Source organism: Ranitomeya imitator, chromosome 10 (assembly GCF_032444005.1).
Source record: "Ranitomeya imitator isolate aRanImi1 chromosome 10, aRanImi1.pri, whole genome shotgun sequence".
Lineage (NCBI taxonomy): Eukaryota > Metazoa > Chordata > Amphibia > Anura > Dendrobatidae > Ranitomeya > Ranitomeya imitator.
Window position 1 is genome coordinate 51,882,253 of NC_091291.1, and position 144,179 is coordinate 52,026,431.

The 144,179-nt window shown below is 45.5% G+C and overlaps 3 protein-coding genes across 5 annotated transcripts in view; 1 reads left to right on the top strand and 2 right to left on the bottom strand.

Moving 5' to 3' along the window:
* Positions 1–53,678: 53,678 nt before the first annotated feature.
* LOC138651510 (RAC-gamma serine/threonine-protein kinase-like) lies at positions 53,679–54,830 on the bottom strand. The gene is made up of 3 exons (XM_069741772.1): positions 54,613–54,830; positions 54,397–54,456; positions 53,679–54,228 (listed from the first exon to the last, which is right to left on the bottom strand). Exons 1-3 carry the CDS (start codon positions 54,732–54,734, stop codon positions 54,051–54,053), a joined length of 360 nt encoding a protein of 119 aa, XP_069597873.1. The 5' UTR covers positions 54,735–54,830; the 3' UTR covers positions 53,679–54,050.
* A 13,981-nt stretch (positions 54,831–68,811) lies between these two features.
* On the bottom strand, positions 68,812–98,115 carry LOC138651272 (protein kinase C delta type-like). Of its 2 annotated transcripts, XM_069741346.1 has the most exons (7): positions 97,897–97,943; positions 94,263–94,567; positions 73,761–74,014; positions 73,542–73,604; positions 72,820–73,374; positions 72,655–72,698; positions 68,812–69,556 (listed from the first exon to the last, which is right to left on the bottom strand). In XM_069741346.1, exons 3-5 carry the CDS (start codon positions 73,976–73,978, stop codon positions 72,990–72,992), a joined length of 666 nt encoding a protein of 221 aa, XP_069597447.1. In that variant the 5' UTR covers positions 73,979–74,014; positions 94,263–94,567; positions 97,897–97,943; the 3' UTR covers positions 68,812–69,556; positions 72,655–72,698; positions 72,820–72,989. The 2 variants fall into 2 exon arrangements, with proteins under 2 accessions (XP_069597447.1, XP_069597446.1); XM_069741345.1 differs by lacking the exon at positions 94,263–94,567 and having other exon boundaries at positions 68,827–69,556; positions 97,897–98,115.
* A 34,361-nt stretch (positions 98,116–132,476) lies between these two features.
* The window catches only part of LOC138651265 (sulfotransferase 2B1-like), a 275,352-nt gene continuing 263,649 nt past the window's right edge, over positions 132,477–144,179 (top strand). Inside the window, exon 1 of one of the 2 annotated variants that reach the window (XM_069741329.1) lies at positions 132,477–132,568. The gene's annotated coding sequence lies outside the window, so the exon portion shown is untranslated. The remainder of the gene's footprint in view (positions 132,569–144,179) is intronic. The other variant, XM_069741330.1, reaches the window with a different exon arrangement.

The window sequence follows — 144,179 nt, forward strand, 5'->3', positions numbered from 1 at the left end:
GTGGGGTCTGTTTGGGCTCCCTGGGGAGAGGAATGAATGCACGCTTGTGGGGTCTGGATGTGCTCCCTGGAGGAGGAATTACTGCACGCTTGTGGGGTCTGGATGTGCTCCCTGGGGAGAGGAATTGATGCAGGCTTGTGGGGTCTCGATGTGCTACCTGGGGGGAGGAATTGATGCAGGCTTGTGGGGTCTGGATGTGCTCCCTGGAGGAGGAATTACTACACGCTTGTGGGGTCTGGATGTGCTCCCTGGAGGAGGAATTACTACACGCTTGTGGGGTCTGGATGTGCTCCCTGGAGGAGGAATTAATGCAGGCTTGTGGGGTCTGGATGTGCTCCCTGGAGGAGGAATTAATGCACGCTTGTGGGGTCTGGATGTGCTCCCTGGAGGAGGAATTACTGCACGCTTGTGGGGTCTGGATGTGCTCCCTGGGGGAGGAATTAATGCAGGCTTGTGGGGTCTGGATGTGCTCCCTGGAGGAGGAATTACTACACGCTTGTGGGGTCTGGATGTGCTCCCTGGAGGAGGAATTAATGCAGGCTTGTGGGGTCTGGATGTGCTCCCTGGAGGAGGAATTAATGCACGCTTGTGGGGTCTGGATGTGCTCCCTGGAGGAGGAATTACTGCACGCTTGTGGGGTCTGGATGTGCTCCCTGGGGGAGGAATTAATGCATGCTTGTGGGGTCTGGATGTGCTCCCTGGGGGAGGAATTGATGCAGGCTTGTGGGGTCTGGTTGTGCTCCCTGGGGAGAGGAATTACTGCACGCTTGTGGGGTCTGGATGTGCTCCCTGGAGGAGGAATTACTGCACGCTTGTGGGGTCTAGATGTGCTCCCTAGAGGAGGAATTACTGCACGCTTGTGGGGTCTGGATGTGCTCCCTGGGGAGAGGAATTACTGCACGCTTGTGGGGTCTGGATGTGCTCCCTGGAGGAGAAATTACTGCATGCTTGTGGGGTCTGGATGTGCTCCCTGGAGGAGAAATTACTGCATGCTTGTGGGGTCTGGATGTGCTCCCTGGAGGAGGAATTACTGCATGCTTGTGGGGTCTGGATGTGCTCCCTGGAGGAGGAATTAATGCACGCTTGTGGGGTCTGGATGTGCTCCCTGGGGAGAGGAATTGATGCAGGCTTGTGGGGTCTGGTTGGGCTCCCTGGGGGAGGAATTAATGCACGCTTGTGGGGTCTGGTTGGGCTCCCTGGGGAGAGGAATTGATGCATGCTTGTGGGGTCTGGATGTGCTCCCTGGGGAGAGGAATTAATGCATGCTTGTGGGGTCTGGTTGGGCTCCCTGGGGAGAGGAATTACTGCAGGCTTGTGGGGTCTGGATGTGCTCCCTGGAGGAGGAATTACTGCACGCTTGTGGGGTCTGGATGTGCTCCCTGGGGAGAGGAATTGATGCAGGCTTGTGGGGTCTCGATGTGCTCCCTGGGGGGAGGAATTGATGCAGGCTTGTGGGGTCTGGATGTGCTCCCTGGAGGAGGAATTAATGCAGGCTTGTGGGGTCTGGATGTGCTCCCTGGAGGAGGAATTACTACACGCTTGTGGGGTCTGGATGTGCTCCCTGGAGGAGGAATTACTGCACGCTTGTGGGGTCTGGATGTGCTCCCTGGAGGAGGAATTACTACACGCTTGTGGGGTCTGGATGTGCTCCCTGGGGGAGGAATTGATGCAGGCTTGTGGGGTCTGGATGTGCTCCCTGGAGGAGGAATTACTGCATGCTTGTGGGGTCTAGATGTGCTCCCTAGAGGAGGAATTACTGCACGCTTGTGGGGTCTGGATGTGCTCCCTGGGGAGAGGAATTACTGCACGCTTGTGGGGTCTGGATGTGCTCCCTGGAAGAGAAATTACTGCATGCTTGTGGGGTCTGGATGTGCTCCCTGGAGGAGGAATTAATGCATGCTTGTGGGGTCTGGATGTGCTCCCTGGAGGAGGAATTACTGCATGCTTGTGGGGTCTGGATGTGCTCCCTGGAGGAGGAATTAATGCACGCTTGTGGGGTCTGGATGTGCTCCCTGGAGGAGGAATTACTGCATGCTTGTGGGGTCTGGATGTGCTCCCTGGAGGAGGAATTAATGCAGGCTTGTGGGGTCTGGATGTGCTCCCTGGAGGAGGAATTAATGCACACTTGTGGGGTCTGGATGTGCTCCCTGGGGGAGGAATTGATGCAGGCTTGTGGGGTCTGGATGTGCTCCCTGGAGGAGGAATTACTGCATGCTTGTGGGGTCTAGATGTGCTCCCTAGAGGAGGAATTACTACACGCTTGTGGGGTCTGGATGTGCTCCCTGGGGGAGGAATTGATGCAGGCTTGTGGGGTCTGGATGTGCTCCCTGGAGGAGGAATTACTGCATGCTTGTGGGGTCTGGATGTGCTCCCTGGAGGAGGAATTACTGCACGCTTGTGGGGTCTGGATGTGCTCCCTGGGGAGAGGAATTACTGCATGCTTGTGGGGTCTGGATGTGCTCCCTGGAGGAGGAATTAATGCACGCTTGTGGGGTCTGGATGTGCTCCCTGGAGGAGGAATTACTGCATGCTTGTGGGGTCTGGATGTGCTCCCTGGGGAGAGGAATTACTGCACGCTTGTGGGTCTGGATGTGCTCCCTGGAGGAGGAATTAATGCACGCTTGTGGGGTCTGGATGTGCTCCCTGGAGGAGGAATTAATGCAGGCTTGTGGGGTCTGGATGTGCTCCCTGGGGAGAGGAATTAATGCATGCTTGTGGGGTCTGTTTGGGCTCCCTGGGGAGAGGAATTAATGCACGCTTGTGGGGTCTGGATGTGCTCCCTGGAGGAGGAATTACTGCACGCTTGTGGGGTCTGGATGTGCTCCCTGGGGAGAGGAATTGATGCAGGCTTGTGGGGTCTCGATGTGCTACCTGGGGGGAGGAATTGATGCAGGCTTGTGGGGTCTGGATGTGCTCCCTGGAGGAGGAATTAATGCAGGCTTGTGGGGTCTGGATGTGCTCCCTGGAGGAGGAATTAATGCAGGCTTGTGGGGTCTGGATGTGCTCCCTGGAGGAGGAATTACTACACGCTTGTGGGGTCTGGATGTGCTCCCTGGGGGAGGAATTAATGCAGGCTTGTGGGGTCTGGATGTGCTCCCTGGAGGAGGAATTACTACACGCTTGTGGGGTCTGGATGTGCTCCCTGGGGGAGGAATTGATGCAGGCTTGTGGGGTCTGGATGTGCTCTCTGGAGGAGGAATTGATGCAGGCTTGTGGGGTCTGGTTGTGCTCCCTGGGGAGAGGAATTACTGCACGCTTGTGGGGTCTGGATGTGCTCCCTGGAGGAGGAATTACTGCATGCTTGTGGGGTCTAGATGTGCTCCCTAGAGGAGGAATTACTGCACGCTTGTGGGGTCTGGATGTGCTCCCTGGGGAGAGGAATTACTGCACGCTTGTGGGGTCTGGATGTGCTCCCTGGAGGAGAAATTACTGCATGCTTGTGGGGTCTGGATGTGCTCCCTGGAGGAGGAATTACTGCATGCTTGTGGGGTCTGGATGTGCTCCCTGGGGAGAGGAATTACTGCATGCTTGTGGGGTCTGGATGTGCTCCCTGGAGGAGGAATTAATGCACGCTTGTGGGGTCTGGATGTGCTCCCTGGAGGAGGAATTACTGCATGCTTGTGGGGTCTGGATGTGCTCCCTGGGGAGAGGAATTGATGCAGGCTTGTGGGGTCTGGTTGGGCTCCCTGGGGGAGGAATTAATGCACGCTTGTGGGGTCTGGTTGGGCTCCCTGGGGAGAGGAATTGATGCAGGCTTGTGGGGTCTGGATGTGCTCCCTGGGGAGAGGAATTAATGCATGCTTGTGGGGTCTGGTTGGGCTCCCTGGGGAGAGGAATTACTGCAGGCTTGTGGGGTCTGGATGTGCTCCCTGGAGGAGGAATTACTGCACGCTTGTGGGGTCTGGATGTGCTCCCTGGGGAGAGGAATTGATGCAGGCTTGTGGGGTCTCGATGTGCTCCCTGGGGGGAGGAATTGATGCAGGCTTGTGGGGTCTGGATGTGCTCCCTGGAGGAGGAATTAATGCAGGCTTGTGGGGTCTGGATGTGCTCCCTGGAGGAGGAATTACTACACGCTTGTGGGGTCTGGATGTGCTCCCTGGAGGAGGAATTACTGCACGCTTGTGGGGTCTGGATGTGCTCCCTGGGGGAGGAATTAATGCAGGCTTGTGGGGTCTGGATGTGCTCCCTGGAGGAGGAATTACTACACGCTTGTGGGGTCTGGATGTGCTCCCTGGGGGAGGAATTGATGCAGGCTTGTGGGGTCTGGATGTGCTCCCTGGAGGAGGAATTACTGCATGCTTGTGGGGTCTAGATGTGCTCCCTAGAGGAGGAATTACTGCACGCTTGTGGGGTCTGGATGTGCTCCCTGGGGAGAGGAATTACTGCACGCTTGTGGGGTCTGGATGTGCTCCCTGGAGGAGAAATTACTGCATGCTTGTGGGGTCTGGATGTGCTCCCTGGAGGAGGAATTAATGCATGCTTGTGGGGTCTGGATGTGTTCCCTGGAGGAGGAATTACTGCATGCTTGTGGGGTCTGGATGTGCTCCCTGGAGGAGGAATTAATGCACGCTTGTGGGGTCTGGATGTGCTCCCTGGAGGAGGAATTACTGCATGCTTGTGGGGTCTGGATGTGCTCCCTGGAGGAGGAATTAATGCAGGCTTGTGGGGTCTGGATGTGCTCCCTGGAGGAGGAATTAATGCACGCTTGTGGGGTCTGGATGTGCTCCCTGGAGGAGGAATTAATGCATGCTTGTGGGGTCTGGATGTGCTCCCTGGAGGAGGAATTACTGCATGCTTGTGGGGTCTGGATGTGCTCCCTGGGGAGAGGAATTACTGCACGCTTGTGGGGTCTAGATGTGCTCCCTGGAGGAGGAATTAATGCATGCTTGTGGGGTCTGGATGTGCTCCCTGGAGGAGGAATTAATGCACGCTTGTGGGGTCTGGATGTGCTCCCTGGAGGAGGAATTAATGCATGCTTGTGGGGTCTGGATGTGCTCCCTGGAGGAGGAATTAATGCACGCTTGTGGGGTCTGGATGTGCTCCCTGGAGGAGGAATTACTGCACGCTTGTGGGGTCTGGATGTGCTCCCTGGGGAGAGGAATTACTGCACGCTTGTGGGGTCTGGATGTGCTCCCTGGGGAGAGGAATTACTGCATGCTTGTGGGGTCTGGATGTGCTCCCTGGAGGAGGAATTAATGCACGCTTGTGGGGTCTGGATGTGCTCCCTGGAGGAGGAATTAATGCACGCTTGTGGGGTCTGGATGTGCTCCCTGGAGGAGGAATTACTGCATGCTTGTGGGGTCTGGATGTGCTCCCTGGAGGAGGAATTACTGCACGCTTGTGGGGTCTGGATGTGCTCCCTGGAGGAGGAATTAATGCACGCTTGTGGGGTCTGGATGTGCTCCCTGGAGGAGGAATTAATGCACGCTTGTGGGGTCTGGATGTGCTCCCTAGAGGAGGAATTAATGCACGCTTGTGGGGTCTGGATGTGCTCCCTGGAGGAGGAATTAATGCAGGCTTGTGGGGTCTGGATGTGCTCCCTGGAGGAGGAATTAATGCACGCTTGTGGGGTCTGGATGTGCTCCCTGGAGGAGGAATTAATGCACGCTTGTGGGGTCTGGATGTGCTCCCTGGAGGAGGAATTAATGCAGGCTTGTGGGGTCTGGATGTGCTCCCTGGAGGAGGAATTAATGCAGGCTTGTGGGGTCTGGATGTGCTCCCTGGAGGAGGAATTAATGCAGGCTTGTGGGGTCTGGATGTGCTCCCTGGAGGAGGAATTACTGCAGGCTTGTGGGGTCTGGATGTGCTCCCTGGAGGAGGAATTACTGCATGCTTGTGGGGTCTGGATGTGCTCCCTGGGGAGAGGAATTACTGCACGCTTGTGGGGTCTGGATGTGCTCCCTGGAGGAGGAATTAATGCAGGCTTGTGGGGTCTGGATGTGCTCCCTGGGGGAGGAATTAATGCATGCTTGTGGGGTCTGGATGTGCTCCCTGGGGAGATGAATTACTGCACGCTTGTGGGGTCTGGATGTGCTCCCTGGAGGAGGAATTAATGCAGGCTTGTGGGGTCTGGATGTGCTCCCTGGAGGAGGAATTACTGCATGCTTGTGGGGTCTGGATGTGCTCCCTGGGGAGAGGAATTACTGCACGCTTGTGGGGTCTGGATGTGCTCCCTGGAGGAGGAATTAATGCACGCTTGTGGGGTCTGGATGTGCTCCCTGGAGGAGGAATTACTGCATGCTTGTGGGGTCTGGATGTGCTCCCTGGGGAGAGGAATTACTGCATGCTTGTGGGGTCTGGATGTGCTCCCTGGAGGAGGAATTAATGCACGCTTGTGGGGTCTGGATGTGCTCCCTGGAGGAGGAATTAATGCATGCTTGTGGGGTCTGGATGTGCTCCCTGGAGGAGGAATTACTGCACGCTTGTGGGGTCTGGATGTGCTCCCTGGGGGAGGAATTAATGCAGGCTTGTGGGGTCTGGATGTGCTCCCTGGAGGAGGAATTACTACACGCTTGTGGGGTCTGGATGTGCTCCCTGGGGAGAGGAATTACTGCACGCTTGTGGGGTCTGGATGTGCTCCCTGGGGAGAGGAATTACTGCACGCTTGTGGGGTCTGGATGTGCTCCCTGGGGAGAGGAATTACTGCATGCTTGTGGGGTCTGGATGTGCTCCCTAGAGGAGGAATTTCTGCACGCTTGTGGGGTCTGGATGTGCTCCCTGGGGAGAGGAATTACTGCACGCTTGTGGGGTCTGGATGTGCTCCCTGGAGGAGAAATTACTGCATGCTTGTGGGGTCTGGATGTGGTCCCTGGAGGAGGAATTAATGCACGCTTGTGGGGTCTGGATGTGCTCCCTGGAGGAGGAATTACTGCATGCTTGTGGGGTCTGGATGTGCTCCCTGGGGAGAGGAATTACTGCACGCTTGTGGGGTCTGGATGTGCTCCCTGGAGGAGGAATTAATGCACGCTTGTGGGGTCTGGATGTGCTCCCTGGAGGAGGAATTACTGCATGCTTGTGGGGTCTGGATGTGCTCCCTGGAGGAGGAATTACTGCATGCTTGTGGGGTCTGGATGTGCTCCCTGGAGGAGGAATTACTGCACGCTTGTGGGGTCTGGATGTGCTCCCTGGGGAGAGGAATTACTGCATGCTTGTGGGGTCTGGATGTGCTCCCTGGAGGAGGAATTAATGCACGCTTGTGGGGTCTGGATGTGCTCCCTGGAGGAGGAATTAATGCACCCTTGTGGGGTCTGGATGTGCTCCCTGGAGGAGGAATTACTGCATGCTTGTGGGGTCTGGATGTGCTCCCTGGAGGAGGAATTACTGCATGCTTGTGGGGTCTGGATGTGCTCCCTGGAGGAGGAATTACTGCAGGCTTGTGGGGTCTGGATGTGCTCCCTGGGGAGAGGAATTACTGCATGCTTGTGGGGTCTGGATGTGCTCCCTGGGGAGAGGAATTACTGCAGGCTTGTGGGGTCTGGATGTGCTCCCTGGAGGAGGAATTAATGCATGCTTGTGGGGTCTGGATGTGCTCCCTGGAGGAGGAATTAATGCAGGCTTGTGGGGTCTGGATGTGCTCCCTGGGGAGAGGAATTACTGCACGCTTGTGGGGTCTGGATGTGCTCCCTGGAGGAGGAATTAATGCAGGCTTGTGGGGTCTGGATGTGCTCCCTGGAGGAGGAATTACTGCATGCTTGTGGGGTCTGGATGTGCTCCCTGGAGGAGGAATTAATGCAGGCTTGTGGGGTCTGGATGTGCTCCCTGGAGGAGGAATTAATGCACGCTTGTGGGGTCTGGATGTGCTCCCTGGAGGAGGAATTAATGCATGCTTGTGGGGTCTGGATGTGCTCCCTGGAGGAGGAATTACTGCATGCTTGTGGGGTCTGGATGTGCTCCCTGGGGAGGGGAATTACTGCACGCTTGTGGGGTCTGGATGTGCTCCCTGGAGGAGGAATTAATGCATGCTTGTGGGGTCTGGATGTGCTCACTGGAGGAGGAATTACTGCACGCTTGTGGGGTCTGGATGTGCTCCCTGGAGGAGGAATTAATGCATGCTTGTGGGGTCTGGATGTGCTCCCTGGAGGAGGAATTAATGCACGCTTGTGGGGTCTGGATGTGCTCCCTGGAGGAGGAATTAATGCACGCTTGTGGGGTCTGGATGTGCTCCCTGGAGGAGGAATTAATGCATGCTTGTGGGGTCTGGATGTGCTCACTGGAGGAGGAATTACTGCACGCTTGTGGGGTCTGGATGTGCTCCCTGGAGGAGGAATTAATGCACGCTTGTGGGGTCTGGATGTGCTCCCTGGAGGAGGAATTAATGCACGCTTGTGGGGTCTGGATGTGCTCCCTGGAGGAGGAATTAATGCATGCTTGTGGGGTCTGGATGTGCTCACTGGAGGAGGAATTACTGCACGCTTGTGGGGTCTGGATGTGCTCCCTGGAGGAGGAATTACTGCATGCTTGTGGGGTCTGGATGTGCTCCCTGGGGAGAGGAATTACTGCACGCTTGTGGGGTCTGGATGTGCTCCCTGGAGGAGGAATTAATGCACGCTTGTGGGGTCTGGATGTGCTCCCTGGAGGAGGAATTAATGCAGGCTTGTGGGGTCTGGATGTGCTCCCTGGGGGAGAAATTAATGCATGCTTGTGGGGTCTGGATGTGCTCCCTGGGGAGAGGAATTACTGCACGCTTGTGGGGTCTGGATGTGCTCCCTGGAGGAGGAATTAATGCAGGCTTGTGGGGTCTGGATGTGCTCCCTGGAGGAGGAATTACTGCATGCTTGTGGGGTCTGGATGTGCTCCCTGGGGAGAGGAATTACTGCATGCTTGTGGGGTCTGGATATGCTCCCTGGAGGAGGAATTAATGCACGCTTGTGGGGTCTGGATGTGCTCCCTGGAGGAGGAATTAATGCACGCTTGTGGGGTCTGGATGTGCTCCCTGGAGGAGGAATTACTGCATGCTTGTGGGGTCTGGATGTGCTCCCTGGGGAGAGGAATTACTGCATGCTTGTGGGGTCTGGATGTGCTCCCTGGAGGAGGAATTAATGCACGCTTGTGGGGTCTGGATGTGCTCCCTGGAGGAGGAATTAATGCAGGCTTGTGGGGTCTGGATGTGCTCCCTGGGGAGAGGAATTACTGCACGCTTGTGGGTCTGGATGTGCTCCCTGGAGGAGGAATTAATGCACGCTTGTGGGGTCTGGATGTGCTCCCTGGAGGAGGAATTACTGCATGCTTGTGGGGTCTGGATGTGCTCCCTGGAGGAGGAATTAATGCACGCTTGTGGGGTCTGGATGTGCTCCCTGGAGGAGGAATTAATGCAGGCTTGTGGGGTCTGGATGTGCTCCCTGGAGGAGGAATTACTGCATGCTTGTGGGGTCTGGATGTGCTCCCTGGGGAGAGGAATTACTGCACGCTTGTGGGGTCTGGATGTGCTCCCTGGAGGAGGAATTAATGCACGCTTGTGGGGTCTGGATGTGCTCCCTGGAGGAGGAATTAATGCAGGCTTGTGGGGTCTGGATGTGCTCCCTGGGGGAGGAATTAATGCATGCTTGTGGGGTCTGGATGTGCTCCCTGGGGAGAGGAATTACTGCACGCTTGTGGGGTCTGGATGTGCTCCCTGGGGAGAGGAATTACTGCACGCTTGTGGGGTCTGGATGTGCTCCCTGGAGGAGGAATTAATGCATGCTTGTGGGGTCTGGATGTGCACCCTGGTGGAGGAATTAATGCATGCTTGTGGGGTCTGGATGTGCTCCCTGGGGAGAGGAATTGATGCACGCTTGTGGGGGCTGGTTGAGCTCCCTGGGGGGGGGGAGGAATTACTGCACGCTTGTGGGGGCTGGTTGTGTTCCCTGGGGGAGGAATTAATGCACGCTTGTGGGGTCTGGTTGTGCTCCCTGGAGGAGGAATTACTGCACGCTTGTGGGGGCTGGTTGGGCTCCCTGGGGGGGGGGGGAGGAATTACTGCACGCTTGTGGGGGCTGGTTGGGCTCCCTGGGGGGGGGGGGAGGAATTACTGCACTCTTGTGGGGGCTGGTTGGGCTCCCTGGGGGGGGGGGAGGAATTACTGCACGCTTGTGGGGGCTGGTTGGGCTCCCTGGGGAAGGGGGGGAGGAATTACTGCACGCTTGTGGGGGCTGGTTGGGCTCCCTGGAGGAGGAATTACTGCACGCTTGTGGGGGCTGGTTGGGCTCCTGGGGAGGAGGAATTAATGCACGCTTGTGGGGTCTGGATGTGCTCCCTGGGGAGAGGAATTGATGCAGGCTTGTGGGGTCTGGATGTGCTCCCTGGGGGAGGAATTAATGCATGCTTGTGGGGGCTGGTTGTGCTCCCTGGGGGGAGGAAATAATGCATGCTTGTGGGGGCTGGTTGTGCTCCCTGGGGGGAGGAATTAATGCACACTTGTGGAGTCTAGATGTGCTCCCTGGGGGGAGGAATTCACACTTGTGGGGTCTGGATGTGCTCCCTGGGGAGAGGAATTGATGCAGGCTTGTGGGGGCTGGTTGTGTTCCCTGGGGGGAGGAATTAATGCATGCTTGTGGGGTCTGGTTGCGCTCTTTGGGGGGAGAAATTAATGCACGCTTGTGGGGTCTGGTTGGGCTCCTGGGGGGGAGGAATTAATGCACGCTTGTGGGGTCTGGTTGCACTCCCTTGGGGTGGAGGAATTATACCCTTCATGACCCAGCCTATTTTGACCTTAAAGACCTTGCCGTTTTTTACAATTCTGCCCAGTGTCCCTTTATGAGTAATAACTCAGGAACGCTTCAACGGATCCTAGCGGTTCTGAGATTGTTTTTTCGTGACATTAGGCTTCATGTTAGTGGTAAATTTAGGTCGATAATTTTTGCGTTTATTTGTGGAAAAAATGGAAATTTGGCAAAAAATTTTGAAAATTTCGCAATTTTCAAATTTTGAATTTTTATTCTGTTGAGCGAGCTATGTGACACAAAATAGTTATTAAATACAAAATTGTGCTGATGTAAAGTAGACATGTGGGTAAAAAACATTTTTTTTTTACTAGGAAGTTATAAGGGTTAAAATTTGACCAGCAATTTCTCATTTTTACAACAAAATTTACAAAACCATTTTTTTAGGCACCACCTCACATTTGAAGTCAGTTTGAGGGGTCTATATGGCTGAAATACCCAAAAGTGACACCATTCTAAAAACTGCACCCCTCAAGGTGCACAAAACCACATTCAAAAAGTTTTATTAACCCTTCAGGTGCTTCACAGCAGCAGAAGCAACATGGAAGAAAAAAATGAACATTTAACTTTTTAGTCAAAAAAATGATCTTTTAGCAACAATTTTTTTATTTTCCCAAGGGTAAAAAGAGAAACTGGACCCCAAAAGTTATTGTACAATTTGTCCTGAGTACGCCGATACCCCTTATGTGGGGGGAACCACTGTTTGGGCGCACAACAGGGCTCGGAAGGGAAGGAGCGCCATTTGACTTTTTCAATTAAAAATTGGCTCCAATCTTTAGCGGACGCCATGTCGCGTTTGGAGAGCCCCTGTGTGCCTAAACATTGGAGCTCCCCCACAAGTGACCCCATTTTGGAAACTAGACCCCCAAGGAACTTATCTAGATGCATAGTGAGCACTTTGAACCCCCATGTGCTTCACAAATTGATCCGTAAAAATGAAAAAGTACTTTTTTTTCACTAAAAATTTCTTTAGCCTCAATTTTTTTCATTTTCACATGGGCAATAGTATAAAATGGATCCTAAAATGTGTTAGGCAATTTCTCCTGAGTACACTGATACCTCACATGTGGGGGTAAACCACTGTTTGGACACACGGAAGGGAAGGAACGCCATTTGACTTTTTGAATGAAAAATTAGCTCCAATCGTTAGCGGACACCATGTCGTGTTTGGAGAGCCCATGTGTGCCTAAACATTGGAGCTCCCCCACATGTGACCCCATTTTGGAAACTAGACCTCTCATGGAACTAATCTAGAGGTGCAGTGACCACTTTAAACCCTCAAGTGCTTCACAGAAGTTTATAACGCAGAGCCGTGAAAATAAAAAATCATTTTTCTTTCCTCAAAAATTATTTTTTAGCCTGCAATTTTTTATTTTCACAAGAGTAACAGGAGAAATTGGACCCCAGAAGTTGTTGTCCAGTTTGTCCTGAGTACGCTGATACCCCATATGTGGGGGGTGTAAGATTGCTCTTACTAAATGTATTGGGGAACACTCGCTTAGCACGGGATTCAAGCACACGGGCACGGTTTTTCCAACAAAAACAGTCCATTTGGGTTTATTAAGGTATCATAAACCACATCATGAGCAGTCCTTTTACACACTGAACCAGGACATCACATCAAGTTTCAGATCCTTAGTCTGCAGCAACTAAACACGCTGGTCCTCTCCTGACCAGTTGCCGTGGGTTACCACACAGTTCATAGAACCTCACAAGCACCAACAGTCTGTATAGGTACCTGACGGTGCTCCTGCTCCACCTGCTGACTCCCTGTCAGTCCTCTCTTACGGGAAAGCTGCCTCACGGGAATCACCAACTTGCCTGGGCGGCACACCTTAGTCAGTCCAGACCCACCGGAGGTCGGTAGCTTCCCAAATACAGATCTTCCAGGTCCACAGTTTCACTGTGCGCTGCTCAGGGATCCGGTCCTACTCCCAGGAACTCCCAACACAAGCGTGTGGCCTGTCCAGATGCTATTCAGGACTTTAGTCCAACACCCCAGGCCACCAAGTCCAAAGCCTTACCAAGTGCTGTTCAGGAATCCTACTTCCAGGACTTCCAACACGGGCTTCCAGGACCTTGTACATCGATCCTTCAAATACAAACACTGGAACCACACAGGAACATGTCACCCACACCCTGGTCACATTATATACCCTTAACCACTCCCGTGGGTGGGTGTGGCTAGTTTGTCCCGCCCATCTCAGATAACTAGCCCTGCTAGCCTCCTATGACTATTATACAGCATGCAACATACTTGTGGGACTATAGGTCCCAGAACACCACATCGTTTCAGGTTGGCAGCGCAGAGTCTTCACCTCTGCGACACATATATCGGCCATTCACAATACTGCCAGACTTTATCATATTACCACAGTCATGCCTGCGATTGCCATGCACTCTCATGGCCTCAATACACCTCTGCGCATACTGGTGAGACCATGCAGCGCCCCCTACCTGTCACATGGGTCACTGCACCACATACCTTCCCCCCCCCCCCCTCTGTTCAAACTTGTGGGGCTGAACATTTGTCTTAACCCAGGGGCCTCGAGACCGGGTACCCAAGTCACTTTGCCCTACTAGTCGAGAGGGCCCTCTGTCTGGTTTGGGCATCACTGTCAATCTGGCGTCGCAATCCCCTTGTACCCATACGACCTGTCTGGCCTGACTCTTTGTTGACATGTCTGCTACCGAGTATCCCCCCTAAGTCACTCAGCGCTGAGCTATCTGAGGAGACACTGCCTCTAACTCTTCCTTCAGGCTGGGTACTTCCACCCATTTGTCCACATTTCGGGTCGAAAGTGGCCGCCATCTTCTTCGCCTTTCTGGCAGCTGTTTCTTAACTTGCAGTCTCTCAAGTCTCAGCTGCTCTACCTCCCTTAGGTATGCCATGCGATATTCCAGGAGCATGCAGATATTCTCAAGACTCTGGATCCGACAACATGGAATGGCACCATACCATCTTCACCCATGACCCGGACCTCGTCATCAGCCGGTATCCTCAGTCTTCACACCGGATTTATCCACCATCTCCTGCATCACTCTCCCAAGTCTCCCAATGACTTTCGCCACCAGAACTTAGAGTACTTGGACTTTGTCTTCCACTAAGCCCAGCCGACTTTGAGCTTGCCTTTCACGCTCCAAATGTCGAAAGGCATCACTATTCTTCAGAATGATCCTCTGTTTTGTACGGAGGCAGTGTAGGTGCATATCCCTCAGGACAGCCACCCGCTTCACTGTGACTTCCTTAGTCGACAGTATGACCAAGTTCAGAGAAGGATTCAGAGAACATCTTAATGATATAGTACATCCCACACTTCGACATGTTTCCAATGTATCTAACCACTTTATTACTAATCATAACAGGCAAACTAAAATTTGCCATTGAGTAAATACACAAAGGTATACGCGGTGGTGATCGGGAAAAAAGAAACTGCGTGATAGTGAGGCTTTCTGGATTTTCAGACTCAATACCAGAGCCCCTTCAGGGTTAAATCTTAGAAAGGAGATTATGCTCCATTACTAACGAATCTTGTGTTTTTTTTTTTTCTTTTCCTTATTATTTTCATTTTTTCTGTGTAATCGCACGTTCTTTATATTTCTGTCAACCTTTTCGTTAAGCAGTTTTAATTTGTTCACTATGTCGAGTTTATCACGTTTGTATGCATATCACATGTCCATTTTAATTGTACTCACCTGCTGTGAACATACTTATTGCAACCTGTGTTTCTATCAGCATACTGAGGACTAAGGGCACATTTGTTGCTCGAAACGCGTCCAGTCGGGTGCTGGTTGCTCTCCTTTACCCACTATGCCGGTCATGTCTCAGCAGCATTTTAATGTGAACTAATAAAGTTTTTACATTTTATATTTTATTCCTGGAGCTGGATCCATATTTCCTTTCTCTACACAATAATCTTGAACAATACAAGTCACAACTGGTACAGGAGGAGAGAGGACCCTGCCCGCGAGGGCTCACAATCTACAAGGGATGGTTAAGGATACAGTAGGTGAGGATAGAGCTGGTCGTGCAGTGGTTTGGTCGATCGGTGGTTACTGCAGGTTGTAGGCTTGCCGGCAGAAGTAGGTCTTCAGGTTCTTTTTGAAGGTTTCAATGGTAGGTGAGAGTCTGGTATGTTGTGGTAGAGAGTTCCAGAGTAGGGGTGATGCGCGAGAGAAATGTTGTATGCAATTGTGGGAAGAGGAGATAAGAGGGGAGTAGAGAAGTAGATTTTTGTGAGGATTGGAGGTTGCGTGCAGGAAAGTACCGGAAGACGAGGTCACAGATGTATGGAGGAGACAGGTTGTGGATGGCTTTGTATGTCATGGTTAGTCTTTTGTACTGGAGTCTGTGGGTAATGGGGAGCCAGTGAAGGGATTGACAAGAGGGGAGAGGCCGTGGAATAGCGGGGGACAGGCGGATTAGTTGGGCAGCAGAGTTTAGAATAGATTGGAGGGGTGCGAGAGTGTTAGAGGGGAGGCCACAGAGCAGGAGGTTACAGTAGTCGAAGCGGGAGATGATGAGGGCATGGACTAGGGTTTTCGCAGATTCTTGGTTTAGGAATGTATGGATCCGTGAAATATTTTTGAGTTGAAGGCAGCAGGAAGTGGAAAAGGCTTGGATATGCAGTGTGAAGGAGAGATCAGTGTCAAGGATTACACCGAGACAGCGAGCTTGTGGGACTGGGGAAAGTGGGCAGCCGTTTACTGTAATGGATAGGTTCGTTGGGGGGGTCGCGTGAGATGGGGGAAAGACAATGAATTCTGTTTTGTCCATGTTAAGTTTTAGAAATCTAGCAGAGAAGGATGAAATAGCGGATAGACATTGAGAGATTCTGGTTAGTAGGGTGGTGATATCTGGTCCAGAGATGTAGATCTGTGTATCATCAGCATAGAGATGATACTGAAAACCGTGAGATTCTATGAGCTGTCCCAGGCCAAAGGTGTAAATGGAGAAGAGCAGGGGCCCTAGACCTGAACCTTGCGGGACTCTGACAGATAGGGGCGAGGTAAGGAGGAGGTGTATGAATGGGAGACGCTGAATGTTCGGTCAGTTAGGTATGACGAGATCCAGGATAGGGCCAAGTCTGTGATGCCAAGGGATGAGAGGGTCAGTAGTAATAGGGAATGGTCCACTGTGTCAAAGACAGAGGACAGGTCCAGGATGAGGAGGATAGAGAAGTGTTGCTTGCTCTTGGCGGTAATAGGTCATTGGTGACCTTAGTTAGAGCAGTTTCATTGGAGTGCTGTGACTGGAAGCCTGATTGTAAGCGGTCGAAAAGGGAGCTGGAAGATAGATGAGAGGACAGTTCAAGATGGACGTGTTGTTCCAGAAGTTTTGAGGCATAGGGGAGAAGTGATATAGTGCGATAGCTAGATACAGAGAATGGGTCAAAAGAGGGCTTTTTGAGTATAGGTGTGATTGAGGCATGTTTAAAGCTTGAGGGGAAAACACCAGTTAGTGATAGGTTGAAGAGATAGGTTAGACTTGAGATGAAGACTGTGGTGAGGTTTGGGATGAAGTGGGAAGGGATCGGGTCAGGTGCACAGGTGGTGAGATGCGATCTTGAGAGTAGAGTGGAGAGTCGATCTTCTGTAATGGTGGAGAAGTTGGTTTTCGAAGTGGAGGGCTGGGTAGTTTGGAGGAAGGGCTCTAGGGGTTGTCGACTAAAACAGTCTCTGATGTTCTCAATCTTCTGCTTGAAAAATGAGGCAGAGTCTTCAGCTGAGAAGAGTGGGGAGGGAGGAGGTGCTCGGGGATAGAGGAGAGAGTTGAAGGTGTTGAATAACTGTTTAGGGTCGTGAGACAGGGAGGATATGAGAGACAAGAAGTAGGTTTGTTTAGCTGTGGCGAGTGTGGTCTTGAAAGTAGTGAGGGACTGTTTGAATGTGATAAAGTACTCGTTGGAGTGGGATCTTTTCCATCTCCACTCTGCAGCCCTGGAAGCTCACCTCAGTTCTTTGGTCAGGCTGGTGTGCCAGGGCTGTCTGTTGATTTTGCGAGCTTTGGTATCTGTGAGAGGGGCAAGAGATTCCAAAGCCGCAGCTACACTATGTTCCAAATTATTATGCAGATTACATTTTTCTTGGATTTTCCTAAATGGTCGGTGCAAAATGACAGTCAGTCTAATAAAAGTCATCACTAGGGTTGAGCGAAACGGGTCGAACATTTTCAAAAGTCGCCGACTTTTGGCTAAGTCGGGGTTTCATGAAACCCGATCCGACCCCTGTGCGGGGTCGGCCATGCGGTACGCGACTTTCGCGCCAAAGTCGCGTTTCAATGACGCGAAAAGCGCCATTTCTCAGCCAATGAAGGTAAACGCAGAGTGTGGGCAGCGTGATGACATAGGTCCTGGTCCCCACCATCTTAGAGAAGGGCATTGCAGTGATTGGCTTGCTGTCTGCAACGTCACAGGGGCTATAAAGAGGCGTTCCCGCCGACCGCCATCTTACTGCTGCTGATCTGAGCTTAGGGAGAGGTTGCTGCCGCTTTGTCAGAAGCAGGGATAGCGTTAGGCAGGGTCCATTAACCACAAAACCGCTTGTGCTGCAGCGATTTGCACTGTCCAACACCACCCTCGGTGTGCAGGGACAGTGGAAGTTTTTTTTTTTTTTTTTTCCCCTCAGCGCTGTAGCTCATTGGGCTGCCCTAGAAGGCTCCCTGATAGCTGCATTGCTGTGTGTACGCCGCTGTGCAAACCAACTGCTTTTTTCAAAGCACAAATCCTCTTGTTCCTTCCTTTCTGCACAGCTATCTTTTTTGTTTGTCCACACTTTTTATTTCATTTGTGCATCAGTCCACTCCTTATTGCTGCCTGCCATACCTGGCTGAGATTACTGCAGGCAGGGAGATAGTAGCTGCCTGCCATACCTGGCTGAGATTACTGCAGGCAGGGAGATAGTAATTGTAGGACATTCCCTGTTTTTTTTTTTTTTTTTTTTTTTGGTGGGAGATTAAGATTGGCAATTTGGCATTTCTGCTAGAGTGCCATCCCTGTGTGTGCCATCTCTCTCACATAGTGGGCCATAGAAAGCCTTTTCATTTTTCTGTATTTTTTTTTGTGGGGTGTATAAATTCTCCCTGATAAAAATACAGTGGGAGATTAATATTGGCCTTTGGGCTTGTGTGCCAGTCCTGAGTGTGCCATCTCTCTCACAAATAGTGGGCCATAGAAAGCCTATTTTATTTTTTTTTGGGTTTTATAAATTCTCCCTGAAAAAAAGGGAGATTAATATTGGCCTCTGGGCTTCTGTGCCAGTCCTGAGCGTGCCATCTGTGCCAGTCCTGAGCGTCCCATCTCTCTCACAAATAGTGGGCCATAGAAAGCCTATTTAATTTTTTTTTTGGTTTTATAAATTTTCCCTGAAAAAAGGGAGATTAATATTGGCCTCTGGGCTTGTGTGCCAGTTGTGAGCGTGCCATCTGTGCCAGTCCTGAGCGTGCCATCTCTCTCACAAATAGTGGGCCATAGAAAGCCTATTTAATTTTTTTTTTGGTTTTATAAATTTTCCCTGAAAAAAGGGAGATTAATATTGGCCTCTGGGCTTGTGTGCCAGTTGTGAGCGTGCCATCTGTGCCAGTCCTGAGCGTGCCATCTCTCTCACAAAAAGTGGGCCATAGAAAGCCTATTTAAATATTTTTTTGGTTTTATAAATTCTCCCAGAAAAAAAGGGAGATTAATATTGGCCTCTGGGCTTCTGTGCCAGTCCTGAGCGTGCCATCTGTGCCAGTCCTGAGCGTCCCATCTCTCTCACAAATAGTGGGCCATAGAAAGCCTATTTAATTTTTTTTTTGGTTTTATAAATTTTCCCTGAAAAAAGGGAGATTAATATTGGCCTCTGGGCTTGTGTGCCAGTTGTGAGCGTGCCATCTGTGCCAGTCCTGAGCGTGCCATCTCTCTCACAAATAGTGGGCCATAGAAAGCCTATTTAAATTTTTTTTTGGTTTTATAAATTTTCCCTGAAAAAAGGGAGATTAATATTGGCCTCTGGGCTTGTGTGCCAGTTGTGAGCGTGCCATCTGTGCCAGTCCTGAGCGTGCCATCTCTCTCACAAATAGTGGGCCATAGAAAGCCTATTTAAATATTTTTTTGGTTTTATAAATTCTCCCAGAAAAAAAGGGAGATTAATATTGGCCTCTGGGCTTCTGTGCCAGTCCTGAGCGTGCCATCTGTGCCAGTCCTGAGCGTCCCATCTCTCTCACAAATAGTGGGCCATAGAAAGCCTATTTAATTTTTTTTTTGGTTTTATAAATTTTCCCTGAAAAAAGGGAGATTAATATTGGCCTCTGGGCTTGTGTGCCAGTTGTGAGCGTGCCATCTGTGCCAGTCCTGAGCGTGCCATCTCTCTCACAAATAGTGGGCCATAGAAAGCCTATTTAATTTTTTTTTTGGTTTTATAAATTTTCCCTGAAAAAAGGGAGATTAATATTGGCCTCTGGGCTTGTGTGCCAGTTGTGAGCGTGCCATCTGTGCCAGTCCTGAGCGTGCCATCTCTCTCACAAATAGTGGGCCATAGAAAGCCTATTTAAATATTTTTTTGGTTTTATAAATTCTCCCAGAAAAAAAGGGAGATTAATATTGGCCTCTGGGCTTCTGTGCCAGTCCTGAGTGTGCCATCTGTGCCAGTCCTGAGCGTCCCATCTCTCTCACAAATAGTGGGCCATAGAAAGCCTATTTTTTTTTGGGGGGGGGTTTTAGAAATTCTCCCTGGAAAAAAAAAGGGAGATTAATATTGCCCTTTGGGCTTGTGTGCCAGTACTAAGCGTTCCATCTCTCTCTCTCTCTCTTAGTCAGTGGGCCATAGAACGCCTATTTTTGGTTTTATTTGTTTTCTAAATTCTCCCTGAAAAAATCATTTTATTTTATTTGGTTTCTAAATTCTTCCTGATAAAATCATATTTTTTTTATTATTTTTTTTTCTAAAGTCTCCCTGAAAAAAAAAAAAAAAAAAAAAAAAACAGTGGGAGATTAATATTGGCCTTTCTGCTTGTGTGCCAGTCTTGACTCCTGGGTGTGCCATCTCTCTCTCTCTCTCTCTCTCTCTCTCCAATTGTGGTCCATAGAAAGCCTATATTTTTTTTCCTTGATTTGGGTTCCAAAATCTACCAGAGAAAATAACTCCATCAATCATTGGTAGAAAAATATTGGCCTCTGGGCTTGTGTGCCACTCCTGATTCCTGTGTGCGTCATCTCTCACTCAGTGGCCCATAGAAAGCATATAGTTTGTTACATTTGTTTTCTAAATTCTCCCTGCAAAAATCAATTTTTTTTTTTTGGGGGGGTTTCTAAAGTGTTCCTGAAAAAAATAAAAATAAAAAACAAATAATAGTGTGACATTAATATTAACATTTGTGCTTCAGTGACAGTCCTGCGTGTGGGGCATCTCTCTAATTTGCAGCCACCAAAAAAAGAGTGTGTAACATTGTGCCTGATTTTCGCGGTGGTCTCACCAACCTGTAAAGGGGTAGCTAAATCATACTGAAGTTATAGCTCACCGTGTAAGTTGTGTGACTGCAACAAATAACGTTAGTTTGGTTACGTTTTTAAAACAATGAGGAAGTCTAGTGGAAGAGGTCGTGGCCGGGGGCGTTCATTGTCAGCTGGTAATGAGGGTAGTGGTAGTGGTGGAGCATCAGGTGGTCGTGGGGAAAAAAATATTGCACCTAAGTCTGGAGCTGTGGAGCCAGGTTCGTCGTCCGGCTACACAAGGCCTCGAACGCTCCCTTTTCTGGGATTAGGAAAACCGCTTTTAAAGCCGGAGCAGCAAGAGCAAGTTTTGGCTTATCTTGCTGACTCAGCCTCTAGCTCTTTTGCCTCCTCTCGTGAAACTGGTAAAAGTAAAAGCAGCGCGTCGTTAGTGGATGTTCACGGTCAGGGACAAGTCACTTCCTTGTCCTCTTCAGCAAAAACAACAACAGAGAAGAATGCAGCAGGCGACACAACGGGTTACTCCATGGAGCTCTTTACACATACCGTCCCTGGCTTAGAAAGTGAAGCAGTTAACAGTCCATGCCCATTACAAATTGAATCTGACATGGAGTGCACTGACGCACAGCCACAGCCAGACTACTATGCTGGTCCTTTGACTCAGACCACAACATTGCCCTCGCAGGGTGCTGATCAAGAATCAGACCCTGATGAGACTATGTTGCCCCATCACGAACGCTATACCACCGAACGACACGGTGACACAGACGAAGTTGCGCAGGAGGTACAAGAAGAGTTATTAGATGACCCAGTTCTTGACCCCGATTGGCAGCCATTGGGGGAACAGGGTGCAGGCGGCAGCAGTTCTGAAGCAGAGGAGGAGGAGGGGCCGCAGCAGGCATCAACATCGCCACAGGTTCCATCTGCCGGGCCCGTATCTTGCCCAAAACGCGTGGCAAAGCCAAAACCTGGTGGAGGACAGCGTGGCCATCCGGTTAAAGCTCAGTCTGCAATGCCTGAAAAGGTATCCGATGCTAGAAAGAGTGCAGTCTGGCATTTTTTTAAACAACATCCAATTGATCAGCGCAAAGTCATCTGTCAAAAATGTTCTACTTCCTTAAGCAGAGGTCAGAATCTGAAAAGTCTCAATACTAGTTGCATGCATAGACATTTAACCACCATGCATTTGAAAGCTTGGACTAACTACCAAACGTCCCTTAAGGTTGTTGCACCCTCGGCCAATGAAGCTAGTCATCAACGCAACATCCCTTCCGGCAGTGTAGGACCACCATTTAGCGCACCACCTGCTGTATCTGTGCAGGTATCTTTGCCAGGCCAAAGCAGTCAGGGTCAGGGAATCACCAGTTTCGTAGTAGGAAACACTGCATCTAGGGCACCGGCGGCAACAATACCATCTCCCACCGTCTCTCAGTCTGCCATGTCCACCGGCACCCCCGCTAGTTCCACGATCTCCATCTCTCCAGTCCAGCTCACCCTACATGAGACTATGGTTAGAAAAAGGAAGTACTTAGCCTCGCATCCGCGTACACAGGGTTTGAACGCCCACATAGCTAGACTAATCTCGTTAGAGATGATGCCCTACCGGTTAGTTGAAAGCGAAGCTTTCAAAGACCTGATGGACTACGCTGTACCACGCTACGAGCTACCCAGTCGACACTTTTTTTCCAGAAAAGCCATCCCAGCCCTCCACCAGCATGTTAAAGAGCGCATCGTCCATGCACTCAGGCAATCTGTGAGCACAAAGGTGCACCTGACAACAGATGCATGGACCAGTAGGCATGGCCAGGGACGTTACGTGTCCATCACGGCACACTGGGTAAATGTGGTGGATTCAGGGTCCACAGGGGACAGCAAGTTTGGGACAGTTCTGCCTAGCCCACGGTCTAGTAAACAGTTGTCTGTAGCCGTTCGCACCCCCTCCTCCTCCTCCTCCTCCTCGTCCTCCTGCAGAAGCAAGAGCTCGTCCACAGACCGCAGTCGCACAAACACTCCATCCGCACCTGCCACTGTTGCACACCAGGTCTCCCATTATGGGGCAGCTACTGGCATACGTCAGCAGGCTGTATTGGCTATGAAGTGTTTGGGCGACAATAGACACACCGCGGAAGTTCTGTCCGAGTTCTTGCAGCAAGAAACGCAGTCGTGGCTGGGCACTGTAGATCTTGAGGCAGGCAAGGTAGTGAGTGATAACGGAAGGAATTTCATGGCTGCCATCTCCCTTTCCCAACTGAAACACATTCCTTGCCTGGCTCACACCTTAAACCTGGTGGTGCAGTGCTTCCTGAAAAGTTATCCGGGGTTATCCGACCTGCTCCTCAAAGTGCGTGGACTTTGCGCACATATCCGCCGTTCGCCTGTACACTCCAGCCGTATGCAGACCTATCAGCGTTCTTTGAACCTTCCCCAGCATCGCCTAATCATAGACGTTGCAACAAGGTGGAACTCAACACTGCACATGCTTCAGAGACTGTGCGAACAGAGGCGGGCTGTTATGTTTTTGTGGGAGGATACACATACACGGGCAGGCAGTAGGATGGCAGACATGGAGTTGTCAGGTGTGCAGTGGTCGAAGATTCAAGACATGTGTCAAGTCCTTCAGTGTTTTGAGGAATGCACACGGCTGGTTAGTGCAGACAACGCCATAATAAGCATGAGCATCCCCCTAATGCGTCTGCTGATGCAAAGTTTGACGCACATAAAGGATCAGGCGTCTGCACCAGAGGAAGAGGAAAGCCTTGATGACAGTCAGCGATTGTCTGGTCAGGGCAGTGTACATGACGAGGTACCGGGCGAAGAGGAGGTGGAGGATGAGGAGGATGATGGGGATGAGTATATTTTTAATGAGGAAGCTTTCCCGGGGGCACGGGAAATTGGTGGCGTGGCAAGGCCGGGTTCTGGTTTTTTGAGGGACACAAGTGACGTAGATTTGCCTGCAACTGCCCCTCAACCAAGCACAACCGCAGATTTGACAATGGGAACTTTGGCCCACATGGCGGATTATGCCTTGCGTATCCTCAAAAGGGACACACGCATTACAAAAATGATGAACGATGACGATTACTGGTTGGCCTGCCTCCTTGATCCTCGCTATAAAGGCAAATTGCAAAATATTATGCCACATGAGAACTTGGAACTAATATTAGCAACAAAACAATCAACTCTTGTTGACCGTTTGCTTCTGGCATTCCCTGCACACAGCGCCCGTGATCGTTCTCACACGAGCTCCAGGGGCCAGCAGACCAGAGGTGTTAGAGGGGCAGAAATCAGAAGTGGCGTTGGCCAGAGGGGTTTTCTGACCAGGTTGTGGAGTGATTTTGCTATGACCGCAGACAGGACAGGTACTGCAGCATCAATTCAAAGTGACAGGAGACAACATTTGTCCAGTATGGTTACAAACTATTTTTCATCCCTTATCGACGTTCTCCCTCAACCGTCATTCCCATTTGATTACTGGGCATCCAAATTAGACACCTGGCCAGAATTGGCAGAATATGCATTGCAGGAGCTTGCTTGCCCGGCAGCTAGTGTCCTATCAGAAAGAGTATTCAGTGCTGCAGGTTCAATACTAACAGAAAAAAGGACTCGTCTGGCTACCCAAAATGTAGATGATCTAACCTTCATTAAAATGAACCACAACTGGATTTCAAAATCTTTTGCCCCACCCTGCCCGGCTGACACCTAGCTTTCCTATGAAAAGGTCTTGCCTGTGGACTATTCTGAATGACTTTTCCAATCTCGTAATTTTCTTCACCTGATTGTCCAGCATACGACATGTTTCCACCTCACGAAATGGCCAAACTCCCCACACGGGGTCGTGCTATCGCCACTTTGCGCTTGGACCCTTGAGAGTGCTGTTTGTCTGAAGAGGTGGGTGTGGCCGCTTTTGGTCGACGGCACTGCCACTGGGTCCCTCATAGTACAATAAAGTGTCTCTGGCGGTGGTGGTGCGCACCCAACGTCAGACTCACCGTTGTAATATGAGGGGCCCTGTGCCTGTACCGCCGGCCACAAGCCAGTTCCCCCCCCCCCAGCTCAAACAGTGCTCTACCACTAGCAAAATTATCTCTCACAGCTTCACCAATGTGTAGTCTAGGCGCTGACATCCTTCAATGCCTGGCACTGACAATACCATTGTTTTGACATTTTTGTTATGTTAGGCCTTCGAAGCCTGTCTGCGGTCACTCCTTCCACTAGACTTCCACTGACCATACACTGCTGCCCATGTACCCCTGGAACCAATTTAAAGTGCCTACAGCCAGCCCAATTTTGTTATGTTAGGCCTTCGAAGACTGTCTGCCGTCACTCCTTCCACTAGACTTCCACTGACCATACACTGCTGCCCATGTACCCCTGGAACCAATTTAAAGTGCCTACAGCCAGCCCAATTTTGTTATGTTAGGCCTTGGAAGCCTGTCTGCGGTCACTCCTTCCACTAGACTTCCACTGACCAGACCACTGCTGCCCATGTACCCCTGGAACCAATTTAAAGTGCCTACAGCCAGCCCAATTTTGTTATGTTAGGCCTTGGAAGCCTGTCTGCGGTCACTCCTTCCACTAGACTTCCACTGACCAGACCACTGCTGCCCGTGTACCCCTGGAACCAATTTAAAATTGCCTACAGCCATGTGTTAATATTTTAGGCCTTCGATGCCTGTCTGTGGTCACTCCTTCCACTAGGCCTCCACTGACCACACCACTGCTGCCCGTGTACCCCTGGAACCAATTTAAAATTGCCTACAGCCATGTGTGATTATTTTAGGCCTTCGATGCCTGTCTGCGGTCACTCCTTCCACTAGGCCTCCACTGACCACACCACTGCTGCCCGTGTAACCCTGGAACCAATTTAAAATTGCCTACAGCCATGTGTTATTATTTTAGGCCTTCGATGCCTGTCTGCGGTCACTCCTTCCACTAGGCCTCCACTGACCACACCACTGCTGCCCGTGTACCCCTGGAACCAATTTAAAATTGCCTACAGCCAGCCCAATTTTTTTATTTTAGGCCTTCGATGCCTGTCTGCGGTCCATTCTTTCAACTACTACTACACTGACCAGGGCACTGCTGCCCAAGTACCCCTGGAACCAATTTAAAATTGCCTACAGCCATGTGTTAATATTTTAGGCCTTCGATGCCTGTCTGTGGTCACTCCTTCCACTAGGCCTCCACTGACCACACCACTGCTGCCCGTGTACCCCTGGAACCAATTTAAAATTGCCTACAGCCATGTGTGATTATTTTAGGCCTTCGATGCCTGTCTGCGGTCACTCCTTCCACTAGGCCTCCACTGACCACACCACTGCTGCCCGTGTAACCCTGGAACCAATTTAAAATTGCCTACAGCCAGCCCAATTTTTTTATTTTAGGCCTTCGATGCCTGTCTGCGGTCCATTCTTTCAACTACTACTACACTGACCAGGGCACTGCTGCCCAAGTACCCCTGGAACCAATTTAAAATTGCCTACAGCCATGTGTTAATATTTTAGGCCTTCGATGCCTGTCTGTGGTCACTCCTTCCACTAGGCCTCCACTGACCACACCACTGCTGCCCGTGTACCCCTGGAACCAATTTAAAATTGCCTACAGCCATGTGTTAATATTTTAGGCCTTCGATGCCTGTCTGTGGTCACTCCTTCCACTAGGCCTCCACTGACCACACCACTGCTGCCCGTGTACCCCTGGAACCAATTTAAAATTGCCTACAGCCAGCCCAATTTTTTTATTTTAGGCCTTCGATGCCTGTCTGCGGTCCATTCTTTCAACTACTACTACACTGACCAGGGCACTGCTGCCCAAGTACCCCTGGAACCAATTTAAAATTGCCTACAGCCATGTGTTAATATTTTAGGCCTTCGATGCCTGTCTGTGGTCACTCCTTCCACTAGGCCTCCACTGACCACACCACTGCTGCCCGTGTACCCCTGGAACCAATTTAAAATTGCCTACAGCCATGTGTGATTATTTTAGGCCTTCGATGCCTGTCTGCGGTCACTCCTTCCACTAGGCCTCCACTGACCACACCACTGCTGCCCGTGTAACCCTGGAACCAATTTAAAATTGCCTACAGCCAGCCCAATTTTTTTATTTTAGGCCTTCGATGCCTGTCTGCGGTCCATTCTTTCAACTACTACTACACTGACCAGGGCACTGCTGCCCAAGTACCCCTGGAACCAATTTAAAATTGCCTACAGCCATGTGTTAATATTTTAGGCCTTCGATGCCTGTCTGTGGTCACTCCTTCCACTAGGCCTCCACTGACCACACCACTGCTGCCCGTGTACCCCTGGAACCAATTTAAAATTGCCTACAGCCAGCCCAATTTTTTTATTTTAGGCCTTCGATGCCTGTCTGCGGTCCATTCTTTCAACTACTACTACACTGACCAGGGCACTGCTGCCCAAGTACCCCTGGAACCAATTTAAAATTGCCTACAGCCATGTGTTAATATTTTAGGCCTTCGATGCCTGTCTGTGGTCACTCCTTCCACTAGGCCTCCACTGACCACACCACTGCTGCCCGTGTACCCCTGGAACCAATTTAAAATTGCCTACAGCCATGTGTGATTATTTTAGGCCTTCGATGCCTGTCTGCGGTCACTCCTTCCACTAGGCCTCCACTGACCACACCACTGCTGCCCGTGTAACCCTGGAACCAATTTAAAATTGCCTACAGCCAGCCCAATTTTTTTATTTTAGGCCTTCGATGCCTGTCTGCGGTCCATTCTTTCAACTACTACTACACTGACCAGGGCACTGCTGCCCAAGTACCCCTGGAACCAATTTAAAATTGCCTACAGCCATGTGTTAATATTTTAGGCCTTCGATGCCTGTCTGTGGTCACTCCTTCCACTAGGCCTCCACTGACCACACCACTGCTGCCCGTGTACCCCTGGAACCAATTTAAAATTGCCTACAGCCATGTGTGATTATGTTAGGCCTTCGATGCCTGTCTGCGGTCCCTCCTTCCACTAGGCCTCCACTGACCTGTCTACTGCGGCCCGTGTACCCCTTGAACCAACCTAATAAAATATTTAAAAAATTAATTTGATTATAAAAAATAAGATCGTGTTGAGATCTCAAATGCAGACATTTTAACAATCAAAACAAACACACAACAAATATCTGGAACTGTACTACAAAGGTCCAACAGCTACAATTTCTTTCTCCTGCAAGAAGTTAACTGAAAGTTTTTTGGAGTTGTTAACACAGATATGGCATCCACCGAGTGTTGTCCTGTCGCGTCTCCTTTAAATTATTTCCAATAAGATGTTAAACTATTAATTTAATAAAATCAATAATTAAAAAAATTATTGAGTAAGTCAAAAGCACATTGCAAATAAACATTAATTACAAATCAAGAAGCATGGCGCGTCCGAGGGTGAGTAGATACCGAATAAGAATATAATCACCCTCGGACGCGCAATGCTTATTTACAACAGCCTTCCTTCCTAAGAATCAGCCCTTCCGTGGTGTAGAGAGAGGTTGTTGTTACACTCCAAGGTGTTCCCCAGGTTGCCTTTCCTGAGCTTCGATCTTCCGGCTCTCGTTTAGTAGCTGTTGGAAACTACGCTGCATTAGGCCTACTAATTGTGTATGGGTGAAACAGTGGCGCATCTGCGGTCCCTCCTTCCACTAGGCCTCCACTGACCTGTCTACTGCGGCCCGTGTACCCCTTGAACCAACCTAATAAAATATTTAAAAAATTAATTTGATTATAAAAAATAAGATCGTGTTGAGATCTCAAATGCAGACATTTTAACAATCAAAACAAACACACAACAAATATCTGGAACTGTACTACAAAGGTCCAACAGCTACAATTTCTTTCTCCTGCAAGAAGTTAACTGAAAGTTTTTTGGAGTTGTTAACACAGATATGGCATCCACCGAGTGTTGTCCTGTCGCGTCTCCTTTAAATTATTTCCAATAAGATGTTAAACTATTAATTTAATAAAATCAATAATTTAAAAAATAATTGAGTAAGTCAAAAGCACATTGCAAATAAACATTAATTACAAATCAAGAAGCATGGCGCGTCCGAGGGTGAGTAGATACCGAATAAGAATATAATCACCCTCGGGCGCGCAATGCTTATTTACAACAGCCTTCCTTCCTAAGAATCAGCCCTTCCGTGGTGTAGAGAGAGGTTGTTGTTACACTCCAAGGTGTTCCCCAGGTTGCCTTTCCTGAGCTTCGATCTTCCGGCTCTCGTTTAGTAGCTGTTGGAAACTACGCTGCATTAGGCCTACTAATTGTGTATGGGTGAAACAGTGGCGCATCTGCGGTCCCTCCTTCCACTAGGCCTCCACTGACCTGTCTACTGCGGCCCGTGTACCCCTTGAACCAACCTAATAAAATATTTAAAAAATTAATTTGATTATAAAAAATAAGATCGTGTTGAGATCTCAAATGCAGACATTTTAACAATCAAAACAAACACACAACAAATATCTGGAACTGTACTACAAAGGTCCAACAGCTACAATTTCTTTCTCCTGCAAGAAGTTAACTGAAAGTTTTTTGGAGTTGTTAACACAGATATGGCATCCACCGAGTGTTGTCCTGTCGCGTCTCCTTTAAATTATTTCCAATAAGATGTTAAACTATTAATTTAATAAAATCAATAATTAAAAAAATAATTGAGTAAGTCAAAAGCACATTGCAAATAAACATTAATTACAAATCAAGAAGCATGGCGCGTCCGAGGGTGAGTAGATACCGAATAAGAATATAATCACCCTCGGACGCGCAATGCTTATTTACAACAGCCTTCCTTCCTAAGAATCAGCCCTTCCGTGGTGTAGAGAGAGGTTGTTGTTACACTCCAAGGTGTTCCCCAGGTTGCCTTTCCTGAGCTTCGATCTTCATGCTCTCGTTTAGTAGGTGTCGGAAAGTAGGCTGCATTAGGCCTAAAAAATGGGGAATGGGGTGGAGAGAGATGGTGTGTTACACTCCAAGGTGTTCTCCAGGTTTCCTCGCCATTGCTTCGATCTTCCGACTCTCGTTTAGTAGTTGTAGAAAACTACACTGCATTAGGCCTACAAAATGGGTATCGGGTGGAGAGAGATGGTGTGTTACACTCCAAGGTGTTCCCCAGGTTGCCTTTCCTGAGCTTCTATCTTCAGGCTCTCATTAAATTGTGGTTAAATGGAACAACTGCATTTGGCGTACTAGTTGGTTTGGGGCCTACTATCGGTGTCTGCCACTCCTTGCTGTTCTCCTGGTTTCCTGTCCTGAAATTCCATTTTCAGCCTCTCGTTAAGTAGTTGTTAATGTTAGACTGCATTTGGCCTACTAGTTGGGTTGGGGCCTACTATCGGTGTCTGCCACTCCTTGCTGTTCTCCTCCACTGAACAAAGCTGTGCCGCCTGTTTACTACGGTTGCCAATTTTGAACTGCATTTCGACTACTTACTGATTTGGCCCTACTCTCTGTGTCAGCCTCTCATTCCAGTTGTCCTCCACTGCAATGCCCCCTGGTTATTCCTGTGTTACCAATTTTGAACTGCATTTAGCCCACTTTATTCTTTGGGCCTATATCTGTGTTTCCACTTCATCGTGCCCATTGCCCAGCCAGTGATAGATGAGTCTGCTGGTACATTGACCCATAACGCAACATTCCCCGTGCACGCTACACAACAACATTGTGACCCTGCTGAAAGTCAGGTTGCTCTTCCCGCATACCATACCACCTTACACGGGGACAAAGAGGAAGGTGCAGATGAAAGTGCAGGTTCCTTCATCAGGTGGGGGGAGGAATACTAGTTGGCGACGTCACTGGCACAGGGCCTCTCATAGTACGCAAAAGTGTTGCTGCCGGTGGGAGGCGCCCCCGCCGTGCAAACACACCGCTGTACTTTGAGGGGCCCTGTGCCAGTGCCAATGCCAACGAGTGGGCCCCCCCTGCTTGCTCAGGATCACAGCACTTGCAAAGTTGAAATACTTACCTCTCCCTGCTCCACTGCCGTGACGTGGTCCAGATTTACTGGGCCCACTAATTACTTGAACCAGCCCTACCCCCCACAACTTTAGCCAAATGACCCCCAATTTCAAATGCCTTCCAATTATTTTAAGGTAAATTACGCTTGACAAGCTTCATTAAGAAGAATGGATGGTTTTGACATTAAAATGGGCACTCTAGGTGTTTTCCTGGCCCCCACTCACTGCCGACTATGCTGCCCCATTGACTTGCATTGGGTTTCGTGTTTCGGTCGATCCCGACTTTACGTCATAATCGGCCGATTTCACTCGACCCGACTTTGGACATAGTCGGGTTTCGCAAAACCCGGCTCGACTCTAAAAAGGTCAAGGTCGCTCAACTCTAGTCATCACGCATTAGAGTATACATCAAATTTTATTGAAGAAACCTCCCAATGATAACCGTATAATCTCCAAAATGAATAAAAACTCAAAATGCACTGTTCCAAATTAGTAGGCACAGTTGAATTTCTAAATATTTGATATGTTTTAAAGAACTGAAAATGCTCATTTGTGGAATTTGCAGCATTAGGAGGTCACGTTCACTGAACAAAAAAGCTATTTAACTCCAAAACATCCTAACAGGCCAAGTTACATGATAACATAGGACCCCTTCTTTGATATCACCTTCACAATTCTTGCATTCTTGAGTTTTTGGAGAGTTTCTGCTTGTACGTCTTTGCGTGAAGTCAGAATAGCCTCCCAGAGCTGCTGTTTTGATGTGAACGGCCTCTCACCCTCATAGATCTTGTGCTGGATGATACTCCGAAGGTTTTCTATAGGGTTGAGGTCAGGGGAAGATGGTGGCCACACCATGAGTTTATCTCCTTTTATGCCCATAGCAGCCAATGACTCAGAGGTATTATTTGCAGCATGAGATGGTGCATTGTCATGCATGAAGATGATTTTGCTCCTGAAGGCACGTTTCTACTTTTAGACCATGGAAGAAAGTTGTCAGTCAGAAACGCTTTTTACTCTACAGAGGTCATTTTCACATCTTCAGGACCCTTAAAGGCTGTTTCCCCATGATTCCGGTCCAAAACATAATTTCTCCACCTCCTTGCTGACGTCGCAGCCTTGTTGCGACATGGTGGCCATCCACTAACCATCCACTACTCCATACATCTGGACCATCCAGGGTTGCTCGACACTCATCAGTAAACAAGACTGTTTGAAAATTAGTCTTCATGTATGTCTGGGCCCACTGCAACCGTTTCTGCTCATGAACACTGTTTAGGGGTGGCCGAATAATAGGTTTATGCACCACAGCAAGCCTATGAAAGATCCTACACCTTGAGGTTCGAGGGACTCCAGAGGCACCAGCAGCTTCAAATAACTGTTTGCTGCTTTGTAATGGTATTTTGGCAGCTGCTCTCTTAATCCAATGAATTTGTCTGGCAGAAACCTTCCTCATTATGCCTTTATCTACATGAACTCTGTCTGTGCACTCCCTAGGGGCTGGAAGGTACAGCGCGCCATTTGGCCGGGCACATTGGGAGAGACATTGAGCAGGTAATATGTGCAGGGCACGGGTTGCATTGTCAGCTATTTCATAATTATAGCAATGGTGCCACAATAAGCAGTATGAGGCTATGTGCACACGTTGCGGATTCTCTGCGGATCCGCAGCGTTTTTTGAGGTGCAGAAATGCAGGTTCCGCAATTGATTTACAGTACAATGTAAATCAATGAGAAAAAAAAAATGCTTTGCACACTTTGCGTAAAATCCTCTGCGGTTTAAAAGAAGTAGCATGTCACTTCTTTTTTGTGAATCTGCAGTGTTTTTGTACCCATTCCATTATAGAAAACCACAGGGGTAAAAAACGCAGCAAATCCGCAAGAAAACCGCAGCGGAACCGCGCAAAAAACGCGACAAATCTGCAGTTGTGTTTTCTGCCAGGAGAGGCAGAATCCGCACCAGAAATTCCTAAGCCTAATCCGCAACGTGTGCACATAGCCTTAGGGGATCTGATTGATCCATGGCATTGGTTAGAGGATTGCAACAAACAATAAGTCACAATAACAATAAAGTCACACAATAAACAATAAGTCACACAGAAAACAAAAAACACAGTATTTTCACCACATGTGAACATGGCCTTATAGACATAGGAAACCAATATGTCATATAGTGAAGTTTACTTAAAAATGAAAAAGTTCTGACTGCTACAGCTATGAATGAAAGAACAAAAAATAAATCCATACGTCCAAACCGTCCTGAAAACGGTGAGATTGACCCGAATTTGCTTCCATGTCCTGGGTGTCTGCTGAATGTCCCTCACTGCTTACCCCACTGAGATCTCCTGCCAGGATAAAAGAAATGGTAAATGGGTGTGAATTGGGGATTGAGCTAGTGGCTTTATCAAAATTTTCCATGATGTGCTACATGCACAACTGTCTGTCCCTATTTCTGTTCAGTACAAGTTGGGAAGTGTGTACAGTAATTGTTGAGGTGTGGTTTCACATCAGCAGCAGCAGACAAATTTATTGAACTGGGTACTTTTCAAGACAAGACAGAATGGTGCATGCAAAATACTATGTGATCACTAGAGGGTAGTGTTTCTTTACATATAAAAATATCACCGCTGATAGATCTTCGATAAAAGTTCAGTAAGATTTCACTGCAGATCCTGTGCAAGTGTCAGCGAAAAGGATGAAATTCACCTCTAAAGGTACTGTCACACTAGACGATATCGCTAGCGATCCGTGACGTTGCAGCGTCCTCGCAAGCGATATCGTCCAGTGTGACAGGCAGCAGCGATCAGGCCCCTGCTGGGAGATCGCTGGTCGGGGAAGAAAGGCCAGAACTTTATTTCGTCGCTGGACTCCCCGTAGACATCGCTGAATCGGCGTGTGTGACACCGATTCAGCGATGTCTTTGCTGGTAACCAGGGTAAACACCGGGTAACTAAGCGCAGGGCCGCGCTTAGTAACCCGATGTTTACCCTGGTTACCATCCTAAAAGTAAAAAAACAAACACTACATACTTACCTACAGCCGTCTGTCCTCCAGCGCTGTGCTCTGCACTCCTCCTGCTCTGGCTGTGAGCGTCGGTCAGCCGGAAAGCAGAGCGGTGACGTCATCGCTCTGCTTTCTGGCTGCCCGGCGCTCACAGCCAGACCAGAGAAGCAGAGCGCCGAGGACAGACAGCGGTAGGTAAGTATGTAGCGTTTGTTTTTTTACTTTTTACGCTGGTAACCAGGGTAAACATCGGGTTACTAAGCGCGGCCCTGCGCTTAGTTACCCGATGTTTACCCTGGTTACCGGGGACCTCGGGATCGTTGGTCGCTGGAGAGCTGTCTGTGTGACAGCTCTCCAGCGACCAAACAGCGACGCTGCAGCGATCCGGATCGTTGTCGGTATCGCTGCAGCGTCGCTATGTGTGACGGTACCTTAACCCTAAAAAAAAACATTCTATCGCTAGTAGGTAATTAGATATAAGATATGCACTAAGATACTCCATGAGGCGATGTAAGATGAGGGAAGCCAGAACTGTAGTTGAGTTGAGGAGTGTATCCAAAGCATCTTGGATGCAGATGTACTATTGTGACACCCACCAGGGGCGTGGGGTACTTGGAAGTGGGTCAGACAGTTGTTGGGGAAGTTACGGGGCTGTGACCCAACTCTGTGGCCCTAGGCGTGCAATAAAAATGATGCAAGGGGAAAAGTTTTTAGGGGATTAAGTCGTGATGCCACCCATGGTGTTCAGCAAGGGATTGCCGACGCTGCGGCTCAGGTCCACTGGGGCCGATGGTGATGCAGCAAAGATGGTACAGCTCCCCACAGGTAGAGCGGTTCTTCTGGGCAAATATAACAGTCGGTTCAGGTGGTGGTGAATGTTGGGGTGCAGAGAATAAGCAAGGGATGCAGAAAATTGCAGGCTTCTTTACCTTTACTTCTTGATAGTTGAACATGTAATACGGGGTACCAGTTACAGATGACAGAGGGAGTCCGGCTAGCCTGGAAGCATTCAAGGGGTCCACGTTGCCAGGTGGGGTTGGAGGCCTTCCTGCTGCGCTCTCTTTTTGGGTCCCTGCTACCTGTAGCTAAGCTGCGGCCCTCTCCTACGTGTTGCTTCTAACCTGTATGGAAGACAGCATGAGCCTATCACGGGCACAGCCTTTTCACTGGCAGCCCTGGGCTCTTGGTCTGCTGCGGTGCCTCCGGGTGTTCGGTGTGGCCAGAGAGCTTGCAGTCCACTGCCCTCCAGATTCGGCTGTCAGGGAGTACAGCACCCACACAGCTAAGGACTCTGGTGTCCTTTTTGTCAGCGCTTTACTCCGGGGTCAGCTCTTACGCAGGTGCAATTCCCCAGAGCCCTTGTCTCCGCTCCTCTCTCTCCCTTCTCCTCAGACTAACTCCCTAACAGACTAAACTGACTCCCGACCAGAGAGAGCAGCTCCCCTGAAGTCGGGTCTAGAGCTCACCCTTCTGGCCTGGAGCAGGAATTGTGATGCATGCTGTGTATTACCTGGCATGGGGACCTCTTCCTGCTTCCAGGCATGACATCACCCTTCAGAGGGAGGCAGTGTCACCGTGGCTACCGGACTCTTGGGTGCCACACTATCCCCAATGGATAATAAGAGATAAAACAAGTCTTTTTAGGCTTTACTTCAGGAGCCCCACTCCGAAGTATATTGTAGCATGACATTTGAAGGGATTTTGTCAGCACAGAACTGACTGTTCAAACCAAGTACAGGCGTTCAGTGCACAAAGTCGTGGCCAGTTAACCCCTTTCAGACATCGGGCGTAATAGTACGCCGATGTCAGACTCCCTCCCTTTGATGCCGGGTTCTGGCGCTGAGACCACATCTTTTCCGGCACATGTCAGCTGTTTTGGCGCGAATGACGCGGTCAAACTCTGACAGCTGCATTTAACTCGTTCTTCCGGCAAGCGTGCCAGGAATCTGCCAATTGGTGAACCCCGTCACGTGATCACGGGTCATGGATAGGTTGGCATGACAACCAGAGGTCTCCAGCAGACCTCTATGGTTGTCATTGCAGGATTGCTATGAGCGACGCCCGGTGGACAGCTCTCATAGCAAGTGAGTATTTCTACCACATACTGGCGATTTCCTCATCATCTGAATATAGCAGAGCTGATCGGGTTATCGCAGCTTCTAGTCTCCCATGAAGATTATTGAAGCATACCAAAAGTAAATTAAAAAAGTTTTCAAAAATATTTAAAAAATATAAAAAAGTTGCACATATTTGGTATCGCCACATTAAGATCAATACCAATACAAAAAGGACTAACCTGAGAAAAAAAGTCAAAACGCCAAAATTATGTTTTTTTTGTCACCGCGACATTAAATTAAAATACAATAGCGGGTGATCAAAAGATCGTATCTGCACCAAAATTGCATCATTAAAAACGTCAGCTCGGCACGCAAAGGCTGGGGACCCAACCTGAAATAATGAAAAACGGAGACGCTATGGGTATCGGAAAATGGCACAATGTATTTATTTTTTAACAAAGTTTGGAATTTTTTTCACCAATTAGATAAAAAGTACCTATACATGTTTGGTGCCGATGAACTTGTAATTAGAGATGAGCGAATATTTCAATGTTCAGTTCGACTCACGATCGCCGAATTTGCAATATTCGCTGATTTAATCGTTGATTTAATCACCGAATATAGCCGAACATACACAGCACAAAAGCGGGTTTTTCCCACGTTGTGTGACAGTGTGGGAAACACCGGCGAATCACTTCTGATAGGCGGTGAAATCATCCCCGCTGGTCAGAGAGCCACAGTTCCCATGCTGTCAGAAGACAGCGTGAGCGCTCAGCTTTGATTGGAGATATAAAGTTTACCTCCAGTCACTGATGTCAGCTGATGGGACTACAGCTCCCATCATCTGACTCCTGCTGCCACTAACAACAGTGAGAGCAGGAGCGGCGGATGGGAGTTGTCATTAGCCGGCTCCTGTGCTGTAAATAAACAATTAAAAAACCTTTGTGGGTTCTCCTGTATTTTTGATAACCAGCCAGGCAGAACTCACAGCTGGGGGCTGCAACCTTCAGCTGTCAGCTTCAGCAAGGTTTGCTATCAAGAATAAAGGGATCCCCACAGTGTATTTTTTAATAATTTACAAAAAATAAATAAAAAAACAGGGTGGGGTCCCACAGGGTGGGGTGTGGGGTCCCACCCATTTTTGTGGGGTCCCACCCATTTTTGAAAACCAGCTTAGCTAAAGCAGACAGCTGGGGGCTAGTATTAGGCTGGTAAGGGGCTATGGATATTGCCTCCAGCCTAAAAATAGCTCTCAGCCACCCAGAAAAGTCACATCTATTAGGTGCGCCAATTCTGGCGCTTTACCCGACTCTTCCCACTTGCTCTGTAGCGGTGGCAAGTGGGATTCATATTTGTGGGGTTGATGTCACCTTGGTATTGTCCGGTGACATCAAGCCCATATCTTAGTAATGATAAGTGCAGCATTAGTGACCAGCAGTGACGTCATCAAGAATACCACGATAATCCTTTTTTTATTGATAGATCAGGCGATTCTGAATGTGGTGATACCAAATATGTGTATGTTTGATTTTTTTTTTAATTGTTTTATTTTGAATGGGGCAAAAGGGGCCCGCATCAAAGCAGGGGTTCTGTCCTCGGGCGTACTTTTCCATCTGAGGGCAGAAAGGGGTTAAATAAAAATACGGCGTGGGGACCCCTCTATTCTTGATAATCAGTTTTGCTAAAGCTGACAGCTGAGGATTGCAGCCTCCAGCTGTAAGTTTTGCCTGGCTGGTTATCAAAAATACAGGGAATCCTACACCAGTTTTTCATTTATTTGTAGCGCAGGCATCGACTGATGAATACTCCCATCATCCGATCCTGCTGTCACTGTTATGTCTTCTTACAATGTGACTATGGGGTTAATAATGGGGGAGTCTTATTGATGCCTCCCCATTACTAACCTTGGGGCTTGATGTCACCTGACAATATAAAGGTGACATCAATCCCTCCCAACTATCACCCCACATGACACCGCTACAGGGCAAGTGGGAAGAGCAAGGCTAGGTGACAGAATTGGCGCATCTTAGACATGCGCCTTTTCTGGAGCGGCTGAGAGCTGATGTTTTTAGCCTGGGGGCTAGTATCCATGGCCCCTTCTTAGGCTATTAATATCAGCCCATATCTGTCTGCATAGCCTTTGCTGGTTATTAATTATAGGGGGACTCTGTCATTTTTTGGAGGTGTCCCCCATTGTACTAGCCAGTAAAGGAAAGGTATGTATTTCTGAGCTGATATAAATAGCCTGGGAAGCTCCATGGGTATTACCCCCTTCCCAGGCTATAAACATCTGCCCCCAGCCATCGACTTTCCCTCTGCTGGTTATGAAAATTACGAGGGAGCCCACTACATTTTTTTTTTCAAAAATGTATCTTTTATTAATTAAATACATGTATATAATAGAGACCAACAGGTCTTCCACTACGCCCTATCCAGCAGATGGCCACTCAACCAGGAGTGTTCACATTTAAACAAATGAATGCCCAACATCACAAAAGTGGCCTTAATTTCACCACAGTAAAAATTGTATAATAGGGACCGAACGGTCTTCCACGACGCCCAATATAGCAGATGGACACCCAACCAGGAGTGTTCACTTTTCCTAGAATTACTGGCAGATATCACAAAAGTGGCATGAAATTCACCATAATAGAAATAGTATAATAGATACCGACAAGTCAACCACTATGTTCCTAGAATTACTGGCAGATATCACAAAAGTGGCATCAATTTCACCACAGTAGAAATAGTATAATAAGGACCGACTGGCCTTCACTACGCCCAATTCAGCAGATGGACACCCTGCTAGGAGTGTTCACTTTTCTAAGAATTACTGACAGACACCACAAAAGTGGCATCAAATTCACCACAGTAGAAATAATATAATAGAGACCGACAGGTCTCACTGCGCCCAATCCAGCAGATGAAAACCCAACCAGGAGTGTTCACATTTAAACAAATGAGGGCCTTACACCACAGAAGTTGCAACAATTTCACCACAGTGGAGATTATATAACAGGTGTCTTCCACTTCCGCACCCTGCTCCTCCTCCTGACTTTCTGGCAATTGTGTCTCATCATCGTCCACCTCATGTGACACTTTCCCACTGTTGCCTTCGTTTGACTCGCTGCTGAAATATTTGGGTATCGCTACATGTGATCTCCTCTTGCCTCTCTTCAAGCTTCCCGGGTGAGAGGCCCGAATCTATAAATGGAACAATGAACAGCTCTGCAGTCTGTCAAAGTGTGGGATCAGTTGTTTTCGGGGATTCGGCATGGTGGGAGGAAGGAGGGTCAGGGTGAAGAATATGCAGTCCAGACACACAGCTACTTAGACTTGACGGTCTGGAAGACAAGGTGGAGGTGGTGGCAGAGTGACTGGAAGCATTATCCACTATCCAACCAACAATCTTTTGACACTGCTCTGGGTTCAGTAGTGGCGTGCTGCGATCCCCTAGTAATTGGGACATGAAGGTTGGGCGAGAAAATGTGGGTGTTTGTTGTGGCACAATTTCAGCTTGCCCATGGCCTCAGCCTCTGCATGCACCATCACCATCACGTCCAGTTCTCCATACCTTGCCCATTTTAAATGGAGGACAATATTTTCCACGTTCAGTACAAATGGCTGAATTTGAAGCAAACTTATATGTGTTCCGTGTGACGGAAAACCACAGTTTTAAATAGCTGGCCTGTAGGTAACTATTTAAATTTTGTTGCAGTATGTTAGGAAAGTTATTGACACCAGTTTTAAAAATAGAGGCCAGAAACGGCAGAATTTTGAGCAAACTTATATGTGATCCATATGATGGACAAACCACAGTTTTAAATAGATGGATTTTTAGGGCTGTAATGTGAAAAGATCTGGCTGTATTCTGCAGTGCCAAAAAGCAAATGGAGCAGAAAAATGGTTTTCTCTGGATTGCTTTTTAAGCAAATAATTAGGATTGATATCCCCCAAAAAATTCCGTGCCCCTGATACCTGGAGCTATGTCTAGAAATATCTGTTAAAGCAGCAGCAGACAGAACTGGAATGGACCCTCTTGCTATATGCACTGCAGTCAGCCACATACACTGCCTGCTTGCCAAGCACTGATATCTATGCAGCTGGATTAGTCCTCAGAAGGACTGTTAGTTGAGATTGATATTTGTATAATATATTGTGGTATACCTACACTAAGAAACAAGCAAATCTCTCCCTAGCTCAGCAGCACCTCTCCCTACACTGCCTGACTCCAGAGTAGACTGTGACGAGCATAGCTGTGCTAGGTCTGATATAGACCTGATGATGTTGTGTGGCCAGCCAATCACTGTAATGCCACATCCAACATGGCTGCGGCATTACGGTGCATGGCTGACAATCCCTGCATGCAGATTGGCTCTCTAAAGAGCGCCAAGCATGCAGGGAGGAGACCTGAGCTCCCGCCAAGCAACCAAGGAAATACTTGACGAGCTCCAAGTTGCTCCAAGATGCTCGGGCGAGTCCTGAGTAGAGGCGAGCATCACTAGCATTTAGATAATCTTTTTTAGTGGCTCCTCTGTTTAAAGGCCTCCTTCTGGTTCTTATTCATAAGTTCATGCAGGGTTCTAATCCCATTTCTCCTGCTCTCATCTTTTCAACTTTGTCCTTTTATTCATCTATTTATATTTTATTATTTATATGTTTAGTTCCATTTTCTGTATCACCTTTTCCTCATTTGTTTAGGTGACTCCTCCATTAAATTTTCCCTTGCTCCTATTCCCTGGCCCATCCTGGGTTCTTATCTTACTTCTTCTACATTCCAATCATTTCTCAACTCCTTGTCCTCTATTTACATTGTAACATCAATAAGTATGGTCTCTCTTTTTTTTCTCACTAACTTTAAGCAATTTGTAATTGCCAGTTGAACTTCCCTCCCCTTCCTAATTTCCCTATTGGTTTAAGTGTTCCTGTGGGTGTTTCCTATGTAATTGGCATCCATTTTGGGCCTTTAAGACGCCATCTGTTGTCATGTTTTGAACATTAGTTTTTCAACTTGATAAAGATGCCCGTATGGAATTAAAACGTGTTGTGATAAAAAAAACTTAGTCTCATCATCATTTGAGAAGAATTGATTCACTCCAGCAGTGCAGTCCACCCACTTGTTAATCCAACTGGATCCAATATCTCCTGGAGGATTCATCCACCAGCCATGGGGCAGCAGCAGCTATCTTTCTTCATACCTACATAGTAGTTGTGCCAGTCACCACACCATCAGATGAGTGTAACCAGCTCTCTCCTACTCTCCCTCCATAGGATGTCACCCTATTGTGTGCTCTGTTTCCCACTTATAGATTTATTCATGGAAAATACTGAAGCATATGATCACTTCTTTGAAAATAGCTTTCCTGTCGCCCAGCACCAATTCCTGGCCAACTTCTTACAGTTAGAAGCACTGGTCTAAAACAAAATTACACTGTGCATTTTTTAATAAAACAGAACCACATGTGTCTATGGGAAATGTCTTGTATGGTTGATCATCTATAAACAGATGGCCTCTAGTGATGTAGCGAGTGTGCTCACTACTTTGAGTTTTCCAAGCATGCTCAGGTGATCTCCGATTATGTTTGTGTCGCCGCAGCTGCATGATTTTCGGCTGATAGACAGCCTGAATGTGATTCTAGTCACTCCTCACTGCCAAGCCGTGAGTCAGAGTGGCCAAGGAGTCCAAGATCAGAAGCCAGGAGGGTACGTCATAAACAGAAGGAAGAGACAAAAGTGTAGTCACGTAAAGTTCCGAGATCAGAGTATCGGGAGGATAATAGATCAGAGCTGAAGGGGTTAAATAGGCTGATGTCAGAACGAAGTCCAAGGTCAGGCAACAGATCAAGCTAACAGAACTCAAGGCACAGGAGAGCACTAAGCACAAATCTCACAAGATGAATATACGTCTGGCAGTGGTCTGGGAGAAACTGCTGTTAAATAGGCATGGCAATGGCAATTACCTGGGATAGTGAACACCTGGAGACAGCCGACACCTCCCAGTCATAGATTGGATAGACAAGCTGTCAATCAACACACTGACAGCTCAGCACGTCCCTATTACCAGGTTGGATGGCCATGCTGTCCATCAAAGTACTGACAGCTTCAGCACACCCCTGTACCAGATTGGATGGCCATGCTGTCCATCAAAGTACTGACAGCTTCAGCACACCCCTGTACCAGATTGGACGGCCGAGCTGTCAGTAACTGCATCCCACACACCCTGAGGAGTGGAACTGTGACCGTGACACTGAATACATGTGGGGATTTCCTAACAGGCAATCTCTGCATGTATGTAAATCATACAGCTGTGGAGGCACAAACATAATCTACGAGCACGCCCAAAATATTCGGAGATCACCCGAGCATGCTTGCAAAACTAGAGTAACGAGCACACTCACTCATCACTAATGGCCTGCAATCAAGAACCTGGCTAACAAATAAGAGATATAGAAGGTCAACCATTACTAGCCACCAGCTGCAGGAACCAACCTGTTACCTGCGAAGTTGTGTTATATACAGATATGGAAACATGGATTCCACTCAAATGCAAATTGGCTCTTCAGAGAGGAAGAGGACTAGAACTCTAGTGCCACCTATTGGAGGTAGCAACCCTAACAGTCAATGTCGACCCTTTAACGAGCCTTGTTGCATGACTTAGGATAATAGCCAAACCAGAAGTCTCCTCACCTCGACATGCTTATCACGTCACTCTCAGCAAGGAGAAACGATACTTCTTGGATCCCGGTCAGACGCCTCTCAATCAGCCAAACCAGATCTCCACTTTGCACTGACAAGGGGCAGTACCCCGAAACACAGTGTCTGCAAATTGAGATTCTGGTTTGGCTCTGGTTTCACTCACTGTTATATCCAGAGATAAACTTTATACCTCCGATCACTGTTGCGGGCTCACGCTGTCATTTGTCAGTATGGAAACTGCGGCTATCTGACCAGTAGCGATGATTTTACCACTGATCGGTAGCTGTGTTTGCCTCACTGTATTCCATATGACAGGGTGGCAAACATTGGATGTTCGGGCCCCCCATTCAAGTGAATGGGGTCCAGATTCGGTTCTGGGTACTGTTCTGGTACCCGAACCTGAACTTTTTGTAACTGTTCGACCGCACTTGCCGGACCAGAACATCCAGATGTCCACCCATCTCTATCAGAGACTATTCAAGACACAGAACGTACAGTACTATTCATTTTTCTAAATGGTGGCAGATGGTCCTTCCAGAACAAAACCCCCGGGATTTGATGATAGACAGAATCCATAGGGTCCTTAAAACAAAGAATCTTCACCCAGCTTTGCCACGGGATATCTTGGCACATTTCCATTTTTTCAAAACTAAGGAAGCCATTTTACAAAACCTGAGGAAAACGACTAATTTGCCTGAACCTTTTCAGAACATTTCAGTTTTTTCCAGATATGTCTATATTGACACTTACTAAGAGAAGGGAATTTATGAATGTAGCGAACATTAAATATAGATGGGGCTTCTCTATTCAGGAACAACGCATGTATGCCAGTCACCGGGTGCAAGTGGAAAATCTGTTATATCAATGGAACCTAACTCTGGATAGGATATTCAAGATGCCGACAATTCCGCGCTCCTCCAAAATCAGGCAAGAGAATCAGAGTTCAGAAGAGTTGCATACTTTATTCAGGGCTATAAAACTACGTGTTTCGTGGACGTCCTGTCCACTTCCTCAGGGACATAGCCTTCTTGAAGGTCCTTCACGGGTCCAGTGCCATCTGCAGCCCTCCTATCATACTTACTATATGTGTTGTGCATACTCACAACGTGTAAAGGTGAGAATATTACCTTACAGTAAACCGATTGTTATTTTGGTAACTGCGCTATTGTGCCCTTCTCTTTAAGGTACTGTTACACTAAACGACTTACCAATGATCACAACCAGCGATACGACCTGGTCGTGATCGTTGGTAAGTCGTTGTGTGGTCGCTGGGGAGCTGTCACACAGACAGCGCTCTCCAACGACCAACGATCAGGGGAACGACTTCGGCATCGTTGAAACTGTCTTCAACGATGCCGAAGTCCCCGGGTAACCAGGGTAAACATCGGGTTACTAAGTGCAGGGCCGCGCTTAGTAACCCGATATTTACCCAGGTTACCATTGTAAAAGTAAAAAAAAAAAAAAAAAAAAACACTACATACTCACATTCCGATGTCTGTCACGTCCCCCGCCGTCAGCTTCCCGCACTGACTGTGTCAGCGCCGGCCGTAAAGCACAGTCAGTGCGGGAAGCTGACGGCGGGGGACGTGACAGACATCGGAATGTAAGTATGTAGTGGTTTTTTTTTTACTTTTACAATGGTAACCAGGGTAAATATCGGGTTACTAAGCGCGGCCGTGCACTTAGTAACCCGATGTTTACCCAGGTTACAAGTGAACACATCGCTGGATCGGAGTCACACACGCCGATCCAGAGATGACAGCGGGTGATCAGCGACCAAAAAAAGGTCCTAATCATTCCCCAGCGACCAACGATCTCCCAGCAGGGGCCTGATCGTTGGTCGCTGTCACACATAACGAGATTGTTAGCGGGATCGTTGCTACGTCACAAAAAGCGTGACGTTGCAACGATATCGTTAACGAAATCGTTATGTGTGAAGGTACCTTTACCGTTTCTAATAAATAAAACCTACTATATTCTATGGGTGAGAATAAAGCCCAAAACAAATGCTATCAGAAGAAATTGAGCTTAATGACTTAAATATGGAGGAGGTCCAGGAGTTTCAAGTTTTAGATGAGATAAATAAGAAACTTGTGCATGACACTTTAGGATTTTCAATCACTTTGCTTGCATAAGGAATCCCTTCAGGTTTTGTGACAAATGTATTGATTTTGTTTTAATCCTCTATTTATATACAGTAGATGTAGTAATCTTTCATTCATTAGACTTTACAATAGATGATTATAGGATCGGTGTGTTGTCTGTTTCACACATGGACAACACAAAGACTGAAAATACAGCCTTCTGAAGGGGGCAATATATATGTCAGCTGAATTAGTGTGTGACTAACGCCCCCAAATGCTTTTGATAGCTGTCAGATTGTTCAGCTAGCAGCTAGCTTATCTCATAAAATCTTTGTGGAGTGCTCCTTTTTTTTCTTATGTCTTTCTCTCTCTGTCCCCCTGATGGTAAGGATAGGACAAACCCGTATGACTGATGGCCTGAGGCATTTTACAGGGACACTACCATGCCCTGGCCCCCACAGTTGCCACCGTGCCTCCTGGGTATAAGGTCGGGCAACTAATATGGAACTAGCTGTCCTGCCAGTTTCTGGAGCCAGGCTTGGAGACGATGACTCCCTCGGTGTTCCGGCTATCGGCTTCTGCGCCTCAGAAGGAGGCAGCCTTTTACAGGGCAGAACTTCTTCAGGTTTCCTCTCCTTTTGCTATGACTTCGTTTCTCACTCTCAGCAATGCAATTCCTTTCAATGTCTCTTTCTTTGGATGCTGCCGCATTTGTAAGCAGGCGCAGCTCTGTGGCCTTCTGTCTAGGCCTCTGACAGGATCCCACCCCTGTCAGGGACCCACTACCTGAGAGGACCTCAGATAGCAGCTCACTGGGTGAAGCCCAGCTCACTTCTGTTCTAACTTCCTGTCCAAACCACCAGTTTTACCTAATTGTCTGTTACAAACCCCCAAATATAACAGAAAGCATGGAAAGTCTACTTCTAAAGCAGATAGATGAAGCTGCAACCCATAATGAGGTCCTGGTTATGGGGGACTTTAACTACCCGGATATTAACTGGGAAACAGAAACCTGTGAAACCCATAAAGGCAACAGGTTTCTGCTAATAACCAAGAAAAATTATCTTTCACAATTGGTGCAAAATCCAACCAGAGGAGCAGCACTTTTAGACCTAATACTATCTAATAGACCTGACAGAATAACAAATCTGCAGGTGGTTGGGCATTTAGGAAATAGCGACCACAATATTGTGCAGTTTCACCTGTCTTTCACTAGGGGGACTTGTCAGGGAGTCACAAAAACATTGAACTTTAGGAAGGCAAAGTTTGAACAGCTTAGAGATGCCCTTAATCTGGTAGACTGGGACAATATCCTCAGAAATGAGAATACAGATAATAAATGGGAAATGTTTAAGAACATCCTAAATAGGCAGTGTAAGCGGTTTATACCTTGTGGGAATAAAAGGACTAGAAATAGGAAAAACCCAATGTGGCTAAACAAAGAAGTAAGACAGGCAATTAACAGTAAAAAGAAAGCATTTGCACTACTAAAGCAGGATGGCACCATTGAAGCTCTAAAAAACTATAGGGAGAAAAATACTTTATCTAAAAACTAATTAAAGCTGCCAAAAAGGAAACAGAGAAGCACATTGCTAAGGAGAGTAAAACTAATCCCAAACTGTTCTTCAACTATATCAATAGTAAAAGAATAAAAACTGAAAATGTAGGCCCCTTAAAAAATAGTGAGGAAAGAATGGTTGTAGATGACGAGGAAAAAGCTAACATATTAAACACCTTCTTCTCCACGGTATTCACGGTGGAAAATGAAATGCTAGGTGAAATCCCAAGAAACAATGAAAACCCTATATTAAGGGTCACCAATCTAACCCAAGAAGAGGTGCGAAACCGGCTAAATAAGATTAAAATAGATAAATCTCCGGGTCCGGATGGCATACACCCACGAGTACTAAGAGAACTAAGTAATGTAATAGATAAACCATTATTTCTTATTTTTAGTGACTCTATAGCGACAGGGTCTGTTCCGCAGGACTGGCGCATAGCAAATGTGGTGCCAATATTCAAAAAGGGCTCTAAAAGTGAACCTGGAAATTATAGGCCAGTAAGTCTAACCTCTATTGTTGGTAAAATATTTGAAGGGTTTCTGAGGGATGTTATTCTGGATTATCTCAATGAGAATAACTGTTTAACTCCATATCAGCATGGGTTTATGAGAAATCGCTCCTGTCAAACCAATCTAATCAGTTTTTATGAAGAGGTAAGCTATAGACTGGACCACGGTGAGTCATTGGACGTGGTATATCTCGATCTTTCCAAAGCGTTTGATACCGTGCCGCACAAGAGGTTGGTACACAAAATGAGAATGCTTGGTCTGGGGGAAAATGTGTGTAAATGGGTTAGTAACTGGCTTAGTGATAGAAAGCAGAGGGTGGTTATAAATGGTATAGTCTCTAACTGGGTCGCTGTGACCAGTGGGGTACCGCAGGGGTCAGTATTGGGACCTGTTCTCTTCAACATATTCATTAATGATCTGGTAGAAGGTTTACACAGTAAAATATCGATATTTGCAGATGATACAAAACTATGTAAAGCAGTTAATACAAGAGAAGATAGTATTCTGCTACAGATGGATCTGGATAAGTTGGAAACTTGGGCTGAAAGGTGGCAGATGAGGTTTAACAATGATAAATGTAAGGTTATACACATGGGAAGAGGGAATCAATATCACCATTACACACTGAACGGGAAACCACTGGGTAAATCTGACAGGGAGAAGGACTTGGGGATCCTAGTTAATGATAAACTTACCTGGAGCAGCCAGTGCCAGGCAGCAGCTGCCAAGGCAAACAGGATCATGGGGTGCATTAAAAGAGGTCTGGATACACATGATGAGAGCATTATACTGCCTCTGTACAAATCCCTAGTTAGACCGCACATGGAGTACTGTGTCCAGTTTTGGGCACCGGTGCTCAGGAAGGATATAATGGAACTAGAGAGAGTACAAAGGAGGGCAACAAAATTAATAAAGGGGATGGGAGAACTACAATACCCAGATAGATTAGCGAAATTAGGATTATTTAGTCTAGAAAAAAGACGACTGAGGGGCGATCTAATAACCATGTATAAGTATATAAGGGGACAATACAAATATCTCGCTGAGGATCTGTTTATACCAAGGAAGGTGACGGGCACAAGGGGGCATTCTTTGCGTCTGGAGGAGAGAAGGTTTTTCCACCAACATAGAAGAGGATTCTTTACTGTTAGGGCAGTGAGAATCTGGAATTGCTTGCCTGAGGAGGTGGTGATGGCGAACTCAGTCGAGGGGTTCAAGAGAGGCCTGGATGTCTTCCTGGAGCAGAACAATATTGTATCATACAATTATTAGGTTCTGTAGAAGGACGTAGATCTGGGTATTTATTATGATGGAATATAGGCTGAACTGGATGGACAAATGTCTTTTTTCGGCCTTACTAACTATGTTACTATGTTACTATGTTACTATGATTGCCCTAATAGATAGAAGCATGGCTCCCCCTGACGGCCTGGAGTGTGAAGTGTGGTTTGTGATACCTGGTAAAGAGATCTCCTTTATTGCCATCAGACGTAACATCACTCCCCCCTGGTGGAAAAGCGACATTACTGCAACGACCAGGACCCTGGGGCGCTGCACTTGTGTCCCTATTACTGCACCTGATACCCCAATACTGAGCCGCTGCTGCCGTATGTGTCCCTATTACTGAACCTGATACCCCAATACTGAGCCGCTGCTGCCGTATGTGTCCCTATTACTGCCCTGATACCCCAATACTGAGCCGCTGCTGTCGTGTGTGTCCCTATTACTGCACCTGATACCCCAATACTGATCCACTGTTGCCGTATGTGTCCCTATTACTGCACCTGCTGTGTGGTTCTCTGTAACCTATAAATTCTTACCCCTCTATAATATAGTAATGACAGGTGCAAGTGCCCTAGAAAACAGGTCCCACATTGTGCCCCCTAGAAAATAATAATGCCCTGTGTGCCCCTTTGACAGTCACAATAACCTGAGTTCCCCTATAACAATAAGTGCCCATTTTACATTTAATAATGTCCCGAGTCTCCCCCTGTACAGCTCCCATATACACAGTATTATGCTCTCTTATACATAGTATAATGACCACAGCACTGTATCGTAGCCCCCACACGAAATGCTGACCTCTTAGAAGCCCCAAACTGTATGATGGCCACGACATTGTATGATGGCCATCACAGTAGTCCCCACACTGTACAATGACCCCCTCAGTAGCCCCCACACTGTACAATGACTCCCTCAGTTGTCCCCACACTGTATAATGGCCCCTCGGTAGCCCCCACACTGTAGAATGACCCCCTCAGTAATCTATACATTGTTTCATGGCAACATTAGTAGCCCTCAATCTATATCATGGACCTTGAGTAGCCCATCCACTGTTATGGTCCCTGAGTAGCCCTCACACTATGTCATGATCCCCCAGTAGCTCCCACACTATGATGTCAACCTCAGTACCTCCTACTCTGTATCATGGTCCCCTAAGGAGCTCCCACTCTGTATCATGGCCCCTTTAGTAGCCCCAAGACTGTATTATGGCCCCCTCTGTAGCCCTCACACTGTGTCATGACCACCTTAGTAGCCCCCAAACTGTCATGGCTCCCTCAGTAGCTTCCACACTGTATGATGACCCCCTTAGTAGCCCTCACAGTGTCATTACCTCCTTAGTAGCCCCCGCACTGTGTTATGGCCTCCTTAGTAGCTGCCACACTGTCATGGAATCCTCAGTAGCCCCCACATGGTATTATGACCCCCTTAGTATCCGCCACACTGTCTTGGCCCCCTTAGAAACCAAAACATTGTATCACGGTCCCCTCAGTAGCCCCAACACTGTATGATGATGCTCTCAGTAGCCCCCACACTGTCATTGTCCCCTTACTAGACCCCATGTTCTATGATAGCTCCCATAGTAGCCCTCATTGCCCTCACTATGCATGATAGCCTTCCCTAATAAACATCATTTACTTTTACACTTACCTCGGCAAGTCTAGCAGGAGACAGAGGCAGGACTCGAACAGATGAATGTAGTGATGTCATCGCACCAGAATTCACGTTCCGTGTGTCGCGGCTCAATGACGTAATCGCGCTGCTCCGCTTTGGACCTGCTGCGCATGCTGATAAAGTTGCAAATGACGTATCTCCAGGTGGGCTCACTGCAATCACCATTCAATGACTGACAGAGGCCTTTAAATGGATAAACCTTCAGCGATCGGAGCAAGCTCCGGTTGCCTCAGTTACAGGCGGTTTTTGGCTATGTAGTGCAGTGCCCTAGAGTCCTGGTCGTTGCAGTAATGTTAATCTTCCACCAGGGGGGCCGGGGCGTCTCTAGGGTCCCTATAAAAAGCCTCAGGCCACCAGTCATACGGGTTTGTCCTATCCGTCAGGGGGACAGAGAGGAAGAGAATTAACATCCACAATAGTTGTGAGGACCTTACCGAGTTGCTCAGCAGGGAGGTACTACAACGCCCAGGCGCTAGAGGAAGGCTAATGAATTCCACCTGGATAAGGGGACTCTGGATTTGCCTTCAGACCGGACGGACTCTGCCTGCCCTGTGTTCCCTACCCTGGACTGTGGATGCTGAAGCCTTCAGTAAAGGTAAAGAGACTGCAACCTTGTGTCCTCGTTATTCACTGCGCCTTACATCATCCATCATCCACCATCTACACCTCTGGGAAGCCCTGGGGAAACACCTGTGGGAAGGTACACCATCTGGCTGCCGTAACATCACCCCAGCGGACCCCTAAGCAGCGTCGGTCACCCTGACCGAATACCACAGGTATCATCACGAACATTATCCTTTTAAAGACCTGTCCCCCATTTTATCAACGGACGTCCCTAGGGCCACGGACCGGGTCAGCCACCGTGACATCCCCAACGAGAACCGAAGGGCCTGGTACCCAGTAACCCCTTGCCCTGGGGGGTGCTCCAGTAGCATAGCCGGCATCTGCTGCAGATAAAATGGGCTCTGCTACTGAGTCGTTTTCATACAGCCCTAAGAGACCAGTGACAAAACTACATAATAGGTTAAAGGGAACCTGTCATGTAGAATATCACTATTAACCAGCTGATATGGCGTTATCTGGCGCAAGTTAAATCATCACTCTATGAATAGAGAGCGGCGGCTGTATCCATGTCCCAGCACTCACTGGCAGACTGCCCTAATGCTAGCCTGGTGGTGACATTAAAGGAGTGGAAAGAAGCTCATGTGTGAACAGCAGCCACAGATAGGAGTGGGCTGCACTTGTGTCCCCTCTCCTCAGGATCGGCTGCCTTGTTGTCCCCCACAGCATTAGACCCACTCACTTCCACTCTCTGCCTCCTCATGGTGTTTTGCAGTCGCTCTGTACATGGACAGATAAATCCTCTTCTGTAGCTGGCACCGATGAGGAGGATCGGGGTGCGGGAGAAGGAGTTACAAGGTGATCGCACCACTGCACCACGGGTGTCAAGTAAACCCTGCACATGTGTGTGCCTGTACAGATTATAAAGTTTATTCAAATAAAAAAAGCTAACTAGAGATCCGGGGCAGTGCACTCATGATCCGAGCCCCATTGATGACCTTGGTGGGCGGCCCCTGCAACCGCGCCCTGACACTAACTGACAGTCGGATATCTACTGATGCACTGCTGAGCTCGCTGTCAGTAAGTGCTGGCACGAAGTTACAGCTGAAGTTTCACCGGAACCTTTAAAGTTCTTGACTAGTGTTGAGCGATACCGTCCGATATTTGAAAGTATCGGTATCGGCCAATATCCGAAAAATATCGGATATCGCCGATACCGATATCCGATACCAATACAAGTCAATGGGACACAAATATCGGAAGGTATCCTGTAATGGATCCCAGGGTCTGAAGGAAAGGAAACTCTCCTTCTGGCCCTGGGATCCATATTCATGTGTAAAATAAAGAATTAAAATAAAAAATATTGATATACTTACCCTCTGACGCGCCCTGGTCGTCACCGCTGCAACCGCCTTGCTTTTGTTCCGAAGAATGAGCGCGTTAATGACCTTCGATGACGTCGCGGCTTGTGATTGGTCGTGTGAGCGGTCACATGACCGCTCAGCGACCAATCACAAGCCGCGACGTCATCGAAGGCCCTTTACGCGCTCATTCTTCGGAACGAAAGCAAGGCGGTTGCAGCGGTGACGACCAGGGCGCGTCAGAGGGTAAGTATATCAATATTTTTTATTTTTATTCTTTATTTTACACATTAATCTTAATCCCGATACAGATTCCCGATATCACATAAATATCGGAACTCGGTATCGGAATTCCGATACCGCAAATATCGGCCAATACTTGAGGTATCGGAATGCTCAACACTATTCTTGACCAGTTTAGAAAACCCAATATCCAGTTGCCATTTATTGGAATCTGAGGCAACTGAAGGGACCCGTTCTGTAGTCTCATCCATTAGTCAGAATGCAGATGACCAATAAACAGCATTCTCTGCTCTGGAGGACCCAACATTTCCATGATTTTTGTGATTACAGAGGACAATGTGTAATACCTAATTTCTCCTTTGGAGGTGCTGTAGGGAAGTTCAGCATTTGCTGCCGGGTATTCACTTACTGCAGGAGGTTTGTGTAGAAGGGATCAATTTGGTCTTTATTCACAGCACATTGGGGCTTTACCTCTGACCCATATGGGTAAACCTTACATGAGACTGGACGACCCCATCAAGGTCCATAGTGCTGGAGAATAAGAGTCAGGGGCTAAACCCACATTCGCTACATGGACGTCGGATGAAATAAGGACAAAAACAACAATGTAGGGGAAAAACAGATAATTTATTTATAGATGGGGGTTATAAATTATATATTTTATTATTATGTAGATGTGTAAATTATTACGCAAGCAAAATAATCCTATTTATGAGCCGGGTTGATCCAGAGTAAGGCAAAAAAACCCTGTGAGGAATCGGCCAATTATCCTCATATCAGGGGAGAAAATTCCTTCCTGACCCCAAATAAAACATGGCGGGCAGAATAAATCCCAGGATCAAGGGCTCATAGCTAATGTGTATACTTAAGTTTAATTTAAAAAACATATATTATTTAAAATTATTAATATATTATTATTATATAAATGTTTGTTATATAAAAATATAAAAGTAATTTCAATTTTTGGACTAATTTATGCTTATATTTGTGTCAACTAAATTATTGTAAATCAAAAATATTATATTACTATTTTACATAAATTATATATTTTTTATTATAAACATAAGAAACTACTTATTTATTCTATTTTACCAAACCTATCTATTGGCCGTGTTGATCCAGAGGAAGGCGAAAAACCCCTGTGAGGAATCGGCCAATTATCCTCATATCAGGGGGGAAAATTCCTTCCTGACCCCAAATATGGCGATCAGAATAAATCCCAGGATCAAGGGCTCATAGCTAATATGTCATACCTAAGTGTAATTTTTTATTTAGAAATTTTCTATTTTTAGACTAATTTATTTTTATATTTATGTTAACTATTTTTTTTTTAAACCCAAAAATAAATTCTATATATATTTATTTAATTTTTTTTTCTTATAAACATAAGAAACTACTTATATATAATAATTTCTAAACCTATTAATGGGCCATGTTGATCCAGAGGAAGGCGAAAACCCCACGTGAGAAATGGGCCAATTGTTTTCGTGACGGAGGAAAAATTCCTTCCTGACCCCAAATATGACGATCAGATTAAATCTCAGGATCAGAGGCTCGAGCCTAATCTGTAAAGTGTGGATGTGAGATTTTTTTTTAAATATTTTACTTAATTGTTATTTAGAATGTTTTTGTTTTGTGTAAAATAAACTATTTCTGATTTTGTTATTTTTAAAACTTTTTTGGACTACTTATGTGGGAATCTTATTAATATATTGTACTAAACCTATTTAAGGCCGTGTAGATCCAGAGGAAGGCGAAAACCCCCATGAGGAATGGGCCAATTGTCCTCATATTAGAGGGAAAAATTCCTCCCTGACCCCAAATATTGCGATCAGATTAAATCCCAGGATCAAAAGCCGAAATCTCTAACTACATGCTATGTGTCTATGTGTGGGGGCCTATACCTATCATGTAGTGTGGGCCTATACCTATCATGTAGTGTGGGCCTAAATCTATCATGTAGTGGGGGTGATGTGGATGTGATGGGTTATGGGTGAAATACTTACCCGGCCTGTGCTGAGGTGAGTTCAGGGATAATGGCCCATAATAGACTATTATTCCTGAACTCACCAGATGGACACTAAGCACAGGCCTCTTCCGATGGCACAGAAGATCTTCGGGCCTGAGTGATGTGAAGATCCAGCCCAGGATTGGGCTGAGGCAGCGACACAATGGCAGTGGTCTGACATGAAGATGTTATGGAGAGACATGATGTTCTAGGGCAGCCGAGGTGACAAACAGCAGCAGAGATATCAGGTACAGGTTGGGAGGCACAAACTTCTATCTACTGGATCTTCTGTTATCATAGAGGAATGGTCATCATAATGAACCATTCACCTATGAAACATCAGATATGATGTATGGGTATAATCGGTGTCCTGTGTGTACAGCGGCCACTCACCTGATGGTCTTCGATGGTTTCACAGTCCATATCTTCTCATCCATCTTAGAATAACAGAGAAATGGTCATTGGCAGAAACACTGGGAAAAGACAAGGACGGTGATAATAGCCACAAAGTGAGAAGGACATTTGATGGGATTTATCCTCAGAGAAAGTTGATCTTACCGGGCCCAGCTTGGTGACATGTAATTGAAGCCGGCCATGGGGTTAAGGGCTTTCTTTTCCTCTGGCCACTGCATAAGATGTTTCTCCAGAACTGGCCTGAATGGTGTAAATGGTGGCTGTGCTCTCCTTTCCTCCAGATCCTCCCAGCCGATGGTGGTAAAGAATGGATGCTCTCGGATGTTTCTCACTCACACCCAATTGCTTCTGAGGAGTTTTGCACAGCAGCTTCTTGATAAGATCTTGCATGTCAGCATCAAGCCAAGATGGAATTTCAGGCTCTCCTTTGGTAATAGCTCTGTAAGCCATTTTGCTGACGGAGGCGGTGTAAAATGGGGAGTGTCCTGTTGCCATCTCGGACACCACAATCCCCAGGCTCCATCAATCCACTGCTGTACCATATCCTCTTTTGCGAAGCACCTCTGGGGCCATGAAATGGAAAGTGCCCGTCACTCCAGAGATGTTATTGGAGGAGGTGACGCCATCTTGGGCAAGCCCAAGGTCGATGATACGGATGTGGCCATCGGCATCCAACATGATGTTATCACGCTTAATATCTCTGCAATGAAAAAAAACATCAAAGTAAGAAATCTGCTGAGTGATACAGGAGATGGAAAATTGGTCACTGCAAGATCAGATAGATTAGGGAGACAAGAGCCAAGGAAAGTTGGGGGCAATATCACTAGCACGTAAAGGGGACAGAGAGAAGGAGGAAAGTTCTGCTTACCGGTGGATGATGTGTCCGTGGAGGAACTGGAGGCCACATACGATCTCTGCTGTGTAGAATCTGATGGAGAGAACAGAGTGTAGAATCAATGTCATCGCTGGATCCTCCTTTCTGCCTGGGCCACATTCCCTGCCAGTCCTTTCCAAGCTCCATCCAAACCTCAGCTTTTATTTCCACCCCTCCTCTCACTTTTTGGTATATCTTCCTCTTTCTCACCTTACATTGTCGATGTTCAGAGAGCCATACGTCTCAATCAAACCTCGAGGCTGCCGCCAGACAGATATTCCATGATGAAATATGCACGCTTCCGAGACTGGTGTGTGGCATACAGGTGACATAGGAATGGGCAGTCTCGGGCCGCCAGGAGTATCCGCCGCTCTCTCATAATGATGTTCTCATTAACCTCCTTTTTCTTGATCATCTTCACAGCCATATAGATGTTTCGGCTGGGGACTGATGTCAGGACCACCTGAAGAAAGGAATAGATTATGGTTGGAAAATGTGTATGGGAGGTGGAAAACAACTGATTTATCTTCTGCACAAGAAACGAGTGGCCTGAGTGGTTTGTGAGTCTGCCTGGACTTTATAGCAGAGCAATGCTTATCGATTAGCATGAAGCACTATCTGCTCCATGAATGCTCTATGGAGAGGCCTTCCATAATTCCATTATCATCATCTGGGAATAAATAGGACAAATACGATGGTATTTGGAGCTGGTTGGGGTTCAGTATTGGTCTTCTATGAATGTGCAGCTGATTTAAAAACATAAAGGTCAAAGCATATATTGTATCCTGATAGCATCATATATGGACCAGTACATGGAAATAAACTGTCACCTCAACTCCCCACAGATGTAATCCCAGAGATCAGCTCTTCAATGAATCAGAATACCCGTTTATAGCAGCACTAAACCTAACTATGGTGATGAGGTGAGCCAATATGTGAAATAATCATGGGGTCATGGGAGCATTTGTGTGTTTTGTTTGCCATTCCATAGAAGAATAATTAATCAAATCCCCCATGTACTGTATGTACTAGAGAGAAAATAGAGGAAAAACCAAAATAACGTATCTTTAAAATTAAATAGTTTATTTAACATATAAATATTAAAATTAAAATAAGGGAATATCACAAAATTATTTAGGGTCATACAGAGACCAGGAATTATGAACAATTGGACATATATAATAATGATAAATGCCAAAGAACATTTAATCCCTTTTAAATATCCCACCATCAACACTCAATAGAAAATGCTCAGTGCCAAAATCTTTGTTGTGGTAACCAGATAATTAGAATGATAAAGTGCCTAGTGAAAATAGGCGCATTCGTAAAGGCTAATGCCCATCTGTAAACTATATCATGTTACTTACATAAAGTATTATCCTGGTGTCCGCGGACTCAAATACCCCAACAGCGCTGTTTCACCGTAATGGGTTCCTCAGCAGGGGGCATGTGTGCTGCTCATGAAACTGCCCATCTATAGATATCCCCGTACACAGCTGATGGTAATGTAGGCATCACCGGTGATGTACTGCGCATGCGCCGGTCCCTGGACTTCCTCCCACGTAAAGAGTGCCTTCCTGCTCATCGCGTCTGGAAAGCAAGCGTGGAACGCTATGCGTCACCATGGTGAGCAAGGCAGGAAGCCACGGGGAAGTTCCTGACCTGCGCATTCGCCAACCGGGCGCCGAGAATCACAAAGAACATAAAAGAGCTATGAATAAGAATAGAGGGAATCCGGGCAGGCAACAAGGTGCCGTTGTTGAAAAAAGGGGATTTTTAGGAAATATGGGCTTATATGTATCTACTAGCTGTACTACCCGACTTCGCCCGGGTTAATAACTGCTGTAAGCAAAATAGAATGCGTTAACAAAAATTTATTCTGCACACAAAAACCACAAAACAAATAGATAGAAATGTAATTATTAAAAGGCAAAAACTAAGATAATATAAGCATTTTACAACATATCTTTCAGCACCAGAGATATTCCACACAGATTTAACTAAATTGGCCAAGTAATATGAAGTAATCTTCTACAACCTATTTGAGAGCCTTTTGATAAACGACATTCTTAGTTTTTCCTTCAGGTGCAAAGACAAACAGATTTTTGGCTGTTCCAACTCTTGAACAGGCCACATAAAATTGACCATGAGAAAAGCATGGAGACTGTAAATCGATTCCAACTACTTTCAAGGACTGTCCCTGAGCCTTGTTGATGGACATAGCAAATGCCAGTCGAACAGGAAACTGGAGGCGTTTAAAATCAAACGGCAAATCAGATGGAATGAGAGGAATTGTTGGAATGAAAACATCTTCTCCTGTGGCACATCCTGTCAAAATGGTTGCCTCAATTACATGTGGAAACAGGTTCTTAATCAAGAGTCTTGTTCCATTACACAGCTTTGGTGGATCCAAATTTCTCAATAATAGAATAGGTGCTCCAGGTTTTAGAAAGAGGTTGTGAGGAGGAAGTCCTTGTGGCTCCAAGGAATTGAGGAACTCAGTTGGATAAAATAATGCTTGAGCAGGGTCTATTACTGTATCTACTGAGTTGTAGGTTGTGCACACACCTGGAAGGAGATTTAGAATTTGAAGATTGATCTTGTTGACGCTGTCATTTTTTGGGAGCTAGAATAGCCCTTTCACACAGCCAGCCAGAATTTTTGAAGTGGAGTTGAATGTTTGGAAAAATCTTTGCTTTCAACTCCTCAATGGAACTCACAATGCAACAAAAGTTGCTTGGGAAGGTGATCTGTCCAGTGGTTGAGTTTACTGGTGCCTTGCCATCTCCAATAGTCAACAGCTGTCTCGAAAACAGTCCAGCAGAAACATCGCCTGTCATGTAGACCCTCATGTTTGTGTTCAGTGACATTTTCTTTACTTTTCTCCAAAGGTACGATGCTTTCAGACAGGCATTGAGTTCGTCTGCAGGGGTTGATCTTGGAATAACAGGTAGTGTTTGGCGGAAGTCACCTGCCAAAACAACAACTACTCCTCCCATGATATATTTGTTGCTACGCAGGTCTTGCAGAAGTCTGTCCACTGCTTCCAGAGCCCTTTTGTGTGACATGGTGCATTCATCCCAAATGATAGCACTGCATTTTTGAAGCAATTTGGCCAGTCCTGATCCCTTGGCAATATTACACACGGGGCTGTCACTATGAGACAGGTTAAGTGGTAGTTTGAATGTCGAATGTGCTGTCCTGCCACCATTTAAAAGCGTAGCTGCAATTCCAGAAGATGCCACTGCAAGTGCAATCTTTTTTTGTTGTCGAAATTTTGCCAGGAGCAAGTTGATTACAAATGTCTTTCCTGTTCCACCTGGAGCATCGAGGAAGACAATCCCACCTTTGTTGGTTTCACTGAAACTTAAAATATAGTTATAGGCGTCCCTTTGATCTGGTACCAATATTGGCTCATTCTGAGACACACATGCTGTCAGTTCATCAATATTATACTTTGTTTCTATGAAAATCTCCCTACACATTTGGATGCCTTCAGGATTTCTTATTGGAGCAGGCAAACCAAGCAACTGTAAGGCTTTTCCTGACATTGCTATGCACTGGTCTTCAAGGAGCATTAAAGTTTCATTGAACATTTCCTCAGTGAAGTTGATGAGTTGCTGAGGATTTTCCCTTCTAATCTGCATGAGGATGTCCTCACTGAGATCAGTTTTGAACTTTGTCCAAATCTCAAGAGGATTTGAAATGCTACATGTTGTTAGAATAATAGCAAAGAGGTGTCTTAGTCGCTTTGGGGTTTGTGTGGCTGCAGCTTCACTGAGGGTCATGTCCCAGTGTCCATCATTTTCCAGAAGTCCTTTTCTTTGGCAAGCTTCCCTGAATGTTTCACACACATGGCCTCCGACGGTCTTCAAGTCAGAAAATGATGTAGGGCCTTTGACAACATGAAGTAACATGCGCAGGTAGAAGCACTCTGCATTTGACGGATGAACAGTGTAGATGCGACCAAGCGTATCAGTTGCTTTCACCCCTGGATAGCCTTCAATATCAAGGCCCCGTTTCCTCCGTTCCAGTGTTTTTCTGGAGGCATTCCAAGTGTAGTACTTTGGTAAATCACAGTAGAGAATTGTTTTTGCAAAAGGGTCTTGTTGACACAGCTCAAAAAATGCCAAGAGGGTGGTCTTAGGTGGTGTTAGGAGCTGCTGCTGCAAGTTTGCTGGGTTAAAGTAAATTCTCTGTCCATTTTCCAAGTGCACACTCAGATGCACAACTGGTGGGTAGCGCTCATGAATGGAGAAGCCTAGTATTCTCCAAACAGCTTCATTGCTGCTTATGTACCTGCCCATCTGGAATGCCTCCACTTCATCAATAATAGGTCCATTTTTCTGGAGTTCAAAAACTGCTTGATCACTTCCTTTGTGGACATATTTGCAGATATACTTGATAGATTTCACAGAGTGGCAAGATTCGACATTTATGTGGGCCTGGAAGATTTTTGAGAGCAAAGGGCTGTAAGGCACTACCCACCTGTTGTCAATTTCTATCTCTTGGAGTGATGATCCAACACGCATTTTGACCTTTGCTGTGAAACCACCATCCCCTGGCTTTCTTCTTCGGTAGACTGGATATCCATCTTGTCCTGTTTGGGTTTCTTGAACCAGGGATCGTGGGTAATGCTTTGAACACCTGCCATCAATCATACAGGGAGAATTTTTGTTGAGACTCCCACACGGACCATGGATCATGTTTTTTGTGATGGTGTCAAACAGCAATGGGTCAATCCGAAGGTCTGGCAATTCGGCACTGATGATATTGTCAATTTCGGTAGGCTGTATTTTTTGCTTCAGCCAGTTCAAGATGTGGGCGTGAGGAAGGCCTCTTTTTTGCCATTCAACTGAATACATCCAGCACTGCGTCTCACCATAAATATGTGATTTTGTGATGAGATTAGTCATTTTTGAAAGTTTCTGTTTGAAAACCCGAGCAATAAGGTCATGGCGATTCACTGATTTTTGGCCCGGCAACAGGTGCCCTCCAATTTCCTCCCAGGCAGGATTGCAAGTAAAGGTGATGAAAAGATCTGGACGGCCATACTTTCTCACATAAGTCATTGCATCCTGTGTGTATTCATGCATGTGTCGTGGGCTTCCAGTGATAGTTGATGGAAGAATAACCATTTTCCCCAACTCTTTTGGATCAGCATCATTTGCAACAGCATCTCTAAGGTGAATATATTCCTCTGCCCTGAGCTTCTTTTGATTTAGTCGGATATATAAAAGACGTTCACTCTCAATCTTTGCATACATGTCAACAATAAATTGGTGGAAGAGGTGTTTGCATTTCAAGATGTGATTTTCCTCTGCAAATATTGTCATGATCCTATATGCATAGAAGTCCATGGCAGACACTTTTTTTCCTGAAGGGTTGCCTGTTGTAGGATCTGTCTAAGGTATTCCAAAGTGATAGCCATCCTGTCCCTGCCAAAAGATGATTGGATATTGCAGTGCATCATAGAACCTGTGAGTTTCTGCTACTCGTTGCAAACTATTGTTCCTTTTCTGAAGCACAATGTCACGGCTTTGAAAATCATTACCCACAATCAAGATTGCTACATCATCAAATGTGGGAGCATTGAAACGTCACTGATGTTCACCTTGCGGTGTTTTGTCAGCTCGAATTACAACTTTGTAATCGTCATTTGGCATGCATTCAGGTGCAGTCTTGAAAAGTTGAACATATGAATTGTTGGTGTGAAGGAACTGCTGCAAAATAGTGACAATATCAAGGCGAGTGTTAGGAATTAAAGAGCATCTCCGCTGAGCCTCTGCTTCTGCATTTCCCATGAAGAAGAGTTGAAGAAATTGAGGTTCTTCTCCTTGTAATGGAAGCAGTGAGCCAATTGAGTGGTAAACCTGTCCTTGAACTTTGAATGTCGGCAGAAATCCTGTTGTAAACATTTTTGTTGCACCAAATGATGTCATTTGGAAGCAGGAGTTGTACTTCCTGATGTTGTCCAAGAAATGCTTAGATATTGTACTGGTACCCGTCATCAGAGACTTTAGGGGATCTGGTGGTGACAGGAGAGGTGGAAGTTTTATCTTGCCATTTGCACAGCATAAACCTGGCGGTTCATCTTTCCATTTTAGGGCATTGCAGTACATGCAGACCACATCCATTTTTCCTATCTGAACTTTAGGATTATCCTGATAGTTTATGTCTGACAGGTAACAAAAGGCAGCATGTTTCAAATCTCCAACCATTTCCTGTGCCCTGGTGGAAGAAATAGCAATTCTCTTAGCGGCAAGTCGGCCTTCTCTCTGCTCAGATGACTCATTGGCCCTTGAGGAAGCCGCTCTTGTTTTCATGTCCGCAAGCCTCGCTTCCCTCTCCTCAGAAAATTCATTGGCTCTTGAGGAAGCAGTTCTTGTTCTCTTGTCTGCAAGCCTCGCTTCCCTCTCCTCAGAAAGTTCATTGGCTCTTGAGGAAGCAGCTCTTGTTTTCATGTCTGCTAGCCTCGCTTCCCTCTCCTCAGAAAGTTCATTGGCCCTTGAGAAAGCAGCTGCTGTTCTCATGTGTGTCAGCCTTGTTTCTCGGTCTTCACATTTTTCATTGGCTCGTAATGCAGCTTTTCTTTTCGCATCAGCTGACATTCGTGCCATGGAATTCCTTTTCTTATGAGGCATTTTTGTGGTAAAAATAGTCTGTAACTGGCAGTTTCTATATCCTCTCACATAGAGGTAATGTGACTGACATCAGCCTTTCCACCAACACACCCTAACAACATGTTATTACCTCACACAAGCTTTGTTATACTGAGAATGTCCTGCCTATATTAACCAATCAGAGCTCAGATTAATTAACTGTAGCAAAGTAGAAGCTGAGCTGTGTTTGGTTGCTATTAGCAGCCTGATAAATCCCCAGCCAACAGGAAGCCCTCCCCCTGGCAGTATATATTAGCTCACACATACACATAATAGACAGGTCATGTGACTGACAGCTGCCGTATTTCCTATATGGTACATTTGTTGCTCTTGTAGTTTGTCTGCTTATTAATCAGATTATTATTTTTGAAGGATAATACCAGACTTGTGTGTGTTTTAGGGCGAGTTTCGTTTGTCAAGTTGTGTGTGTTGAGTTGCGTGAGGCGACATGCATGTAGCGACTTTTGTGAGATGAGTTTTGTGTGGCGACATGCATGTAGCAACTTTTTGTGTGTCGAGTTGCATGTGACAGGTTAGTGTGTTTTGCGCGTTGAGTTTTATGTGTGGTGCATTTTGAGTATGTGCAAGTTTTGTGTGAGGCAACTTTTGCATGTGTTGCAAGTTTTGTGCATGTGGCAATTTTTCCGCGTGTGCAAGTTTTGCGTGTGGCGAGTTTTCCTTGAGGTGAGTTTTGCACGTGTAGCGAGTTTTGCGTGAGCCTAGTTTTGCATGTGGCGAATTTGGCGTGTGGCGAGTTTTGAGCGGTGACTTTTATGTTTCGACTTTTATGTGGCGAGGTTGGTGTATGTGTGGTGAAATGTGTGCTGAGGGTGGTATGTGTTCAAGCACGTGGTAGTGTGTGGCGCATTTTGTGTGTGTGTTCATATCCCCGTGTGTGGCGAGTATCCCATGTCGGGGCCCCACCTTAGCATCTGTATGTTATATACTCTTTGGCGCCATCGCTCTTGTTCTTTAAGTCCCCCTTGTTCACATCTGGCAGCTGCCTTTTTCCCCTGTATGTAGATAGGGGCCAAATTGTTTGGTGAATTGGAACGCGCGGGGTTAAAATTTCGCCTCACAACATAGCCTATGACGCTCTCGGGGTCCAGACGTGTGACTGTGCAAAATTTTGTGGCTGTAGCTGTGACGGTGCAGATGCCAATCCCGGACATACATACACACATACACACACACATACACACATTCAGCTTTATATATTAGATTTATAAAGTGCAAAAAGTGCATAATTATTAAATCTAATAAAATTACATGTGTTTATAAGTCATGTGTGAAGTATAATAAAGAAACCTAGCGCACAAATATATATCAATATATGAATCATGTAAATTAATCACAATTAATAATCATATTTACAATAAATTATATAAATTACGTATATTTAAATAAAAACAACAGCAATAATAAATATTACCTAATATAGTGTCCTATCAAAATATACATAATATAGCTAGATATATTAAACCCAAATTTTAATAGATATATTAAATATAATCCCCTATATTGCCACATTTAATCTCATGCACAAGATTGAACAACAAAAAACATGTTATATACCTACTCCCTAACTTATTGACATATAATATACAAATTTCCTGACACAAACATAAACGAACAACATAATGAAAATGGTCCATGGCGAATACATCTGTGAGACCGGACCTATTCATATCCTTATGAGGGCAAGACAAAAGAAGTAGGACCACTTGATATGATGTCTCTAATTAATAAAGCAGAAGAAAACTATTAAAAACAAAACACCCAACAACACACATAATTAAAATTAGGATAAGAAATATTACTCAGTGGAGAATACTAAACAATTATAGAAATGCAGAAAAGCCCATGGTTTCATTAAGTCCTTGCGGGGACCACGGTGCTCAATAAATAGAATTATCGTCTCTCTTTCTGCGCCAACATTTTGCCAAGGTTACCCCCCTAAAGCCCAAGTTTACTTGATCTATGGCTTGAATTTTTAGTTCACTCGGATCCCAATTGTGGTATAATGTAAAGTGCCATAGAAGAAGATGTCAATGAATATCTATCTACAGAAAATAACAGATGGAGATACAATGACAAATATAGATTGAGAAAGAAAAATATATGAAACTTACTTTGCCAAAGCTGCCTCTACCCAAGACCTTATGGAAGGCAAAGTTGGTCATGTCAAGCCTGGCGTAGGGGCTGGATGTTCCGGGTCTCTGCTGCATCCAGGTGTTGGTTCTCCTTCCTCCAATCCATTGTCTTCCGCCCCTCTCCTCTTCCTCCTGAATCCATCAGTGGTAATACTCACCTATTCTCTCTTCCTCTTCTCCACTCTCTTCTCCTCTCTCTTCTCCTCTCTCCTCTTCTTCCTGAATCCAGCAGTGGTAATACTCACCTCTTCTCTCTTCCTCTTGTCTCTCTTCTCCTCTCTCTTCTTCTTCCTGAATCCATCAGTGGTATCACTCTGCTCTTCTCTCTTCCTCTCTCTTCCTCTTCTCCTCACCCCTCCTCTCCTCGTCCAGTAGTAGCCATTCTCTGTAATCTCTTCCCGCCTGCAGACCTCTGTCCAATCACTTCAGCCGACAGTTGAAAGTAAACGGCAGTTGGTCGTGTGCAGGTGACAAGAGGTCAGAGGTGACGGGACCCTCAGGTGGCTCCTGCCAGGCAGCGGCTCCTGGCCCTGCTCTGCCCTATACACTGTGATGAGGGCATCATGGGTGACAGTTTAGGGTCCAGAGGAACGGCAGAGAACTTCATGGCGACTTCTAGTGCTGTTTTTAAATTTCAGAATACATTCTTTTTATCCACATGCACAGAGATGTAATCATATGCCGAGAATACATAAAAAACACAAAATACTATAAAATCCCAGCTCTTCCCATTACTAATGTATATTTAAAAATAATGATTCCTTTTATCTTTCATGTCATAATATTATTTCTCATATATCGCGGTTACTAGAGATTATGGTTTTAAAATATTTAGGAACCCGTGTGTCATTTCCTTTACACTTCACAAACACTTGTTACCTTGTGTTGGTATCACATCAATTCCCAATAAAAAACATGTCGGTTTGTTGGTGTAACGTGAATACATGTGTAAAAGTTCATGGGGTATGAATACTTTTTCAGGGCATTGTATTGACGGTCATTTTCTGCAATGCTTTACTTAATCTCTTTCCATCCTTTATTGCATTGATATCAGAGTCTTTTGCACTTATTGAGTATTTGTTCCTATTATTGCATTTTTCCTGGGCCCTCCTGCTCTTATTGTCAGTATTGGGTTGGTTGTCCTTTCTGTCCATGACTTGGGACATGGATTGGTCATTTTGTGCACGTTGATGTGTTTATAGATTTTTGTATTCTGTGGATTTGTTCTGCTTTTTTCTCGATAGCGTTCACAATAAAGCTATCCTAATATTTATTTGGATGCCCGATCCTTGGTTTCTCTCTTGTTGACAATATTTTAACTGCGCATTTTTGGCCGGCACTCGGGTCTTTATTTAAGTTGCACCCACCCAAGCACCAAGGCACAAGGCCGAACAAAAATACAATTAATTAATTTAATTTCTGTGTACACTGTGCATAGGCAGAAAGCTGCCAATCAGTGGTGGGGTGTGTATATTATTTCAAATGGTAGGGTTTAGGAAAGAAGATGCAGTAGGCCCGTGAGGGTAGACAGATAGTCCTGCATGTGTGGAAGAGAAATAAAGAAAATGTTGATTTGCACTTTAAGGTTTAATGATCGTATACCCTTAGAGGGTACTTGCACTAGGTAGATAGAATACCTGTATGGATAACTGTGTTCCATAGACAGATAGTGATTGTTTTTTAGCTTGCCTTTAAAAGTCGTACGCACAATGTAAATATGTTATTGTTTGTAACGTTCAAGTGTTCTTACCTCCCATAAAGGGAAGTTCAGTATATATTAACTTGTTTTATAGCATTTCAAAAATTTTGCATGTCTTTTGCTGATGTGTTGTTGTTTTCTTTTTCCCAGTCTGGGAGTACTGGATTTAACGGGGGGTGTACAGCGCCCCAGAGTCCTGGTCGTTGCAGTTATGTTATTCTTCCACCAGGGGGAGTGATGTTACGTCTGAAGGAAATAAAGGAGATCTTCTGTCCAGGTATCACAACCACAAAACACACTTCACACTCCAGTCTGCCAGGGGGAGCTAAGCTTCTATCTATTAGGGCACTCCTCACACTTGGGTAAAACTGGTGGTTTGGTTAGAAGGTTAGTCAGTCACATTCCATCCTAGTTTGGCAGAGGCTGGTTGGAGTGGGTTCCAGCCAGCTCCAGACTGCAGTCTGCGGAAGCTGAGGGTACACGGAGCTGCGCCTGCCCCACGTGTTGCAGCATCCCAAGAAAGAGACATTGAAAGGAATTATGTTGAAGTGAGTGAGAAACGAAGTCATAGCAAAAGGAGAGGAATAGCAGAGGGGGACCAGCTAGAAGCTGGCTGCCTCCTTCTGAAGCGCAGTAGCCGGTAGCCAGAATACCGAGGGAGTAAAGATCTCTATGCTTTACTTCAGAGACTTGCAGGACAGTTGATTCCACGTTGGCTGCCCGACCATATACCTAGGAGGCATGGTGGCAACTTGTGGGAGCCAGGGCGTCTCTAGGGTCCCTAATAAAAGCCTCAGGCCACCAGTCATACGAGTCTGTCCTATCCGTCAGGGGTACAGAGAGGAAGAGACTTAACATCTACAATAGTTGTGAGGACCTTACCGAGTTGCTCAGCAGGGAGGTACTACAACGCCCAGGTGCTAGAGGAAGGCTATTGAATTCCACCTGGATAAGGGGACTCTGGATTTGCCTTCAGACCAGCCGGACTCTGCCTGCCCTGTGGTCCCTACCCTGGACTGTGGATGCTGAAAGGGACTCTGTCACCTGAATTTGGCGGGACCAGTTTTGGGTCATATGGGCGGAGTTTTCGGGTGTTTGATTCACCCTTTCCTTACCTGCTGGCTGCATGCTGGCCGAAATATTGGATTGAAGTTCATTTTCTGTCCTCCATAGTACACGCCTGTGCAAGGTAAGATTACTTTGCGCAGGTGTGTACTACGGAGGACAGAGAATGAACTTCAATCCAATATTGCAGCCAGCAGGTAAGGAAAGGGTGAATCAAACACCCGAAAACTCCGCCCATATGACCCAAAACCAGTCCCGCCAAATTCAGGTGACAGGTTCCCTTGAAGCCTTCAGTAAAGGTAAACAGACTGCAACCTTGTGTCCTCGTTATTCACTGCGCCTTACATCATCCATCATCCACCATCTACACCTCTGGGAAGCCCTGGGGAAACACTTCACCTGTGGGAAGGTACACCGTCTGGCTGCCATAACATCACCCCAGCGGACCCCTAAGCAGCGTCGGTCACCCTGACCGAATACCACATTTATCGTCACGAACATTATCCTTTTAAAGACCTGTCCCCCATTTTATCAACGGACATCCCTAGGGCCACGGACCGGGTCAGCCACCGTGACATCCCCAACGAGAACCGAAGGGCCTGGTACCGAGTAACCCCTAGCCCTGGGGGGTGCTCCAGTAGCATAGCCGGCATCTGTTGCATATAAAGTGGGCTCTGCTACTGAGTCGGTTTCATACAGCCCTAAGAGACCAGTTATAAAACTACATAATAGGTTAAAGGGAACCTGTCATGTAGAATATCACTATTAACCAGCTGATATGGCGTTATCTGGCGCAAGTTCAATCATCGCTCTATGAATAGAGAGCGGCGGCTGTATCCATGTCCCAGCACTCACTGGCAGACTGCCCTAATGCTAGCCTGGTGGTGGCATTAAAGGAGTGGAAATAAGCTCATGTGTGAACAGCAGCCACAGATAGGAGTGGGCTGCACTTGTGTCCCCTCTTCTCAGGATCGGCTGCCTTGTTGTCCCCCACAGCATTAGACCCACTCACTTCCACTCTCTGCCTCCTCATGGTGTTTTGCAGTCGCTCTGTACATGGACAGATAAATCCTCTTCTGTAGCTGGCACCGATGAGGAGGATCGGGGTGCAGGAGGAGGAGTTACAAGGTGATCGCACCGCCGCACCACGGGTGTCAAGTAAACCCTGCGCATGTGTGTGCCTGTACAGATTATAAAGTTTATTCAAATAAAAAAAGCTAAGTAGAGATCCGGGGCAGTGCATTCATGATCCGAGCCCCACTGATGACCTTGGTGGGCGGCCATTGCAACCGCGCCCTGACACTGACTGACAGTCGGATATCTACTGATGCACTGCTGAGCCCGCTGTCAGTCAATGCTGGGACGATGTTACAGCTGAAGTTTCACCGGAACCTTTAAAGTTCTTGACCAGTTTAGAAAACCCAATATCCAATTGCCATTTATTGGAATCTGAGGCAACTGAAGGGACCCGTTCTGTAGTCTCATCCATTAGTCAGAATGCAGATGACCAATGAACAGCATTCTCTGCTCTGGAGGACCCAACACTTCCATGATTTTTGTGATTACAGAGGACAATGTGTAATACCTAATTTCTCCTTTGGAGGTGCTGTAGGGAAGTTCAGCATTTGCTATAGGGTATTCACTTACTGCAGGAGGTTTGTGTAGAAAGGATCAATTTGGTCTTTATTCACAGCACATTGGGGCTTTACCTCTGACCCATATGGAGAAACCTTACATGAGTCTGGACGACCTCATCAAGGTCCATAGTGCTGGAGAATAAGAGTCAGGGGCTAAACCCACATTCACTACATAGACGTCGGATGAAATAAGGACAAAAACAACAATGTAGGGGAAAAACAGATAATTTATTTATAGATGGGGGTTATAAATTATATATTTTATTATTATGTAGATGTGTAAATTATTACTCTAGCAAAATAATCCTATTTATGAGCCGGGTTGATCCAGAGGAAGGCGAAAAACCCCTGTGAGGAATCGGCCAATTATCCTCATATCAGGGGGGAAAATTCCTTCCTGACCCCAAATAAAACATGGCGGGCAGAATAAATCCCAGGATCATGGGCTTATAGCTAATGTGTATACTTAAGTTTAATTTAAAAAACATATATTATTTAAAATTATTATATTATTATTATATAAATGTTTGTTATATAAAAATATAAAAGTAATTTCAATTTTTGGACTAATTTATGTTTATATTTGTGTCAACTAAATTATTGTAAATCAAAAATATTATATTATTATTTTACATAAATTATATATTTTTTATTATAAACATAAGAAACTACTTATTCTATTTTACTAAACCTATCTATTAGCCGTGATGGTCCAGAGGAAGGCGAAAACTCCCTGTGAGGAATCGGCCAATTATCCTCATATCAGGGGGGAAAATTCCTTCCTGACCCCAAATATGGTGATCAGAATAAATCCCAGGATCAAGGGCTCATAGCTAATATGTCATACCTAAGTGTAATTTTTTATTTAGAAATTTTATATTTTTAGACTAATTTATATTTATAACTATTTTTTTTAAACCCCAAAATAAATTCTATATATATATATTTATTTTATTTACTTTTGTTATAAACATAAGAAACTACTTATATATAATAATTTCTAAACCTATTAATGGGCCATGTTGATCCAGAGGAAGGCGAAAACCCCACGTGAGAAATGGGCCAATTGTTCTCGTGACGGAGGAAAAATTCCTTCCTGACCCCAAATATGACGATCAGATTAAATCCCAGGATCAGAGGCTCGAGCCTAATCTGTAAAGTGTGGATGTGAGATTTTTTTTTTTAAATATTTTACTTAATTGTTATTTAGAATGTTTTTGTTTTGTGTAAAATAAACTATTTCTGATTTTGTTATTTTTAAAACTTTTTTGGACTACTTATATGGGAATCTACGTATTAATATATCGTACTAAACCTGTTTAAGGCCATGTAGAACCAGAGGAAGGCGAAAACCCCCATGAAGAATGATCCAATTGTCCTCATATTAGGGGGAAAAATTCCTTCCTGACCCCAAATATTGCGATCAGATTAAATCCCAGGATCAAAAGCCGAAATCTCTAACTACATGCTATGTGTCTATGTGTGGGGGCCTATACCTATCATGTAGTGTGGGCCTAAATCTATCATGTAGTGGGGGTGATGTGGATGTGATGGGTTATGGGTGAAATACTTACCCGGCCTGTGCTGAGGTGAGTTCAGGGATAATGGCCCATATTAGACTATTATTCCTGAACTCACCAGATGGACACTAAGCACAGTCCTCTCCCGATGGCACAGAAGATCTTCGGGCCTGAGCAGGGGCGGACCTACCGCCGGTTCAACCGGTGCAGCCGCATCGGGGCCCGGAGATGGAGGGGGGCCCTTGCAGGCAGGCAGGGGCATACAGGGGCCCGGCTTTCTGCTGCTGCTGTAGATCGGTGGCCCCGCACTGTATTAGCAGTGTGTACAAGTGCCGGCCGGCATCCCCCATTACAGACAGCAGGCTGTGTGTCTGCTGATCTGACGTCACCTGCGCGCCTGTTTCACTCTGCTGAAGGCCTGGAGAGGAGAGAAGAAGTTAGCAGAGAGCCAGCCAGGGGGTCGGGGCAGGAGGTATGTGACGGGCTTCATCTAATTCCTGCTTTCTTATCTGCTTTCTGCAGAGGATCTCTCTGTACTGTGCTGAGATTTATTGCACCATCTTAAACTTACATACAGATAAGGTCCCGACTCCAGCGTCACCCGATCTGCATGTAAGCTGAAGCTGCAGCAATAAGTCACAGTGATCCTCACCCTGCACTGTGTGACCCTGAGCCCGGCTCCAGGACATCCCACATTATATATCAGATATATATTATAATGTGAGTTCCTGCAGCCTGGTCAGTGCTCAGTGCGTGTAAGGGTATGTGCACACGTTGTGGTTTTTGCTGTGGATCCACAGCGTTTTTGACACAGCAGATCCGCAGCAGTTTTCCATGCGGTGTACAGTACAATGTTAACCTATGGAAAACAAAAACCACAGTGCAGATGCTGTGGAAAAAAACCGCGCAGAAACGCTGCAGTTTATTTTCCGCAGCATGTCAATCCTTTGTGCGGAATCCGCAGCGGTTTGGCACCTGCTCCATATTAAGAATCCGCAGGTGTCTAAAACCGCAGTGGAAATCGCACAAAAAAACACGATAAATCCGCAGTACTTTTTGCACTGCGGATTTAATAAAAAAATCCGCTGTGGAAAATTCCGCAACGGAATCCGCAGCGTGTGCACATGGCCTTACACTATACTGTATATGTGCACATAGTACAGTGGTGCCAATATACAGTATGAAGCATCATGTGTAGTCATTATACAGTATGGAGCATCATATGTGGCCATTATACAGTATGGAGCATCATGTGCGGCCATTATACAGTATGGAGCATCATATGTGGCCATTATACAGTATGGAGCATCATGTGTGGCCATTATACAGTATGGAGCATCATATGTGGCCATTATACAGTATTGAGCATCATGTGTGGCCATTATACAGTATGGAGCTTCATGTGCGGTCATTATACAGTATGGAGCATTATATGTGGCCATTATACAGTATGGAGCATCATGTGCGGCCATTATACAGTATGGAGCATCATATATGGCCATTATACAGTATGGAGCATCATATATGGCCATTATACAGTATGGAGCATCATGTGTGGCCATTATACAGTATGGAGCATCATATGTGGCCATTACTGTATACAGTATTGAGCATCTTGTGTGGCCATTATACAGTATGGAGCATTATGTGCGGCCATTATACAGTATGGAGCATCATGTGCGGTCATTATACAGTATGAAGCCTCATGTGCGGCCATTATACAGTATGGAGCATCATATGCGCCCATTATACAGTATGAAGCATCATGTGCGGCCATTATACAGTATGAAGCATCATGTGCGGTCATTATACAGTATGGAGCATCATGTGCGGTCATTATACAGTATGGAGCATCATGTGCGGTCATTATACAGTATGAAGCATCATGTGCGGCCATTATACAGTATGGAGCATCATATGCCGCCATTATACAGTATGAAGCATCATGTGTGGCCATTATACAGTATGGAGCATCATGTGCGGTCATTATACAGTATGAAGCCTCATGTGCGGCCATTATACAGTATGGAGCATCATATGCGCCCATTATACAGTATGAAGCATCATGTGTGGCCATTATACAGTATGGAGCATCATGTGCGGTCATTATACAGTATGAAGCATCATGTGCGGCCATTATACAGTATGGAGCACAGTGTGGCCATTATACAGTATGGAGCATCATGTGCGGCCATTATACAGTATGGAGCATCATGTGCGGCCATTATACAGTATGAAGCATCATGTGCGGCCATTATACAGTATGAAGCATCATGTGTGGCCATTATACAGTATGGAGCATCATGTGCGGTCATTATACAGTATGAAGCATCATGTGCGGCCATTATACAGTATGGAGCACAGTGTGGCCATTATACAGTATGGAGCATCATGTGCGGCCATTATACAGTATGGAGCATCATGTGCGGTCATTATACAGTATGAAGCATCATGTGCGGCCATTATACAGTATGAAGCATCATGTGTGGCCATTATACAGTATGGAGCATCATGTGCGGTCATTATACAGTATGAAGCATCATGTGCGGCCATTATACAGTATGGAGCATCATGTGCGGCCATTATACAGTATGAAGCATCATGTGTGGCCATTATACAGTATGGAGCATCATGTGCGGTCATTATACAGTATGAAGCATCATGTGCGGCCATTATACAGTATGGAGCATCATGTGCGGCCATTATACAGTATGAAGCATCATGTGTGGCCATTATACAGTATGGAGCATCATGTGCGGTCATTATACAGTATGAAGCATCATGTGCGGCCATTATACAGTATGGAGCATCATGTGCGGCCATTATACAGTATGGAGCATCATGTGCGGCCATTATACAGTATGGAGCATCATGTGCGGCCATTATACAGTATGGAGCATCATGTGCGGTCATTATACAGTATGGAGCATCATCTGTGACCATTATACAGTATGGAGCACTGTGTGGCCATATTTTTTTGTTTATAATTATTCTTTATGAAACAGTGTGATCAGCAGTGCTAAATGGGTGTGGTTGGGATGTGGATATGGGTGTGACTAGTTGAGTGGGTGTGGCCAAAGGCATGGCCTAAAATTTGCCGCGGCATGCGTTGCGCGACGCAAACTTTGTCCCTCTCTCCCATTTTCAAAAGTTGGGAGGTATGATGCTGGACAGGGAGGGGGGCCCAGACACATTTCTTGCACAGGGACCCAAAGCTGTCAGTGTCCGCCACTGGGCCTGAGTGATGTGAAGATCCAGCCCAGGATTGGGCTGAGGCAGCGACACAATGGCAATGGTCCGACATGAAGATGTTATGGAGAGACATGATGTTCTAGGGCAGCCGAGGTGACAAACAGCAGCAGAGATATCAGGTACAGGTTGGGAGGCACAAACTTCTATCTACTGGATCTTCTGTTATCATAGAGGAATGGTCATCATAATGAACCATTCACCTATGAAACATCAGATATGATTTATGGGTATAATCGGTGTCCTGTGTGTACAGCGACCACTCACCTGATGGTCTTCGATGGTTTCACAGTCCAGATCTTCTCATCCATCTAAGAATAACAGAGAAATGGTCATTGGCAGAAACACTGGGAAAAGACAAGGACAGTGATAATAGCCACAAAGTGAGAAGGACATTTGATGGGATTTATCCTCAGAGAAAGTTGATCTTACCGGGCCCAGCTTGGTGACACGTAATTGAAGCCGGCCATGGGGTTAAGGGCTTTCTTTTCCTCCGGCCACTGCATAAGATGTTTCTCCAGAACTGGCCTGAATGGTGTAAATGGTGGCTGTGCTCTCCTTTCCTCCAGATCCTCCCAGCCAATGGTGGTAAAGAATGAATGCTATCGGATGTTCCCGCTCACACCCAATCGCTTCTGAGGAGTTTTGCACAGCAGCTTCTTGGTAAGATCTTGCATGTCAGCATCAAGCCAAGATGGAATTTCAGGCTCTCCTTTGGTAATAGCTCTGTAAGCCATTTTGCTGACGGAGCCGGTGTAAAATGGGGAGTGTCCTGTTGCCATCTCGGACACCACAATCCCCAGGCTCCACCAATCCACTGCTGTACCATATCCTCTTTTGCGAAGCACCTCTGGGGCCATGAAATGGAAAGTGCCCGTCACTCCAGAGATGTTATTGGAGGAGGTGACGCCATCTTGGGCAAGCCCAAGGTCGATGATACGGATGTGGCCATCAGCATCCAACATGATGTTATCCGGCTTAATATCTCTGCAATGAAAAAAACATCAAAGTAAGAAATCTGCTGAGTGATACAGGAGATGGAATATGGATCACTGCAAGATCAGGTAGAATAGGGAGACAGGAGCCCAGGAAAGTTGGGGGCAATATTACTAGCACGTAAAGGGGACAGAGAGAAGGAGGAAAGTTCTGCTTACCGGTGGACGATGTTGTGTCCGTGGAGGAACTGGAGGCCACATACGATCTCTGCTGTGTAGAATCTGATGGAGAGAACAGAGTGTAGAATCAATGTCATCGCTGGAACCTCCTTCCTGCCTGGGCCACATTCCCTGCCAGTCCTTTCCAAGCTCCATCCCAACCTCAGCTTTTATTTCCACCCCTCCTCTCACTTTTTGGTATATCTTCCTCTTTCTCACCTTACATTGTCGATGTTCAGAGAGCCATACGTCTCAATCAAAGCCTCGAGGCTGCCGCCGGACAGATGTTCCATGATGAAATATGCACGCTTCCGAGACTGGTGTGTGGCATACAGGTGACATAGGAATGGGCAGTCTCGGGCCGCCAGGAGTATCCGCCGCTCTCTCATAATGATGTTCTCATTAACCTCCTTTTTCTTGATCATCTTCACAGCCATATAGATGTTTCGGCTGGGGACTGATATCAGGACAACCTGAAGAAAGGAATAGATTATGGTTGGAAAATGTGTATGGGAGGTGGAAAACAACTGATTTATCTGCTGCACAAGAAACGGGTGGCCTGAGTGGTTTGTGAGTCTGCCTAGACTTTATAGCAGAACAATGCTTATCGATTAGCATGAAGCTCTATCTGCTCTATGAATGCTCTATGGAGAGGCCTTCCATAATTCCATTATCATCATCTGGGAATAAATAGGACAAACACGATGGTATTTGGAGCTGGTTGGAGTTCAGTATTGGTCTTCTATGAAAGTGCAGCTGATTTAAAAACATAAAGGTTAAAGCATATATTGTATCCTGATAGCATCATATATGGACCAGTAGATGGAAATAAACTGTCACCTCAACTCCCCACAGATGTAATCCCAGAGATCAGCTCTTCAATGAATCAGAATACCCGTTTATAGCAGCACTAAACCTAACTATGGTGATGAGGTGAGCCAATATGTGAAATAATCATGGGGTCATGGGAGCGTTTGTGTGTTTTGTCTGCCATTCCATAGAAGAATTATTAATCAAATCCCCCATGTACTGTATGTACTAGAGAGAAAATAGAGGAAAAAACAAAATAACGTATCTTTAAAATTAAATAGTTTATTTCACATATAAATATTAAAATTAAAACAAGGGAATATCACAAAATTATTAAGGGTCATACAGAGACCAGGAATTATGAACAATTGGACATATATAATAATGATAAATGCCAAAGAACACCTAATTCCTTTTAAATATCCCACCATCAACACTCAATAGAAAATACTCAGTGCCAAAATCTTTGTTGTGGTAACCAGATAATTAGAATGGTAAAGAGCCTAGTGAAAATAGGCGCATTCGTAAAGGCTAATGCCCATCTGTAAACTATATCATGTTACTTACATAAAGTATTAGCCTGGTGTCCGCGCCCTCAAATACCCCGACAGCGCCGTTTCACCGTAATGGCTTCCTCAACAGGGGGCATGTGTGCTGCTCAAGAAACTGCCCATCTATAGATATCCCCGTCCACAGCTGATGGTAATGTCGGCATCACCGGTGATGTACTGCACATGCGCCGGTCCCTGGACTTCCTCCTACGTAAAGAGTGCCTTCCTGCTCATCGGGTCTGGAACGCAAGCGTGGAACGCTATGCGTCACCATGGTGAGCAAGGCAGGAAGCCACGGGGAAGTTCCTGACCTGCGCATGCGCCAACCGGGCGCCGAGAATCACAAAGAACATAAAGGAGCTATGAATAAGAATAGAGGGAATCCTGGCAGGCAACAAGGTGCCGTTGTTGAAAAAGGGGGATTTTTTGGAAATATGGGCTTACATGTATCTATTTATAAAGTGCAAAAAGTGCATAATTATTAAATCTAATAAAAATTACATATGTTTAAAAGTCATGTGTGAAGTATAATAAAGAAAGAAACCTAGCGCACAAATATATATCAATATATGAATCATGTAAATTAATCACAATTAATAATCATATTTACAATAAATTAAATTTCGTATATTTAAATAAAAACAACAGCAATAATAAATATTACCTATTATAGTGTCCTATCAAAATATACATAATATAGCTAGATATATTAAACCCAAATTTTAATAGATATATTAAATATAATCCCCTATATTGCCACATTTAATCTCATGCACAAGATTGAACAACAAAAAACATGTTATATACCTACTCCCTAACTTATTAACAATCTACAAATTTCATGACACAAACATAAACGAACAACATACAGTGGGGCAAAAAAGTATTTAGTCAGTCAGCAATAGTGCAAGTTCCACCACTTAAAAAGATGAGAGGCGTCTGTAATTTACATCATAGGTAGACCTCAACTATGGGAGACAAACTGAGAAAAAAAAATCCAGAAAATCACATTGTCTGTTTTTTTTAACATTTTATTTGCATATTATGGTGGAAAATAAGTATTTGGTCAGAAACAAACAATCAAGATTTCTGGCTCTCACAGACCTGTAACTTCTTCTTTAAGAGTCTCCTCTTTCCTCCACTCATTACCTGTAGTAATGGCACCTGTTTAAACTTGTTATCAGTATAAAAAGACACTTGTGCACACCCTCAAACAGTCTGACTCCAAACTCCACTATGGTGAAGACCAAAGAGCAGTCAAAGGACACCAGAAACAAAATTGTAGCCCTGCACCAGGCTGGGAAGACTGAATCTGCAATAGCCAACCAGCTTGGAGTGAAGAAATCAACAGTGGGAGCAATAATTAGAAAATGGAAGACATACAAGACCACTGATAATCTCCCTCGATCTGGGGCTCCACGCAAAATCCCACCCCGTGGGGTCAGAATGATCACAAGAACGGTGAGCAAAAATCCCAGAACCACGCGGGGGGACCTAGTGAATGAACTGCAGAGAGCTGGGACCAATGTAACAAGGCCTACCATAAGTAACACACTACGCCACCATGGACTCAGATCCTGCAGTGCCAGATGTGTCCCACTGCTTAAGCCAGTACATGTCCGGGCCCGTCTGAAGTTTGCTAGAGAGCATTTGGATGATCCAGATGAGTTTTGGGAGAATGTCTTATGGTCTGATGAAACCAAACTGGAACTGTTTGGTAGAAACACAACTTGTCGTGTTTGAAGGAAAAAGAATACTGAGTTGCATCCATCAAACACCATACCTACTGTAAAGCATGGTGGTGGAAACATCATGCTTTTGGGCTGTTTCTCTGCAAAGGGGCCAGGACGACTGATCCGGGTACATGAAAGAATGAATGGGGCCATGTATCGTGAGATTTTGAGTGCAAACCTCCTTCCATCAGCAAGGGCATTGAAGATGAAACGTGGCTGGGTCTTTCAACATGACAATGATCCAAAGCACACCGCCAGGGCAACGAAGGAGTGGCTTCATAAGAAGCATTTCAAGGTCCTGGAGTGGCCTAGCCAGTCTCCAGATCTCAACCCTATAGAAAACCTTTGGAGGGAGTTGAAAGTCCGTGTTGCCAAGCGAAAAGCCAAAAACATCACTGCTCTAGAGGAGATCTGCATGGAGGAATGGGCCAACATACCAACAACAGTGTGTGGCAACCTTGTGAAGACTTACAGAAAATGTTTGACCTCTGTCATTGCCAACAAAGGATATATTACAAAGTATTGAGATGAAATTTTGTTTCTGACCAAATACTTATTTTCCACCATAATATGCAAATAAAATGTTAAAAAAACAGACAATGTGATTTTCTGGATTTTTTTTTTCTCAGTTTGTCTCCCATAGTTGAGGTCTACCTATGATGTAAATTACAGACGCCTCTCATCTTTTTAAGTGGTGGAACTTGCACTATTGCTGACTGACTAAATACTTTTTTGCCCCACTGTAATTAAAATGGTCCATGGCGAATACATCTGCGAGACCGGACCTATTCATATCCTTATGAGGACAAGACAAAAGAAGTAGGACCACTTGATATGATGTCTCTAATTATTAAAGCAGAAGAAAACAGTATTAAAAACAAAACACCCAACAACACACATTAAAATTAGGATAAGAAATATTACTCAGTGGAGAATACTAAACAATTATAGAAATGCAGAAAAGCCCGTGGTTTCATTAAGGCTTTGCGGGACCATGGTTCTCAATAAATAGATCCATCATCTCTCTTTCTGCGCCAACATTTTGCCAAGGTTACCCCCCCTAAAGCCCAAGTCTACTTGATCTATGGCTTGAATTTTTAGTTCACTCGGATCCCAATTGTGGTATAATGTAAAGTGCCATAGAAGAAGATGTCAATGAATATCTATCTACAGAAAATAACAGATGGAGATACAATGACAAATATAGATTGAGAAAGAAAACTATATGAAACTTACTTTGCCAAAGCTGCCTCTACCCAAGACCTTATGGAAGGCAAAGTTGGTCATGTCAAGCCTGGCGTAGGGGCTGGATGTTCCGGTGTCTCTGCTGCATCCAGGTGTTGGTTCTCCTTCCTCCAATCCATTGTCTTCCGCCCCTCTCCTCTTCCTCCTGAATCCATCAGTGGTAATACTCACCTATTCTCTCTTCCTCTTCTCCACTCTCTTCTCCTCTCTCTTCTCCTCTCTCCTCTTCTTCCTGAATCCAGCAGTGGTAATACTCACCTCTTCTCTCTTCCTCTTGTCTCTCTTCTCCTCTCTCTTCTTCTTCCTGAATCCATCAGTGGTATCACTCTGCTCTTCTCTCTTCCTCTCTCTTCCTCTTCTCCTCACCCCTCCTCTCCTCGTCCAGTAGTCGCCATTCTCAGTAATCTCTTCCCGCCTGTAGACCTCGGTCCAATCACTTCAGCCGACAGTTGAAAGTAAATGGCAGTTGGTCGTGTGCAGGTGACCAGAGGTCAGAGGTGACGGAAACCTCAGGTGGCTCCTGCCAGGCAGCGGCTCCTGCCCTGCTCTGCCCTATACACTGTGATGGGGGTATCATGGGTGACAGTTTAGGGTCCAGAGGAACGGCAGAGAACTTCATGGCGACTTCTAGTGCTGTTTTTAAATTTCAGAATACATTCTTTTTATCCACATGCACAGAGATGTAATCATATGCCGAGAATACATAAAAAACACAACATACTATAAAATCCCAGCTCTTCCCATTACTAATGTATATTTAAAAATAATGATTCCTTTTATCTTTCATGTTATAATATTATTTCTCATATATCGCGGTTACTAGAGATTATAGTTTTTAAATATTTAGGAACCCGTGTGTCATTTCCTTTACACTTCACAAACACTTGTTACCTTGTGTTTGTATCACATCAATTCCCAATAAAAAAAAATGTCAGTTTTTTGGTGTAACGTAAATACATGTGTAAAAGTTCATGGGGTATAAATACTTTTTCTTTTCAAATAAACTTTATTGGTTTTTACATTTAACAGGGCAGAAAGGAATTAGGTATAAGGGGAATGAGGGGAGGGAAGGGGAGGGGGAGGAAGGCTGGGTAGGAGGGGGTATAGAAGGGGAAGAAGAGGGGAGAGAAGACACAAGTAGGGTGCGTCGACAGGTAATCACGATTGCCAAATAGCAATAATACACTTAAATGGTGAATAATCAAAATGCATGCAGTAACATAGAAAAGGTAGACAAACGAGTCGGTCTAACATAACTAACACTTCTAATCAAACTCCAAATCATGATGTAACATTTTCTGCTGCAAAATATTACGGGAAAACTTCTTCCCATCGAGCCCATTTTTCTGAGAATTTTTTGAAGTTGTCGTTAGCGAAGGCAAATTTTTGCTCATAAGATTTGTGGAGGGCAACACATTCTTTAATCTCCTGGAAAGAAGGAGGTGTAGTGTTTTTCCAATTGTAGGCGATGGCGTTTTTTGTAACCAAACGTATGTGGATGACCAATGTTCTAAGAGGGAAATGAATGACGCTTAATCCCACAGAGAGCAATGCCATCTGTGGAGTCAAGATAATGTTTTTACCCAATAGAACACCAATTAGAGCAGAGATTCTGGTCCATAGTGATTTTAATTTAGGGCAGCTCAAAAAGATGTGGAGCAAGTTGCCCCTGAGGCCACAAACCCTCCAGCAATTCCGGGAGATATGACCCCCAATCAGGGACAGCCTTGCAGGGGTAAGGTACCAACGAGAGACCAGTTTAAAATAGGACTCTTGTAGAGACATAGATACAGTAGCGGAGTAAGTGTGGACCAAGGCTCTTTCCCATTCGTCTGAGTCAATTGTTAACTGGAGCTCTTGCTCCCATTTCAACATGGGTGAAGATTTAGCAAAGTCAGAGTCGTGGTTAAACCAACCATAGACATATTTGTAGCTCCAAAATATGCTGTGGTCGGGGTTGCATATAAGGTTTTGAGCAGCTTCAGAGAAGAAGGGCCTATTTGATAGGAATTTTTGGCATTGATCTTTAATGACCAGGTAATCACAAAACATGGAAGAGGGGATATTGTATGTACTTTTGAGGGTATGAAAGGGTAGAAAGTTTTTTCCATCAAAAATGTGTATTAGTTTCGTAATTTTATATTCAGACCATTTGGGGTTGACTACTTTATTATGTAGCTCGAAAATAAAGGAGATAGCCAGATTGCTCAGAGATTCAAATCTTCCTATACCTCTTTTAGGCCTGGCTAAAGGTACCTTCACACATAACGATATTGTTAACGATATCGTTGCTATTTGTGACGTAGCAACAATATCGTTAATGAAATCGTTCTGTGTGACAGCGACCAACGATCAGGCCCCTGCTGGGAGATCGTTGGTCGCTGAACAAAGTCCAGAACTTTATTTCGTCGCTGGACTCCTGCTGACATCGCTGGATCGGCGTGTGTGACACCGATCCAGCGATGTCTTCACTGGTAACCAGGGTAAACATCGGGTAACTAAGCGCAGGGCCGCGCTTAGTAACCCGATGTTTACCCTGGTTACCATGCTAAAAGTAAAAAAAAACAAACAGTACATACTTACCTACAGCCATCTGTCCTCCAGCGCTGTGCTCTGCACTCCTCCTGTACTGGCGGTGAGCCGGAAAGCAGAGCGGTGACGTCACCGCTCTGCTTTCCGGCTCCCAGACAGTACAGGAGGAGTGCAGAGAAGCAGAGCACAGCGCTGGAGGACAGACAGCTGTAGGTAAGTATCTAGTGTTTGTTTTTTTTTACTTTCAGCATGGTATCCAGGGTAAACATCGGGTTACTAAGCGCGGCCCTGCGCTTAGTTACCCGATGTTTACCCTGGTTACCGGCATCGTTGGTCGCTGGAGAGAGGTCTGTGTGACAGCTCTCCAGCGACTAAACAGCGACGCTGCAGCGATCCGAATCGTTATCGGTATCGCTGCAGTGTCGCTTAATGTGAAGGGGCCTTAATTTAGACCATGCTTTACTAGCTGCTATGAAGATTGGGTGAGATTTGTTGCTGACATTTTTTATGTTCATTGGCTGTCTCAAAATCAGTTCCTTGGGTGCTCTATCTAAATTTAGAGTGGATTCGATCTCTAACCAAGCTGGGGATTCCGCTTTAGACCACCAAAAGAAACTCTGTCTAATCAAATTAGTATAGTAGTGTGCCAGAATGTTGGGTAGGCCCATTCCCCCCGATGTTTTGTTTTTGTAGAGTGTTCCCATAGCCACTCTCGCTTTTTTGTTGTTCCATAAGAACTTGTTAATCAAAGATTGAATGTTGATTAAGTAAGGAGTTGAGATAGGAATTGGGAAGGACCTAAATATATACAAGATTTTAGGGATTATGAAGGTTTTGACTGACAAGTTTTTCCCCCACCAAGACAGATTTTTCCCTGCAAAGTTGTTCAGATCTAGTGAAATATTTCTGGTTAGGCAATCAAGATTAGTTGGAATGAGTGAGTCCAAATTTTTAGTGATCCTGATCCCTAGATAAATGAAATCGTTTGCCACCCAGCTCCACGAAGTTGCTTTTTTCATCTCTCTGATCTCATGGGAATCTACGGTAGATTAAATTGCAAAATTTGGGACTTGATTTTGTTAATTTTAAAATATGAAAGCTGGGAAAATGTGTCTAGTAAATTTTGGGTTGCTGGAACAGATGTTAAAGGGTTTGTCAGGGTCAGAATGACATCATCAGCAAAGAGGCCGATTTTAAATTCTCTGTTTTTTGTTTGGATGCCAGATATGTTTTTGTCCTCTCTTACTGACTGAGTCATAGGCTCTATTGCCAGAGCGAACAGCAGAGGAGACAGGGGGCAACCCTGGCGCGTACTGTTCAAAATTGAAAAAGGTGATGAGAGGTGATTGTTGGAGAAGACCCTTGCAGTAGGACCTGAATAAAGAGCCATAATTGCGGAAATAGATTTTGGATTGAAGCCGAATTGTTGTAAAGTAAGTTTTAGGTATGACCAGTTTAGGTGGTCAAACGCCTTTTCCACGTCCAATGAAGCAATGATCGAGGGGACTTTTTTTGAGTTAATGAATTTCATCAGGTCTATAATCCTCCTCGTTCCATCGACCAATTGTCTGCCCCTGACAAACCCTATCTGGTCGTTAATTATCAGTTTGGGTAGAAAGTTGTTGATCCTATTTGCGAGAATCTTAGAGTACAATTTAATGTCTGTATTCACTAAAGAAATTGGTCTGTAGTTTGGGAGCTGATCGGGATCTCCCTTAGCTTTGGGTATCACAATAACTGTGGCTTCCAACATTTCCTTCGGGAACTTGCCGGATAATGCTGCGGAGTTGAAAGTTTTGGAAATATGTGGGACTAATAATTCACTGAATGACCTAAAGTACTTGTTAGTAAAACCGTCCGGCCCTGGAGCTTTTAGTGATTTTAAATTTTTTATGTTTTCAGAAATCTCTTCAGTTGAAAACGGGGCGGTAAGATCATCTAGGTCATCGGGCGTGAGTTTTGGTAAAGTGAGTTTTGAAAGGAATTTTTTGATATCAGAGTCTATTGGTTGAATTTGTTGGGGATTTAGATTAAGGTTATATAGTTCTGAGTAGAAGGTCGCAAACGCGTCCACAATGTCCTGTGGGTGGGTAAGCAATCGTCCACTAGGGGATACGATTTTTGCAATTCTATTCTGGATTCTCTGTCTTTTCATCCTATTTAACATATACCAGGTCGGCTTATTTAGGGAGGCATACTATTTGAATTTTAGGGATTTGATTGACGAGTCATAGAAAGAGAAGATCAGAGCTCTCAACTCCTGCCTTAGCGAAATGATCTCGGTTTGTATTTTGGAGGAATGAGTAGCTGAGGTAACAAGTTCTGATTCCTTACTTTTTATTTTTGATTGTAACTCCTTTATGTTGGCCCTGTTTTGTTTTTTTCTTTAGCAGAGATTTGAATTAGGGTCCCCCTGATCACGGCCTTATGGGCATTCCAAAGAGTAAATGGGTCGATTGATTCTGACTCATTCTCTCTGAAGTAATTTCTGATGGTCTGGTTAATCGTGTTTTTATGTATTGGGTTGCTGAGAATAGCTGAATTGCACCTCCACGAGACGTGAGTTCTAGAAGCGGGGCCGTAAGTCAATTCTGCAATGACAGGAGAATGATCTGATATTGTTTTGGGTAAGATTGAGATTTTTTTAAATTTAGGTAAGGAAAAAATGCTGGAGATCATCAGGTCAATTCTGGAAGCCGAATGGTGCACATCGGAAAAATGGGTATACTCAATAGAAATGGTGTTGAGACATCTGAAAATGTCATACATTTCATTTTGATGAAGCCAATTGTTTAGTGTCAGAGCTTTGTGTCTGTTTTGGGCTGACGAGTCAAGGTGGCCGTCAGGGACCACGTTGAAGTCTCCCACCATTATTAGGTCTCCTTTCTTGATCTCCAACACTTTTCTCATCAGTTTATACAGGAATTTGATTTGGCCTATATTCGGGACGTAAACGTTAACTATCGTGAAAGGATGGTTATCAATGCTGCAGATTAGAATATGGAAGTTGCCTTTTGGGTCCTTGTACTCCTCAAGAAATTCGAATGAGATATGACTGATTATTGTCATAACACCTGCTTTTTTCTTGCTACCACATGATTCAAAAATTTGTGAAAACTTCTTGTCTGTGAGCTTTGGATGATCATTAGATTTAAACTTGGTCTCTTGGATACAAATGATGTCGGATTTAGATTTGACCAGCTCGTCCCTGATAGTGAATCTCTTTCTCGGGCTGTTAAGGCCTCTAACATTGTATGACATAATTTTTAGAGACATTTTTGATTGGGGTTAGCGGGGGCGGAAATTATTCACCTAGAAATACCTGTATGTAGAGTTGGTTACTGTAAGACAGTAATCAACTAACTAAAGATTAAGGCTTTACTTTTAGGGTGTCGCAATAACACGAAAAGTAAAATCAATGTATGTCTGTGAACACAAGAAGAATTTGTACGTTAGCACTGTACAAAACTGAAAAAAGATGAAACACCACCCTTGGGTCACAGAAACTTAACTTGTCCTCTCCGAAGAATCCCTCCGGTGGGTTCTTCGCTGTTCTGGGGAAAGTTCGTGAGTGAGCTAAGGACAAAGCTTGAGGCATCCTCCGAGATATGAAAATATTGGACAAAGGATAACAGATTTAACATATTGATGAGAAAACAAATATAACAGTTGAAACACTTAGAACCTGATAAGCTGAATATTAGCCATTTTAACTTGTATATTGCTTCTTGTCCTACAGGGCAATGAAACAAAAATTTTGGAACCCTGTACAAAGATCCTTTTATAGGATACAGGTTGAGGCCATATAAATTTTACAGAAAGACTACTCCTAAACTGACTCATGTAATAGAGGCAATGAACCTTTCTCCTTCTTCAGGAATACCAATGGGAATTGTTTTGCCTTTAAATGATACCAAGAGTTTCAGCGGAAACCCCCATTTATAAGGGACTCCCATGTCTCTGAGGGCCTGTAACTTTTTTGAAAGCCTTTCTGCCTTCTAGAGTCTCCCTAGATAGATCTGCATAAAGTTTTAGGTTATCATAGGGCACAGGGAATTTTTTTCTCCCTTTTGATGAAATTTTGTAGCTGCTCCTTTACGTGATAAAAATGAATCCTGAGAATTGTATCTCTGGGGAGGTCAGCAGCGATACTTGAGGGCTTGGGCAGTCTATGGATCCTATCTATAGAAAGCTCCTGTGCTGATAGGGATGGAATAGCTTTCTTGATTAAGGATTGGGTATAGTCAAGGAGTTTGTCAGGAGGAACATTTTCAGGTATGCCATTTTTAGCCTTAGACGGTCTATTTCCGATCTAAGTTTTTGATTTTCGGATGTGTGTTTAGCTACCGTTTTTTCTAACCCCTTGATTTTTTCCTCCTGCTTTCCTAGCTTTTCGGTAAACACCTCCATTGTTTTTTGTAGTTGGCTAGCCTGTTTGTCAAAATTAAGCTGCATTTCCTCTCTTACTTGCTTAGTTATCATTTTCATGTGAGCGTCCATCATGCTGAGTAATTGGGATGTTGAATCATCTGAACCTGCTAGTACTTTTTTAGTTCTCCTTCTCGCGGGGCTCACATTTGGGGAGCAATCCTCTGACTCATAACCCGAGTAATCCAACGCACATCTGCTCTCCTTCCCCCTATCCTCCGGACCTAGCCTTTTCCTTGAAACGGAAGTATCCATTTCGCCAGGATTTATATATACCATATATACTCGAGTATAAGCTGAGATTTTCAGCCCAAATTTTTGGGCTGAAAGTGCCCCTCTCGGCTTATACTCGAGTCACGGTAGCGGTGGGGTCGGCGGGTGAGGGCGCTGAGGCATACTTACCTAGTCCCAGCGATCCTCGCGCTGTCCCTGCCGTCCCACGGGCTTCTATGCTGCAGCTTCTTCCCCTCTTCAGCGGTCACATGGGACCGCTCATTAGAAAAATGAATAGGTGGCTCCACCTCCCATAGGGGTGTAGCCGCCTATTCATTTCTCTAATCAGCGGTGCCGGTGACCGCTGATAGAGAAAGAATCTGCGGCACCGAAGACAGCTGTGACAGGCAGAGGGAGCGCCAGGATCGCTGGGACTAGGTAAGTATGTAATATTCACCTGTCCGCGTTCCAGCGCCGGGCGCCGCTCCATCTTCCCGGCGTCTGCGCTCTGACTGTGCAGGTCAGAGGGCGCGATGACGCATATAGTGTGCGCGGCGCCCTCTGCCTGATCAGTCAGTGCAGAGAGACGCCGGGACCGGACGCTGGGAGCTGCAATCAAGAGAGGGGAGTATGGCATTTTTTTTTTTATTGCAGCAGCAGCGGCCATGGCACAGATTTATGTGGAGCATCTATGGGGATATATGAACGCTGCAGAGCACTGTATGGGGCACAGCTATGGGGAGATATGAACGGTGCAGAGCACTGTATGGCACAGCCAAGGGGGAATATGAACGCTGCAGAGCACTGTATGGGGCACAGCCAAGGGGGAATATGAACAGTGCAGAGCACTATATGGGACACAGCCAAGGGGGAATATGAACAGTGCAGAGCACTGTATGGGGCACAGCCAAGGGGGAATATGAACAGTGCAGAGCACTATATGGCACAGCCAAGGGGGAATATGAACAGTGCAGAGCACTATATGGCACAGCCAAGGGGGAATATGAACAGTGCAGAGCACTATATGGGACACAGCCAAGGGGGAATATGAACAGTGCAGAGCACTGTATGGGGCACAGCCAAGGGGGAATATGAACAGTGCAGAGCACTATATGGCACAGCCAAGGGGGAATATGAACAGTGCAGAGCACTATATGGGACACAGCCAAGGGGGAATATGAACAGTGCAGTGCACTATATGGCACAGCTATGGGGAACTAATGATCTATTTTTGTTTTTGAAATTCACCGGTAAATGCTGCATATCCACCCTAGGCTTATACTCGAGTCAATAGGTTTTCCCAGTTTTTTGTGGCAAAATTAGAGGGGTCGGCTTATACTCGGGTCGGCTTATACTCGAGTATATATGGTAGTTCTCTTTTGAACTGTTGTGAGGAGGTTTTATTTTGAGGTTTGTTTTGTTGGCTAGTTAGGTAAAATTTTGGGTCTGATTTGTCGCCAGGATTTTTGGATGGTGTCCTTGGTGACCTTAACTTATCTGGGCTTAACGGGTTTACCGGGTCCTGAGAGGGATCACGGCGTGACATGTGTTATTTATTAGTATTGGATAGGGGAATTTTTGAGACAGTTTTTGGTATTGGAGCGACTCATTTTTTCCTGAACAGGCAGCTAGTTATAAGAATATCTACCAAGGTATTCCCGGGTACGAAGACTGGCTATGTAGAATTCCCACCTAAGTGGTCCCAAATTATAAAACTGGATTTTAGATTTCACCGCCGAAGCTGACCCCACGTCCGTAGACTGGCTTTTAGAAAATACCACAACAGTGGTCCAAGGTCTGAAGACTGGCAAGGAGAATTAATTTTAGATCAAAAGGAGAAGCAATGTAGTTCAAATACATACATAACCTGGAAGAAAAGCAAGTTAGCGCAAATTATTAACAGGGGTGTCAGCAAGCCCTGTGCTTGTGGTAAAGTCAGGCAACGGTTAAGTTACTATGCGTCAGGTAGGCGGAGCGTCAGACTAGCTACTCATACAATCAGTTAGTAGAGTATAAAGCACAGGTTCTATGAGGTTGTAAGCACGAGCATGTATGAGTGTTAACAACTAAAGATGACCGACTTCCGGCAACAAAAGCTGTCTCAGATAGAAAGTACAGTACTAGCAAGGCAGAGAGCATATACAAGCCCACAAAATATCTTCTTAAGTAACTTTGTTCCACGTCTGCTGTGATGTATATAATTAAAGTACACAGATAACAGATGTGATCAGAATTTCAGATATGTCGGGCATGCAGGGTTCAGAAATAAGACTTTCTTTGTGTCACAGAATACCCCTTGGAATGAGGTGGAAAGCACAAGTTAGTTAGTAGGGATAATGTGCTCCACTGTCACTGAATAGAGATAAAGTATATGTCAGATATAATCATACAATGGGGACAGAAATCGTTGTTTCAGATGCGTATCTTTGTTCCACCTTGCTCAGTGGAGTCAGTTCCAGGAGGGAAAGGGTGGATGGCACAGAACTCAGTTGTGCAAGCAAGTCTTGCTGTGTGGGTGTTTTGTGCAGCTTCTACTGAAAGCTTGTGGCTGGGAGCTGAAAGTTCCCAAGGACTCTCCTTATGTGGATCAGGCTTACAATAAGCGTTCAGCCCCTAGTAGCACTCCCGTTGGTTATCAATTGGCCCACAGGGGGGGGGGAAACTGCGGTGCATAGGCGGATTACCGGTATGGGAGCCGCCGCTGTAGTTATTTATTTATTTAAGCGGCTTCACTGCGGCTCAGAGATTCATCCAGGGGGGGCCCAATGTTTTTTGCAAGAGTGGAGGGGGTCGGGGTCGCCTGGCCGGTGCGCACGCTTGTGAGCCAACTCTCCAGGTGCCAAGTGCAGCGTAAAGGCGCTGGGAACAGCAGCCGCAGGCGCGACGCTGCAGCCGCGCTGTTGTGGGGGATGTGCCTGCCGAGTGCCGGGCCCGGGACCTCTTAGCTCCGTTGTGAGGAGATCCCGTCAGAGACCGCTATCCCGTCGGGTCCCCCGCTGTCTCCGGTGGCGTTCCGGCCTGCGCTCTCTCCGGCGGGTCCCCCGGGAACTGCTTCTCCCTCACAGAAGTCCCTGTTCTTCAGCTGCTTCACCGCGCTTAGAACAGCGCGGACTGGAAGGCTCTTTATGTGCCGCTTGGTGCCTCCGGTTGCTGAGAAGAGGGGGGGTGGGGAGCGCGCTCCTGCGCCTTCCTCCCCGTGTCTCGGCGGCTGCAGGGAGCAGGTGCGGAGACGGCCGCTTCACTCAGCCCGCGGGTCTGAGGCTTGGGGCCGCAGAAGTGGATAGGGGAGCACGCTGCAGCGTTTACCTTCCCAGAGCGAGTGAGTCCCAGAGGCTGCTATGAACGGGCGCAGGGACAGCTCCGGACGCTTCACTCAGCCCGTGGCAGCCGCGGGGCTGAGGCTTCTGACCAGCTCACCGGTACAGCTGTACAGCATACAGCTTACAGCTCTGCTGCAGGGGAAAATTAGTCCCGAAATCAATAATAAGCCTGCTGCACACAGGATAGTTACCCGCAGGTGTAGGCAGGGATGTGATGAGCCTGGAAGAATGATAGCCCAGGTTATAAGGGCTGTAGCTGCTTGAGGCCTGTAACTAGGCCCAGACCATGCGGCCTGCCTGAGTTTTGTCAAAATGTAAGAAAAAAGGACCCAAAATTAGGCAATCTTGGTCTCTAAAGGAATCTGGTATCCTATGGATGTTGAATCCAATGTCAAACTTGGAAAAAATTAAGAATTATAGCCGATGTTAGCCGATTATGAGGATGCCTCCTCAGAGCTCACTGGCAGCACACCCTACTCCATAGCTGCCTAGGCCACGCCCCCCGGTATGAATACTTTTTCAGGGCACTGTATTGCTGGTCATTTTCTGCAATGCTTTACTAATTCTCATCCCGTCCTTTATTGCATTGATGTCAGAGTCTTTTGCACTTATTGAGTATTTGTTCCTATTATTGCATTTTTCCTGGGCCCTCCTGGTCAGTATGGGGTCGGTTGTCCTTTCTGTCCATGACTTGGGACATGGATTGGTCATTTTGTGCACGTTGATGTGTTTATAGATTTTTGTATTCTGTGGATTTGTTCTGCTTATTTCTCGATAGCGTTCACAATAAAGCTATCCTAATATTTATTCGGATGCCCGATCCTTGGTTTCTCTCTTGTTGACAATATTTTAACTGCACATTTTTGGCCGGCACTCGGGTCTTTATTTAGGTTGCACCCACCCAAGCACCAAGGCACAAGGCCGAACAAAAATACAATTAATTTAATTTCTGTGTACACTGTGCATAGGCAGAAAGCTGCCAATCAGTGGTGGGGTGTGGTTATATAGAGCTCATGAATACGGAGGACTACCTGGCAGCAGTTTTACTAGTCCTCTAGTGATAATTTACTGTTGATAAAAGAATGATTTTTTTAATCAAAACTATAGCAAGCAGCTCAGTAAGTGACACATCACTGGAATCAGGGTCTCTGTCTTTACATCATGCAGCTATCAGAATAGGTAACAAAAACCTGGTGACAGATTCCCTTTAACATATTAATAAAAAAATACTAGACAAGGTTATTTGGGATAAAGAAAAGACTCACAATGTTTAATAAAGGTTGCTTAAAACATAAATTAATAAGTCAATAAATATTAAAATAAAAGAATATAGCGGTCTAGATGGAGTGCTGATGACAGAGGCCACCAAAGCACAGATTTAGAAATTTAAAATCTTTAATCAGAATGTGTTTCAACAGCCAATCGCTGTCTTCTTCAGGTGACAATAGATAAAAAGGTTAAAAGAGAAGAGGGAAGTATTTAACCCCTTTCTGACAATGGACGTACTATTCCGTCCATGTGGGGTGGGCCCTACTTCCCAAGGACGGAATAGTACGTCCAGCGCGATCGGCCGCGCTCACGGGGGGAGCCCGGCCGATCGCCGCTGGGTGTCAGCTGCCTATCGCAGCTGACATCCGGCACTATGTGCCAGGAGCGGTCACGGACTGCCCCCGGCACATTAACCCCCGGCACACCGCGATCAAACATGATCGCGATGTGCCAGCGGTGCAGGGAAGCATCGCGCAGGGAGGGGGCTCCCTGCAGGCTTCCCTGAGACCCCCGGAGCAACGCGATGTGATCGCGTTGCTCCGGGGGTCTCCTACCTCCTTCCTCGCTGCAGGCCCGGATCCAGTATGGCCGCGGCATTCGGGTCCTGCAGGGAGGGAGGTGGCTTACCAAGTGCCTGCTCAGAGCAGGCACTTGGTAACGCTGGAGCTCTGTAAGTCAGATCGGTGATCTGACAGAGTGCTGTGCAAACTGTCAGATCACCGATCTGTGATGTCTTCCCCTGGGACAAAGTAAAAAAAAAAAAAAAAAAAAAAATTCCAAATGTGTAAAAAAAAAAAAAAAAAAAAAAATCCTAAATAATGAAAAAAAATATATATTATTCCCATAAATACATTTCTTTATCTAAATAAAAAAACAAAAACAATAAAAGTACACATATTTAGTATCACTGCGTCCGTAACGACCCGACCTATAAAACTGGCCCACTAGTTAACCCCTTCAGTAAACACCGTAAGAAAAAAATTAGGCAAAAAACAACGCTTTATTATCATACCGCCGAACAAAAAGTGGAATAACACGCGATCAAAAAGCAGGATATAAATAACCATAGTACCGCTGAAAACGTCATCTTGTCCCGCAAAAAACAAGCCGCCAAACAGCATCATCAGCGAAAAAATAAAAAAGTTATAGTCCTCAGAATAAAGCGATGCAAAAATAATTATTTTTTCTATAAAATAGTTTTTATTGTATAAAAGCGCCAAAACATAAAAAAAGATATATATGAGGTATCGCTGTAATCGTACTGACCTGAAGAATAAAACTGCTTCATCAATTTTACCAAACGCGGAACGGTATAAACGCCTCCCGAAAAAGAAATTCATGAGTAGCTGGTTTTTGGTCATTCTTCCTCACAAAAAACGGAATAAAAAGCGATCAAAAAATGTCACGTGCCCGAAAATTTTACCAATAAAAACGTCAACTCGTCCCGCAAAAAACAAGACCTCACATGACTCTGTGGACTCAAATATGGAAAAATTATAGCTCTTAAAATGTGGTAACGCAAAAAATATTGTTTGCAATAAAAAGCGTCTTTCAGTGTGTGATGGCTGCCAATCATAAAAATCCGCTAAAAAACCCACTATAAAAGTAAATCAAACCCCCCTTCATCACCCCCTTAGTTAGGGAAAAATTAAAAAATTAAACAAAATGTATTTAATTTCCATTTTCCCGTTAGGGCTAGGGTTAGGGCTACAGTTAGGGTTAAGGCTACAGTTAGGGTTGGGGCTAAAATTAGGGTTAGGGTTTGGATTACATTTACGGTTGGGAATAGGGTTGGGATTAGGATTTGGGGTGTGTCTGGTTTAGAGGTGTGGTTAGGGTTACCGTTGGAATTAGGGTTAGGGGTGTGTTTTGATTAGGGTTTCAGTTATAATTTGGGGGTTTCCACTGTTTAGGCACATCAGGGGCTCTCCAAACGCGACATGGCGTCCGATCTCAATTCCAGCCAATTCTACGTTGAAAAAGTAAAACAGTGCTCCTTCCCTTCCGAGCTCTCCCGTGTGCCCAAACGGTGATTCCCCCCACATATGTGGTATCAGCGCACTCAGGACAAATTGTACAACAACTTTTGGAGTCGAATTTCTCCTGTTACCCTCGAGAAAATACAAAACTGGGGGCTAAAAAATAATTTTTGTGGGAAAAAAAATATTTTTTATTTTCACGGCTCTGCGTTATAAACTGTAGTGAAACACTTGGAGGCTCAAAGTTCTCACAACACATCTAGATAAGTTCCTTGGGGGGTCTAGTTTCCAATATGGGGTCACTTGTGGGGGGTTTCTACTGTTTAGGTACATTAGGGGCTCTGCTAACGCAATGTGACGCCTGCAGACCATTCCATCTAAGTCTGTATTCCAAATGGCGCTCCTTCCCTTCCGAGCCCTCCCATGCGCCCAAACGGTGGTTCCCCCCACATATAGGGTATCAGCGCACTCAGGACAAATTGCACAACATCTTTTGGGGTCCAATTTCTCCTGTTACCCTCGGGAAAATACAAAACTGGGGGCTAAAAAATTATTTTTGTGGGAAAAAATTTTTGTTTTATTTTTACGGCTCTGCATTATAAACTTCTGTAAAGCTCTTGGTGGGTCAAAGTGCTCACCACACATCTAGATAAGTTCCTTAGGGGGTCTACTTTCTAAAATGGTGTCACTTGTGGGGGATTTCAATGTTTGGGCACATCAGTGGCTCTCCAAACGCAACATGGCGTCCCATCTCAATTCCTGTCAATTTTGCATTGAAAGGTCAAACGGCGCTCCTTCCCTTCCGAGCTCTCCCATGCGCCCAAACAGTGGTTTACCCCCACATATGGGGTATCAGAGTACTCAGGACAAATGTTGCAACAACTTTTTGATTCCAATTTCTTCTCTGACCATTGGGAAAATAAAAAATTCGGGGCGAAAAGATAATTTTTGTGAAAAAAAATGATTTTTTATTTTTACGGTTCTGCATTATAGACTTCTGTGAAGCACTTGGTGGGTCAAAGTGCTCACCACACCTCTAGATAAGTTCCTTAGGGGGTCTACTTTCCAAAATGGTGTCACTTGTGGGGGGTTTCAATGTTTAGGCACATCAGTGGCTCTCCAAACGCAACATGGCGTCCCATCTCAATTCCAGTCAATTTTGCATTGAAAAGTCAAATGGCGCTCCTTCGCTTTCGAGCTCTGTCATGTGCCCAAACAGTGGTTTACCTCCACTTATGGGGTATCTGCGTACTCAGGACAAATTGTACAACAACGTTTGGGGTCCATTTTCTCCTGTAACCCTTGGTAAAATAAAACAAATTGGAGCTGAAGTAAATTTTTTGTGAAAAAAGTTAAATGTTAATTTTTATTTAAACATTCCAAACATTCCTGTGAAACACCTGAAGGGTTAATAAACTTCTTGAATGTGGTTTTGAGAACCTTGAGGGGTGCAGTTTTTAGAATGGTGTCACACTTGGGTATTTTCTATCATATAGACCCCTCAAAATGACTTCAAATGAGATGTGGTCCCTAAAATAAAATGGTGTTGTAAAAATGAGAAATTGCTGGTCAAATTTTAACCCTTATAACTCCCTAACAAAAAAAAATGTTGATTCCAAAATTGTGCTGATGTAAAGTAGACATGTGGAAAATGTTACTTATTAAGTATTTTGTGTGACATATCTCTGTGATTTAATTGCATAAAAATTCAAAGTTGGAAAATTGCGAAATTTTCTAAATTTTCGCCAAATTTCCGTTTTTTTCACAAATAAACGCAGGTAATATCAAACAAATTTTACCACTATCATGAAGTACAATATGTCACGAGAAAACAGTGTCAGAATCACTGGGATCCGTTGAAGCGTTCCAATGTTATAACCTCATAAAGGGACAGTGGTCAGAATTGTAAAAATTGGCCCGGTCCATAACGTGCAAACCACCCTTGGGGGTAAAGGGGTTAAAGGGATAAAGACCAATAAAAATTGAGGAGGGAGGTGCAAAAGAGGAAAAGGGGGGGGGGTACAAAAAGTGATAAATAACCAATAAGATGGTGTACACAAAATGCAACTATGCTATAAAATATTAAAAACCAAAGTGGAAATAAAATATATGGTGTAAAAACAGCATGATAAACAACCATAATACACAGTTAAAAGAGAAAAAAAAATAATAAAAATAAATTAAATAAATAATAAAAATAATTTTTAATAATTGTTTTTGTCTTTTAACTGTGTATTATGGTTGTTTATCATGCTATTTTTACACGATATATTTTATTTCCACTTTGGTTTTTAATATTTTATAGCATAGTTGCATTTTGTGTACACAATCTTATTGGTTATTTATCACTTTTTGTACCTCCCTCCTTTTCCTCTTTTGCACCTCCCTCCTCAATTTTTATTGGTTTTTATCCCTTTAAATACTTCCCTCTTCCCTTTTAACCTTTTTATTTATTGTCACCTGAAGATGACCATGATTGGCTGTTGAGACGCGTTGTGATTAAAGATTTTAAATTTCTAAATCTGTGCTTCGGTGACCTCTGTCATCAGCGCTCCATCCAGACCGCTATATTCTTTTATTTGTATTGCTGCTCCCTCCTTTAGGGATTGCGGTGGGAGCTGCATATGACAAGCCAAATTACCCTTCATTGCTCGAGGACCTTCCACCACGTGACCGGCAGGTCATTGATCACGTGGGACACAGCACTCGGAGTCTCCTGCACGCCAGCACATCTCCGGACTTCAACCGTCCATCATTGCCCTGCGCCTTCCGTGTTGAGGTCTGGGAGCTGCTATTCATCTGTTGTACAGGATCTCGAATCCTTCTGAGCTATTCCACATTGTTATGCTTGTCCAGCATAACTGTCTGCGGTGAGTAGGTCTTTGACCGTTCTGCATTCTTTTCCCGGCTGATACCACTCATGTGTGCTCCCCTCTCTCTTTGTTTCTAAATAAATATTAAAAATCCTAGAATAAATTATTCAGTCAGTAATCAAATAAATAATCAACCGGAAAGATCAAAAATGGACCAAGTCCTCCCAGCCTTAGCTAAATAATGGGCATCGAAACAAAATATTGTGGGCCGTCAGGTTGCTGGTGACTTGCTGTGCACGGACCACCCCGGACGTTGGCGAAATTGGACCTTTTATGCAGGAATATTCTCACCGTTAGCACTAGTTCGCCAATCAGGGTAAAGATGCATATTCCTGTGCAATTAACAGAATCTTCCAAAACTTGGTCGTGGAGGACCACAGCTGAGACAAAATTGACTCTCAACTGATAAGTACCATTACGGGAAAGAATGGGGAGGGAAAAGGAAAGGGAGCACAAATACAGCAAAGTATAGCTACAATTCTTAAATATAGAAAAATATTCTAATGCTCCTGTGAAACTATGTGTCCCCCACTCTGCGGGTCCTTGACATCAGTGTCTTACCAGAAGTTGCTCCTGCTATCTGAATGATCTGTATACCCTATGTTTTTGCCTACTTGACACTACAGATGAAGGACCACCTATCACCAGGTCCTGTGCCCAACTTCTACTACCTCATCTGAAAGAATCCACCCAGAGGCGTAGCTAGGGGTTCAGCTCAGGGGGGGCGAAACATGTGAGTGGGCCCCTAACAGGCGACATATCATTAGTGCAAACTATGCGGCAGCACATGGGCCCAAGAGTTAAGGGGGGGCCTTTTCTACCTCTAAATAAGGTGCAATTTTGTATTTTTAGAAGTTCTTGGGCTGCAAAGGGCCCATATATTGTTCTTGCACATAGGCCCTTTTCTGTCTGTGTCCACAGACAAAATAAATCTCTATACAATAACCAGTACTGATATTACCGCCATACGGTAATACCATATAGTGGTAGAGACCAGTCCTGCATGACATAGAGAGATCACAGTACAGTTTTAGATGGTGACTTACAGAGGACGTTCTTTCCCATCTATGTATACTATTACGTCCACATTTTTCAGTCACCGCTCTGTGCATAGAGAGCGGCGACTGTAACTGATGGCCTGGTACAGACTGACAGCCGGTATAGCACTATCTGCCACCCAGTAGTTAGGATTCAATGCTTCGTAAGTGCCTACTAAATATTTAGGAGTCCCCCTATGTCCAGTAATAATGGCCCCAGCATCACTGATGAGAGCAGGAGGTCATGTGACGATTTTCTTCTATTGAGAGAAGTCAAACTTGTCTCATCAACAAGTGCAAATAGCAAACGTGGTCGCATGAGCGCCTGATCACACCAGTGGTCTTGGGGTCTCATGACGGCAAGTGCACCCCATCATGATTGGGCAGTCTGTAGAGTGACTGCAGACAATTATCCCAAGCCTTTAATAACTTAAAGGGAACCTGTCACCCCCCAGGGCCTATTAAGGTAAAAGAGCCACCTTCTTCAGCACTAAGGCTGCATTCTGTGAAGGTGGCTTTTATGTTTTTGATCCCTAATAACGCTGAAATATTCACTTTTATAAATTGCGCGCCATACCTGTATTGAGTCCGGGGGGTACGTTTTCTCCCTCTGACTCAGCCGCCTCGCAGCCGTTCATCATCCCACCGAGTACTACCTTCTTTCTGTCTTGTGCCATCACCGGCGCTCTGCAATTATTTTGCGAGCATGCGCAATGCGCGCTGCCCTGGAACTTATATCAAGTGATGTAAGTAGATCGCACCTGCGCACAACGCCAGATTTCCAGCCCTGCAGTGTGAATACACCATAACACACTGCGGGGCGGGATCTCGGGCCTCCGCTACACGCAGGCTCGATATCAGTACATCAGCGGATAGGAGTTTCAGGGCAGTGCACACGGCGCATGCCCGAAAAATGAGAGCCCAGGCATCGGCGCCCGGTGGGATGATGGACGGCTGGGAGACGGTTGTGTTCGGGGACAAAAGACGTACCCCCAGACTCAATACAGGTATGGGGCGCAATTTATAAAGTGAATATTTCAGCGTTATTAGGGAACAAAAAAAATAAGAGCCTCCTTCACAGAATGCAGCCTTAGTGCTGCTGAAGGAGGCTGGCTGTATTACCTTAATAGGCCCTGGGGGGGGGGGGGGTGACAGGTTCCCTTTAATAATTTAATTATAAGCAATTTATTCTTATAACATAAAATGCAGCCCGTGGTTACTGTATTGTTATACTTGTTAGGGGGCAGACAGACGGACATATTTCTCATGTGAGGATCGCATCGCAATCCTCGGACTGACTGTCGGCTCTCCTGACCTGAGGCTGACAGTTACATAGTAATTTATCGCGCTGTCAAGCTTATGTCAGGAGAGGTGTCAGGGCCAGTCCGAGGATTGCAATGCGCTCGTCGCATGAGTTATACAGTGTCTGTCTGCGCTCTTATGTTAATACTTATTCTTGTTATAGTAATATTAACCTTCTTTGCTATGCTTGTTTTACTAATACTTATAAAAGACCCAGCTCGCAATAATCAAAACCCCCCGACCTCCCCATCTCCAGCCCCCAATACAGCAACTATTAGTGTATGTTTCCAAGGGGCGTATTGCTTGGGTTTTGCTGGGGATTGGACAGTGTGTACATCCGCAGCGTCTAAACCGCAGCTTCCAGATGTTATAGTATAGTGGAGGGGATTTTATGAAATCCCGTCTCCACTATGCGTACATAGACGCAGGTGGCAGACCTGCGTAACCGGACATGTGGCGCGTTTTTCTAGACAGCAGCATGTCTATCTTGTGGAGATACTCCGTCTCCACAAGATAGATAAAACAGTCTGTGAATAGGATGCGGTTATTCCACCTGTGTTCAATGAATATATGCAGAATCACCGCGCGCACAACAGGGGGCAGCGCTTTAGGCGGAGCAGGGTATCTGCTGTGTCCAATGCGCTGCCAATACACCTCGAGGACACGTACCCTCACATATGATAGAGTGAATATCTCATAACATTAAACAGTATAATAATAATCAGCCCCGCAGTGCCCCCTCACCTACGTCAGCCCTCACAATACCCTCAAACTCTCCAATTCACCCCCACAGTGCCCTGTCTCCCTCCCACAATACCACCATCCTCTCTCATTTACCCCCCACAGTGCCCTGTCTCCCTCTCACAATAACCCCCATCGTTTCACATTTACCCCACAGTGCCCTGTCTCCCTCTCACAATAACCCCCATCGTTTCACATTTACCCAACACTGCCCTGTCCTCTCCCACTTCAGCCCCTACAATACCACAATCCTCTCACATTCACCCCCACAGTGACCATATGCCTAAACCGAATTACTCTAATAAACTCCATCCCCACTTACTGATGAAGTTTTCAGGCATCCAGTGAGGAGAACCAGGAAGTGTCCAGAGAGATGCAAGGAGGGCACTAGGACCCAGCGTGCCTCAGCCAAACCAAGCACAGCCAGAAAGTAACTGCATCTGCTGCTGCCGCCAGGAAGAGACTCCTCGGGTGAGACCACATCCGCACTCTGCACGGAGGGAGGCTCTGCAGCCGGCATTGTGCTGCTCTCTCCTTGACACCTCAGACTCGGCAGTGGATCTCCTGGTGGGCCCCTTCACGTGACTGGGCCCGGGGCAATGGCCCCCTCTGCCCCCCCAGTAGCTATGCTACTGAATCCACCTGTTGAGTTGGGTTTTACTACTTAATTACAAGGACTTCTATGTGTGACGTTTTTATGACCTCTAAGTAGAGAGCGATTGACAGTGACAGATTAAGTGTTCCCAGGCCAAGCCCTTGAATCCCACAGAAAACTCAAACTTTGAGCCCAATGTCGACAGACCCATCTATTGCTACAAATAAAAAAGAACAATGGTGCTCCTCTAAGTCGGTATATCTCACAATAATAAGGTTGCACAGAAACATTAGACAAGTGTTCACCTTTAGGAGTTGTTGTAGGGTTTAGGCACAACTCTAATGAAGCATATTAGATCCTTTCCGAGCTGAACTTTCTCATCAAAATCCAAGGCCAAGAAGCGATCTTTCGGTAGGATAAAAGTTGCAAAATGAGGTAATTGGGTGCCAAGGATGGTGGAAGATGGATAAGTAGTGGCCATGGTGGATACAAACAAAAATATTATATTGATAGCAGGCAACAAATTTCAAAAGTGGACTGATATCGGAACCCATGAAGAAAGGTCTAAGAAATGTTGGACACACACAGGAACTCAACTTTAATATCCTCTCACAATGGTCCAATATCCCTGCTAAATTACATTAAATTTTCAAATCATACTCGTACTTTTGTTGATGGTGGGCTTCAGCTCCAGATTCAGTTTTATATGTCTGGTGGACCTGATCTCATATATGTCTATTATCGTACTAGATCTCCTGATTAACCTCCAAATGATTCCTGATGTTCCATGCTCCCCGGTTCTGTTATACTTGCAACACAACAAATTATTCCCAAACTATGGAAATCTTTATCACCCCCTTTCAGGCTTCTATGGGTTAATGTATTAATGTGCATGGAGGAGAGTAAAGCTGGTAATGAAAATAGAGCAAAAGAAATCTTTGACATCTGGCATCCTTGGTCAGAGATCTTCTCCCATCTTCTCACCCTGGTTGATAGGAAGTTCTCCCTGTCATCTTTTTTTACCACCTTGTCTTCTTTTCTGTTTTGTCCTTTCCTTTTCTTTATGTCTTTGTTCCCATTATCTGAGATCCTCCACATAAAACAGATTACCTTTAATTAGATTTAAAAAAAGAAAACGTGTTTGATCCATCAATGTCTGATAGACATGCGTCACATGCACAGCTTGCTCCATTCATTTTTATGGCAACTCTCAATATTGACGTTTTCGAAGTATTCATAGAAATAAATTGAAAGAACCATGAATGTGCAGTCAACGCTCGATCTCTGACATAAATGCATTGCAAAATTGTAGTAAACATGCATACACTGTGTATATAACTTAATAATTACAGTATATCACAAAAGTGAGTACCCCCCCTCACATTTTTGTTAATATTTTATTATATCTTTTCATGGGACCACACTGAAGATACAGTGGGGGAAAAACTATTTGGTCAGTCACCAATTGTGCATGTTCTCCCACTTAAAAAGATGAGAGAAGTCTGTAACTGACATTATAGGTAGACCACAACTATGAGAGTCAAAATGAGAAAACAAATCCAGAAAATCACCTTCTCTGATTCGGCAAGATTTATTTTGCAAATTGTGGTGGAAAATAAGTATTTGGTCACCTAAAAACATGCAAGATTTCTGACTCTCACAGACCTGTAACTTCTTCTTTAAGAGGCTCCTCTGTCCTCCACTCATTACCTGTCGTAACTGCACCTGCTTGAACTTGTTATCAGTATAAAATACACCTGTCCACAACCTCAAACAGTCACAGTCCAAACTCCACTATGGTGAAGACCAAAGAGCTATCGAAGAACACCAGAAACAAAATTGTAGCCCTGCTCCCAGCTGGGAAGACTGAATCTGCAATAGGCAAGCAGCTTGGTGTGATGAAATCAACTGTGGGAGCAATATTAAGAAAATGGAAGACATATAAGACCACTGATAATCTCCCTTGATCTGAGGCTCCACGCAAGATCTCACCCCGTGGGGTCAAAATGATCACAAGAATGGTGAGCAAAAATCCCAGATCCACACGGTGACATGAGCTGGGACCACCGTAACAAAGGCTACCATCAGTAACACACTACGCCTCCAGGGACTCAGATCGTGCATTGCCAGACGTGTCCCCCTGCATAAGCCAGTACATGTCATGCCTGTCTGAAGTTTGCTAGAGAGCATTTGGATTATCCAGAAGAGTATTGGGAGAATGTCATATGGTCTGATGAAACCAAAGTATAACTCTTCGGTAGAAACAAAACTCATGTTTGGAGGTGACAGAATGCTGAGTTTCATCCAAAGAACACCATACCTACTGTGAAGCATGGGGGTGGCTGCATCATGCTTTGGGACTTATTCTCTGCAAAGGGACCAGGATGACTGATCCGTGAACAGGAAAGAATGAATGGGGCCATGTATCGTGAGATTTTGTGTGCAAACCTCCTTCCATCAGCAAGGGCATTGAAGATGAAAGGTAGATGGGTCTTTCAGCATGATAATGATCCCAAGCACATGGCCAGGGCAATGAAGGAGTGGCTTCGTAAGAAGCATATGAAGGTCTTGGAATGGCCTAGCCAGTCTCCAGATCTCAACCCCATAGAAAACCTTGGAGGGAGTTGAAAGTCCATGTTGCCCAGTGACAGATCTAAAACATCAATACGCTAGAGGAGAACTGCATGGAGGAATGGGCCAACATACCACCAACAGTGTGTGACACCCTTGTGAAGACTTACAGAAAACGTTTAACCACGGTCATTGCCAATAAAGGATATACAACAAAATATTGAGATGAACTTTTGTTAATGACCAAATACTTATTTTCCACCGTAATTTGAAAAATAAATCTTGCCAAATCAGACAAGGTGATTTTCTGGATTTGTTTTATTATTATTATTCACAGATAAGTCTCCACCAGAAATGTTCATAGAAGTTATTATTATTATTTTTTTTATTGTTATAGCGCCATTTATTCCATGGCGCTTTACATGTAAGGAGGGGTATACATAATAAAAACAAAGTACAATAATCCCAAACAACACAAGTCATAACTGGTACAGGAGGAGAGTGGACCCTGCCCGCGACGGCTCACAATCTACAAGGGATGGGTGAGAATACAGTAGAGCTGGTCATGCAGCGGTTTGGTCGATCGGTGGCTCAGAGCAGGCACTGTGAAGCCTGGAGCTGTGCATGTCAGATCGCTGATCTGACACAGTGCATAGCAAAGTGTCAGATCAGCGATTTTACACTGTAACATGATGCCCCCCCGGGGCAATGTTATAGTGTAAAAAAAAAAAAATATTCACATGTGTAAAACATTTTTTTTTAAATTCCCCCCCAAATTCTTCCCCCCCCAAAAAAATATTGTTCCTATAAATACATTTCTGTAAATAAAAAAAAACAATAAAAGTACACATATTTAGTATCGCCACGTCCGTAACGACCACACCTATAAAACTGTCATGCTAGTTAACCCCTTCAGTGAACGCGGTAAAAAAACAAACAAGCAAAAAAGAGGCAAAAAATAATTTATTATCATACTGCCAAACAAAAAGTGGAATAACACGCGATGAAAAAGACAGATATAAATAACCATGGTACTGCTGAAAACGTCATCTTGTCGCACAAAAACGAGCTGCCACACAGCATCGTCAGCATAAAAATAAAAAAGTTATAGTCCTCAGAACAAAGCGATGCAAAAATAATTATTTTTTCTATAAAATAGTTTTTAGTGTATAAAAGCGCCAAAACATAAAAAAATGATATAAATGAAGAATCGCTGTAATCGCACTGACCCAAAGAATAAAACTGCTTTATCCATTTTACCAAACGCGGAACTGTATAAACGCCTCCCCCAAAAGAAATTCATGAATAGCTGGTTTTTGGTCATTCTGCCTCAGAAAAATCGGATTAAAAAGCGATCAAAAATTGTCACGTGCCTAAAAATGTTACCAATAAAAACGACAACTTGTCCCGCAAAAAACAAGACCTCACATGACTCTGTGGACCAAAATATGGAAAAATTATAGCTCTCAAAATGTGGTAACGCAAAAAATATTTTTTGCAATAAAAAGCGTCTTTCAGTGTATGATGGCTGTCAATCATAAGAATCCGCTAAAAACCCGCTATAAAAGTAAATCAAACCCCCCTTCACCCCCCCTTAGTTAGGGAAAAATAAAAAAATTTAAAAAATGTATTTCCATTTTCCCATTAGGGCTAGGGTTAGGGCTAGGGTTATTGTTAGGGCTAGGGTTAGGATTGGCTCAGTGGCTCAGTGGATAGCACTGCAGCCTTGCAGCGCTGGAGTCCTGGGTTCTAATCCCACCTTGCAAGTAAAGAAGCTGCGGAGACACCATCACGTGTTTCTCGACGCAAGCAGTGAATAGCCAGGCCTTTCCCCGGGTAGGAACAACCACGGGAAGGGCAGCATCCTATGAAGGAAAGCCACCAATGCCAAGCATGGTATCCATCCACAGTCAGCTGTTTCGGGGTTTTTGCCCCTCATCAGTGTGGAGTAGGAATCTGGCTATTAGGAGCAGTGCCTAGTAAAAAGGCTATAAAGGCACAGATGATTGGCCTTGGGGAGACCAAAACATCCAACACCGCGGTGACACCATCACGTGTTTCTCAACGCAGTGATTCCAGAACACTGCCCCTATCCCTTATGGGAAATATGCAGATGCAAGTAAAGAAGCTGCGGAGTCACCATCACGTGTTTCTCGACGCAAGCAGTGAATAGCCAGGCCTTTCCCCGGGAAGGAACAACCACGGGAAAGGCAGCATCCTATGAAGGAAAGCCACCTATGCCAAGCATGGTATCCATCCACAGACAGCTGTTTCGGGGTTTTTGCCCCTCATCAGTGTGGAGTAGGAATCTGGCTATTAGGAGCAGTGCCTAGTAAAAAGGCTATAAAGGCACAGATGATTGGCCTCGGGGAGACCAAAACATCCAACACCGCGGAGACACCATCACGTGTTTCTCAACGCAGTGAATCCAGAACACTGCCCCCATCCCTTATGGGAAATATGCAGATGCAAGTAAAGAAGCTGCGGAGACACCATCACGTGTTTCTCGACGCAAGCAGTGAATAGCCAGGCCTTTCCCCGGGAAGGAACAACCACGGGAAGGGCAGCATCCTATGAAGGAAAGCCACCTATGCCAAGCATGGTATCCATCCACAGACAGCTGTTTCGGGGTTTTTGCCCCTCATCAGTGTGGAGTAGGAATCTGGCTATTAGGAGCAGTGCCTAGTAAAAAGGCTATAAAGGCACAGATGATTGGCCTCGGGGAGACCAAAACATCAGACACCGCGGACACAACATCACGTGTTTCTCAACGCAGTGATTCCAGAACAGTGCCCCCATCCCTTATGGGAAATATGCAGATGCAAGTAAAGAAGCTGCGGAGACACCATCACGTGTTTCTCGACGCAAGCAGTGAATAGCCAGGCCTTTCCCCGGGAAGGAACAACCACGGGAAGGGCAGCATCCTATGAAGGAAAGCCACCTATGCCAAGCATGGTATCCATCCACAGACAGCTGTTTCGGGGTTTTTGCCCCTCATCAGTGTGGAGTAGGAATCTGGCTATTAGGATCCCACCTTGGACACCATCTGCAAGGAGTTTGTATGTTCTCCCCGTGTTTGCGTGGGTTTCCTCCGGGCACTCCGGTTTCCTCCCACATTTCAAAGACATACTGATAGGGAATTTAGACTGTGAGCCCCATCGGGGACAGTGATGATAATGTGTGCAGAACTGTAAAGCGCTGCGGAATATGTTAGCGCTATATGAAAATAAAGATTATTAAGATTATTAAAGTTAAGGTTAGGGTTGGGGCTAAAGTTAGGGTTTGGATTACATTTACGGTTGGGAATAGGGTTGGGATTAGGGTTAGTGGTGTCAGGGTTAGGGGTGTGTTTGGATTAGGGTTTCAGTTATAATTGGGGGTTTCCACTGTTTGGGCACATCAGGGGCTCTCCAAATGCGACATGGCATCCAATCTCAATTCCAGCTAATTCTGCGTTGAAAAAGTTAAACAGTGCTCTTTCCCTTCCGAGCTTACCTGTGCGCCCAAACAGGGGTTTACCCCAACATATGGGGTATCAGCATACTCAGGACACATTGGACAACAACTTTGGGGGTCCAATTTCTCCTGTTACCCTTGGAAAAATACAAAACTGGGGGCTAAAAAACAATTTTTGTGGAATTTTTTTTTTTTTTTCACGGCTCTGCGTTATAAACTGTAGTGAAACACTTGGCGGTTCAAAGTTCTCACAACACATATAGATGAGTTCCTTAGGGGGTCTACTTTCCAAAATGGTGTCACTTGTGGGGGGTTTCAATGTTTAGGCACATCAGTGGCTCTCCAAACGCAACATGGCGTCCCATCTCAATTCCTGTCAATTTTGCATTGAAAAGTCAAATGGCACTCCTTCGCTTCCGAGCTTTGCCATGCGCCCAAACAGTGGTTTACCTCCACATGTGGGGTATCAACGTACTCAGGACAAATTGTACAACAACCTTGGGGGTCCATTTTCTCCTGTTACCCTTGGTAAAATAAAACAAATTGGAGCTGAATTAAATTTTTTGTGAAAAAAAAAGTTAAATGCTCATTTTTGTTTAAACATTCTAAAAATTCCTGTGAAACATCTGAAGAGTTAATAAACTTCTTTAAAGTGGTTTTGAGCAGTTTTTAGAGTGGTGTCACACTTGGGTATTTTCTATCATATAGACCCCTCAAAATGACTTCAAATGAGATGTGGTCCCTAAAAAAAAAATGGTGTAAAAATGAGAAATTGCTGGTCAACTTTTAACCCTTATAACTCAAACACCCTTGGGGGTAAAGGGTTTAAAGGAAGCATTTTTCACCACAGAGTCTATCGATTCGTCATCTAACTCCTTTCCAATAAATTTGCAAATCTTAATCACGCTTCCTCGTAGGTCCTGTTGCCAATTAGGAAAATCCAATATTTAGCATAAAGATGCAGCATGAAATTAAATATTTATGTTTCTACTTTTATGTTGAGACCACACACTGTGACTAGGGTTGAGCGACCTTGACCTTTTTAGAGTCGAGTCGTGTTTCGCGAAACCCGACTATCTTAGAAGTCGAGTCGAGTGGAATCGGCCGATTATGGCGAAAAGTCGGGTATCGCCCGAAACACGAAACCCAATGCAAGTCAATGGGGGAGCATAGTCGGCAGTGAGTGGAGGCCAGGAAAACACCTACACTGCCCATTTTAATGGCAAAAACATCCATTCTTGTTACAGAAGCTTGTCAATCGTAATTTAGCTTATAATAATTGGAAGGCATTTGAAATTGGGGGTCATTTGGCTAAAGTTGTGGGGGGTAGGGCTGGTTCAAGTAATTAGTGGGCCCAGTAAATCTGGACCACGTCACGCCAGTGGAGCAGGGAGAGGTAAGTATTTCAACTTTGCAAGTGCTGTGATCCTGAGCAAGCAGGGGGGGCCCACTCGTTGGCATTGGCACTGGCACAGGGCCCCTCAAAGTACAGCTGTGTGTTTGCACGGCGGGGGCGCCTCCCACCGGCAGCAACACTTTTGCGTACTATGAGAGGCCCTGTGCCAGTGACGTCGCCAACTAGTATTCCTCCCCCCACCTGATGAAGGAACCTGCACTTTCATCTGCACCTTCCTCTTTGTCCCCGTGTAAGGTGGTATGGTATGCGGGAAGAGGAACCTGACTTTCAGCAGGGTCACAATCTTGCTGTGTAGCGTGCACGGGGAATTTTGCGTTATGGGTCAATGTACCAGCAGACTCATCTATCACTGGCTGGGCAATGGGCAGGATGAGGAGGAAACACAGATATAGGCCCAAAGAATAAAGTTGGCTAAATGCAGTTCAAAATTGGTAACACAGGACTAACCAGGGGGCATTGCAGTGGAGGACAACTGGAATGAGAGGCTGACACAGAGAGTAGGCCCAAATCAGTAAGTATTCTAAATGCAGTTCAAAATTGGCAACCGTAGTAAACAGGCGGCACAGCTTTGCTCAGTGGAGGAGAACAGCAAGGAGTGGCAGACACCGATAGTAGGCCCCAAACCAACTAGTACGCCAAATGCAGTTGTGCCATTTAACCACAATTTAATGAGAGCCTGAAGATCGAAGCTCAGGAAAGGCAACCTGGGGAACACCTTGGAGTGGAACACACCATCTCTCTACACCCCATACCCAATTTGTAGGCCTAATGCAGCGTAGTTTCCAACAACTACTAAACGAGAGCCGGAAGATCGAAGCTCAGGAAAGGCAACCTGGGGAACACCTTGGAGTGTAACACACCCTCTCTCTACACCCCATACCCAATTTGTAGGCCTGATGCAGCGTAGTTTCCAACAACTACTAAACGAGAGCCGGAAGATTGAAGCTCAGGAAAGGCAACCTGGGGAACACCTTGGAGTGTAACACACCCTCTCTCTACACCCCATACCCAATTTGTAGGCCTAATGCAGCGTAGTTTCCAACAACTACTAAACGAGAGCCGGAAGATCGAAGCTCAGGAAAGGCAACCTGGGGAACACCTTGGAGTGTAACACACCCTCTCTCTACACCCCATACCCAATTTGTAGGCCTAATGCAGCGTAGTTTCCAACAACTACTAAACGAGAGTCGGAAGATCGAGGCTCAGGAAAGGCAACCTGGGGAACACCTTGGAGTGTAACACACCCTCTCTCTACACCCCATACCCAATTTGTAGGCCTAATGCAGCGTAGTTTCCAACAACTACTAACCGAGATCCGGAAGATCGAAGCTCAGGAAAGGCAACCTGGGGAACACCTTGGAGTGGAACACACCATCTCTCTACACCCCATACCCAATTTGTAGGCCTAATGCAGTGTAGTTTCCAACAACTACTAAACGAGAGCCGGAAGATCGAAGCTCAGGAAAGGCAACCTGGGGAACACCTTGGAGTGTAACACACCATCTCTCTACACCCCATACCCAATTTGTAGGCCTAATGCAGCGTACTTTCCGACAACTACTAAACGAGAGCATGAAGATCGAAGCTCAGGAAAGGCAACCTGGGGAACACCTTGGAGTGTAACACACCCTCTCTCTACACCCCATACCCAATTTGTAGGCCTAATGCAGCGTACTTTCCGACAACTACTAAACGAGAGCATGAAGATCGAAGCTCAGGAAAGGCAACCTGGGGAACACCTTGGAGTGTAACACACCCTCTCTCTACACCCCATACCCAATTTGTAGGCCTAATGCAGCGTAGTTTCCAACAACTACTAAACGAGAGCCGGAAGATCGACGCTCAGGAAAGGCAACCTGGAGAACACCTTGGAGTGGAACACACCATCTCTCTACACCCCATACCCAATTTGTAGGCCTAATGCAGCGTAGTTTCCAACAACTACTAAACGAGAGCCGGAAGATCGAAGCTCAGGAAAGGCAACCTGGGGAACACCTTGGAGGGTAACACACCCTCTCTCTACACCCCATACCCAATTTGTAGGCCTAATGCAGCGTAGTTTCCAACAACTACTAAACGAGAGCCGGAAGATCGAAGCTCAGGAAAGGCAACCTGGAGAACACCTTGGAGTGGAACACACCATCTCTCTACACCCCATACCCAATTTGTAGGCCTAATGCAGTGTAGTTTCCAACAACTACTAAACGAGAGCCGGAAGATCGAAGCAATGGAGAGGAAACCTGGTGCACACCTTGGGGAGGCAGACACCGTTAGTAGGCCCTACCAAAGTTGTAAAGTTTTAAAATTCCTAGAGGCTGAAAACAAGACTGTTGACGCTCTGCTTTTTTCAAAGGAACACAGCTGAATTGAGTGGCGCAGACAGACACAGGTAGTAGGACTCAAACCAAAAATGTGGCTCACTGCAGTTTAAAAAAGTTACAGGGGTACACAAGCAGCAGTGCTCTGGGCAGTGGAGGACAATTTCAATAGTGGACCGCAGACAGACTTTGTACGCCTACTATTACAAAAAGGATGCTCTATGCAATTAAAAATAGGTTCCAGGGGTCCACGGGCAGCAGTGGTGTGGTCAGTGGACGAGTATTGGAAGGAGGGACCGCAGACAGGCGTAGTAGGCCTAACATAACAAAATTAGGCTGTAGACACTGTAAAATTGGTTCCAGGGGTACACGGGCAGCAGTGGTGTGGTCAGTGGAGGCCTAGTGGAAGGAGTGACCGCAGATAGGCATCGAAGGCCTAAAATAATAACACATGGCTGTAGGCAATTTTAAATTGGTTCCAGGGGAACACGGGCAGCAGTGGCCTGGTCAGTGTAGTAGTAGTAGAAAGAACGGACCGCAGACAGGCATCGAAGGCCTAAAATAATAACACATGGCTGTAGGCAATTTTAAATTGGTTCCAGGAGAACACGGGCAGCAGTGGCCTGGTCAGTGTAGTAGTAGTAGAAAGAACGGACCGCAGACAGGCATCGAAGGCCTAAAATAATAACTCATGGCTGTAGGCAATTTTAAATTGGTTCCAGGGGTACACGGGCAGCAGTGGTGTGGTCAGTGGAGGCCTAGTGGAAGGAGTGACCGCAGACAGGCATCGAAGGCCTAAAATAATAACACATGGCTGTAGGCAATTTTAAATTGGTTCCAGGGGTACACGGGCAGCAGTGGTGTGGTCAGTGGAGGCCTAGTGGAAGGAGTGACCGCAGACAGGCATCGAAGGCCTAAAATAATAACACATGGCTGTAGGCAATTTTAATTTGGTTCCAGGGGAACACGGGCAGCAGTGGCCTGGTCAGTGTAGTAGTATTAGAAAGAACGGACCGCAGACAGGCATCGAAGGCCTAAAATAATAACACATGGCTGTAGGCAATTTTAAATTGGTTCCAGGGGTACACGGGCAGCAGTGGTGTGGTCAGTGGAGGCATAGTGGAAGGAGTGACCGCAGACAGGCTTCGAAGGCCTAACATAACAAAAATGTCAATACAATGGTATTGTGAGTGCCAGGCATTGAAGGATGTCAGCGCATAGACTAAACATTGGTGGAGCTGTGAGAGATAATTTTGCAAGTGGTAGAGCACTGTTTGACCTGGGGGGGGGGGGAAACTGTCTTGTGGCTGGCGGTACAGGCCCAGGGCCCCTCATATTACAATGGTGTGTCTGACGTTGGGTGCGCACCACCACCGCCAGAGACACTTTATTGTACTATGAGGGACCCAGTGGCAGTGCCGTCGACCAAAAGCGGGCACACCCACCTCTTCAGACAAACAGCACTCTCACGGGTGCTGGCGCCAAGTGGCGATACCACGGCCCCGTGTGGGGAGTTTGGCCATTTAGTGAGGTGTAAACATGTCGTATGCTGGACAATCAGGTGCAGAAAATTACGATTGGAAAAGTCATTCAGAATAGTCCACAGGCAAGACCTTTTCATAGGAAAGCTAGGTGTCAGCCGGGCAAGGTGGGGCAAAAGATTTCGAAATCCAGTTGTGGTTCATTTTAATGAAGGTTAGATCATCTACATTTTGGGTAGCCAGACGAGTCCTTTTTTCTGTTAGTATTGAACCTGCAGCACTGAATACTCTTTCTGATAGGACACTAGCTGCCGGGCAAGCAAGCTCCTGCAATGCATATTCTGCCAATTCTGGCCAGGTGTCTAATTTGGATGCCCAGTAATCAAATGGGAATGACGGTTGAGGGAGAACGTCGATAAGGGATGAAAAATAGTTTGTAACCATACTGGACAAATGTTGTCTCCTGTCACTTTGAATGGATGCTGCAGTACCTGTCCTGTCTGCGGTCATAGCAAAATCACTCCACAACCTGGTCAGAAAACCCCTCTGGCCAACGCCACTTCTGATTTCTGCCCCTCTAACACCTCTGGTCTGCTGGCCCCTGCAGCTCGTGTGAGAACGATCACGGGCGCTGTGTGCAGGGAATGCCAGAAGCAAACAGTCAACAAGAGTTGATTGTTTGGTTGCTAATATTAGTTCCAAGTTCTCATGTGGCATTATATTTTGCAATTTGCCTTTATAGCGAGGATCAAGGAGGCAGGCCAACCAGTAATCGTCATCGTTCATCATTTTAGTTATGCGTGTGTCCCTTTTGAGGATACGTAAGGCATAATCCGCCATGTGGGCCAAAGTTCCAGTTCTCAAATCTGCGTTTGTGCTTGGTTGAGGGGCAGTTTCAGGCAAATCAACGTCACTTGTGTCCCTCAAAAAACCAGAACCCGGCCTTGCCGCGCAACCAATTTCCAGTGGCCCCGGAAAAGCTTCCTCATTAAAAATATACTCATCCCCATCATCCTCCTCGTCCTCCTCCTCCTCTTCGCCCGCTACCTCGTCCTGTACACTGCCCTGGCCAGACAATGGCTGACTGTCATCAAGGCTTTCCTCTTCCTCAGCTGCAGACGCCTGATCCTTTATGTGCGTCAAACTTTGCATCAGCAGACGCATTAGGGGGATGCTCATGCTTATTATGGCGTTGTCTGCACTAACCAGCCGTGTGCATTCCTCAAAACACTGAAGGACTTGACACATGTCTTGAATCTTCGACCACTGCACACCTGACAACTCCATGTCTGCCATCCTACTGCCTGCCCGTGTATGTGTATCCTCCCACAAAAACATAACAGCCCGCCTCTGTTCGCACAGTCTCTGAAGCATGTGCAGTGTTGAGTTCTGTTATGTTTGCTAATGACAGGTGTTATGAAGGCAATCCAGAGACACAGTGTGCTTAGCGATCAGAGCGCACACAGTGATCTGACAAATACCCAAAAACACAAGAACGAGCTCTGAGACGTGGAAACTCTGTAGACTGCACACCTGATCCTATCCTAAACACAACTAAAAGCGGCTGTGGATTGCGCCTAACAACTACCTAGGCAACTCGGCACAGCCTAAGAAACTAGCTAGCCTGAAGATAGAAAAATAGGCCTGACTTGCCCCAGAGAAATTCCCCAAAGGAAAAGGCAGCCCCCCACATATAATGACTGTGAGTAAGATGAAAAGACAAAACGTAGGGATGAAATAGATTCAGCAAAGTGGGGCCCGATATTCTAGGACAGAGCGAGGACAGTAAAGCGAACTTTGCAGTCTACAAAAAACCCTAAAGCAAAAACCACGCAAAGGGGGCAAAAAAGACCCACCGTGCCGAACTAACGGCACGGCGGTACACCCTTTGCGTCTCAGAGCTTCCAGCAAAACAAAAGACAAGCTGGACAGAAAAAAAGCAACAAAATAGCAAAAAGCACTTAGCTATACAGAGCAGCAGGTCACAGGAACAATCAGGAGAAGCTCAGATCCAACACTGAAACATTGACAAGGAGCAAGGATAGCAGCATCAGGCGGAGTTAAGTAATGAAGCAGTTAACGAGCTCACCAGAACACCTGAGGGAGGAAACTCAGAAGCTGCAGTACCACTTGTGACCACAGGAGTGAATTCAGCCACAGAATTCACAACAGAGTTCCACCTTGTTGCAACGTCTATGATTAGGCGATGCTGGGGAAGGTTCAAAGAACGCTGATAGGTCTGCATACGGCTGGAGTGTACGGGCGAACGGCGGATATGTGAGCAAAGTCCACGCACTTTGAGGAGCAGGTCGGATAACCCCGGATAACTTTTCAGGAAGCACTGCACCACCAGGTTTAAGGTGTGAGCCAGGCAAGGAATGTGTTTCAGTTGGGAAAGGGAGATGGCAGCCATGAAATTCCTTCCGTTATCACTCACTACCTTGCCTGCCTCAAGATCTACAGTGCCCAGCCACGACTGCGTTTCTTTCTGCAAGAACTGGGACAGAACTTCCGCGGTGTGTCTGTTGTCGCCCAAACATTTCATAGCTATTACAGCCTGCTGACATTTGCCAGTAGCTGCCCCATAATGGGAGACCTGGTGTGCAACAGTGGAAGCTGCGGATGGAGTGGTTGTGCGACTGCGGTCTGTGGACGAGCTCTCGCTTCTGCAGGAGGACGAGGAGGAGGAGGAGGGGGTGCGAACGGCTACAGCCAACTGTTTCCTAGACCGTGGGCTAGGCAGAACTGTCCCAAACTTGCTGTCCCCTGTGGACCCTGCATCCACAACATTCACCCAGTGTGCCGTGATGGACACGTAACGTCTCTGGCCATGCCTACTGGTCCATGCATCTGTTGTCAGGTGCACCTTTGTGCTCACAGATTGCCTGAGTGCATGGACGATGCGCTCTTTAACATGCTGGTGGAGGGCTGGGATGGCTTTTCTGGAAAAAAAATGTCGACTGGGTAGTTCGTAGCGTGGTACAGCGTAGTCCATCAGGGCTTTGAAAGCTTTGCTTTCAACTAACCGGTAGGGCATCATCTCTAACGAGATTAGTCTAGCTATGTGGGCGTTCAAACCCTGTGTACGCGGATGCGAGGCTAAGTACTTCCTTTTTCTAACCATAGTCTCATGTAGGGTGAGCTGGACTGGAGAGCTGGAGATCGTGGAACTAGCGGGGGTGCCGGTGGACATGGCAGACTGAGAGATGGTGGGAGATGGTATTGTTGCCGCCGGTGCCCTAGATGCAGTGTTTCCTACTACGAAACTGGTGATTCCCTGACCCTGACTGCTTTGGCCTGGCAAAGAAACCTGCACAGATACTGCAGGTGGTGCAGAAAATGGTGGCCCTACACTGCCGGAAGGGATGTTGCGTTGATGACTAGCTTCATTGGCCGAGGGTGCTACAACCTTAAGGGACGTTTGGAAGTTAGTCCAAGCTTGCAAATGCATGGTGGTTAAATGTCTATGCATGCAGCTTGTATTGAGACTTTTCAGATTCTGCCCTCTGCTTAAGGTAGTTGAACATTTTTGACAGATGACTTTGCGCTGATCAATTGGATGTTGTTTAAAAAAATGCCAGACTGCACTCTTTCTAGCATCGGATACCTTTTCAGGCATTGCAGACTGAGCTTTAACCGGATTGCCACGCGGTCCTCCAACAGGTTTTGACTTTGCCACGCGTTTTGGGCAAGATACGGGCCCGGCAGATGGAACCTATTGCGATGTTGATGCCTGCTGCGGCCCCTCCTCCTCCGCTTCAGAACTGCTGCCGCCTGCACCCTGTTCCCCCAATGGCTGCCAATCGGGGTCAAGAACTGGGTCATCTATTACCTCTTCTTGTAGCTCGTGTGCAACTTCGTCTGTGTCACCGTGTCGGTCGGTGGTATAGCGTTCGTGATGGGGCAACATAGTCTCATCAGGGTCTGATTCTTGATCATTACCCTGCGAGGGCAATGTTGTGGTCTGAGTCAAAGGACCAGCATAGTAGTCTGGCTGTGGCTGTGCATCAGTGCACTCCATGTCAGATTCAACTTGTAATGGGCATGGACTGTTAACTGCTTCACTTTCTAAGCCAGGGACGGTATGTGTAAAGAGCTCCATGGAGTAACCCGTTGTGTCGCCTGCTGCATTCTTCTCTGTTGTTGTTTTTGCTGAGGAGGACAAGGAAGCGACTTGTCCCTGACCATGAACATCCACTAACGACGCACTGCTTTTACATTTGCCAGTTTCACGAGAGGAGGCAAAAGAGCTAGAGGCTGAGTCAGCAAGATAAGCCAAAACTTGTTCTTGCTGCTCCGGCTTTAAAAGCGGTTTTCCTACTCCCAGAAAAGGGAGCGTTCGAGGCCTTGTGTAGCCAGATGACGAACCTGGCTCCACAGCTCCAGACTTAGGTGCAATATTTTTTTTCCCACGACCAGCTGATGCTCCACCACTACCACTACCATCATTACCAGCTGACAATGAACGCCCACGGCCACGACCTCTTCCACCAGACTTCCTCATTGTTTTAAAAACATAACCAAACTAACAGTATTTGTTGCTGTCACACAACTTACACGGTGAGCTATAACTTCAGTATGATTTAGCTACCCCTTTACAGGTGGGTGAGACCACAACGAAAATCAGGCACAATGTTACACACTCTGTTGTTGGTGGCAACAAATGAGAGAGATGCCACACACGCAGGACTGTCACTGAAGCACAAATGTAAATATTAATCTCCCACTGATTTGATTTTTTTTTTTTTTTCAGGGAGACTTTAGGAAAAAAAAATAATAGAATAAAATGATTTTTTCAGGAAGAATTTAGAAACCAAATAAAATAAAAAGATTTTTTCAGGGAGAATTTAGAAAACAAATAAAACAAAAAATAGGCTTTCTATGGCCCACTGAGTGAGAGATGACGCACACAGGAGTCAGGAGTGGCACACAAGCCCTGAGGCCAATATTGTTCTCCCACTGATTGATGTAGTGATTTTGTCAGGTAGATTTTGGAACCCAAATCAAGCAAAAAAATAAATAGGCTTTCTATGGCCCACAATTGGGGAGAGAGAGAGAGAGAGATGGCACACCCAGGAGTCAAGACTGGCACACAAGCAGAAAGGGCAATATTAATCTCCCACTGATTTGATTTTTTTTTTTTTTTCAGGGAGACTTTAGAAGAAAAAAAATAATAAAAAAAAATGATTTTTTCAGGAAGAATTTAGAAACCAAGTAAAATAAAATGATTTTTTTCAGGGAGAATTTAGAAAAGAAATAAAACAAAAAATAGGCTTTCTATGGCCCACTGAGTGAGAGATGACGCACACAGGAGTCAGGAGTGGCACACAAGCCCAGAGGCCAATATTGTTCTCCCACTGATTGATGTAGTGATTTTGTCAGGTAGATTTTGGAACCCAAATCAAGCAAAAAAATAAATAGGCTTTCTATGGCCCACAATTGGAGAGAGAGAGAGAGAGAGAGATGGCACACCCAGGAGTCAAGACTGGCACACAAGCAGAAAGGGCAATATTAATCTCCCACTGATTTGATTTTTTTTTTTTTTTTCAGGGAGACTTTAGAAGAAAAAAAATAATAAAAAAAAATGATTTTTTCAGGAAGAATTTAGAAACCAAGTAAAATAAAATGATTTTTTTCAGGGAGAATTTAGAAAAGAAATAAAACAAAAAATAGGCTTTCTATGGCCCACTGAGTGAGAGATGACGCACACAGGAGTCAGGAGCGGCACACAAGCCCAGAGGCCAATATTTATCTCCCACTGATTGATTTATTGATTTTTCCAGGTAGAATTTAGAACCCAAATCAACCAAAAAAATAAATAGGCTTTCTATGGCCCACTATCTGAGAGAGAGAGATGGCACGCTTAGGACTGGCACACAAGCCCAAAGGCCAATATTAATCTCCCTTTTTTTTTACAGGGAGAATTTATAAAACAAAAAAAAAAAAAATAAATAGGCTTTCTATGGCCCACTATTTGTGAGAGAGATGGCACGCTCAGGACTGGCACACAAGCCCAGAGGCCAATATTAATCTCCCACTTTTTTTTTTTTTTTCAGGGAAAATTTATAAACCCAATAAAAAAAATAATAAATAGGCTTTCTATGGCCCACTATCTGAGAGAGAGAGATGGCACGCTTAGGACTGGCACACAAGCCCAAAGGCCAATATTAATCTCCCACTGATTGATTTATTGATTTTTTCAGGTAGAATTTAGAACCCAAATAAAGCAAAAAAAAAAAAAAAAAAAGGCTTTCTATGGCCCACTGAGTGAGTGATGATGCACACAGGAGTCAGGAGTGGCACACAAGCCCTGATGCCAATATTTTTCTCCCACTGATTGATGTAGTGATTTTTTCAGGTAGATTTTGGAACCCAAATCAAGCAAAAAAATAAATAGGCTTTCTATGGCCCACTGACTGAGAGATGGCACACACAGGAGTCAGGAGTGGCACACAAGCCCTGAGGCCAATATTTTTCTCCCACTGATTGATGTAGTGATTTTTTCAGGTAGATTTTGGAACCCAAATCAAGCAAAAAAATAAATAGGCTTTCTATGGTCCACTGACTGAGAGATGGCACACACAGGAGTCAGGAGTGGCACACAAGCCCTGAGGCCAATATTTTTCTCCCACTGATTGATGTAGTGATTTTTTCAGGTAGATTTTAGAACCCAAATCAAGCAAAAAAATAAATAGGCTTTCTATGGCCCACTGAGTGAGAGATGGCACAGACAGGAATGGCACTCTAGCAGAAATGCCAATCTTAATCTCCCACAAAAAAAAAAAAAAAAAGGAACTGTCCTTCAATTACTATCTCCCTGCAGTAATCTCAGCCAGGTATGGCAGGCAGCAATAAGGAGTGGACTGATGCACAAATTAAATAAAAAGTGTGGACAAACAAACAAGATAGCTGTGCAGAAAGGAAGGAACAAGAGGATTTGTGCTTTGAAAAAAGCAGTTGGTTTGCACAGCGGCGTACACACAGCAATGCAGCTATCAGGGAGCCTTCTAGGGCAGCCCAATGAGCTACAGCGCTGAGGGGGAAAAAAAAAAGTAGCTTCCACTGTCCCTGCACACCGAAGGTGGTGTTGGACAGTGCAAATCGCTACAGCACAAGCGGTTTGGTGGTTAATGGACCCTGCCTAACGCTATCCCTGCTTCTGACGAAGCGGCAGCAACCTCTCCCTATGCTCAGATCAGCAGCATTAAGATGGCGGTCGGCGGGAACGCCCCTTTATAGCCCCTGTGACGCCGCAGACAGCAAGCCAATCACTGCAATGCCCTTCTCTAAGATGGTGGGGACCAGGACCTATGTCATCACGCTGCCCACACTCTGCGTTTACCTTCATTGGCTGAGAAATGGCGCTTTTCGCGTCATTGAAACGCGACTTTGGCGCGAAAGTCGCGTACCGCCTGGCCGACCACGCACAGGGGTCGGATCGGGTTTCATGAAACCCGACTTTGCCAAAAGTCGGCGACTTTTGAAAATGACGGACCCGTTTCGCTCAACCCTAACTGTGACTGGACACATGAGGCCAAAACTCCCTTCATGCTGTTTGCAAATTGCTGCATAATTTTATTTGAAATAGTGTAGACATTGGCCAAGCGGGGCCGGAAGGAGCCTCAATGCATGATGAGACATGGTGTGTAGCTGCAGCCCAAGACTGCACTTACATCTTACAAGTTACTACCTTCATTGCTGCAGGTGTAGCTGTATTCTTGCTCTGCTCCATGATGGCTTCATCCATGATCAGTTATTCAGATTATCTAACTGAATTCTGAAGTAGTCTAAAAGCTATTTTTCATCTTCATTAAGGATGAGTGAATCCATGGAGGTTCAGGTTCTGGTACCCAACTGAAATTTAGTTCTCTCTCTCTCTTTTGGGTTCTTTTTTTCTCTCTGTTTCTTTCTTTTTCTCTCCTTCTCTCACTCCAGACTCCCGAATGGTAAAACAGACTTCCACTTCCAGGAGTATTCCGTATTCAGAGTACAGCATAGGACACTAGGTGTCCAGTACGAACCCCAAACTTTTAGTTCAAGTTTTGCTCATCTCTAAACTTCATCATCATAGATTTATGCTGCAGCTTTGTTTCTCATTGTTCAGATTGGTTGCAAATTACTAGGATTTTGTTATATTGGGTATAGAATGAATACAAGTAGCAAGAAACAGAACTGCCAGCAATAAAAATGCATAAATAGTGTTGCATTCACTTTTGACAACTAATCAACACTTTTTTGCTTTGAGGATGGTGGCAGAGAAACTAAAGCCCTCAAGGAATGTATTTAGATGTGTGGTGAGCACCTTAAACCTCCAGGTGCTTCACAAAAGTTTATATCGTTAAGCCAAGAAAATACAAAAAGCATATTTTCCCCACAAAAATGTTATTTTGGCCCCAAATTTTGCATTTTCAAGGGGAACAGGAGAGATTGCACCATACAATTTTTTGTGCAATTTCTCCTGAGTGCGCCGAAACTCCATATGTGGGGGAAACTACCTTTGAGGCACAGTGCAAAGCTCAGATTAAAAGAGGCGCCATATTGGAGTTCAGATTTTGCTGGAATGGTTTGAGGGTGCCATGTCACATTGGCAAAGCCCCTGAGGTGCCAGAACATCAACAAACCCTATATGTGAACTGATTTTACAAAATACATTCCCCAATGAATTTATCTAGGGGTGCAGGGATCATATTGATACCACATGTGCCTCACAGAATTTTATACCATTAAGCGGTGAAGAAAGAATAAATCACATTTTTACTACTAAAATGTTGTTTTAGCCCCAAATTTTTAATTTTTCTAAGGTCTAATAGGATTTTTTTTACAACAAACTGAGGTACAATTTTTCCTGAGTGTGCCAATACCCTACATGTAATCAAGAAAAGTGCAAAGCTAAGAAGTCAAGGAACACCAGATTTTACTGTTATGGTTTCCTGGTGGTTTGACCCACTAGGAGAGCCCTTGAGGTGCCAAAACAGCAGAACCCCCATAATTGACCCCATTTTACAAACTATATCTCTCAATGAATTCATCTAGGGGTGCAGTGATCATATTGTCATCACAGGTGTGTCACAGAATTTTATACAATTGGGCAGTGAAGAAAAAATAACTACATTTTGACCACCAAAATTTTGTTTTAGCCCCAGATTTTACATCTTCACACAAGAAGTGAGTTAAAATGACACCAAAATTTGTCCAACAATTTCTTCTGAACGTGGCAATAAACCATAAGTGGCTGTACAGTACTACTTAGCCATACGGAGAGACTCGGGAGGAACAAAGTGCTATTTGCCTCCTGGAGCGCAGATGTTCCTAGAACAGTGTGTAGACTCCATATACACAACCCCTAATTGCTAGAAGAGCAGAATCCCCCCTCAAGTGGCCCCATCTTGGAAATTATACCCCTTGGGGAATTTATCTACAGGTGCAGTGACAATTTTGACTCATGGGTATTTTCCAGAAACAGACAGCAGTGGATGTTGCCAAGTGAAAATTGCAAACTGCCGTTGTAGTGATCAGTACACTGCAATCAACAGTACCTTATTCCCAGCCTGTGTTTCTGGAGGCATGCATCCGTAAGATAGGCAGGCTCTCGTCACTTCAGAAATGCCAAACATGGATGCTATTTGTGGATAAGGTGTTCTGTGGGGCTCAGAAAGGATTTGGGAGCGGAGAATTTGCTGAATTTCTTTTGGTGGGTGAGGAGCCATTTCGCTTTTCCAGAGCCTTTGTGCTTCCAGTAACGTGTAAGTCCCCTACATTTCCATTAACCCCTTTACCCCCAAGGGTGGTTTGCATGTTAATGACCGGGCCAATTTTTACAATTCTGACCACTGTCCCTTTATGAGGTTATAACTCTGGAACGCTTCAACGGATCCCAGTGAATCTGACACTGTTTTCTCGTGACATATTGTACTTCATGACAATGGTAAAAATTATTTGATAGTACTTGCGTTTATTTGTGAAAAAAACGGAAATTTGGCAAATTATGAAAATTTCGCAATTTTCCAACTTTGAATTTTTATGCAATTAAATCACAGAGATATGTCACACAAAATACTTAATAAGTAACATTTCCCACATGTCTACTTTACATCAGCACAATTTTGGAACCAAAATTTTTTTTTGTTAGGGAGTTATAAGGGTGAAAAGTTGACCAGCAATTTCTCATTTCTACAACACCATTTTTTTTTAGGGACCACATCTCATTTGAAGTCATTTTGAGGGGTCTATATGATAGAAAATACCCAAGTGTGACACCATTCTAAAAACTACACCCCTCAAGGTGCTTAAAACCACATTCAAGAAGTTTATTAACCCTTCTGGTGCTTCACAGGAATTTTTTGAATGTTTAAATAAAAATGAACATTTAACTTTTTTTCACAAAAAATTTAATTCAGCTCCAATTTGTTTTATTTTACCAAAGGTAACAGGAGAAAATGGACCACAATCATTGTTGTACAATTTGTCCTGAGTACGACAATACCCCACATGTGGGGGTAAACCATTGTTTGGGCGCATGGCACAGCTCGGAAGCGAAGGAGCGCCATTTGACTTTTCAATGCAAAATTGACTGGAATTGAGATGGGACGCCATGTTTCGTTTGGAGAGCCCCTGATGTGCCTAAACATTGAAACCCCCCACAAGTGACACCATTTTGGAAAGTAGACCCCCTAAGGAACTTATCTAGAGGTGTGGTGAGCTCTTTCACCCACCAAGTGCTTCACAGAAGTTTATAATGTAGAACCGTAAAAATAAAAAATCATATTTTTTCACAAAAATTATCTTTTCGCCCCCAATTTTTTATTTTTCCAAGGGTAAGAGAAGAAATTGGACCCCAATAGTTGTTGTACAATTTATCCTGAGTAAGCTGATACCCCATATGTGGGGGTAAACCACTGTTTGGGCGGATGGGAGAGCTCGGAAGGGAAGGAGCGCCGTTTGACTTTTCAATGCAAAATTGACAGGAATTGAGATGGGATGCCATGTTGCGTTTGGAAAGCCACTGATGTGCCTAAACATTGAAACCCCCCACAAGTGACACCATTTTGGAAAGTAGACCCCCTAAGGAACTTATCTAGAGGTGTGGTGAGCACTTTGACCCACCCAGTGCTTCACAGAAGTTTATAATGCAGAACCGTAAAAATAAAAAATCATATTTTTTCACAAAAATTATCTTTTCGCCCCCAATTTTTTATTTTTCCAAGGGTAAGAGAAGAAATTGGACCCCAATAGTTGTTGTACAATTTGTCCTGAGTAAGCTGATACCCCATATGTGGGGGTAAACCACTGTTTGGGCGGATGGGAGAGCTCGGAAGGGAAGGAGCGCCGTTTGACTTTTCAATGCAAAATTGACAGGAATTGAGATGAGACGCCATGTTGCGTTTGCAGAGCCCCTAATGTACCTAAATAGTAGAAACCACTCACAAGTGACACCATTTTGGAAAGTAGACCCCCTAAGGAACTTATCTAGATGTGTGGTGAGCGCTTTGACCCACCAAGGGCTTCACAGAGGTTTATAATGGAGAGCCGTAAAAATAAAACAAAAATTTTTTCCCACAAAAATTATTTTTTAGCCCCCAGTTTTGTATTTTCCCGAGGGTAACAGGAGAAATTGGACACAAAAATGTGTTGTCCAATTTGTCCTGAGTGCGCTGATACCCCATATGTGGGGGGAAACCACTATTTGGGCGCATGGGAGGGCTCGGAAGGGAAGGAGTGACATTTGAATGCAGACTTAGATGGAATGGTCTGCAGGTGTCACATCACATTGCGTTTGCAGAGCCCCTAATGTACCTAAACAGTAGAAACCCCCCACAAGTGACACCATTTTGGAAAGTAGACCCCCTAAGGAACTTATCTAGATGTGTGGTGAGCGCTTTGACCCTCCAAGGGCTTCACAGAGGTTTATAATGGAGAGCTGTTATGTCTGCTAATGAAAGGTGTAATGAAGGCAATCCAGAGACACAGTGTGCCTAGCAATCCGAGCGCACACAGTGATCTGACAAATACCAAAAAACAAAAGAACGAGCTCTGAGACGTGGAAACTCTGTAGACAGCACACCTGATCCTATCCTAAACACAACTAATAGCGGCTGTGGATTGCGCCTAGCAACTACCTATGCAACTCGACACAGCCTAAGAAACTAGCTAGCCTGAAGATAGAAAAATAGGCCTGACTTGCCCCCAGAGAAATACCCCAAAGGAAAAGGCAGCCCCCCACATATAATGACTGTGAGTAAGATGAAAAGACAAAACGTAGGGATGAAATAGATTCAGCAAAGTGGGGCCCGATAATCTTAGACAGAGCGAGGATAGTAAAGCAAACTTTGCAGTCTACAAAAAACTCTAAAGCAAAAACCACGCAAAGGGGGCAAAAAAGACCCACCGTGCCGAACTAACGGCACGGCGGTACACCCTTTGCTTCTCAGAGCTACCAGCAAAACAAAAGACAAGCTGGACAGAAAAAAAGCAACAAAATAGCAAAAAAGCACTTAGCTATACAGAGCAGCAGGTCACAGGAACAATCAGGAGAAGCTCAGATCCAACACTGGAACATTGACAAGGAGCAGGGATAGCAGCATCAGGCGGAGTTAAGTAACGAAGCAGATAACGAGCTCACCAGAACACCTGAGGAAAGAAGCTCAGAAGCTGCAGTACCACTTGTGACCACAGGAGTGAATTCAGCCACAGAATTCACAACAGTACCCCCCCCTTGAGGAGGGGTCACCGAACCCTCACCAGAGCCCCCAGGCCGACCAGGATGAGCCGCATGAAAGGCACGAACAAGATCGGGAGCATGAACATCAGAGGCAAAAACCCAGGAATTATCTTCCTGAGCATAACCCTTCCATTTAACCAGATACTGGAGTTTCCGTCTAGAAACACGAGAATCCAAAATCTTCTCCACAATATACTCCAATTCCCCCTCCACCAAAACCGGGGCAGGAGGCTCAACAGATGGAACCATAGGTGCCACGTATCTCCGCAACAACGACCTATGGAATACATTATGTATGGAAAAGGAGTCTGGGAGGGTCAAATGAAAAGACACAGGATTGAGAACCTCAGAAATCCTATACGGACCAATAAAACGAGGTTTAAATTTAGGAGAGGAAACCTTCATAGGAATATGACGAGAAGATAACCAAACCAGATCCCCAACACGAAGTCGGGGACCCACACGGCGTCTGCGATTAGCGAAAAGTTGAGCCTTTTCCTGGGACAAGGTCAAATTGTCCACTACCTGAGTCCAGATCTGCTGCAACCTGTCCACCACAGAATCCACACCAGGACAGTCCGAAGACTCAACCTGTCCTGAAGAGAAACAAGGATGGAACCCAGAATTGCAAAAAAATGGAGAAACCAAGGTAGCCGAGCTGGCCCGATTATTAAGGGCGAACTCAGCCAACGGCAAAAAGGACACCCAATCATCCTGGTCAGCAGAAACAAAACATCTCAGATATGTTTCCAAGGTCTGATTGGTTCGTTCGGTCTGGCCATTAGTCTGAGGATGGAAAGCCGAGGAAAAGGATAGGTCAATGCCCATCCTACCACAAAAGGCTCGCCAAAACCTTGAAACAAACTGGGAACCTCTGTCAGAAACAATATTCTCAGGAATGCCATGCAACCGAACCACATGCTGAAAGAACAAAGGTACCAAATCAGAGGAGGAAGGCAATTTAGCCAAGGGCACCAGATGGACCATTTTAGAAAAGCGATCACAGACCACCCAAATGACTGACATCTTTTGAGAAACGGGAAGGTCAGAAATGAAATCCATCGAAATATGTGTCCAAGGCCTCTTTGGGACCGACAAGGGCAAAAGCAACCCACTGGCACGAGAACAGCAGGGCTTAGCCCTAGCACAAATCCCACAGGACTGCACAAAAGTACGTACATCCCGTGACAGAGATGGCCACCAGAAGGATCTAGCCACTAACTCTCTGGTGCCAAAGATTCCAGGATGACCAGCCAACACCGAACAATGAAGTTCAGAGATAAGTTTATTAGTCCACCTATCAGGGACGAACAGTTTCTCCGCTGGACAACGATCAGGTTTATTCGCCTGAAATTTTTGCAGCACCCGCCGCAAATCAGGGGAGATGGCAGACACAATGACTCCTTCCTTGAGGATACCCGCTGGCTCAGATAAACCCGGAGAGTCGGGCACAAAACTCCTAGACAGGGCATCCGCCTTCACATTTTTAGAGCCCGGAAGGTACGAAATCACAAAGTCGAAGCAGGCAAAAAATAACGACCAACGGGCCTGTCTAGGATTCAAGCGCTTGGCAGACTCGAGATAAGTCAAGTTCTTATGATCAGTCAATACCACCACGCGATGCTTGGCTCCTTCAAGCCAATGGCGCCATTCCTCGAATGCCCACTTCATGGCCAGCAACTCTCGGTTGCCCACATCATAATTACGCTCAGCGGGCGAAAACTTCCTGGAAAAGAAAGCACATGGTTTCATCACTGAGCAATCAGAACCTCTCTGTGACAAAACCGCCCCTGCTCCAATCTCAGAAGCATCAACCTCGACCTGGAACGGAAGAGAAACATCTGGTTGACACGACACAGGGGCAGAACAAAAACGACGCTTCAACTCCTGAAAAGCTTCCACAGCAGCAGAAGACCAATGAACCAAATCAGCACCCTTCTTGGTCAAATCGGTCAATGGTTTGGCAATGCTAGAAAAATTACAGATGAAGCGACGATAAAAATTAGCAAAGCCCAGGAACTTTTGCAGACTTTTCAGAGATGTCGGCTGAATCCAATCCTGGATGGCTTGGACCTTAACTGGATCCATCTCGATAGTAGAAGGGGTAAAGATGAACCCCAAAAATGAAACTTTCTGCACACCGAAGAGACACTTTGATCCCTTCACAAACAAAGAATTAGCACGCAGGACCTGAAAAACCATTCTGACCTGCTTCACATGAGACTCCCAATCATCTGAGAAGATCAAAATGTCATCCAAGTAAACAATCAGGAATTTATCCAGATACTCACGAAAGATGTCATGCATAAAAGACTGAAACACAGATGGAGCATTGGCAAGTCCGAACGGCATCACTAGATACTCAAAATGACCCTCGGGCGTATTGAATGCAGTTTTCCATTCATCTCCTTGCCTGATTCTCACCAGATTATACGCACCACGAAGATCTATCTTAGTGAACCAACTAGCCCCCTTAATCCGAGCAAACAAGTCAGATAACAATGGCAAGGGATACTGAAATTTAACAGTGATCTTATTAAGAAGGCGGTAATCAATACACGGTCTCAGCGAACCATCCTTCTTGGCTACAAAGAAGAACCCTGCTCCCAGTGGTGATGATGATGGGCGAATATGTCCCTTCTCCAGGGATTCCTTCACATAACTGCGCATAGCGGCGTGTTCGGGCACGGATAAATTAAATAATCGACCTTTAGGGAATTTACTACCAGGAATCAAATTGATAGCACAATCACAATCCCTATGCGGAGGTAGGGCATCGGACTTGGGCTCTTCAAATACATCCTGATAATCAGACAAGAACTCAGGGACCTCAGAAGGGGTGGATGACGAAATCGACAAAAATGGAACATCACCATGTACCCCCTGACAACCCCAGCTGGACACCGACATGGAATTCCAATCCAATACTGGATTATGGGTTTGTAGCCATGGCAACCCCAACACGACCACATCATGCAGATTATGCAACACCAGAAAGCGAATAACTTCCTGATGTGCAGGAGCCATGCACATGGTCAGCTGGGCCCAGTACTGAGGTTTATTCTTGGCCAAAGGTGTAGCATCAATTCCTCTCAATGGAATAGGACACCGCAAAGGCTCCAAGAAAAACCCACAACGTTTAGCATAATCCAAATCCATCAGATTCAGGGCAGCGCCTGAATCCACAAACGCCATGACAGAAAACGACGACAAAGAGCATATCAGGGTAATGGACAGAAGGAATTTGGACTGTACAGTACCAATGACGGCAGACCTAGCGGACCGCTTAGTGCGCTTAGGACAATCAGAAATAGCATGAGTGGAATCACCACAGTAGAAACACAGCCCATTCAGACGTCTGTATTCTTGCCGTTCAACTCTGGTCATAGTCCTATTGCACTGCATAGGCTCAGGTTTAACCTCAGGCAATACCGCCAAATGGTGCACAGATTTACGCTCGCGCAAGCGTCGACCGATCTGAATGGCCAAAGACAAAGACGCATTCAAACCAGCAGGCATAGGAAATCCCACCATGACATCCTTAAGAGCCTCAGAGAGACCCTTTCTGAACAAAGCTGCCAGCGCAGATTCATTCCACTGAGTGAGTACTGACCATTTCCTAAATTTCTGACAATATACTTCTATATCATCCTGACCCTGGCACAAAGCCAGCAAATTTTTCTCAGCCTGATCCACTGAATTAGGCTCATCGTACAGTAATCCGAGCGCCAGGAAAAACGCATCGACACTACTCAATGCAGGGTCTCCTGGCGCAAGAGAAAATGCCCAGTCTTGAGGGTCGCCGCGCAAAAAAGAAATAATAATCAAAACCTGTTGAATAGGATTACCAGAAGAATGAGGTTTCAAGGCCAGAAATAGCTTACAATTATTTTTGAAACTTAGAAACTTAGTTCTATCTCCAAAAAACAAATCAGGAATAGGAATTCTTGGTTCTAACATAGATTTCTGATCAATAGTATCTTGAATCTTTTGTACATTTATAACGAGATTATCCATTGAAGAGCACAGACTCTGAATATCCATGTCCACACCTGTGTCCAGAATCACCCAAATGTCTAGGGGGAAAAAAAAAGTGAACACAGAACAGAGAAAAAAAAAAATGGTGTCAGAACTTTTTCTTTCCCTCTATTGAGAATCATTAGTGGGCTCCTTGTACTGTTATGTCTGCTAATGAAAGGTGTAATGAAGGCAATCCAGAGACACAGTGTGCCTAGCAATCCGAGCGCACACAGTGATCTGACAAATACCAAAAAACAAAAGAACGAGCTCTGAGACGTGGAAACTCTGTAGACAGCACACCTGATCCTATCCTAAACACAACTAATGGCGGCTGTGGATTGCGCCTAGCAACTACCTATGCAACTCGGCACAGCCTAAGAAACTAGCTAGCCTGAAGATAGAAAAATAGGCCTGACTTGCCCCCAGAGAAATACCCCAAAGGAAAAGGCAGCCCCCCACATATAATGACTGTGAGTAAGATGAAAAGACAAAACGTAGGGATGAAATAGATTCAGCAAAGTGGGGCCCGATAATCTTAGACAGAGCGAGGATAGTAAAGCAAACTTTGCAGTCTACAAAAAACCCTAAAGCAAAAACCACGCAAAGGGGGCAAAAAAGACCCACCGTGCCGAACTAACGGCACGGCGGTACACCCTTTGCTTCTCAGAGCTACCAGCAAAACAAAAGACAAGCTGGACAGAAAAAAAGCAACAAAATAGCAAAAAAGCACTTAGCTATACAGAGCAGCAGGTCACAGGAACAATCAGGAGAAGCTCAGATCCAACACTGGAACATTGACAAGGAGCAGGGATAGCAGCATCAGGCGGAGTTAAGTAACGAAGCAGATAACGAGCTCACCAGAACACCTGAGAAAAGAAGCTCAGAAGCTGCAGTACCACTTGTGACCACAGGAGTGAATTCAGCCACAGAATTCACAACAGAGAGCCGTAAAAATAAAACAAAAATTTTTTCCCACAAAAATAATTTTTTAGCCCCCAGTTTTGTATTTTCCCGAGGGTAACAGGAGAAATTGGACCCAAAAATGTGTTGTCCAATTTGTCCTGAGTGCGCTGATACCCCATATGTGGGGGGGAAACCACTGTTTGGGCGCATGGGAGGGCTCGGAAGGGAAGGAGTGCCATTTGGAATGCAGACTTAGATGGAATGGTCTGCAGGCGTCACATTGCGTTTGCAGAACCTCTAATGTACCTAAACAGTAGAAACCCCCCACAAGTGACACCATATTGGAAACTAGACCCCCCCCCCGGGAACTTATCTAGATGTGTTGTGAGAACTTTGAACCCCCAAGTGTTTCACTACAGTTTATAACGCAGAGGCGTAAAAATAAAAAATATTTTTTTTCCCACAAAAATTGTTTTTTAGCCCCCAGTTTTGTATTTTCCCAAGGGTAACAGGAGAAATTGGACCCCAACCGTTGTTGTCCTATTTGTCCTGAGTACGCTGATACCCCCTATGTTGGGGTAAACCCCTGTTTGGGCACACGGGTGAGCTCGGAAGGAAAGAAGCACTGTTTTACTTTTTCAACGCAGAATTGGCTGGAATTGAGATCGGACGCCATGTCGCTTTTGGAGAGCCCCTGATGTGCCTAAACAGTGGAAACCCCCCAATTATAACTGAAACCCTAATCCAAACACTCCCCTAACCCGAATTCCAACGGTAACCCTAACCACATCTCTAACCCTGACACACCCCTAACACTAATCCCAACCCTATTCCCAACTGTAAATGTAATCTAAACCCTAACTGTAACTTTAGCCCCAACCCAAACTGTAGCCCTAGCCCTAACCCTAACCCTAGCCCTAACCCTAGCCCTAACCCTAGCCCTAACCCTAGCCCTAACCCTAGCCCTAACCCTAGCCCTAACCCTAGCCCTAACTCTAGCCCTAGCCCTAACCCTAACCCTAACCCTAGCCCTAGCCCTAACCCTAGCCCTAACCCTAGCCCTAACCCTAGCCCTAATGGGAAAATGGAAATAAATACATTTTTTTAACTTTTCCCTAACTAAGGGGGTGATGAAGGGGGGTTTGATTTACTTTTATAGCGGGTTTTTTAGCGGATTTTTATGATTGGCAGCCGTCACACACTGAAAGACGCTTTTTATTGCAAAAAATATTTTTTGCGTTACCACATTTTGAGAGCTATAATTTTTCCATATTTTGGTCCACACAGTCATGGGAGGTCTTGTTTTTTGCGGGACGAGTTGACGTTTTTATTGGTAACATTTTCGGGCACGTGACATTTTTTGATCGCTTTTTATTCCGATTTTTGTGAGACAGAATGACCAAAAACCAGCTATTTATGAATTTCTTTTGGGGGAGGCGTTTATACCGTTCCGCGTTTGGTAAAATTGATAAAGCAGTTTTATTCTTCGGGTCAGTACGATTACAGCGACATCTCATTTATATCATTTTTTTATGTTTTGGCGCTTTTATACGATAAAAACTATTTTATAGAAAAAATAATTATTTTTGCATCGCTTTATTCTCAGGACTATAACTTTTTCATTTTTTTGCTGATGATGCTCTATGGTGGCTCGTTTTTTGCGGGACAAGATGACGCTTTCAGCGGTACCATGGTTATTTATATCTGTCTTTTTGATCGCGTGTTATTCCACTTTTTGTTCAGCGGTATGATAATAAAGCGTCGTTTTTTGCCTCGTTTTTTTTTTTTTTTTTCTTACGGTGTTTACTGAAGGGGTTAACTAGTGTGCCAGTTTTATAGGGCGAGTCGATACGGACGCGGCGATACTAAATATGTGTACTTTTATTGTTTTGTTTTTTTTTTATTTAGATGAAGAAATGTATTTATGGGAATATTTTTTTTTTTTTTTCATTATTTAGGAATATTTTTTTTTTTTTTTTTTTACACATTTGGAAATTTTTTTTTTTACTTTTTTACTTTGTCCCAGGGGGGGACATCACAGATCAGTGATCTGACAGTTTGCACAGCACTCTGTCAGATCACTGATCTGACATGCAGCAGTGCAGGCTTCACAGTGCCTGCTCTGAGCAGGCTCTGTGAAGCCACCTCCCTCCCTGCAGGACCCGGATCCGCGGCCATCTTGGATCCGGGACCTGGAGCAGGGAGGGAGGGCGGCAAGACCCTCGCAGCAACGCGATCACATCGCGTTGCTGCGGGGGGCTCAGGGAAGCCCGCAGGGAGCCCCCTCCCTGCGCGGTGCTTCCCTGCACCGCCGGCACATCGTGATCATCTTTGATCGCGGTGTGCCGGGGGTTAATGTGCCGGGGGCGGTCCGTGACCGCTCCTGGCACATAGTGCCGGATGTCAGCTGCGATAGGCAGCTGACACCCGGCCGCGATTGGCGCCGCTCCCCCCGTGAGCGCTGCCGATCGCATATGACGTACTATTGCGTCCTTGGGAAGTAGGGCCCACCCCCCCATGGACGCAATAGTACGTCTGATGGCAGAAAGGGGTTAATAGATGACAGACCTGAGTGGGGACTTGTTTTTTGCAGATTGAGTTAAAGTTTTAATTAGGAAATTCTATATAACGTTTGGGATCAGAATTATCTGGCACTTTTATGCAATCCTAAAAAGAAACACCGCCTTATCATAGGTCACACGGCGTCCATCTGAATCACATATTTCAGAGATTTACAGGGAAACCCCGGTGCAAGCGCTCAGCGCAGAGTGCAGGATAAATGTGCGCCGAGCCTTACTGCGATCTTTGGAAGGCAGAATGAAAAAATCAACGGTAGGTGAAGAATTGGTTTTATTTATTTTTCCTCGTGCCATATAAGTGACTATTTGACTTTATTATTTTGGTCGGTTCAATTACAGCGATACCAGATTTAAATCATGTTTTTATGTTTGGCTGCTGTCATACACTAAAAGAGGTTTGTTTTTTTTAAATAAATAATTTTTGTATCACCATATTTTGACAGCTAGAATTTTTCCATATTTTGGCACACAGAGCCATGTGAGGGTTTGTTTTTTTACGGGACAAGTTGACATTTTTATTGGAACCATTTTCAAGCACATGACATTTTTTGATTGATTTCTACTTTGATTTTTGGGAGGCAGAATGAACAAAAACCAACAATTCAGGATTTTTTTTTTTTTTTGGGGGGGGGGATGTTTAATGCCATTCCATGTGTGGTATAATTTATAAGGCAGCTTTTTTCTTCGGGTATGAAGAATCAGTGTGATTACAGCAATACCACATTTATATAGTTTTTTTTATGTTTTGTCACTTTTACACAATAAAAAATATTTTATAGAAAAAATAATTAGTTTTGCATTTCTTTATTCTGAGAGCTATACATTTTTCATTTTTTCTGCTGATGGAGCTGTATGGTGGCTTATTTTTTGCAGGACAAGATGACGTTTTCAGAGGTACCATGCTTATTTATATCCATCTTTTTCATCACGTCTTATTCCACATTTTGTTGGCTGTATGATGCTAAAACTTTTTTTTGCCTTGCTTTTTTTTTATAGTGTTCACTAAATGTGTTAAAAAGTGAAACAGTTTTATAGGTCGGGTTGTTGCAGACACGGCGATACCAAATATGTGTACTTTTATTGATTATATTTTTTTTTTTTCATACGTATATGCAAGCATGGCACTGGGTGACTCTGGTGGCTGTGGGGGCAGGCGGAGAAAAGCCTGCTCCACAAGTATTGGAATCCCCGAGGTTTGCAGGATGCTTGGGGATGGAGAACTAAACCACCCCACACCAGAGGATGGAGAACTAAATTACTAGACAACAGTAGTTGTATAATTAAGCTCTTAAAGGGAACCTGTCACCCCGTTTTTTGAGATTGAGCTATAAATACTGTTAAATAGGGCCTGCGCTGTGTGTTCCTATAGTGTATGTAGTGTACCCCGATTCCCTATGTATGCTGAGAAATAACTTACCAAAGTCGCCGTTTTCGCCTGTCAATCAGGCTGGTCAGGTCGGGAGGGCGTGGTGACATCGGTGGTTCTTCCTCAGCTTTACGTTGGTGGCGTAGTGGCGTAGTGGTGAACAAGCAGCGCGCGATCTGCGCTGTCATCCCTTTCGTCGGTGGGGGCGGCCATCTTCCTGGGGCCGCGCGTGCGCAGATCGAGTGCTCTGCTGCACGGGGCTTCAGGAAAATGGCCGCGGGATGCCGCGCGTGCGCATTAGAGATCGCGGCGGCCATTTTCCCAAAGCCGAGATGCAAACTCGGCTTTGGGAAAATGGCCGCCGCGATCTCTAATGCGCACGCGCGGCATCCCGCGGCCATTTTCCTGAAGCCCCGTGCAGCAGAGCACTCGATCTGCGCACGCGCGGCCCCAGGAAGATGGCCGCCCCCACCGACGAAAGGGATGACAGCGCAGATCGCGCGCTGTGTCTTCACCACTACGCCACTACGCCACCAACGTAAAGCTGAGGAAGAACCAGCGATGTCACCACGCCCTCCCGACCTGACCAGCCTGATTGACAGGCGAAAACGGCGACTTTGGTAAGTTATTTCTCAGCATACATGGGGAATCGGGGTACACTACATACACTATAGGAACACACAGCGCAGGCCCTATTTAACAGTATTTATAGCTCAATCTCAAAAAACGGGGTGACAGGTTCCCTTTAAACACCTAGGGTTGGATTACTAAACCACTACACACCAGAATATTGAGAACTAAATTACTAGAAAACAGGGGTTGGATAACTAAACCACTACACATCAGAAGATGAAGAAATAAATAACTAGACAACAGGGGTCGGAGAACTAAACCATTGCACACCAGAGGATGGAGAACAAAACCACTACACCCCAAGGGAGTTTGAACAATGGCTGTCGCCACTGAACCTGGGTGCTGAGAAAGGCATGTGAGATAATTGTGCAAACCTTAATGGTTGTGAGTTATTGCATAGTAAAGATTGTGTCCTGGCCAGCCAACACCACCGGTTACCGGTGGCCTGCTCAACCACAAGGCCCTCACAGTACCAACACCAAAGCCCAGCCATGACCCACTCTTTCATGAAGACATGACAGGAAAAGACGAGGGCCTAGCCTACAGCTACCGCCCCATGCGGTGCTACATTTGCTGCTATTATAAGCAATGTGGGCTTTGCAACTTTCCCTCTACTTTCTGCTAACTGTTAGCTAAAAACTATAGTGCAACAGAAATTAACTCAAGTCCCTAATAAATGTTATGTATCAGACTAATTTTCTCTGTGAATATTATTTTCCTGCTGTTCTTTGGATGTTGCTTTTTTTTTCCTTGTGAAATGTGTTTTGCCCATTGGGTGGAGATATTCTGCAGAATAGATTGCAGAGTGCAGGATCCTCATGTTATTTGTTTTGTGAATAAACCTCCTATTCATGCTGTGATCAGACAGATCATATGACCACTGGGTTCTTTCACACATAAGAAAGTGTTTTTCTTAAAGGTTCAGCCTCTACCGAATGTAAGTACATTTTACATTTCTATACAACTCTCATTTCCGCTTCACATTGTTATAATAGAAGGTAAAGAATATAATATTTAATCATGCAATGCTGTTGAGTTTAGTAACGACCAGTGTAAGAGGCATGACTAAGCACTTTGATTCAGAGCTTGTGCCCCGATCTTAATTGCATTGTCCCGATTCACTAGTTTACCTATTTGGTAAAATAATGATTACTTTATAGAAATGTCTGCTTCCAACCATCTGATTCTTTATAGTTCCCACCACTTCTCATTTTAGTCCCTGTTGCTTCCCCTCAGTGGAGTCCTCAGTACAGACGAGAACTTGAAAAGTTAAGAAGCTGCCTATTATGTGCGTACAGTATGTAAAGTTTGTATTTAGGTGAGCATAAGTGTGTGCATGTGTGAAGAATGTATGAACATGGCTGTGGGCATATATAGGAATTCAGCTTGTCTGCATCTGTGTGTGCATATACAGTATGTAGTATATGTGTATGTAGTAGGTGCACATATGTAGTGAACGTGTGTGTGCGCAATGTGTGCTGTAACAGCATGTCCCTCCCCCGACCTGTGTCCCTGGACTGCCTTATAATCATGCATGAGTCAACAACCAGTGGGGGGAGCCCTCCCCCATGGAAGGTTGGATCCCAGGACACCGAACAATAGACTCATGTGTTGGCTGATTCAGTTGTGAGGTGACTTGGGAAGGGCTGGGATCTTATGCTGAGGCGAGATCCTGGTGCCAGAGTGTGGAGAGTAAAAAGCTGCCACGTTGGACTGTGTTGTGTCCCTCATCTGCAGGAGCCATTGAATTCACTAAATGACTATTTCTATTTCCCTGGCATCGGATTGCCAGGTGGCGCCCCTGGATCTGCTCCCTTTGTGTGGATTCATTGTGGACTCATTGTGGACTTCTTATGGATGCTGCAGAACTACTTTCATTTGTGTTATCCCAGTTCCCTGTTCCAATAAATCTTGTTGGATTGTCTATCGGCCTGGTGCCTCTTTCTGCTCTGTCGCAAACCCTGTCACAAACTGGTGGCAAGCAGTGGGGTCAGAGCAGATGGAATGGAGGACAGCAGCCCATCAATGTCTGGAACCAGAACCTCAGGATACAAGAACTGGACTGTGGGGAGCCTACAAACAGAGGCCCGTGAATTAGGAGTCTGTTACAAAGGACTGACGAAGGACCAACTAATTAAGACTTTGGAAGGAGCTTGCCTGCAAGATGGCACTGCAGGAGGATTCCCACAGCAAAGGGAGGAAAGACAGGAGCTGCAGATAAATACCCAAAAAAGTCAGTCGGGTGTGTGGTACGAGGAGGAGATGGCATTGCTTGGGGATGAGGCCACCATAGAAGATAAGAGAGAGGCCATTCGTACAGCTAAGGAGAGGCAGCGCATGGTAGAAGCAGCTAGAAGCTCCAGACAGAGTGTAACTACAGCACCCACCATGAGGGAATTTCCAAGGGTGTCCCGTAAGGACTTTAATCCATTTAGCGAGGCTGCAAGTGACATTGAGGGCTTCTTCCAGGACTTTGAACATCAATGTCGATTAATGGAAGTCCCGGAAAGGGAGCGAGTCAGACAACTAGTGGGGCTCTTAGAGGGTAGAGCTGCTGAAGGCTATAGAGCTATAGACCCTCAGTGGAACTGTGATTTTGGGAATATTAAAGACATCATCTTGGAACATTATGCTGTAACTCCAGAGACACCTACAGAGCGCAGTTCCGCTCCTTAGCCTGTGATGGGGAAATGTCTTTCAAGATATATGCCCACATGCTCAAACAAGTATGGCACCGCTGGCTGGAGTGAGAGGGAGCCTTAACTTGGCAGGCCTTCCTCCAGGTCATCCTAAAAGAACAGTTCTACCCCAAATGCCCCGCTGAGATTCAGGAATGGGTGCGTGAGAGGAGACCAGCGACACTGGAGCAAGCTGTTGCTCTAGCTGATGAGGTTCTCTCCATCAAACCGCCTCCAATGTTGCTCTAGCTGATGAGGTTCTCACCATCAAACCGCCTCCAATGTTCACCGTCCCACCAGACTACCAACTCATGGGGAAGCCCATGTGAATTGTGAATGTACCCTCCAGCACTACTGCCTCATCTTTGGGAATACGACATGGACACAGAATCATAGAACGCAGATGTTATGGATGTGGGAAACCTGCTCATCTGCGACCTGTCCAGGTGTTTGGAGGCAAAACCGCTACAAACCACCTTTGCCTGTCCATTATCTACAGACACCCTCAACTGGAGAAGAGCTGGATTCACCCCCTGATGATTTGCCAAGTGACTCTGATATAGTGGCTCCCCTACCAGGAGTTTATGGGGTGCGGGCCACCACCACCTGTTCATCTGATCTTCAGCACAAACATCTATAGGAAGTCGTGCTAGATGGGCAAAAAGTGGTTGGTTTTCGTGACACTGGGGCTTTTCTCACTATAGCCGAGCCCCGAGTTATTCAACCAGGAGCAATTCAAAAGGGGCCAGGAATTGCCATTGAATTGGCTGGAGGTACTCAGAGATATATTCCAATAGCGAATGTGACCCTGGATTATGGCTTAGGGGCCAAACAATGCATGATTGGTGTGATAAGCGGACTTCCTGCAGACGTTCTTCTAGGAAACGATGTGGGAAATCTTCAATGTCACTTTGTCGGTGCGGTAACTCGAAGTCAAGCCAAGAGAGTAGCAGATGTGGATGTGAATACACCATCAATTGAAGGAATGCCACCAGAACTGCCGTCACAGCCGGTGAGTGACTCGTCTTGGGGGGATCATATGAGTGTCACTTGGGATAAAGTTCGGTTTAGACACGAGGTAGAGACAGACCCTACCCTAGCTAGTTTTAGAGCTCGTGCTAAAATAGGGCAGTTAGGGGAAAACAGGGAAAAAATTATCAGAGAAAATCCGTGAGGACTAGCATCAGTGGTTATAGTGTGAGATGATGTTATTACCCATGGAACACCATTCATCAAATGGTTAGAATCTAGCCACCACGTTAAGGAAGTTAAAACATCCTGGGACGGACAAAGTTATTTTTGCATCCAGGTGACCAAGTAGTCGTCTTTCCTTCTGGAGAATTTGGTGTTGAAGTGCCTGTGTATGGTATTGTGCCCATTGGACTGCAGGGGTACACGAACTAAGAGATCCTAGTAAGGAAATCACCCTCCTTAAGGACATGTGTGGGTTATCCGTGGCAGCTGTGACTTTATGTCTGATAAGTGATACTTTTACCTGAGGAAGAAGACACTTTTGAGTTATGGAGTCTAGATGAAACCCCAGGAACGCTTGGAGAGAAAGTGGAGTAAGTCTGGATTTGTTGATATTGATGACCCAGCCTAGACCCTGTAGAGATGAAATTGCGTGAGCTAAACGGTCAGCGCATTGAGAAACTGAATTTCCTATGACTAATGGTGAAATGAGCCATCACCTCTAGAATCACTTTGGTGAAGATCCTTGGCGCTGTTGAGAGGCCAAAGGGCATAGCTCCATACTGGAAATGACGAATCTTGCCTTCGATTTTTACTGCTACCCTGAAGAATTTCTGGTATCTGTCATGGATAGGGAGATGGTAATAAGCATCTTTTAGATCAATACCCCCCATCATACAGTTTGAAAAAAGTAGCTTTATAGTGGATCTAATAGATTCCATTTTAAACGTATCATTCTTAACAAATGAATTAAGCTTTTTCAGGTTTATGATTGTCCTAAATGAACCATCGGGTTTGGAAATCAAGAATAAGGGGGAATAGAATCCCCTACCTTCCTGCCCTGCAGGAACCTGGACTAAAACCCGTTTTGATAATAGAGTTTGGATTTCAACCTCAAGGGCCTTTTGTTGTATAGGCGAGCTGAGGGATGTTATTATATAGGATTCGTAGGGATAGTGAGAGAATTGTAATTTTATTCCATCTCTGATTATATTTAAAATCCACGAACTGGTTGTTATCCTTTCCCACTGAGTGGCGAAAAATTTTAACCTGCCTCCTACTGGAGTGGTTATATCATCAGTATTTGTTTTCTTTTAGGGGGTTGGGTCTTATGAACATGGTACCTCTCTGTTTGTCTTCTTTAGTGGTCCATGTTGTCGACCTGTCCGTTTGCCTTTTTTTGCCAAGCGGCCTTCTCTTAAAGGCCCTCCTATAAAAGGAATAGAGTCGTCAGGAAAAGCTTTTTTCCTGTCTTTCACCTTTTTGAGTATCTCATGTAAGGTTTTACCAAAGAGGAACTCACCCTCACATGGAATTGCACATATTTTAGATTTTGACTGAGCGTCACCTTTCCAGCTTTTCATCCAAAATGCCCGTCTTGCGTTGTTTACAAGACCTGCAGATCTTGCTGCCAAGCGGAGGGAATCGGCAGATGCGTCCGCTATAAAGGCTGCTGCCCCTCGTATTAAGGGGATAGCAGCCCGCAATTTCTCTCTGGAAACTTTATGTTCAATTTGTTGGTCTAACTGGTCAATCCAGATGAGCATTGACCTGGCGGTGCAAGTGCTAGCTACTGCAGGTTTGAATATGCCCGTAGTTGCTTCCCAAGATCTTTTAAGGGACGACTCAGCTTTGCGATCCAGAGGGACAGTAAGTAGTCCCGCATCTTCCACAGGCAATGTGGACTGCTTAGAAGTAGAGGCAACGGCTGCATCAACCTTAAGGTACTGTCACATTTAGCGACGCTGCAGCGATCTAGACAACGATGCCGATCGCTGCAGCGTCGCTGTGTGGTCACTGGAGAGCTGTCACACAGACAGCTCTCCAGTGACCAACTATGCGAAGTCCCCAGGTAACCAGGGTAAACATCGGGTTACTAAGCACAGGGCCGCTCTTAGTAACCCGATGTTTACCCTGGTTACCAGTGTAAATGTAAAAAAAAAAAAAACACTACATACTTACATTCCGGTGTCTGTCGCATCCCCCGGCGTTCTGCTTCCCTGCACTGACTGTGAGCACCGGCCGTAAAGCAGAGCGGTGACGTCACCGCTGTGCTCTGCTTTGCGGCCAGCCGGCGCTGACAGTGCAGGGAAGCAGAACGCCGAGGGACGCGACAGACACCGGAATGTAAGTATGTAGTGTTTTTTTTTTTTACATTTACACTGGTAACCAGGGTAAACATCGGGTTACTAAGCATGGCCCTGCGCTTAGTAACCTGATGTTCACCCTGGTTACCAGTGAAGACATCGCTGAATCGGCGTCACACTCACCGATTCAGCGATGTCTGCGGGACATCCAGCGACCAAATAAAGTTCTGGCCTTTCTGCTCCTACCAACGATGTCACAGCAGGATCCAGATCACTGCTGCGTGTCAAACACAACGATATCGCTATCCAGGACGCTGCAACGTCACGGATCGCTAGCGATATCGTTGTTAAATTGTTCAGTTTGAAGGTACCTTTAGGGATCTGGGTCCATGTAAGGAGCTCATTGTCACTAAAGGGGTATTTCTGTTTTGACGCAGAGGGTAGAAAACTTCTCTGATCCTGCTTCTCCCACTGCTTTCACTGCCGGTATGACTGGAAAACATCTCCTTTTTCTCTCTGCTAAACCCGCGAACATTATGTCCTGCGTGGTTTGTGCACCCTTTGTCTCCTCACACCCCATGGTATTTCTTATTGACTTGACTAAATTTTCCACACTGTCTAAGGGAAAACATGAATGTCCCTCGATTTCTGATGAGGATGATGATGGTGATGATAAGGAGGCTTCTGAGAGTACAGCTTGGTCACTATCGGAATCTGACGAAGGAGTTGGTATTTTAGATTTATTTTGTGTGTCTTATCCTGGGACATAGCTTTTAACTCCTCTCTAATAATGGCACTTAAGTCCGTAATGGACACTGCCGCTCCCTGTGTTGTTTCCGTTAAACAGTCCTTGCAAAGTTTTTTAGGGTATGAGTCTGGTAAGGGCTGGCTACATAAGGCGCATTCCTTATGTTTAGTCTTTTGTCATTTTTTTATCTGACCATAATAAGACATAGCGTCAGCTTAATAGGCAGAGTTAAAAACTCACCCAGTGAAGCTATTAGAACCGGATCAGAAGGCCGAGGTCCTGTCCTGGATCCATCACTTTTACGACTGGTATCAGAGGATCCTCTAGAGCGATCCTTGGCGGGGGTACTGGATCTCCTGCTGTAGGGTCCATGGCACCTGGGGATGACATCTTGCATCGCCGAATTACCGTGGCTTACTGATTTAAATAGTGCGCCTTTTTTTGTGTGCAGCACTGCGCATGCGTGTACCCGCGCTTCTCCCCGCCGCTGATGTCGGCCTGGATGCCCCAGAAGTTCACTCCTCTACTTCCGGGGTAATCTGACTTATGGCGGTCGGCGCATGTGCGGTCCGGGATTCTGACACCGGACCGCAATGGGAACGCTGACTTCACTCAACCGACTAATGTCGGTCAGGGCTTCTCCCACTGCCACCACATGATGCAGATGATGCCGGGCAGCCCTCCCCGGACCCGGCTGTCTGCATGGTTCCCCAGACAAGGAGGGAGCCATCTAGCGGAACTCCCCCGATGCTGTTTCCAGGCTGCAGCCCCTGCCGTTCCGAGGATACTGCACAGGCAGCTTGCCTAGCCCAGGTATCTTTCCATGGTTGTGAAATCCTGTCGTTCCCGCAGGAACAGGAAACCTAAACTGAGGAGGAGATGCGGACCGCCCCCTTTTATCTTTCTGTAGGTTTCCTGTTCCTGTGGGGCGGATTCCTCTCTCTCCAGTAGGGTGCTGTCATGGTGAAGGGTAAAAGGTAACTTGTGTGTTAGCTAAGAGCCCTTTAACCATAACATATCTCCCTTCTGGGTCCGATAGAGAGTCTTGAAGTTTGAATGGGACATTTTTTTTTATTGCACTACTCACACCCTTAGACGCCGATAAATCTGTGCTATGATAACAAGTAGGGAAAAGCAAACGCGACATGTCTTGGGTACCACCAGTTTTAAAATGGGTCTCCTGGAAAAATATAATACTAGAGTTTTTGGAGTGTGGGAATCTCATGATTTGGCCACGTTTATTTGGAGAACGTAGGCGTTTAATATTATAGGAAGCTACTTTTATAGTAGCTAGTTGTGATTCTTTACCTGCCATGACTTAACAGTAGTGTGTAAGAAGGGTAACCTTCGGCATTCAACAAGTCCACACCTTTATATTCTCAATGGAAATAGGTTTATTGATAGGCAGCCAGCAAAAAAATAACAGACATCAAAATTCCAACGTTTCGGCATACATTGCCTTTGTCAAGGAGGTCTGCGATAACAGAACAGAACAAATAATATTACAATTAATATAATACAATCAAATATGCGGATCATTCAATAAAGTGTGAGGCTGGATAAACCATATCCGAGAGAAAAAAGATTTTAATAGGAAAGAAGACACCGAAGACTCCATGTGATCAGACAACACCGTGATAGAAAAAAGGAAAACATTTTTTTTATTATTCTTATTATAAAATAATAACATAAATGTCCCAGAGACGAGAAAGAGAGTGATGTGCCAAAATAGAAGGGGGAGAATAAAAAGCACCAAAGGGGAATCCATATTAAATGAAGAACCAAGACTAGAGGGAAAAAAAGGACAAAATATAGCAACATGCAATAGTCCAGAATATGGGTCCATACCAAGGTGCATGTAGGACGTATGATACAGAACCCTCTTGTATATATATTGTATATATATTTTATAGGGCACACACATATATATATGTATGTATGTGCCTGCATGTCCATCAACACATGTTATCCACACACCATATCTATACATATAAGAAAAGGAGACAAGACATGACCGTAATATACCTGTATCCATCAAGCAAAATCTTAGAGTGTCGCTTGCCTGTAGCTGCTAATGTGGAAGGACCATAGCTGCAAGGAAATTTAAAAGCAGTATGCCATAAATTCCAATATAATATGAGATATAGACCAGAAACAATGTAACCCCATTAAGTAGAACTCGTTTGCATATACATATACATAAGACCGCCTCACTGGAAAGACCAAGATGTCAGCGTATATACTGCCACCCCATAAGGCATTAGAACAGCCGCCTGGATAAAATAACAAACTGTGTGTGCATACTCACTACGATTAGAAAGCCGGCGAGCGTCCCGTGGCTCCAAGGCAGGGTGACATGTAGTGTGCCATAAACCCGGTATAAATGCCGTAAATCTCGGGAGATCATATCCGGTTTACACGAGAGCACTCGTGTGGAGTACGGAAAAAGCCGACAGGAAGGACCGGCGCTTGCGCAGTGCGCCGAGATTGGCGCTGGTGACAGAGTGTGAAATAGACTGAACCAGGAGACGGCACAGGCGTAGTAAGCTGAAAATTACTCTCTCATGTAAGCAGATTAGTGTAAAGTGTTAATTGTCTTCTTTTTATAAAGGGGGAATAAGTGTAGGTTAGAGAAATCCCTGACATGAACAAGAAAAACCAGAAGTATAAATATCAGATATGTAAATGTAAGCCATAGAGGACTGACAACACACCAAGGCTGGATCTACTGATATGGACACATAGATAGACTCCATAGGGGGAATAAAAAAACAAAAATAGGAAACATGTATAACATACGTGATGCATATATAGGAGATTATAACCAAGTATCATAGAAGTGAAATATCACCATAGTACCATATATCTATATTAGACAAGATCCCATAGGAGAAGCATATACACAAATGAAATACGAGATCATGTATTGAGAGTGGAAAAGGACATAACCCAGTAAGAAAAAAAGAAGAAAACTTGGAAAGAAGATTGTAATCATGATGACACCTAAAAAAAGGGAAATAGAAGCATAATTAACATAGGAACATAATACTTCAAATAAAGTTTATACAAGTATCACCAGATTAATTAGGTGTTAATTATGTATAGCTTCATATTCCCTATTCATGCCTCGTGGATGCAGCGTCTGGAGGGTAAAAATCCAGAACGCCTCTCTTTCCTTTAACCTCTGAACCCTATTCCCACCACGCCTACAGGAGGGAATACTCTCGAGTACCTGACATTTCTGTTGTGAAATGGAATGCCCCGCTAAGATAAAATGAAACGGGACCGGCAGCATGGTGCGTTGGCACCGAATGGTAGACTTATGTTGAGAAATGCGGTCTCGGACATGCTGGGTAGTTTCCCCAACATATCCGAGACCGCAGGGACATTTGATAAGGTATATCACATGGGAAGAATCACATGTAATTCGCATGCGCCGGTCCTTCCTGTGGGCTTTTTCCGGATATATGTGGAGAGAGATGATTAAGATAAAGAACAAATTGATGTTAGTCTCATAGCTACAGGGAATAACTTGATAGCAATAGCATATAACCTGTAGAGCTCGCAAAAAGCGAGTACACAATGTGGATCCTCGGAAGATCAGAGAAGCTCAGGGTGGAGGTTTCTTGTTGGCTCCAGATTTCCCCTGTTTTGGTGACGAAAGTCTCTTAACAGGAGACCAGTCCCCTTGATCTTTCAATGAGTGGAGTTTAGGGGGAATGTTTAATGAGGCATCAAGGGGCAGCCAAGAGGGAATCTCAATTGCCTCAATTTGAAAAATATCCTAAACTTTGGCAAGGTCATCTGGATGGTGTACCGTGATTTGTTTTCTTCCGCCCTGGATGGACAGTCCAAATGGGAATAACCACTTGAAAAGAATTTTATTTGTTCGAAGGACCTCCAGTAAGGGCTTCAAGATTCTCCTTTTTGTGTGAGTTGAAGGGGCTAGGTCTTGATAAAGCTGTATGGGGGAGCCTTCATAGGTTATATTTTTCTTTGCATCTCTGGCAGCATTCAGAATTGCTGAAGAGTCCAAGTAGCTCAGGAGGCCACATATTACGTTCTTTAGGGGGTCTGAGATTTGTGGTTTGGGCTGGAGTGAGCGGTGTACTCTTTCGATTATCATCTCGTCGCATCTTTCTTGTGGAAGTATCAAAGCAAAAATTTCTTTGGTTGATTTCTCCAGAATTTCATTAGAGACCCTTTCTGGTATACCTTTGATTCTAACATTTTTTCTGTGGCTCCGGTTTTCTTGGTCTTCTAATAGCAGGGTTGCTGAGTTTAGTTGTAATCTATGGAACTCTAGATGATCCTTGATGATGTTTGAGTGGCTTATTATGGAAGATTGTGTAGTTTCCAGGGTCTCTACCCTATTGCCAATTTGTTGTATGTCCATTCTAAGGCCTGAGACCTCTGCTATTAATGGCTTCATCACCAAAGCTAGTGCTTTTTTGAGGAATGATTTTGATATTCCTTCAGAATCCAAATGGGGGGCATCACTCTCCGATGCGACATCACTGGAATCAGAGTCATCTATATGCTCATCCATAGCACCATTAGAGTGAGAATTTTTATGTACTGCACGAGCTGTAAGAGGTTTATGTTTCAGAAATTTCTCCATTTTATTTTGTTTGTCTTGCTGTTACGATCTGGTGGTTTAGGAGCAACATGGGACGATCTCTAAAGGAAGTGGTACCTGTACTGACCGCAGTCCCTAAGCTCAACACAACACTAGAAGTAGCCGTGGGATGCTCCTGACACTCCCTAGGCACCTCGACACAGCCTAAGATCTAAATACCCCTAAAGATAGAAACAGGAAAACTATCTTGCCTCAGAGAAAATCCCCAAAGGATAGATAGCCCCCTACAAGTAATGACTGTGAGTGGAGAGGGAAAAGACATACACAGAATGAAACCAGGATGAGCACAGGAGGCCAGTCTAGCTAGATAGATAGGACAGGATGGAATACTGTGCGGTCAGTATAAAACACTACAAAAAATCCACACAGAGTTTACAAAAATCTCCACACCTGACTAAAGGTGTGGAGGGTAAATCTGCTTCCCAGAGCTTCCAGCACACTGAATTAATTCATACTGACAAGCTGGACAAACATAGAAAGCACAGAACAGATAAGTCCACAACCTGTGGACAGAAAAGAGCAAGCAAGGACTTAGCTTTGCTGAACTGGTCAGGATAACAGGGAAATCCAAAGAGATGTGAATCCAACCAGGAACCATTGACAAGTGGCACAAGCTGAAGGAAAGAGCCAGGCTAAATAGCCGAGCAGAAAAGACAATCAGTTAAAGCAGCTGCTGACTGCTAAATCCAAGGAGCAGCCATTCCACTTAAAACCACCGGACAGAGCCAAAGAGCAGAACTCACAAAAGTGCCACTTACAACCACCGGAGGGAGCCCAAAAGCGGAATTCACAACAGTACCCCCCCCTTGAGGAGGGGTCACCGAACCCTCACCAGAGCCCCCAGGCTGATCAGCACGAGCCAAGTGAAAAGCACGAACCAAATTGGTGGCATGGACATCGGAGGCAACAACCCAAGAATTATCCTCCTGACCATAACCCTTCCACTTGACAAGATACTGAAGCCTCCGCCTCGAAAAACGAGAATCCAAAATCTTCTCAACCTCATATTCCAACTCTCCCTCAACCAACAGCGGGGCAGGAGGGTCAACCGAGGGAACAACGGGCACCACATATCTCCGCAACAAAGATCTATGGAAAACATTATGAATGGCAAAAGAGGCTGGAAGAGCCAAACGAAAAGACACCGGATTAATAATTTCAGAAATTTTATAAGGACCAATAAACGGAGGCTTAAACTTAGGGGA

What these genes read in the sequence shown, in the direction of transcription:
- LOC138651510 (XM_069741772.1), bottom strand. Translation starts at nt 54,734, where the DNA reads ATGTCACCTGTATGCCACACACCAGTCTCGGAAGCGTGCATATTTCAT. An exon ending in CTGAACATCGACAATGTAAG is followed by an intron (nt 54,457 to 54,612) that starts GTGAGAAAGAGG and finishes TCTCTCCATCAG; the next exon opens with ATTCTACACAGCAGAGATCG. An exon ending in CACGGACACATCATCCACCG is followed by an intron (nt 54,229 to 54,396) that starts GTAAGCAGAACT and finishes TTTTCATTGCAG; the next exon opens with AGATATTAAGCGTGATAACA.
- LOC138651272 (XM_069741345.1), bottom strand. Translation starts at nt 98,094, where the DNA reads ATGCCGGCTGCAGAGCCTCCCTCCGTGCAGAGTGCGGATGTGGTCTCA. An exon ending in GATGCCTGAAAACTTCATCA is followed by an intron (nt 74,015 to 97,896) that starts GTAAGTGGGGAT and finishes TCCTTTCTTCAG; the next exon opens with GTTGTCCTGATATCAGTCCC. An exon ending in CTGAACATCGACAATGTAAG is followed by an intron (nt 73,605 to 73,760) that starts GTGAGAAAGAGG and finishes TCTCTCCATCAG; the next exon opens with ATTCTACACAGCAGAGATCG.